We start from the raw sequence: 121,896 nt of genomic DNA, 5'->3' as shown, positions 1-121,896 counted from the left end.
TTTTAAATCATTCGTTCAGATAACTCGGTGTGTGAAATCGTAAACCTGATAAGGCAAGTGGCATTAACAGAGAATTTGTGTGAAACCTTGTGGGATGCGGTGAAAAAGTGCGTATACAATAATCAAATTAATATCTTTATTGTTGATTAAGTCGGTTGTCATACCATGAAATTAATTCATGATTTTTAATGTTTTTTACATAATCTCTAGCCCACCATTCTGTTGCAATAGTTATTTCTTTTTACATGTTTGTGTTAAATTATTGCCACGCCCTGAAATCAATGAAGTCGTTCCTAGTGCAGTTGCACATGCGCCGGTCGACCTTTTAATAAAGATTAAATTTGTTTAAATAACAAAAATATTACAGACTTACAGTTCATTTCATATAAGATTTCAAAACTGAATATGAAATTCTTTATGGGCACGTTATATCCTTTTTTCCTGTTTCCAATGATATTAAATTAGAATCACAAAACGAAAGACGGATAACCAGCATGGCATTTTCTAGAATAAAGGTGGTGTTCTCATTTGCGCAGGCGTGATCATGTCTTTGTTGGCTCCCCGACATCGATTACAGTCCTTTAAAATCATTCGTTCAGATAACACGGTGTGTGCAATAGTAAGCCTGATAAGGCAAGTGGCATTAACAGAGAAGTTGTGTGAAACCTTGTGGGATGCGGTCAAAAAGTGCGTATACAATTATCAAATTAATGTTTTTATTGTTGATTAAGTCGATTGTCGTGCCATGAAATTAATTCAGGATTTTAAATGTTTTTTACAAAATCTCTAGCCCACCATTCTGTTGCAATAGTTATTTCTTATTACATGTTCGTGTTAAATTATTGCCACGCCCTGAAATCAATGGATTCGTTCCTAGTGCAGTTGCACATGCGCCGATAAACCCTTTAATAAAAATCAACACGTTTGAATAAATTCTATATCGACTTACTTAAGGTTCAAATGACTTAAGAGTGAAATTCAAAAAGCAATTCGATATAAGCACTTATTATCCATTTACCGGTTTCCACTGATATAATATGAATCACCAAGAGAAAACAGATAAACAGCGCGGAATGTTCTGAAATAAACGTGGTGTGGGCATGTGAGCATGCGTGATCATGTCGCTGTGGGCTCTACGGAATCGATTGCATTCCAGTCCTTTATAATGATTCGTTCAGACAACACGGTGTTGAATAGTAAGCCTAAATTGGCAAGTTAATTAATGTGTGAATTTGTTTAAGACGTTGTGGGATGCGGCCAAAGAGTATGTATACATATTATACCAAATTTATATTTTACTATTGATCAAGTTTACCCTGAAATTATTTCAGGAAAATTTATTTTCTTGTTTTTGATTAGTCTCTCGTCCGCCCTTTTGAACTTTTAATAAAAACACAAATGTTTTTCTGCAAATCAATACAGTCGTCCAAAAGGTAGTTCCACTTGCGCCGGTTAACCCTTTTGCAACTATGTGTTTGTTTAAAACTAGTAGTAAAATAGTTCAAAGTGTTATGCCCTTAAAACTTCATAAGATTTCTGCCATTTTTGGCTTTATTACGTGTTTTGACATATGTTTCCACTTATATATCATTGGAATCACCAAAAGTAATAAAAGATGAAAGGAATGGTCTAGAATCTAGACGATGTAGTTTGGCGCATGCGCGACTATGCTGGTGTGTGTGTCGGTATCGATTCCAGTCTTTCAAAATTGCTTACAGGGTTTGTCGACATATATTTTAAGGCTGTTTAAGTTGGTAGAAAACCTAGTGGGATACAGGGAAGTAGTGCGTATATAGTATTCAAATTATTGTTTTAACTGTTAGTGTAGTGTCTCGTTATAGCTTGAACTTACTTCAGATTTTTTTTTTATTTATTCTTAGTAAGACTCCAAGCAGGTTACAAAGATTATGTTTAGTGTACAGGTTTTTCTATACATATACACATATACATGCAATAATAGGCCCAATAGACAAATCGAATCGTTACGTTTTAATGAAAATGCACAATATTTAAGCAAATACTTCAAGGTATTTTTTTAAAACTTAATTAAATACTCGTTACATTTATTTCAACTCGTATTACTAATTTTACTTATTCGAGGGTTTTAATCCTATTGAAATGACTAAGAGTGACATAATTTAAGCCGATTGCTCATTTGGATAATTAATACATGATTTGATTATCTTTAAATCGCGTATTTTCAAAACGCCTTTCATGATTTTGAGTGACATAATATGTCTTGTGAATTTAACAACGATCAATGGATTGAAATAATATGAGATATTTTGAAACAAAATCGTTCCGTATGTTTTCATGTATAGCATTAAAAGCAAAACAAAGGATCAATAAGAGGCAATGTATCCTACGTATTAAATATTCTGAGACCACTCAATAAACATTGTTCTGATCTCTTGACAACAACGGATCTTTGCATTTTGAGATGGATTGAATCAGTAATTACGGTTTAGCGTTGCAATGGCATATCACGTCTTGTGCAGCGAAGGTAATCAACAGCCTTTCAACGACAACTGATCAGAATCATGGAGATGTGACAACCTCACGCGAGTTGTCTCTGGTGGATTGCTTGATTGTTCCTGGCGAACCATTATACTACTTTTGAGAACAGCATACGTCAATGTTAAAATAGTAGGTTCAACCTTCTTGGTATTGACAACACAAACAGTGAAGTTTCTTTTTTTATTATTGCGTCTTTTATGTGGTTCCTTAATTTGTATAGAGCTAAGTCCATCGACCTACTGGCATTTGAGTTGGGAGATTAGATTGGTTTTAATTTAAAAAAATAGCAATTATACTTTTGCTCATTGCTAATATGAAATATATTTTTGTAAATTCTACTAGTAAGATACTTCACTTTACATACATATATAATCACAACAACACAATGTTTATTATTATATTTACAATACTTAATGTGATAACATGCGGTTAAAGCTATTTATTTTATATGCACTTTAATTGTTATAGGTCGGGGTGATTTTTCGAGAAGCCGGTAGCACTAAATGGATTACCAGAGATAACGATGACCTTACATCGCGTTGGCTATTCACTTCCACAGTGAGTATTTTTTAATATCAACGTACGAGCGTGGCTAATTTCACACAAAATTATATTCCACATAAAATTTATTAAATTCTAAAGGAGTAATCTCTAAGACACGTTGCGGAATATAAAACTAATATGACTTTTGTGAATACGGACGCTTATATAGAAAACTATTCTAATATGACTGATATTCGATAATGGTGAGTATTCTATTGTTTGAAATGTATTTAATATATTTTATAGCGGCAAATGGACGGACGCTGAGATCGAGATGGCACTTCGGCACAACGTCCATCGTTTTGCCGTTGACCTGAACAAGCCGAGTCAACACATCAAGACCCGCACTCTGTGAGTATTACAATTATGTTCTCACTCTGCTCCTAATAATATCAGATATGAAACTTACAAAAGAGCTGTTAATCATCAGAACATTGGTGATATATGCTATATGCTATATTGGTATCGCTACCTTAAATATTCCCTTTCTATGTTTCTGAGCCCCAATTTCAACAATCACGCTTCAAACTGAGTTTAATGAAACTCAATTTTACGTAAACGAGTTCAAATAACAGTCTTGATCTCGATTAAACACAAAGTGAGTCAAACAATTTTTTTGAGCATGTTGACGAAAACTTGAGTTTATATATCAAAAACAGTAGAATGTATCAAATAACTGAACAAAAATATCAAAATTGTTATAATATGTCAATTTTTCTATTACGATGACGACAGTGACAGCTCTTGAACGCATTCAAATATTATGTTGAACGTCCAAAAATTACCGGTAAGTATTTAAACGCGTTTATTCTATAACTGTGTTAAGTTTGTGTTGGTGAAATCCGACTTGAATCTGTAAACTCGTTTCCAGGCGTAAGCTAAGTTCAAAGTGTTCTAATAGCGTTCTTCTTCAATGTTGAAATCAGGGATTACTTGGCTTACCTTCCTCGACGTTTCCAAATTAATTAATTTATTAAAAATAATTATAAAAATAATTAAAAATAATTAATTTTTAATAAATTAATTAATTAAAAATAAGAACAGTTAAATTCTCGATTTAACGAGAACTTTGATAATTACATTATCAAGCCTATTTGTCATCCTTCATACAAAATCATCTAAATTCTTTAAGACTTAAGGGTTTTCTATGACTTATAATCACTTGTTTAAGCAATATCTGGATGGCTCTACTAACATAAGTCATATATTACCTACCTATACTCTCATATATTAACGATTCCGATATTCTATCTATTACAATAAGCTGTAATCAGTCGTTTACCACACTTTTCATTAAACATTAATATAAAAGAGATAAATAATACTTTAAATCAGTTTTTTTTAATGAAAATACGAGACGAGCAGGACGTTCAGCTGATGGTAATTAATATGACCTACCCATTACAATGCAGTGCTGCTCAGGATTCTTGAAAAACCCAAAAATTCAGGGCGGCACTACAATTGCGCTCGTGACCTTGGACATAAGATGTTAAGTCTCATTTGCCCAGTAATTTCCAAAGCTACAGCGCCCTTCAGCCAAAAAAAGAAAGACACTAATGTTTACATATTACTTCTTCACGGCAGAAATAAGCGCCGTTGTGGTACCCATGATCTAGCCGGCTTCCTGTGCAAAGGAGCCTCGCACTGGTTATAAATTGGATGTAATTGTCTCTAGTGAAGATTTATAAGTAAGAAAATTTTAAGATAAATGTAACTGTGAATCTAACCATAAAATTTGGGTTATTTAAAGTAATTCATATATGTATCAATGAACTAGGAAATATATTTTGTTTCCCTTCAAGTTTTAAAAGAATTGTAGTCTTGAACCAAGCCTGGCTTATTACAGGTCTCAAATTCAAACAACATTGAAATGGAAGATTTCGAGGATGCTGGTTTTCCGGTACGGCAGGTAAAGAACAGCATGAACAGCGCACCACAGCCCATAACTCAGCAGGTAATTAGGAAACTCTGCATCGAACAACCAACATGTCCATAAACATAGATATTAAAATATAGGCCGATATTTTTACTTGCACCATTGTAGGCAATAAAAATAATATTTATGTATCAAAGGGAAATAATGTACAAATTTCTACTAAAAGTACAATCTTATTGTCAATAATGCAATAACTTTAGTCTAAGGTTCAAATAAGATAATGTTAACAACTTATCAGAAGAAAGCTGAATATATTTTCGACCAGCTGACCTGGCAAACGTTGTTTTGCCATATAAATTATTTTAAATATAAACGTAGCCTAAGTTACTCCTTATTACATCTGCTACCTGCCAATAAAATTCATTCTATTCCAGAGATTAGCCGGAACAAACAGACAGACAGACAAAAATTGTAAAAATGTTATTTTCGTGCATATATTATATATATAAACCTACAGTAAAAAAACGTTTTTTTCAATAATACAAACAGTCACCATAATTTTATTTATATGTATAGATATAAAAACGTTATTTTTCAGATTTTAGAAAGAAGAAGAATTTCTCAAAATTCTATTAGTGTAAGAAAAAAAAACATAGTGAAAGAGCTCTCGAGCTATCACGTATAGTATTCAAGGCACGCTTGAATGGAATGTTTAAAGATTTATTTTATTTTCATCAGGTATCGCTGAACAAGCTGAACGCCCCGGAGAATGAAGTCGAAGTCGAAGAGTTGGAGTAACGATGTTAAGTTTGAGTTTGAGACCAACGAGAGTGAGGAAGTGGCCACGTGAGTTACGCCGTGCTTCTCGTAAAATCGCCAAGGTCACTAATCGTGTTAGAAATCGAATGATTTTAGCTTCGTCAAACAGCTCCCCTTTCACCCTTTCATTTATTGGCCTTCTGTTGTTGTTTACTTATAATTTTCATTGATAATAATATTACGTTAATCCGGATACCGACAAGTCCATCTCGGATCCGCCCAGTAGTCGCCAAGTTCATTATTTTGGTCTAATGATTTGCAAATTCGAATCTTTGCGATCCTTTGATTTTATTAAATTTACCATTTTCACTCTAATTATAGTCCTTTTTAAGTTCAGTTTCGTCTAGGTTTTCGCTTATTCTATTAGCACGCTGTTTGACGGTGCTTGGACTTAGTATATAAGTTTTTTCTTAAATTTTAATTTCATTTTATTCAAATTTAATATTTAAAACATTCATAACAGCAATATACATATATGATCTATATTTTGCGGATTTTCGCATGTAGATGTTTACAATAAGTGTTATTATATGATAGTATTTTTGATATACACATCTTTTGTCTAGAGACCGCAACCATATTTTATTGTTTCCTTTGTGTTTTATTAATAAATATTATTTTACTTTATTTATCGTCGTTTAATTTTTTTTATTATTATCCTGTTAATTTTCCAACCCACCTTTAAGTGCATTATGTTATATTTATATATTTTTGTCTTACAAGTTAAAACGATGGCATTATTTACGAAGTAATTTAATTCTAAAATAGGCTAAGTAAATTAAAACATTTTACACTTTCTATTTACAATTATTATAATATTATTTTAAACCTATCGGCGCTTTAAATTATGTAGAAAGATTTTTTCCTTTTTAATTGGTAATAAAAAATTATTATTATTATATATATTTTGTCAAACATATTAGTGTTTCATCATTAGTTATTCAATAATTGTTTTATATTGGGAAGACATATTATTTTATTCGAAAGCAATTAATTTCTTCTTAAGCAATAAAGTAAATTAAAAAAAAATGTAGATTAGTCAAGCCTTTACTGCCTTAAAAGTGTAGGTTAATCTTTTATCTGTAATGTGTATCATTTTGTCTTTTATCTTTGAAAGTCTATCGTTTGTCAGATATTAATGAATCTTAGCTCATAAACATTTGAAAGAGGATCGCCTCATTTGATTGTTTGTGGAATGGACACAGGTTCTTCCAACTCTGGTCACTATGGCATAGTTTACTATCAACCTGTTTAGGATTCCCCTTCTAGTGTGAGTACTGCTTGTTTTCAAGGACAAAATATTTTATTCATCATCTTACTAGTTCTAGCTAGATTATTCTAGTGGACAATGTAAACACTGAAAACATACAAAATTCACATTACAAGATGGTGCTATTATTAGCTGTTTTGATAAGAGTTGTTATTGTTACCTGACAAACGGGACCCTTCGTAGAGTCATCTTTTAAGCAATTATAAGTTTCGTATATATTAGACTAGCGCGTGGTTTCTTCTCTAGTTTTCTGTACCTTTTAATCTAGTTCGAATCCTTTCTAAATTCTTTTCATGGCTACCAACAAATAGTTTTTGGATTGTAAACACGTACCGAAACGATAGTAAGTTGCCCGGTGTTTCGGGTGAGTTTCTGCTCCAATTCTCCATTAAGATCTTATCGTCTCGTGGAACTTATAAATACAAAAACACGGAAGAACTTTGTGTTGAAACAATCCGTAAAATTACTTTTAACGGTAATGCCTCTATTAAAAACGTACGTACCTCATATCTACGAATTTCACCTTCCTTTCGTAGAAATAAAATTACCTCATACATTTGTAAGCGATCTTTGATAACGTCATTATTTGTAAATCTTACTTAAGCCTCAAAAAGAGAGCAATAAAACCACAGCGGCCTCGATATAAGTAATGATTATATGCGGATTCGAACTACCTCAATTATATTATAATCGCAAGAAATTCCGGACATAAAATTTTACCTTCTCTGTTCCATATAATTCTTTCTTCTTCGCCACAATCTATACAAAATTTGTTACTAGGTACTTAACAACGATCACTAGCCATATTTATTAGTATTGATATGTTCTAGTTTTACATCTACAGTTATGGTAATCGTTTTGTGCCCTAACTGTGTAGGAATTTGTTTAATGTGCGATTTTAATGTCGCCGCCTAAACACATATATTTAACTGTCGAAATTTGAATGTGTTCACAAGATGCCTATGAGAGAAACATGAATTACATTAAGAAGAAAATATTTATAAGGATCTATTGAATTTTATATTCGCTAACGAAATTAAGTAGAGGAGTTTTAGAATAATAATAATTTAATTGTTTTTTTTCATGTTTGTTAGTTTTTTATAATTGTTTAATTAAAATTTGTTAAATCATTGAGTTTACTGTTTTAAGTCAAATTATCATTTTAAAACTCCTTGAACAGTTGCACATAAAATAACACCACACTAATTATTAAGTTATAAGCTAGTTGCTAATAGTCTACAAAATTATATTTTTGATAGTTTAGAGAGCAATACAAATTTTTAATAACGCCAGTCTTCCGAAATAATAAATTGTTAGACAACAGAATAATAATTGTTATATTTTATACTATTAAGCTTTATTAAACTGTGTGTTAAAGTTGTTGAAAATAGATCACAATTTTACCGTGCTAGGGATGATAACGGATTTCAAACGTTTTTATTCTTAGGGCAAGGATACTTAAGCATTTTATGAACACCACAGTCTAATAAAGTGTTTGATGATATAACAATGAAGTAATTGAAATTGGATAAATATTTATTTGCAGTTAGTATATTTTATGGCATTGTTTCCTTTGCTATTTTGCTGAACTTAATTTAGCGCATCACTAACACAAAACATTTGTTGCGTAGTAAATGATTTGTACTGTTTTTTTTTTCTATTTGCAGTAACATATTAACATATTACGTTACTTTTCGACATGTAGTTATTAATTAGCATTTTAATATTTGATCTACATATTGCTTATTCACTTTATCCATAAAATTGCGAAAGCCGTGATACAGCTTGTTAAAGTATTGCTAAATTTACATTTTAACTCTACTTATTCTTAATATTAATTCGTAATCATTATTCAGAATTATTATTGAGAATGACGAGGAATATATTAGGATCATATACAGATATCGTTAAATTATATAAGAATCCTATTCAAACGCCGTTAAATATTCTTATGCCGTAAATTATCTCAAATATTTAAGAAAAAGAATATATTTAGCATTAGCTCAAAGATAACACCATAGTTTTAAGGTTTTATGGCGATTAGTAATATCATAAAAATTAGGTTTTCTATAAAATAAAAAAAATAACAAAAAAATAAATAAAAAAAACCAAAAACCAAAAAGAGTTATTTTGAAACTTTACTATGCTTGATTTGAATTAATGAAAAAATATCTTTCAATAGATAATATAAGTGGTACATTTTACTAAATTAATATAAGACCGCAAGAAACCTTAATAAAATAGGAAATCATATATCTGTTTTGTAAAAGACATTTAACTCTTACGTTATGCCTTTCTATATAAATAAAATGCTTCTGATAAGCATTCAAATTTCTGTTCACTCTCTTCCCTTACTTTATTTCATTACCTTTTTTCATTTTACCTTATCCTTACCTCATCATTAAGCTAGTTTACTCTTCATCTCCTCTTGACTACATTTAGAATTATACTTCCTCAGGAAATGGGTATCGTCAAATATATGTTCCAGTTTTTATCTATATTTTTTTAATTTCATCTCAATCTTACAAAATCTCCCTTCATCTATGCATACCCTTCATTAAGAGTTGATATGTATTTTATTAGATCCAGAATATGATATAGTGTAGGTATATTAAATAGTTTATGATATAATAATATAATGGGTAAGTACCATTTGGGTTGGTAACATTGAGTTTCCTTCAAAATTACTTTATGATACTTGAATTTTTATGAAACCTATATTGATCATTGCGGACAGTCTTCAAAAGTTATTTCAAACCGTTCAGTTCAAGGAATCTTAACTGGCGTTGACTTAGACTTCAAATCTAAGATTTATACGCGAATCATAAATGTGTCTTTTGTATTTCTGCTCAAGAATGTTAACGTAAATTCTATTGTTTCGCTTCATCTTCTCATTTTTATTATTAATTAATAATGTATTACCTTGTTTGGCTAGTTTACAGAATTTATTGGTCTTACCCAGTTAGATAACCGTTTAGATTAGAGTTTTAGGCAAGCTACGCGTGAATAATAATATAATAAGATACCTTTAAATCGCAAGATGAGTGAGAAAGAAATGTGATCAATAGTTAGTTTCCTTGGTGGCATGCATTCTGTTGGTGGTGGGATTATCAACTTAGGGTGGTTGGGGTTTAGCTGTATTTGCATAGAAACAAATTGTTATTTGTTTTTGTAGCAGATACATTCATCAACAGAATACATGCATCATTGGATAAATAGCCTAGGTCAAACTGGTTACGTTACAATAAATAAATAGCAGAAAACAATAAAAAAAAAAAATATAAAAAAACACAAAAACATTAGTTATAGTTGGCTTTATACATAAACTTATTTAATTATTTTGTTAACCTTTTATTACAATCATTTTGTTAATGGAGGAGTTTAAATAGTTTATTTTTCCTAACTTTGCTTTTGTGCATTCTGTTGGTGGCAAATATAATATTATTGGGTGGTTTGGAGTTAAATGAATTTGCAACAAAGTCATGTTGAAGGAACGAAATAAATGAATTAATATTTTGGAACAATTACCTTGTAATAAATACATAATATGAAGAAATTTATAAATACACAATAAACGAAAAAAAATGCATTCTGCTTGTGGACGAACGTACATGGGGCAGTTGGGGTTTACTGTATTTGCAAAAAAATATTTGAATTTTCATATTGCTTACAACACATTTAGTGAATATTTAATGCTTTTTAAATTTTGTAATTAATTTATTCATATTTTCAGCATTTATGATTTAAATACGCAGTCCTTCAAAATCCGACAAAAGTTGATTATAAATATTATCCATTCGGAAATTCTACCAATTTTTTTTATTTGGCCAATTGAATAAACATATGAACGACGTCTACAAATTATGTAATTTTTAACTTTCATTCATACCAACTAGGCACAACATGTTGTGCTATTATTATTATTATTTATGTAAGAAAAGCCGAAGTGATAGTATTTCACCTCGACTAAATTATTTATCTTCCCAAACCAACCAAAAAAACCACGTAACCAAATGACGGTTAGGCGTTGGGAGAAGTGATTGGTATGCCCACGCCAATTTATTTATTTATTTTAGTGACTGTTTCTTATTTAAATAAACTTACAAAGAATACTAAGCGATACTCTCCCTTATTTCTTTCTATTACCATAAGTACAACTAAACTCCTCCTTACTTGTATCTCGTTTTCAAATAGATTTACTTTAACTATGATTTAAAATTTCGAACGACTAGAAAATGTACTTTTTAACTTACTCTTAATTTTTATCTTATTTATTTGAAACAGTTTTTTATACTTGTTATTGTATATTTTAATAATGTTTAGAATAACGGTAAATAACGACCTGTTTAATATTCTTATGGAAAAATTTATAATCAAATGAAGCAATATAGGCAGCATATATAATATAAGAAAAACGATACTAGCCATCTAGTTTTTTAAGTTATAAGGTAATTCGTAATATCATTATAGTTAGGTAGGGTTAGTTTAAAAATAAAAAATAAAAGAAAATACAAAAAAAAATATTTTGATCTTAATCTAAGGATAATAAAGCGTACCAGAAAGTGTCTTAAATATCTCTAAATAGGTATTTGCGTAAAAATCTTATAATCAGTCTGTCTCTAATTATTCATTTATCATGTGTTTCTTAATTGAAATAATCTATTGGACTTACCAAATTGCATTACCATTGATAAAATATTTTTTTCTATAAATTATTAATTGTTTTAATAATAATTAGCTATTACAGCATTTGACTTCACGTGATTTAAAATAAGTTATGATAAAAATATTAAAGTAATGTATTCTGTTGGTGTTGAGATTTTGCAGTATTTTTATCAAGACATCTATTTGTTTTTGTTGCAGATAATTTCACCAACAGAGTTGTTACGTCCTTTTAAGTAGCTTAGGTGTTAGTAGTTGCATTATAATAAAAAAATAACCGAAAAAAAATAAAAAAATATGAAAAAAAAAAACACAAAAATATTAGTTGTAGTTACTCTATATAATATATTCCGTAGAATGTAACGTTTATGATAGAATCCATTTAATTCTTTGGGTTTGTTTGGAGGAAATTATATCATATTTCGTTATACTTCCCTTTGCTTGCGTGCCTGCCTTTAGTTGCGGAATTAATAATAAATGGGCGGTTGGTGTAAACGGAATTTGGAGATAACAAAGAATTCTATGAGCCTTTCAGATCATTTTTTTTTTAAGTGTTCCAAATTATTTTTGAGTGCAAACAAGTATACATTTTTTAGGTTAAGTATCCCTCAAAAATTAAAACCTTAAATGTAGTGTAATAAAAAAAAGAAACATCAAAGGGTGGTTGGGGTACACTGTATTTGCAACAAAATATTTGCATATATTTTTGTAGCAGATACATTTGCGGCGGAATGCAGATGTGTCATTAGAATGAATATTTCTGTTTCAAATACATCACAAGGACATTAATATAAAAAAGGAATTTATTTATCGTTATCTTAATTATCTAGAGAATTAGAGTTAATTGATAGAGTATAGTAATTCAATCTTTTTTAATATACATTCCATTGGTAGGGGTATATTGTCATCACAGGGTGGGTGGGACTTACTGTATTTGCAACAAAACATTTTTATGTTCTTGTTGCAGATACAATGCATCAATGGAATGTTTGAAACATTTTGATTACTTAATACTCTAGTTTCAGTAACAATAAAAATTCGAATAATTAGCAGTTTCTAGGTATTTAATTTTTTAAATGGCTTACAACATATTTTAGGTTTAGTAAACCTCAAAAATTAATACCTTAAATGAAGTGAAAAAATAAAATACAAAAAATAAACTCAAGGGTAGTTGGGGTGCAACAAAATATTTGCATTGTTTTTGTTGCAGATACATTTATGGTGAAATGCATAATACCTAAGTATCATTAGAATGAATATTTCTATTTCAAATACATCACAAGGACTTTAACAAAATAAAGATATTTATTTATCGTAATCTTAATTCTCTAGAGAATTAGAGTTTATTAATAGAGTGTAATAATTCAATCCTTATTTTGTTTATATGCATTCCATTCATAGGTATATTATTGCAGATAGTGTGGAGGTACTGTGGTACTGTGTATGCAAGAAAACATTTTTATGTTCTTATTGCAAATACGGTGTTTGAATGGAATGCATGAAACATTCAGAATAATTCTGTTGTTTCAAAAACGATGAAAATAAGAAAACGTAAATTCTGCCCTTAGAGTATTTAATTCAAATAATTTGCAGTTTGAATTTTTTTTAATGTTCCAAAAGATTTTAGAATTCAAGCATGTATAGATTTGTTTAGGTTTGGTAACCCTCAAAACTTAAAACCTTAAATGTAGTGAAAAAAAAAAGGAAAGGGTGGTTCGGGTGCACTGTATTTGCAACAAAATATTTGCATATATTTTTGTAGCAGATACATTTGCGGCGGAATACAGATGTGTCATTAGAATTAATATTTCTGTTTCAAATACATCACAAGGACTTTAACAAAATAAAGATATTTATTTATCATAATCTTAATTCTCTAGAGAATTAGAGTTTATTTATGGAGTATAATAATTAAATCTTTTTTTTTATGCATTCCATTGGTAGGGGTATATTGTCATCACAGGGTGGGTGGGTCTTACTGTATTTGCAACAAAACATTTTTATGTTCTTGTTGCAGATACAATGCATCAATGGAATGTATGAAACATTTTAATTACCTAATACTCTAGTTGCAGTAACAATAAAAATAAGAAAACTTTAATCGTGCCCATATAGTATTAAATTCGAAATAATTAGCAGTTTGTATTTAATTGTTTGAATGGCTTAAAACATATTTTAGGTTTAGTAACCCTTAAAAATTAAAATCTTATAATGTAGTGTTAAAACGTTTGAAAAAAATACTTATAAAAATATAAAAAAAAAATGTTAATTTTAGTACATACCGGCCAGTTGATGGACGATTTGAAATAATATATTAGAATAAACATAAAGGCATCCATGTTGACGAGTTAAGGATAATTTCTGGTAACTGACCAAAAGGGCACTCGAAACGTGTCCTTTTGCGCTGGCCTTATAAATACAGTTTTATTACGATATAAGAGTTTTTATAACGTTCAATATAATATTATATATTCGTACGATTCGGAATAGTCAGCAAGATATATTGTACATTAATAATAAGTATTGAATAGGATAAAAAAAGGAATTGTCTTTACCTATATGCTTTACTTAGCGCGCGGTTACGTATGGTCTGCCTTTTCAATTAATTTAAGTTTTTCTAACGTTATATTTAGATTAATTACTTTGTTACTATCAAAATCTTTCGTCAAACGCGATTTTTATATATTAATATAGTTTCTAAAAGTAAATTGTTTGGTTTCGTTTATGTAGGAATTTATATCATTTGTTATTCTTTCCTTTGCTTCCGTACCTGCCTTAAGTGGCGGAAATAATATCATTGGGCAGTTGTTGTAAACTGAATTTGCAGATAACAACGAAATGTGTGAATCTTTTAGATCAATAATCTTATAGCAAATAAAATATGAAAAAAAATTACCAGCAACTATATGCTGAAGGATGAATAAATATTATAGGGCGGCTAGGGTTCACTGTTTACAACAAAATATTTGTATGTTTTATTATTCCATATATATTTAAGGCGGAATGCATATTATTTATCATTTAAATGAATATACCTGTCTCAAATAAATCTCAAGGACATAAGCAAAATATAGATAGTCATTTAAAGAAATCTTAATTCAATGCAGTGCTTCTTTTGTTTTTATGTATTCCATTGGTAGAGGAAAAGTCATCATAGGGTGGGTGGGGTGTGCTGTGTTTGCAACAAAACATTTTATGATATTGTTGCAGATACAATGCACCAATGGAATGCATGAAACATTAAGATTAATTAAAAATTTAGTTTTTTTTATAAATTATAGAATTTGCTCTTATAGTATTTACTTTAAATAAATTGCAGTTAGAATTAACTTTTTTCGATTGATTTAAAATATTTATGAGAGCAATCATGTATCCATTTTTTAGGTTTACTACCTCTCAAAAATTAAAACAGTAAAGTGTAGCGTAAAAAAATAAAAAAAGTATATAAAAATGAAAAAAATGAAAAAAAAAAATAATAAAAACAAAAAAAATGTTAATTTAAGTATCTATCGACCAGTTGATGGACGATTGCGCTGGATTTACAACAACATCTTAATTACGAAGTGTCAGATGTCATAACGTTCATTAATAATAATATATAAATTAATAATAATTATTATTAAGTATTAGAATAGGGTAAAAAGAGAATCGTTGATACCTTTATGCTTTTCTTAGTGCGTGGTTACGCACCTACCTATTCGAATAAATCGAATTTTTCTGATTTTATATGTAAAATAATCACTTTGTTACTTTTAAAATCTTTCTTCTAACGCACTTAACATTATTGTATAAATTTAATGCTTCTAACGTGACATGTCAACTACAAATATCAAATTTATATCGTTGGATGTCATTGTCATCAGTTGAAGTTCATTGGCAATGCAACAACAATTTTTAATTTACAGTTTGTCTATAAAGTCGTAACAAAAAATAATGGCGCTGCTGACATGCGTTATAGCAACCCTATATAGTGTTACCAAATCGTTTTGATACGAGAAGTTCGTTCAAGTAAATCGAGTAAAGAATAAGACATATTACAGACACATTTTGTTTCTGTTTTATTTACAGTAAGTACAGTAATCATCTATGATGACGTGATAGACTCTAGATATACATCATCAAGAAACGTTTGGTTGCCACTTTCGTTACGAAAAAATAAAAAGTTCACAACAGAAATACACTTAAATCCGTGCAAATAAATCGCTTGCGATTTAAAATTGTATATGCGAAATCTTACATAATATTTTCCTACCCTATGCAGATATTTTCTCCCCCATATTTACGATTTTATATCGCACCTTAAAAATCGCTACGAATAAATTTCGTAGTGCAAGCTTAACCTAGGCGAACAATCACCTCGTCTATATTTCGATTCAAGGTGATGTCCTCGCTCGTAGCACCCTTTTCAAGTGTCTCGACGTGATGGCAACAATTTTTCCAAGGTCTCTTCAATGAGTTGCTTCACATTAGCCATTTAGGCCCGCCTCTTTCCACTTAATCTTCCCAAAAACGAAATATGAAAGAAAAGAAAATAACAATTTTCACAATGATACAGCGAAAACCGTCTTCCATTTCTTTCTTTGGCCGGTCTATCTTGGGTTTCCCAGGATTTTTCAAACTTTCCACCATTTTTACAACCTGCGTTGACTATCTGCCTAAATGTAATCACTGATTATACTGAAAAAAAATTAGAAGAAAATTGTTACAGAATGGAATCAATAAATTATTGACACGAAGCAATAATTCAATATTCAAAATTGGCAGGAAATATTAATAGCTGGAGTTCTACCATCCATAAATGTATCAAATATTATGGTCGTACTTATTTTACTTATGTCTTACTTAAAATGTCAATTTAACCTAAAAATGCTGTTTGCCCATAAACATAATCCAAATCCCAAAAAATTCGTCCAGTTTCGAGTCTGCGATACATCGGAATCCTCAATAATCAGTTTCCGCTTGGAACTCGGATTTACTTTACTCTTTTTGAAACATTTCAAGTTCAACAAAAAGAAACTGTTCCACAATTCAAACTCGATGGCAGCATTAATAGCTGATGTATTGATGTTCGTTATTGCCAGACACATGATTAATGTTAGTTCCTCAAACATTTATATCACGACCTTATAGATAAACTGTATTAATCTAATATTTTTATCACTAAGAATCTGATTGAATAAGAACAGTCGACTTCAATACAGTCTTAACAAGAGTCTCATACATACTATATATTATATATATAAAAATAAAAAACAAGAAAAACGATAGAACGCAAAAAGACAATGTAAGTACTTATATTATATACCTAATTTCTGTTATCAAAAACTGTGTTCTTCTGATGTACTAAGGCATTATCATATCAAAATATATAATTTGCTTTTATTTTACAAAATTTATCTCGATTAAGGTTTGTGAATATAAAATCCTTCCCTACTTAATATAAAAATGTGAATGTGTTGGTTGTTAAGATTTCGTTCCGCGCCTCAATTTTTGTTGCTAGGAGTACAAAATAGAATGTACGTTTAGGGTACGTTTTGTCGCGCTATTTATTACTATTTTAAGGTGGACATTGCCGTGGTCAGTAGCCAGTATTTTGTAAAATGTTGTTGTTTTTCACTCAAAGGTCCGCCTAAAGTGTAGTTTAGTAGGTATAAATAGATAAAGTAGAATTATCTACTTTTTTCTAGGGTGTAACTTGTCGTGTCGTATAGAATGGTTTAGACGAAGACTTTAAAATTTAAGGTTGCATCGATTGTAGTTTAATAAATCTACGCATTACATTTTAGCAAACCGTTACTTATCTCAAATCCAGAAATTGAAAAAGTGTTAAACCTTAAAGGTGTATGAATTGTGGGGGACCCAGTGCTCTGTGAACGGCTGGATAACTTGGCGTTGCGTAGAGAAGTAGCTTCATTGTGTGTCTTCTACCGCATTTATCACGGGGAGTGTTGAAGAGCTATTTAACCTGATTCCTGCCGCCGCATTCCACCTTCGCACGACACGCCACAAGTTAGGATATCATCCTCACCATCTGGATGTGTCCTCCACAGTGCGGTTTTCAAGGAGCTTTCTTCCACGTACTACAAAGCTGTGGAATGAACTTCCTTGTGCGGTGTTTCCGGGACGATACGACATGGGTATCAAAAAAAGCGCGTACACCTTCCTTAAAGGCCGGCAACGCTCCTGTGGTTCCTTTGGTGTTGCAAGAGATTGTGGGCGGCGGTGATCACCTAACAACAGGTGACCCGTACGCTCTTTGTCCTCCTATTCCATAAAAAAAACGGAAATTATATAACATACAACGTTATAATGTGGTTCGAATATATAATTCTTTAACTAAAAAATACATTGGTGGTAAAATATAAAAATAAGTAATTAATTTAGTTAAAACATTGCTTCGCTAATATTTTATTTATTATTACTCGATTATTGTAATTAAAATAGAAAATGAAATACGTGCGTAAAGGAAAATGTAATTTCATGCGATGGAGTTTCCATCAATTTTTTTTTTTTCAAAATTGTTTTGAAACTAACTACTGATATTATATACCTACATGCTATTTTTTTTTAGCAGTGGCGTGTTTTTATTTTGTTTAGCGGAGTGTTTTTCTAATTTGATTAGGACGAGAGTAGAAAAAACAGTACAGTCGAGTACTTTTTATAATCGAGTGTTTATACTAAGTACCTACATAACTTATTTGTCGCATGGTATATACTACAATGGCCCATCAATATTTGTTAGTTACATCGCTAGTTATAGATGCACCATAAGTATTGCGAAAATAAGTTAGTAGGCGAGAGATCATCTGAGTGAATTACGGAGAACAGGACGCGAATGTCCTTTTTTCAATCATCTTATAAAGCAATTGACTCGATTTGCTATTCAATGTTCTATAATGATTCTTTTGTAGAATAATAAGATCGATCATTACTTATTATAAACTACTATTATTGTAAGTACCTACTTAACAACTTATTTGTCGCATCGTATGTACTACAATGGTGCATCAACATTTGTTAGTTAATTCGCTAGTTAGAGATGCACCATAGGTATCGCGAAAATAAGTTAGTAGACGAGAGATCAGCTGAGTGAATTGCGGAGCACAGGACGCGAATGTCCTATCTTCAATCCTCAGTATCTCAATTATGTGCTGTTTTTCTATCGGTATAACCGAATCGTCACTGGCGTAACTTCACTTAAATTACACCAAACTAGCCTGTTAAGTATATCCAAGTCGAAGAAGTACATCGTAAAATCATTTAAATTTTAGGATTTGGTGATAAAGGTTGCCAAAATGTAATGCATTTCTATCTCTTTGTTACGTTTAATATCATCATTGATTTATCAAAAAACTGCCTCTATATAACTTTGCCCGCGTGTTGTCGCATGGCATTCGGGATAGGGTCATGTTATGGTCTTTATTTGTTGGACCAGCGGGTAGGTAGGTGACCGATTTATAGTACTAACCCAAGATCGTTTACTAAAACCACTTTCCCCAGATTAAGTGGTGGTATTCAGGAAATGTAACAAAAATAGCTTAGGTCTCGTTGGTCATAAGATATATGATAGTCTGTTCGTGATCTTGATGGCTGAGAATGTTCTTGTTGGTTCTCTCAAAACTTCTCCAACAACACATTTCAAATGCCTAGATGTTGCTTCGGTTAGTAGCTGCAAAGATTTATCATATTTGGAACTGTTCGAAAATATTTGAAAATACCATATGTTTACATCTCCGAATATCTCTTTTACAGTCTCTCTGACTCTTTATCAGTGAATTTAAGTACAAACGTTAGTGTTTTAAAATGTGTGAGTTGTCTTATTGTAAATGCATTTAAGAAATCTTTTGTAATATTGTACAAGACCGTCACAATCGATGGACCTTCCGAAGTATATTTAGTGTTAACTTCTTAATGTTACTTAAAATCTTTTACAATCCACTCGGTACCTATTATTCGCAACATAATATTTAAATGTTTTAATAAATGTCTCATACATTCAAACATATACTAGAATATGGTAGTATAACGCTTTTAATGTCCTCTTGACTATTGATAAATGCTTAAATATTTAAACTGCGTACCGGTCCACAATTTTATCAAATATCTGTACTTTAGTAGCTTAATATATTGCAGTTGACTTACAAAAGCTTTTTGATTCTCGCATAACACTTTTAAAATTAACTTTAGCTTTCCGATAATTATTGATAATCAGATATTTGTACGTCATTCCTTCTACAATCTATTGTATTGAATGTCCCATATTTTTAACTAAATAATCTATAATGATAATAATAATAGTCCTTCAATTATTCTGTAATAGAATAATAATTATAAGTCTACTATTATACGGTCATGTTAAAAAGTTTATAAGTCGTAGATAAAATTGTGACTTACTTAAATCGTTGCATAGGTATTGTAGAACAATTTAGCAGTTGACTTAGAATCGCTTTCGGTGTTCGTATTAAATTTTTTAAATTAACTTAAGCTTTTCGATACTTGATTTTAAAATGTTTCTACATCATTACTTCTGCGAAATATAATAACCTATGTCTCCACTTAAATTCTGCTTTTTAATGTTACATAATAAAAATCTTTGCTAATCCAATATGACTATTTAGGAGATCATGTAAGAATGTTTATATCTCTTACTTATGCATTACTTGCTTAAATCTTTCCGTATTGCAAAACAGCAGCTAGCTAAGAATTGACTTAAAATCACTTTTCAAATCACACTCACGTATTACACTTTTAAAATTAAATTAAATTTATATTTTATGTTTAGTTTTTATTATATTGTACTTAATTTTCAAGTGTATACACATTATTCCTTCTACAACCTATTATATCGAATTCAAAATCAAGTCAATTCCATATTTCTAGCATAATATAGCAATTGGCTTGAAATTTGTTAGTTGATGTTAGTACATTAGTAAATTAAGATTGGCTATTCAGGAGGACATGTTAAATCGTCTTAGTTTACCTCGATCATATTATCTATCTATCTATCTATATATATAAAGTTTTATAGCTTTGCATATTGTAAACGACTTCTAGCAGTCAACTTTAAATAGCTTTTCGATTTTCAAATTACACTTTCAAAATTTACTTTAGTTTTTCGATTGTTCAATGTTAAACATAATTCCTTTTGATACTTATTCTACCGAATGTATCAACATTACTTACTTAAAATTACTTAAAATAAACTATTTGATGTAATTAAAAAAAAAAAATACAAAATGTCTATGCGGCAGGTCATGTTAAGATGTTTATGTATACTTATTACATACATAAATCATTTAAATATTATAAAATAATTCTAGCGTTTGACTTTAGATAGCTTTTCGGTGATACTAAAACACCTTTAACATATTAGTTATCGTTAAAGGTTGTCTATAAAAACTATGACTACTTGATATTTCATGTTTCCTCCTCCTCCACGCGTCGTTTTCCTCATTGTATTGTTGTTAATCGTATCTTCTACTCTATCAAATATCTATATATTGTATACCCATTGATCAGAATTCGATTATCGATGTAAGCAGAATAAACTTCAGATAAATCTTGGCATATTTTAAGACAGTTGTATCAGTCGACTTAAAACACCTATTACATCTTAGTAGACGTAAAAGGTGGTCTAATAAAACTATGAGTACTCGGTCATTCATATTTAAATGTTAGTATATCGTATCTTGTACTCTATCATGTATATCTATGTTGTAACCTAATCGACCAGAAGTCGATTATCGATATAAGTAGAACTTTAAGAAAGCTTTAGCATCTTAGACGTAGATGGTGGTCTTATTATATAATGACTACTCCGTATTTCATGTTTTAATGTTTGTCTATCGTATCTTATACTCTATCTAATATCTCTATGGTGTAATTCAATTGATCAGCAGTCGATAATCGATGTAAGTAGAACAAAGTTTAAAAAAATCTTTGCATATTATAAAACAGTTCTATAAGTTGACTTAAAATAGCTTTTCGATGTTAGTAAACCACCTTCAACTAATTTGAGTAAACGTAAAAGGTGGTGTAATAAAACTTTGACTACTCGGTCTTTCATATTTAAATGTTAGTATTTCGAATCTTCTACTCTATCAAATATATGTATGTTGTAACCCAATTAATCAGCATTCGATTATCGATGTTGTTAACTTAAAATAGCTTTTCGGTGATAATAAAACATCTGTAACATTTTAGTAGACGTTAAAGATTGTCTAATAAAAACTATGACTACACGGTCTTTCATATTTAAATATAAGTATATCGTATCTTGTACTCTATCAAATGTTTATATGTTGAAACCCAATTGATCAGCATTCGATTATAAATGTAAGTAGAAAAAAATTTAAAAAAACTTTGCATATTGTAAGACACTTCTATAAGTTGACTACAAATAGCTTTTCGATGTTACTTATACACATTTAACACCTTAGTAGACGTAAAAAGTGGTCTAATAAAACTTTAACTACTTGGCCTTTCATATTTAAATGTTAGTGTTTCGTATCTTCTACTCTACCAAATATATCTATGTTGTAACCCAATTGATGGGTTGGCAAATTTTTAGACAGTTCTATCAGTTGACTTAATGTAGTTTTTCGATGTTAGTAAACCACCTTCAACATTTTAGTAGACGTAAAAGGTGGTCTAATAAAACTATGAGTACTCGGTCTTTCATATTTAAATATTAGTATATCGTATCTTCTACTCTATCAAATTTCTCTATGTTTTTACCCAATTGATGAACATTCGATTATCTATGTTAGTAGAACAAAGTATAAAAATACTTTGCATATTGTAAGCCACTTCTATAAGTTGACTTAAAATAGCTTTTCGATGTTACTTAAACACCTTTAACACCTTAGTAGACGTTGAAGGTGGTCTAATAAAACTATGAGTACTCGGTCTTTCATATTTAAATATTTGTATATCGCATCTTCTACTTTATCAAATATCTCTATGTTGTAACGCAATTGATCAGCATTCGATTATCGATGTTAGAAGAAAAAACTTTTAACAAATCTTTGTTTATTTTAAGACAGTTCTATGAGTCACCTTTTAATAGCTTTTCGATGTTAGTAAAATACATTCAACATTTAAGTAGACGTAAAAGGTGGTCTAATAAAACTAAGATTACTTCTTCTTTCATATTTAAATGTTAGCATATCGTATCTTCTATTCTATCAAATATATCTATAATGTAACCAAATTGATCAGCATTCGATTATCGATGCTAGTAGAAAAAACTTTAAATAAATCTTTGAATATTTTAAGACAGTACTATCAGTTACCTTTAAATAGCTTTTCGATGTTAGTAAACTACCTTAACATTTTAGTAGACGTAAATGGTGGTCTAATAAAACTATGAGTACTCGGTCTTTCATATTTAAATATTTGTATATCGCATCTTCTACTTTATCAAATATCTCTATGTTGTAACGCAATTGATCAGCATTCGATTATCGATGTTAGAAGAAAAAACTTTTAACAAATTTTTGTTTATTTTAAGACTGTTCTATCAATTACCTTTAAATAGCTTTTCGATGTTAGTAAACTACCTTCAACATATAAGTAGACGTAAAAGGTGGTCTAATAAATCTAAGATTACTTCGTCTTTCATATTTAAATGTTAGTATATCGTATCTTCTATTCTATCAAATATATCTATAATGTAACCAAATTGATCAGCATTCGATTATCGATTATACTAAATAAACTTTTAATAAATCCTTGAATATTTTAACAGTACTATCAGTTGACTTTAAATAGCTTTTCGATGTTAGTAAACTACCTTCAACATTTTAGTAGACGTAAAAGGTGGTCTAATAAAACTATGAGTACTCGGTCTTTCATGTTTAAATGTTAGTATATCGTTTCTTCTACTCTATCAAATATATTTATGTTGTAACCCAATTGATCAGCATTCGATAATCGATGTTAGTAGAAAAAACTTTGAATAAATCTTTGAATATTTTAAAACAGTACTATCAGTTAGCTTTACATAGCTTTTCGATGTTAGTAAACTACCTTAATATTTTAGTAGACGTAAATGGTGGTCTAATAAAACTATGAGTACTCGGTCTTTCATATTTAAATATTAGTTTATCGCATCTTCTACTTTATCAAATATCTCTATGATGTAACCCAATTGATCAGCATTCGATTATCGATGTTAGTAGAAACAACTACTAACAAATCTTTGAATATTTTAAGACAGTTCTATCAGTTACCTTTAAATAGCTTTTCGATGTTAGTAAACCACCTTCAACATTTTAGTAGACGTAAAAGATGGTCTAATAAAACTGTGAGTACTCGGTCTTTCATATTTAAATGTTAGTATATCGTATCCTCCTCTATCAAATATCTCTATGTTATAACCCAATTGATCAGCATTCGATTATCGATGCTAGTAGAAAAAACTTTAAATAAATCTTTGAATGTTTTAAGTAAGTGCTATCATTTGATTTTAAACTGCTTTTCGGTGTTATTAGAACATTATCGTCTTAGTAGACGTAAAAGATTGTCTAATAAAACTATGACTACTTGGTCTTTCATATTTAAATGTTGGTATATTGTATTTTGTACTCTATCATTTAATATCTCTCTCTCTCTATCTCTATGTTGTAGCAAAATTGATCAGCACTCAATTATCGATGTTAGTAGAACAACCTTTTAATAAATGTTTGCATATTTTAAGACAGTTAAATACTAACTTAAAATAGCTTTTCGGTGTCAGTAAAACATCTTTAACATTTTAATTGACGTAAAAGGTTGTCTAATAAAACTATGACTACTCGGTCTTTCATATTTAAATGTTAGTATATCGTATCCTGTACTCTATCAAATATCTCTATGTTGTAACCCAATTGATCAGCATTCGATTATCGATGTTAGTAGAAAATACTTTGAATAAATCTTTGAATATTTTAAGACAGTACTATCAGTTACCTTTAAATAGCTTTTCGATGTTAGTAAACTACCTTAACATTTAGTAGACGTAAAAGGTGGTCTAATAAAACTATGAGTACTCGGTCTTTCATATTTAAATGTTAGTATATCGTATCTTCTACTCTATCAAATATCTCTATGTTTTTACCCAATTGATGAACATTCGATTATCAATGTTAGTAGAACAAAGTATGAAAATACTTTGCATATTGTAAGACACTTCTATAAGTTGACTTAAAATAGCTTTTCGATGTTACTTAAACACCTTTAACACCTTTGTAAAAGTTGAAGGTGGTCTAATAAAACTATGAGGACTCGTACTTTCATATTTAAATTTTAGTATATCGCATCTTCTACTTTATCAAATATCTCTATATTGTAACGCAATTGATCAGCATTCGATTATCGATGTTAGTAGAAAAAACTTTTATCAAATCTTTGAATATGTTAAGACAGTTCTATCAGTTACCTTTAAATAGACTTTCGATGTTAGTAAACTACCTTCATCATTTTAGTAGACGTAAAAGGTGCTCTAATAAAACTAAGATTACTTCGTCTTTCATATTTAAATGTTAGTATATCGTATCTTCTATTCTATCAAATATATCTATGTTGTAACCAAATTGATCAGCATTCGATTATCGATGTTAGTAGAAAAAACTTTAAATAAATCTTTGAATATTTTAACAGTACTATCAGTTGACTTTAAATAGCTTTTCGATGTTAGTAAACTACCTTCAACATTTTAGTAGACGTAAAAGGTGGTCTAATAAAACTATGAGTACTCGGTCTTTCAAATTTAAATGTTAGTATATCGTATCTTCTACTCTATCAAATATCTCTATGTTATTACCCAATTGACGAACATTCGAGTATCAATGTTAGTAGAAGAAAGTTTGAAAAATACTTTGCATATTGTAAGACACTTCTATAAATTGACTTAAAATAGCTTTTCGATGTTACTTAAACACCTTTTACACCTTAGTAGACGTAGAAGGTGGTCTTATAAAACTATGAGTACTCGGTTATTTCAATATTAGTATATCGCATCTTCTACTTTATCAAATATCTCTATGATGTAACACAATTGATCAGCATTCGATTATCGATGTTAGTAGAAACAACTACTAACAAATCTTTGAATATTTTAAGACAGTTCTATCAGTTACCTTTAAATAGCTTTTCGATGTTAGTAAACTACCTTCAACATTTTAGTAGACGTAAAAGGTGCTCTAATAAAAATAAGATTATTTCGTCTTTCATATTTAAATGTTAGTATATCGTATCTTCTAGTCTTTCAAATATCTCTATGTTGGTACCCAATTGATCAGCATTCAATTATCGATTAAAGTAAATAATCTTTTAATAAATCTTTGAATATTTCAACAGTACCATCAGTTGACTTTAAATAGCTTTTCGATGTTAGTAAACTACTTACAACATTTTAGTAGACGTATAAGGTGGTCTAATGAAACTGTGAGTACTCGGTCTTTCATATATAAATGTTAGTATATCTATCCTCTACTCTATCAAATAACTCTATGTTGTATCCCAATTGATCAGCATTCGATAATCGATGTTAGTAGAAAAAACTTTGAATAATTCTTTGAATATTTTAAGACAGTACTATCAGTTACCTTTAAATAGCTTTTCGATGTTAGTAAACTACCTTAACATTTTAGTAGACGTAAATGGTGGTCTAATAAAACTATGAGTAGTCGGTCTTTCACATTTAAATGTTAGTATATCGTATCTTCTACTCTATCAAATATATCTATGTTGTAATTATATTGATCAGCATTCGATTATCGGTGTTAGTAGAAAAAACTTTTAATAAATCTTTGAATATTTTAACAGTACTATCAGTTGACTTTAAGAAGCTTTTCGATGTTAGTAAACTACCTTCAACATTTTAGTAGACGTAAAAGGTGGTCTAATAAAACTATGAGTACTCGGTCTTTCATATTTAAATGTTAGTATATCGTATCTTCTACTATATCAAATATCTCTATGTTTGGACCCAATTGCCGAACATTCGATTATCAATGTTAGTAGAAGAAAGTTTAATAACTACTTTGCATATTGTAAAACACTTCTATTAATTGAATTAAAATAGCTTTTCGATGTTACTTAAACACCTTTAACACCTTAGTAGACGTAGAAGGTGGTCTAATAAAACTATGAGTACTCGGTTATTTAAATGTTAGTATATCGTATCTTCTACTCTATCAAATATCTCTATGTTGTAACCCAATTGATCAGCATTTGATTATCGATGTTAGTAGAGAAAACTACTTACAAATCTTTGAATTTTTTAAGACAGTTCTATGAGTTACCTTTAAATAGCTTTTCGATGTTAGTAAACTACCTTCAACATTTAAGTAGACGTAAAAGGTGGACTAATAAAAGTAAGATTACTTCGTCTTTCACATTTAAATGTTAGTATGTCGTATCTTCTACTCTTTCAGATATCTCTATGTTGTAACCTAATTGATCAACATTCAATTATCGATGCTAGTAGAAAAAACTTTAAATAAATCTTTGAAGGTTTTAAGTCAGTGCTATCATTTGATTTTAAATTGCTTTTCGGTGTTAGTAGAACGTTATCGTCTTAGTAGACGTAAAAGATGATCTAATAAAACTATGACTACTTTGTCTTTCATATTTAGATGTTGGTATATTGTATTTTGTACTCTATCATTTAATATCTCTCTCTCTTTATCTCTATGTTGTAGCAAAATTGATCAGCACTCAATTAGCGATGTTAGTAGAACAACCTTTTAATAAATGTTTGCATATTTTAAGACAGTTAAATACTAACTGAAAATAGCTTTTCGGTGTCAGTAAAACATCTTTAACATTTTAATTGACGTAAAAGGTTGTCTAATAAAACTATGACTACTCGGTCTTTCATATTTAAATGTTATTGTATCGTATGTTCTACTCTATCAAATTCTCTATGTTGTAACCCAATTGATCAGTATTCCATTATCGATGTTACTAAAAAAAATTTCAATAAATCTTTGAATATTTTAAGACAGTTCTATCAGATGTTTATTAATAGCTTTTCGATGTTAATAAACTACCTTCAACATTTTAGTAGACGTAAAAGATGGTCTAATAAAACTGTGAGTACTCGGTCTTTCATATTTAAATGTTAGTATATCGTATCCTCCTCTATCAAATATCTCTATGTTATAACCCAATTGATCAGCATTCGATTATCGATGCTAGTAGAAAAAACTTTAAATAAATCTTTGAATGTTTTAAGTAAGTGCTATCATTTGATTTTAAACTGCTTTTCGGTGTTATTATAACATTATCGACATAGTAGACATAAAAGATTGTCTTATAAAACTATGACTACTTGGTCTTTCATATTTAAATGTTGGTATATTGTATTTTGTACTCTATCATTTAATATCTCTCTCTCTCTATCTCTATGTTGTAGCAAAATTGATCAGCACTCAATTAGCGATGTTAGTAGAACAACCTTTTAATAAATGTTTGCATATTATAAGACAGTTAAATACTAACTTAAAATAGCTTTTCGGTGTCAGTAAAACATCTTTAACATTTTAATTGACGAAAAAGGTTGTATAATAAAACTATGACTACTCGGTCTTTCATATTTAAATGTTAGTATATCGTATCCTGTACTCTATCAAATATCTCTATGTTGTAACCCAATTGATCAGCATTCGATTATCGATGTTAGTAGAAAATACTTTGAATAAACCTTTGAATATTTTAAGACAGTACTATCAGTTACCTTTAAATAGCTTTTCGATGTTAGTAAACTACCTTAACATTTAGTAGACGTAAATGGTGGTCTAATAAAACTATGAGTACTCGGTCTTTCATATTTAAATGTTAGTATATCGTATCTTCTACTCTATCAAATATCTCTATGTTTTTACCCAATTGATGAACATTCGATTATCAATGTTAGTAGAACAAAGTATGAAAATACTTTGCATATTGTAAGACACTTCTATAAGTTGACTTAAAATAGCTTTTCGATGTTACTTAAACACCTTTAACACCTTAGTAGAAGTTGAAGGTGGTCTAATAAAACTATGAGGACTCGTACTTTCATATTTAAATTTTAGTATATCGCATCTTCTACTTTATCAAATATCTCTATATTGTAACGCAATTGATCAGCATTCGATTATCGATGTTAGTAGAAAAAACTTTTATCAAATCTTTGAATATTTTAAGACAGTTCTATCAGTTACCTTTAAATAGATTTTCGAAGTTAGTAAACTACCTTCATCATTTTAGTAGACGTAAAAGGTGCTCTAATAAAACTAAGATTACTTCGTCTTTCATATTTAAATGTTAGTATATCGTATCTTCTATTCTATCAAATATATCTATGTTGTAACCAAATTGATCAGCATTCGATTATCGATGTTAGTAGAAAAAACTTTAAATAAATCTTTGAATATTTTAACAGTACTATCAGTTGACTTTAAATAGCTTTTCGATGTTAGTAAACTACCTTCAACATTTTAGTAGACGTAAAAGGTGGTCTAATAAAACTATGAGTACTCGGTCTTTCAAATTTAAATGTTAGTATATCGTATCTTCTACTCTATCAAATATCTCTATGTTATTACCCAATTGACGAACATTCGAGTATCAATGTTAGTAGAAGAAAGTTTGAAAAATACTTTGCATATTGTAAGACACTTCTATAAATTGACTTAAAATAGCTTTTCGATGTTACTTAAACACCTTTTACACCTTAGTAGACGTAGAAGGTGGTCTTATAAAACTATGAGTACTCGGTTATTTCAATATTAGTATATCGCATCTTCTACTTTATCAAATATCTCTATGATGTAACACAATTGATCAGCATTCGATTATCGATGTTAGTAGAAACAACTACTAACAAATCTTTGAATATTTTAAGACAGTTCTATCAGTTACCTTTAAATAGCTTTTCGATGTTAGTAAACTACCTTCAACATTTTAGTAGACGTAAAAGGTGCTCTAATAAAACTAAGATTATTTCGTCTTTCATATTTAAATGTTAGTATATCGTATCTTCTAGTCTTTCAAATATCTCTATGCTGGTACCCAATTGATCAGCATTCAATTATCGATTAAAGTAAATAAACTTTTAATAAATCTTTGAATATTTCAACAGTACCATCAGTTGACTTTAAATAGCTTTTCGATGTTAGTAAACTACCTACAACATTTTAGTAGACGTATAAGGTGGTCTAATAAAACTGTGAGTACTCGGTCTTTCATATATAAATGTTAGTATATCTATCCTCTACTCTATCAAATAACTCTATGTTGTATCCCAATTGATCAGCATTCGAAAATCGATGTTAGTAGAAAAAACTTTGAATAATTCTTTGAATATTTTAAGACAGTACTATCAGTTACCTTTAAATAGCTTTTCGATGTTAGTAAACTACCTTAACATTTTAGTAGACGTAAATGGTGGTCTAATAAAACTATGAGTAGTCGGTCTTTCATATTTAAATGTTAGTATATCGTATCTTGTACTCTATCAAGTATATCTATGTTGTAACCTAATCGACCAGAAGTCGATTATCGATATTAGTAGAACTTTAAGAAAGCTTTAGCATCTTAGACGTAGATGGTGGTCTTATTATGTTATGACTACTCCGTATTTCATGTTTTAATGTTTGTCTATCGTATCTTATACTCTATCTAATATCTCTATGGTGTAATTCAATTGATCAGCAGTCGATAATCGATGTTAGTAGAACAAAGTTTAAAAAAATCTTTGCATATTATAAAACAGTTCTATAAGTTGACTTAAAATAGCTTTTCGATGTTAGTAAACCACCTTCACCTAATTTGAGTAAACGTAAAAGGTGGTGTAATAAAACTTTGACTACACGGTCTTTCATATTTAAATGTTAGTATTTCGAATCTTCTACTCTATCAAATATATGTATGTTGTAACCCAATTAATCAGCATTCGATTATCGATGTTGTTAACTTAAAATAGCTTTTCGGTGATAATAAAACATCTGTAACATTTTAGTAGACGTTAAAGATTGTCTAATAAAAACTATGACTACACGGTCTTTCATATTTAAATATAAGTATATCGTATCTTGTACTCTATCAAATGTTTATATGTTGAAACCCAATTGATCAGCATTCGATTATAAATGTTAGTAGAAAAAAATTTAAAAAAACTTTGGATATTGTAAGACACTTCTATAAGTTGACTACAAATAGCTTTTCGATGTTACTTATACACATTTAACACCTTAGTAGACGTAAAAAGTGGTCTAATAAAACTTTAACTACTTGGCCTTTCATATTTAAATGTTAGTGTTTCGTATCTTCTACTCTACCAAATATATCTATGTTGTAACCCAATTGATGGGTTGGCAAATTTTTAGACAGTTCTATCAGTTGACTTAATGTAGTTTTTCGATGTTAGTAAACCACCTTCAACATTTTAGTAGACGTAAAAGGTGGTCTAATAAAACTATGAGTACTCGGTCTTTCATATTTAAATATTAGTATATCGTATCTTCTACTCTATCAAATTTCTCTATGTTTTTACCCAATTGATGAACATTCGATTATCTATGTTAGTAGAACAAAGTATAAAAATACTTTGCATATTGTAAGCCACTTCTATAAGTTGACTTAAAATAGCTTTTCGATGTTACTTAAACACCTTTAACACCTAAGTAGACGTTGAAGGTGGTCTAATAAAACTATGAGTACTCGGTCTTTCATATTTAAATATTTGTATATCGCATCTTCTACTTTATCAAATATCTCTATGTTGTAACGCAATTGATCAGCATTCGATTATCGATGTTAGAAGAAAAAACTTTTAACAAATTTTTGTTTATTTTAAGACAGTTCTATGAGTTACCTTTTAATAGCTTTTCGATGTTAGTAAAATACATTCAACATTTAAGTAGACGTAAAAGGTGGTCTAATAAAACTAAGATTACTTCTTCTTTCATATTTAAATGTTAGCATATCGTATCTTCTATTCTATCAAATATATCTATAATGTAACCAAATTGATCAGCATTCGATTATCGATGCTAGTAGAAAAAACTTTGAATAAATCTTTGAATATTTTAAGACAGTACTATCAGTTACCTTTAAATAGCTTTTCGATGTTAGTTAACTACCTTAACATTTTAGTAGACGTAAATGGTGGTCTAATAAAACTATGAGTACTCGGTCTTTCATATTTAAATATTTGTATATCGCATCTTCTACTTTATCAAATATCTCTATCTTGTAACGCAATTGATCAGCATTCGATTATCGATGTTAGAAGAAAAAACTTTTAACAAATTTTTGTTTATTTTAAGACAGTTCTATCAATTACCTTTAAATAGCTTTTCGATGTTAGTAAACTACCTTCAACATTTAAGTAGACGTAAAAGGTGGTCTAATAAATCTAAGATTACTTCGTCTTTCATATTTAAATGTTAGTATATCGTATCTTCTATTCTATCAAATATATCTATAATGTAACCAAATTGATCAGCATTCGATTATCGATTATACTAAATAAACTTTTAATAAATCCTTGAATATTTTAACAGTACTATCAGTTGACTTTAAATAGCTTTTCGATGTTAGTAAACTACCTTCAACATTTTAGTAGACGTAAAAGGTGGTCTAATAAAACTATGAGTACTCGGTCTTTCATGTTTAAATGTTAGTATATCGTTTCTTCTACTCTATCAAATATATTTATGTTGTAACCCAATTGATCAGCATTCGATAATCGATGTTAGTAGAAAAAACTTTGAATAAATCTTTGAATATTTTAAAACAGTACTATCAGTTAGCTTTACATAGCTTTTCGATGTTAGTAAACTACCTTAACATTTTAGTAGACGTAAATGGTGGTCTAATAAAACTATGAGTACTCGGTCTTTCATATTTAAATATTAGTTTATCGCATCTTCTACTTTATCAAATATCTCTATGATGTAACCCAATTGATCAGCATTCGATTATCGATGTTAGTAGAAACAACTACTACCAAATCTTTGAATATTTTAAGACAGTTCTATCAGTTACCTTTAAATAGCTTTTCGATGTTAGTAAACCACCTTCAACATTTTAGTAGACGTAAAAGATGGTCTAATAAAACTGTGAGTACTCGGTCTTTCATATTTAAATGTTAGTATATCGTATCCTCCTCTATCAAATATCTCTATGTTATAACCCAATTGATCAGCATTCGATTATCGATGCTAGTAGAAAAAACTTTAAATAAATCTTTGAATGTTTTAAGTAAGTGCTATCATTTGATTTTAAACTGCTTTTCGATGTTATTAGAACATTATCGTCTTAGTAGACGTAAAAGATTGTCTAATAAAACTATGACTACTTGGTCTTTCATATTTAAATGTTGGTATATTGTATTTTGTACTCTATCATTTAATATCTCTCTCTCTCTATCTCTATGTTGTAGCAAAATTGATCAGCACTCAATTATCGATGTTAGTAGAACAACCTTTTAATAAATGTTTGCATATTTTAAGACAGTTAAATACTAACTTAAAATAGCTTTTCGGTGTTAGTAAAACATCTTTAACATTTTAACTGACGTAAAAGGTTGTATAATAAAACTATGACTACTCGGTCTTTCATATTTAAATGTTAGTATATCGTATCCTGTACTCTATCAAATATCTCTATGTTGTAACCCAATTGATCAGCATTCGATTATCGATGTTAGTAGAAAATACTTTGAATAAATCTTTGAATATTTTAAGACAGTACTATCAGTTACCTTTAAATAGCTTTTCGATGTTAGTAAACTACCTTAACATTTAGTAGACGTAAATGGTGGTCTAATAAAACTATGAGTACTCGGTCTTTCATATTTAAATGTTAGTATATCGTATCTTCTACTCTATCAAATATCTCTATGTTTTTACCCAATTGATAAACATTCGATTATCAATGTTAGTAGAACAAAGTATGAAAATACTTTGCATATTGTAAGACACTTCTATAAGTTGACTTAAAATAGCTTTTCGATGTTACTTAAACACCTTTAACACCTTTGTAGAAGTTGAAGGTGGTCTAATAAAACTATGAGGACTCGTACTTTCATATTTAAATTTTAGTATATCGCATCTTCTACTTTATCAAATATCTCTATATTGTAACGCAATTGATCAGCATTCGATTATCGATGTTAGTAGAAAAAACTTTTATCAAATCTTTGAATATTTTAAGACAGTTCTATCAGTTACCTTTAAATAGACTTTCGATGTTAGTAAACTACCTTCATCATTTTAGTAGACGTAAAAGGTGCTCTAATAAAACTAAGATTACTTCGTCTTTCATATTTAAATGTTAGTATATCGTATCTTCTATTCTATCAAATATATCTATGTTGTAACCAAATTGATCAGCATTCGATTATCGATGTTAGTAGAAAAAACTTTAAATAAATCTTTGAATATTTTAACAGTACTATCAGTTGACTTTAAATAGCTTTTCGATGTTAGTAAACTACCTTCAACATTTTAGTAGACGTAAAAGGTGGTCTAATAAAACTATGAGTACTCGGTCTTTCAAATTTAAATGTTAGTATATCGTATCTTCTACTCTATCAAATATCTCTATGTTATTACCCAATTGACGAACATTCGAGTATCAATGTTAGTAGAAGAAAGTTTAAAAAATACTTTGCATATTGTAAGACACTTCTATAAATTGACTTAAAATAGCTTTTCGATGTTACTTAAACACCTTTTACACCTTAGTAGACGTAGAAGGTGGTCTTATAAAACTATGAGTACTCGGTTATTTCAATATTAGTATATCGCATCTTCTACTTTATCAAATATCTCTATGATGTAACACAATTGATCAGCATTCGATTATCGATGTTAGTAGAAACAACTACTAACAAATCTTTGAATATTTTAAGACAGTTCTATCAGTTACCTTTAAATAGCTTTTCGATGTTGGTAAACTACCTTCAACATTTTAGTAGACGTAAAAGGTGCTCTAATAAAACTAAGATTATTTCGTCTTTCATATTTAAATGTTAGTATATCGTATCTTCTAGTCTTTCAAATATCTCTATGTTGGTACCCAATTGATCAGCATTCAATTATCGATTAAAGTAAATAAACTTTTAATAAATCTTTGAATATTACAACATTACCATCAGTTGACTTTAAATAGCTTTTCGATGTTAGTAAACTACCTACAACATTTTAGTAGACGTATAAGGTGGTCTAATAAAACTGTGAGTACTCGGTCTTTCATATATAAATGTTAGTATATCTATCCTCTACTCTATCAAATAACTCTATGTTGTATCCCAATTGATCAGCATTCGATAATCGATGTTAGTAGAAAAAACTTTGAATAATTCTTTGAATAATTTAAGACAGTACTATCAGTTACCTTTAAATAGCTTTTCGATGTTAGTAAACTACCTTAACATTTTAGTAGACGTAAATGGTGGTCTAATAAAACTATGAGTAGTCGGTCTTTCATATTTAAATGTTAGTATATCGTATCTTCTACTCTATCAAATATATCTATGTTGTAATTATATTGATCAGCATTCGATTATCGGTGTTAGTAGAAAAAACTTTTAATAAATCTTTGAATATTTTAACAGTACTATCAGTTGACTTTAAGTAGCTTTTCGATGTTAGTAAACTTCCTTCAACATTTTAGTAGACGTAAAAGGTGGTCTTATAAAACTATGAGTACTCGGTCTTTCATATTTAAATGTTAGTATATCGTATCTTCTACTATATCAAATATCTCTATGTTTGGACCCAATTGCCGAACATTCGATTATCAATGTTGTAAGAAAGTTTAATAACTACTTTGCATATTGTAAAACACTTCTATTAATTGAATTAAAATAGCTTTTTGATGTTACTTAAACACCTTTAACACCTTAGTAGACGTAGAAGGTGGTCTAATAAAACTATGAGTACTCGGTTATTTAAATGTTAGTATATCGTATCTTCTACTCTATCAAATATCTCTATGTTGTAACCCAATTGATCAGCATTTGATTATCGATGTTAGTAGAGAAAACTACTTACAAATCTTTGAATTTTTTAAGACAGTTCTATGAGTTACCTTTAAATAGCTTTTCGATGTTAGTAAACTACCTTCAACATTTAAGTAGACGTAAAAGGTGGACTAATAAAAGTAAGATTACTTCGTCTTTCACATTTAAATGTTAGTATGTCGTATCTTCTACTCTTTCAGATATCTCTATGTTGTAACCTAATTGATCAACATTCAATTATCGATGCTAGTAGAAAAAACTTTAAATAAATCTTTGAAGGTTTTAAGTCAGTGCTATCATTTGATTTTAAATTGCTTTTCGGTGTTAGTAGAACGTTATCGTCTTAGTAGACGTAAAAGATGATCTAATAAAACTATGACTACTTTGTCTTTCATATTTAGATGTTGGTATATTGTATTTTGTACTCTATCATTTATCTCTCTCTCTTTATATCTATGTTGTAGCAAAATTGATCAGCACTCAATTAGCGATGTTAGTAGAACAACCTTTTAATAAATGTTTGCATATTTAAAGACAGTTAAATACTAACTTAAAATAGCTTTTCGGTGTCAGTAATACATCTTTAACATTTTAATTGACGTAAAAGGTTGTCTAATAAAACTATGACTACTCGGTCTTTCATATTTAAATGTTATTGTATCGTATGTTCTACTCTATCAAATTCTCTATGTTGTAACCAAATTGATCAGTATTCCATTATCGATGTTACTAAAAAAAATTTCAATAAATCTTTGAATATTTTAAGACAGTTCTATCAGATGTTTATTAATAGCTTTTCGATGTTAATAAACTACCTTCAACATTTTAGTAGACGTAAAAGATGGTCTAATAAAACTGTGAGTACTCGGTCTTTCATATTTAAATGTTAGTATATCGTATCCTCCTCTATCAAATATCTCTATGTTATAACCCAATTGATCAGCATTCGATTATCGATGCTAGTAGAAAAAACTTTAAATAAATCTTTGAATGTGTTAAGTAAGTGCTATCATTTGATTTTAAACTGCTTTTCGGTGTTATTATAACATTATCGACATAGTAGACATAAAAGATTGTCTTATAAAACTATGACTACTTGGTCTTTCATATTTAAATGTTGGTATATTGTATTTTGTACTCTATCATTTAATATCTCTCACTCTCTCTATCTCTATGTTGTAGCAAAATTGATCAGCACTCAATTAGCGATGTTAGTAGAACAACCTTTTAATAAATGTTTGCATATTATAAGACAGTTAAATACTAACTTAAAATAGCTTTTCGGTGTCAGTAAAACATCTTTAACATTTTAATTGACGTAAAAGGTTGTATAATAAAACTATGACTACTCGGTCTTTCATATTTAAATGTTAGTATATCGTATCCTGTACTCTATCAAATATCTCTATGTTGTAACCCAATTGATCAGCATTCGATTATCGATGTTAGTAGAAAATACTTTGAATAAACCTTTGAATATTTTAAGACAGTACTATCAGTTACCTTTAAATAGCTTTTCGATGTTAGTAAACTACCTTAACATTTAGTAGACGTAAATGGTGGTCTAATAAAACTATGAGAACTCGGTCTTTCATATTTAAATGTTAGTATATCGTATCTTCTACTCTATCAAATATCTCTATGTTTTTACCCAATTGATGAACATTCGATTATCAATGTTAGTAGAACAAAGTATGAAAATACTTTGCATATTGTAAGACACTTCTATAAGTTGACTTAAAATAGCTTTTCGATGTTACTTAAACACCTTTAACACCTTAGTAGAAGTTGAAGGTGGTCTAATAAAACTATGAGGACTCGTACTTTCATATTTAAATTTTAGTATATCGCATCTTCTACTTTATCAAATATCTCTATATTGTAACGCAATTGATCAGCATTCGATTATCGATGTTAGTAGAAAAAACTTTTATCAAATCTTTGAATATTTTAAGACAGTTCTATCAGTTACCTTTAAATAGACTTTCGATGTTAGTAAACTACCTTCATCATTTTAGTAGACGTAAAAGGTGCTCTAATAAAACTAAGATTACTTCGTCTTTCATATTTAAATGTTAGTATATCGTATCTTCTATTCTATCAAATATATCTATGTTGTAACCAAATTGATCAGCATTCGATTATCGATGTTAGTAGAAAAAACTTTTAATAAATCTTTGAATATTTTAACAGTACTATCAGTTGACTTTAAATAGCTTTTCGATGTTAGTAAACTACCTTCAACATTTTAGTAGACGTAAAAGGTGGTCTAATAAAACTATGAGTACTCGGTCTTTCATATTTAAATGTTAGTATATCGTATCTTCTACTCTATCAAATATCTCTATGTTATTACCCAATTGACGAACATTCGAGTATCAATGTTAGTAGAAGAAAGTTTAAAAAATACTTTGCATATTGTAAGACACTTCTATTAATTGACTTTAAATAGCTTTTCGATGTTACTTAAACACCTTTTACACCTTAGTAGACGTAGAAGGTGGTCTAATAAAATTATGAGTACTCGGTTATTTCAATATTAGTATATCGCATCTTCTACTTTATCAAATATCTCTATGATGTAACCCAATTGATCAGCATTCGATTATCGATGTTAGTAGAAACAAGTACTAACAAATCTTTGAATATTTTAAGACAGTTCTATCAGTTACCTTTAAATAGCTTTTCGATGTTAGTAAACTACCTTCAACATTTTAGTAGACGTAAAAGGTGCTCTAATAAAACTAAGATTATTTCGTCTTTCATATTTAAATGTTAGTATATCGTATCTTCTACTCTTTCAAATATTTCTATGTTGGTACCCAATTGATCAGCATTCAATTATCGATTAAAGTAAATAAAATTTAATAAATCTTTGAATATTTCAACAGTACCATCAGTTGACTTTAAATAGCTTTTCGATGTTAGTAAACTACCTACAACATTTTAGTAGACGTATAAGGTGGTCTAATAAAACTGTGAGTACTCGGTCTTTCATATATAAATGTTAGTATATCTATCCTCTACTCTATCAAATAACTCTATGTTGTAACCCAATTGATCAGCATTCGATAATCGATGTTAGTAGAAAAAACTTTGAATAATTCTTTGAATATTTTAAGACAGTACTATCAGTTACCTTTAAATAGCTTTTCGATGTTAGTAAACTACCTTAACATTTTAGTAGACGTAAATGGTGGTCTAATAAAACTATGAGTACTCGGTCTTTCATATTTAAATGTTAGTATATCGTATCTTCTACTATATCAAATATCTCTATGTTTGGCCCCAATTGCCGAACATTCGATTATCAATGTTAGTAGAAGAAATTTAATAACTACTTTGCATATTGTAAAACACTTCTATTAATTGACTTAAAATAGCTTTTCGATGTTACTTAAACACCTTTAACACCTTAGTAGACGTAGAAGGTGGTCTAATAAAACTATGAGTACTCGGTCTTTCATATTTAAATGTTAGTATATCGTATCTTCTACTCTATCAAATATCTCTATGTTTTTACCCAATTGATGAACATTTGATTATCGATGTTAGTAGAAAAAACTTTTAATAATTCTTTGAATATTTTTAGACAGTACTATCAGTTACCTTTAAATAGCTTTTCGATGTTAGTAAACCACCTTAACATTTTAGTAGACGTAAATCATGGTGGTCTAATTAAACTATGAGTAGTCGGTCTTTCATATTTAAATGTTAGTATATCGTATCTTCTACTCTATCAAATATCTCTATGTTTTTACTCAATTGACAAACATTCGATTATCAATGTTAGTAGAAGAAAGTTTAAAAACTACTTTGCATATTGTAAGACACTTCTATTAATTTACTTAAAATAGCTTTTCGATGTTACTTAAACACCATTAACACCTTAGTAGACGTAGAAGGTGGTCTTATAAAATTATGAGTACTCGGTTATTAAGATATTAGTATATAGCATCTTCTACTTTATCAAATATCTCTATGTTGTAACCCAATTGATCAGCATTCGATTATTGATGTTAGTAGAGAAAACTACTAACAAATCTTTGAATATTTTAAGACAGTTCTATCAGTTACCTTTAAATAGCTTATCGATGTTAGTTAACTACCTTCAACATTTTAGTAGACCTAAAAGGTGGTCTAATAAAACTATGACTAATTTGTCTTTCATATTTAAATGTTGGTATATTGTATTTTGTACTCTATCAAATATCTCTATGTTGTTACCCAATTGATTAGCATTCAATTATCGATGTTAGTAACTAAACTTTAAATAAATCTTCGAATATTTTAACAATACTATCAGTTGACTTCAAATAGCTTTTCAATGTAAGAAAACTACCTTCAACATTTTAGAAGACGTAAAAGGTAGTTTCATAAATCTATGAGTACTCGGTCTTTCATATTTAAATCTTAGTATATCGTATCTTCTACTCGATCAAATATCTCTATAATGTAACCAAATTGATCAGCATTCGATTATCGATGTTAGTAGAAAAAACTTTGAATAAATCTTTGAATATTTTAAGACAGTACTATCAGTAACCTTTAAATAGCTTATCGATGTTAGTTAACTACCTTCAACATTTTAGTAGACGTAAAAGGTGGTCTAATAAAACTATGACTACTCGGTGTTTCATATTTAAATGTTGGTATATCGTATCTTGTACTCTATCAGATATCTCTATGTTGTAACCCAATTGATCAGCATTCGATTATCGATGCTAGTAGAAAAAACTTTAAATAAATCTTTGAATGGTTTAAGTCAGTGCTATCATTTGATTTTAAATTGCTTTTCGGTGTTATTAGAACGTTATCGTCTTAGTAGACGTAAAAGGTTGTCTAATAAAACTATGACTACTCGGTCTTTCATATTTAAATGTTATTGTATCGTATCTACTACTCCATCAAATATCTCTATGTTGTTACCCAATTGATCAGCATTCAATAATCGATGTAAGTAAATAAACTTTAAAAAAATCTTTGAATATTTTAACAATACTATCAGTTGACTTAAAAGAGCTTTTCGATGTTAGTAAACTACCTTTAACATTTTAGTAGACTTAAAAATTGGTCTAATAAAACTATGAGTAGTCGGTCTTTCATATTTAAATGTTGGTATATCGTATCTTCTACTCCAACAAATATCTCTATTTTGTAACCAAATTGATCAGCATTCGATTATCGATGTTAGTAGAAAAAGCTTTGAATAAATCTTTGAATATTTTAAGACAGTTCTATCAGTTACCTTTAAATAGCTTTTCGAAGTTAGTAAACTACCTTCAACATTTAAGTAGACGTAAATGATGGTCTAATAAAAGTAAGATTACTTCGTCTTTCATATTTAAATGTTAGTATATCGTATCTTCTATTCTATCAAATATCTCTATGTTGTTACCAAATTGATCAGCATTCAATTATCGATTATAGTAAATAAACTTTAAAAATATCTTTGAATATTTTAACAGTACTATCAGTTGACTTTAAATAGCTTTTCGATGTCAGTAAAAAACCTTCAACTTAATAGTAGACGTAAAAGGTGGTCTAATAAAACAGTGAGTACTCGGTCTTTCATATTTAAATGTTACTATATCGTATCTTCTACTCTATCAAATATCTCTATGGTTTAACTCAATTGACGAACATTCGATTATCAATGTTGGTAGATGAAAGTTGAAAAAATACTTTGCATATTGTAAGTCACTTCTATTAGTTGACTTGAAATGGATTTTCGATGTTACTTAAACACCTTTAACACCTTAGTAGACGTAGAAGGTGGTCTTATAAAACTATGAGTACTCGATTATTTAAATAATTGTATATCGCATCTTCTACTTTATCAAATATCTCTATGTTGTAACCCAATTGATCAGCATTCCATTATTGATGTTAGTAAAGAAAACTACTAACAAATCTTTCAATATTTTAAGACAGTTCCATGAGTTACCTTTAAATAGCTTTTCGATGTTAGTAAACTACCTTCAACATTTAAGTAGACGTAAAAGATGGTCAAATAAAAGTAAGATTACTTCGTCTTTCGTATTTAAATGTTAGTATATCGTATCTTCTACTCTATCAGATATCTCTATAATGTAACCCAATTGATCAGCATTCAATTATCGATGCTAGTAGAAAACATTTTAAATAAATCTTTGAATGTTTTAAGTCAGTGCTATCATTTGATTTTAAATTGCTTTTCGGTGTTAGTAAAACGTTATCGTCTTAGTAGACGTAAAATATGGTCTAATAAAACTATGACTACTTGGTCTTTCATATTGAAATGTTGGTATATTGTATTTCGTACTCTATCATTTAATATCTCTCTCTCTATCTCTATGTTGTAGCAAAATTGATCAGCACTCAATTATCGATGTTAGTAGAACAACCTTTTAATAAATGTTTGCATATTTTAAGACGGTTAAATACTAACTTAAAATAGCTTTTCGGTGTCAGTAAAACATCTTTAACATTTTAGTTGACGTAAAATGTTGTCTTATAAAACTATGACTACTCGGTCTTTCATATTTAAATGTTATTGTATCGTATCCTCTACTCTATCAAATATCTCTTTGTTGTAACCCAATTGATCAGCATTCAATTATCGATGTAAGTAGAAAAAACTTTGAATAAATCTTTGAATATTTTAAGACAGTACTATCAGTTACATTTAAATAGCTTTACGATGTTAGTAAACCACCTTAACATTTTAGTAGACGTAAAAGGTGGTCTAATAAAATTATGAGTAGTCGGTCTTTCATATTTAAATGTTAGTATATCGTATCTTCTACTCTATCAAATATCTCTATGTTGCTACCCAATTGACGAATATTCGATTATCGATAATAGTAGAAAAAACTTTAATTAAATCTTTGAATATTTTAACAATACTATCAGTTGACTTTAAATAGCTTTTCGATTTAAGAAAACTACCTTCAACATTTTAGTAGACATAAAAGGAGGTCTCATAAAACTATGAGTACTCGGTCTTTAATATTAAAATGTTAGTATATCGTATCTTCTACTCGATCAAATATCTCTATGTTGTAACCAAATTGATGATGTTAGTAGAAAAAACTTTGAATATTTTAAGACTGTTCTATCAGTTACTTTTAAATAGCTTTTCGATGTTAGTAAACTACGTTAAACATTTTAGTAGACGTAAAAGGTGGTCTAATTAAACTATGAGTAGTCGGTCTTTCATATTTAAATGTTAGTATATCGTATCTTCTACTCTATCAAATATCTCTATGTTTTTACTCAATTGACGAAGATTCGATTATCAATGTTAGTAGAATCAAAGTTGAAAAAATACTTTGCATATTGTAAGTCACTTCTATTAATTGACCTAAAATGGATTTTCGATGTTAGTTAAACACCTTAGTAGACGTAGAAGGTGGTCTTATAAAACTATGAGTACTCGGTTATTTAAATAATTGTATATCGCATATTCTACTTTATCAAATATCTCTATGTTGTAACCCAATTGATCAGCATTCCATTATTGATTTTAGTAAAGAAAACTACTTACAAATCTTTGAATATTTTAAGACAGTTCTATGAGTTACTTTTAAATAGCTTTTCGATGTTAGTAAACTACCTTAAACATTATAGTAGACTTAAAAGGTGGTTTAATATAACTATGAGTTGTCGGTCTTTCATATTTAAATGTTAGTATATCGTATCTTCTACTCTTGTTGTTACCCAATTGAACAGCATTCTATTATCGATGTTAGTAAAAAAGCTTTAAATAAGTCTTTGATTATTTTAAGACAGTACTATCAGATGTTTTTAAATAGCTTTTCGATGTTAGTAACCTACCTTCAACATTTTAGTAGACGTAAAAGGTGGTCTAATAAAACTGTGAGTACTACTCGGTCTTTCATATTTAAATGTTAGTATATCGTATCTTCTACTCTATCAAATATCTCTTAGTTGTAACCCAATTGATCAGCATTCGATTATCGATGCTAGTAGATAAAAGTTTAAATAAATCTTTGAATGTTTTAAGTCAGTGCTATCACTTGATTTTAAATTGCTTTTCGGTGTAAGTAGAACGTTATCGTCTTAGTAGACCGAAAAGTTGGTCTAATAAAACTATGACTACTTGGTCTTTCATATTTAAATGTTGGTATATTGTATTTCGTACTCTTATCATTTAATATCTCTCTCTCTATCTCTATGTTGTAGCAAAATTGATCAGCACTCAATTAGCGATGTTAGTAGAACAACCTTTTAATAAATGTTTGCATATTTTAAGACGGTTAAATACTAACTTAAAATAGCTTTTCGGTGTCAGTAAACCATGTTAAACATTTTAGTTGACGTAAAAGGTTGTCTTATAAAACTATGACTACTCGGTCTTTCATATTTAAATGTTAGTATATCGTATCTTCTACTCTATGTTGTTACGCAATTGATCAGCAATCGATTATCGATGCTAGTAGAAAAAACTTTAAATAAATATTTGAATGTTTCAAGTCACTGCTAACATTTGATATTAAATTGCTTTTCGGTCTTAGTAGAACGTTATCGTCTTAGTAGACGTAAAATATGGTCTTATAAAACTATGACTACTTGGTCTTTCATATTTAAATGTTGGTATATTGTGTCTCTCTCTCTCTATCTTTATGTTGTATCAAAATTGATCAGCACCCAATTATCGATGTTAGTAGAACAACCTTTTAATAAATGTTTGCATATTTTAAGACAGTTAAATGCTAACTTAAAATAGCTTTTCGGTTTCAGTAAAACATCTTTAACATTTTAGTTGACGTAAAAGGTTGTCTTATAAAACTATGACTACTCGGTCTTTCATATTTAAATGTTACTGTATCGTATCTTCTTCTACATCAAATATCTCTATGTTGTAACCCAATTGATCATCATTCGATTATAGATGTTGTTGACTTAAAATAGCTTTTCGATGTTAGTAAAACTCCTTTAACACCTTAGTAGACGTATATGGTGGTCTCTTAAAACTATAACAATTTGGCCTTTTATGTTTAATATTAGTATATTGTATCTTGTACTCTATCAAATATCTATATGTTGTAACACAATTGTAAGTTATAGTAGAATAAACTTCAAATAAATGTTGGCATATTTGTCTAGACAGTTGTATCAGTTGACATAAAATAGCTTTTCGGTGTTAGTAAACCACCTTCAACATTTTAGTAGACGTAAAACAGGGTCTAATAAAACTATGACTACTCGGTCTTTCATATTTAAATGTAAGTATATCGTATGTTGTACTCTATCAAATATTTCTATGGTGTGACCCAATTGATCAGCATTCGATTATCGATGCTAGTAGAAAAAACTTTTAATAAATCTTTAATATTTTAGACAGTGCTATCAGTTAACTGTAAATTGCTTTTTGGTGTTAGTAGAACGTTTTCATCTTAGTAGACGTAAAAGGTCATCTAATAAAACTATGACTTGTCTTTCATACTTAAATGTTGGTATATTGTTTCTTGTATTCTATCAATTAATATCTCTCACTCTATGTTATATCAAAATTGATCAGCAGTCGATTATCGATGTAAGTAGAACAAACTTTAAATATATGATTGCATATTTTATAAAAGTGCTATAAGTTTGCTTATAGTAGTTTTTAGATGTTGATAAATCACCTTGTACGTCTTAGAAGACGTAAAAGGTGGTGTAATAAAATTATGACTACTTGGTCTTTCATTTTTAAATGTTAGTATATCGTATCTTCTACTCTATAAAATATCTTTATGTTGTAACCCAATTGCGCAGCATTCGATTATTGATGTAAGTTATAGTAGAATAAACTTTTAATAAATCTTGGCATATCTTTCTAGACAGTTCTATCAATTGACTTAAAATAGCTATTCGATGTCAGTAAACCTCCTTCAACATTTTAGTAGACATAAAAGTGGTCTCATAAAACTATGACTACTCGGTCTTTCATATTTAAATGTTGGTATATCGTATCTTGTACTCTATCATATATCTTTATGTTGTAATCCAATTGATCAGCAATCGATTATCGATGCTAGTAGAAAAAACTTTAAATAAATATTTGAATGATTTAAGTCAGTGCTATCATTTGTTTTTTAATTGCTTTTCGGTGTTAGTAGAACGTTATCGTCTTAGTAGACGTAAAATATGGTCTTATAAAACTATGACTACTTGTTCTTTCATATTTAAATGTTGGTATATTGTATTTTGTACTCTATCATTTAATATCTCTCTCTCTCTATCTCTATGTTGTAGCAAAATTTATCAGCACTCAATTATCGATGTTAGTAGAACAACCTTTTAATAAATGTTTGCATATTTTAAGACAGTTAAATACTAACTTAAAATAGCTTTTCGGTTTCAGTAAAACTCCTTCAACATTTTAGTAGACGTAAAAGGTGGTCTAATAAAACTATGACTACTCGGTCTTTCATATTTAAATGTTGGTATATCGTATCTTGTACTCTATCAGATATCTCTATGTTGTAATCCAATTGATCAGCAATCGATTATCGATGCTAGTAGAAATAACTTTAAATAAATATTTGAATGTTTTAAGTCAGTGCTATCATTTGATTTTAAATTGCTTTACGGTGTTAGTAGAACGTTATCGTCTTAGTAGACGTAATATATGGCCTTATAAAACTATGACTACTTGTTCTTTCATATTTAAATGTTGGTAAATCGTATTTTGTACTCTATCATTTAATATCTCTCTCTCTCTATCTCTATGTTGTAGCAAAATGGATCAGCACTCAATTATCGATGTTAGTAGAACAACCTTTTAAAAAATGTTTGCATATTTTAAGACAGTTAAATACTAACTTAAAATAGGTTTTCGATTTCAGTAAAACTCCTTCAACATTTAAGTAGACGTATAAGGTGGTCTAATAAAACTATGACTACTCGGTCTTTCATATTTAAATGTTGGTATATCGTATCTTGTACTCTATCAGATATCTTTATGTTGTAATCCAATTGATCAGCAATCGATTATCGATGCTAGTAGAAAAAACTTTAAATAAATATTTGAATGATTTAAGTCAGTGCTATCATTTGTTTTTTAATTGCTTTTCGGTGTTAGTAGAACGTTATCATCTTAGTAGACGTAAAATATGGTCTTATAAAACTATGACTACTTGTTCTTTCATATTTAAATGTTGGTATATTGTATTTTGTACTCTATCATTTAATATCTCTCTCTCTCTATCTCTATGTTGTAGCAAAATTGATCAGCACTCAATTATCGATGTTAGTAGAACAACCTTTTAATAAATGTTTGCATATTTTAAGACAGTTAAATACTAACTTAAAATAGGTTTTCGATTTCAGTAAAACTCCTTCAACATTTTAGTAGACGTAAAAGGTGGTCTAATAAAACTATGACTACTCGGTCTTTCATATTTAAATATTGGTATATCGTATCTTGTACTCTATCAGATATCTCTATGTTGTAATCCAATTGATCAGCAATCGATTATCGATGCTAGTAGAAAAAACTTTAAATAAATATTTGAATGATTTAAGTCAGTGCTATCATTTGTTTTTTAATTGCTTTTCGGTGTTAGTAGAACGTTATCGTCTTAGTAGACGTAAAATATGGTCTTATAAAACTATGACTACTTGTTCTTTCATATTTAAATGTTGGTATATTGTATTTTGTACTCTATCATTTAATATCTCTCTCTCTCTATCTCTATGTTGTAGCAAAATTTATCAGCACTCAATTATCGATGTTAGTAGAACAACCTTTTAATAAATGTTTGCATATTTTAAGACAGTTAAATACTAAATTAAAATAGCTTTTCGGTTTCAGTAAAACTCCTTCAACATTTTAGTAGACGTAAAAGGTGGTCTAATAAAACTATGACTACTCGGTCTTTCATATTTAAATGTTGGTATATCGTATCTTGTACTCTATCAGATATCTCTATGTTGTAATCCAATTGATCAGCAATCGATTATCGATGCTAGTAGAAATAACTTTAAATAAATATTTGAATGTTTAAAGTCAGTGCTATCATTTGATTTTAAATTGCTTTTCGGTGTTAGTAGAACGTTATCATTTAAGTGGACGTAAAAGATAGTCTAATTAAACTATGACTACTTGGTCTTTCATATTTAAATGTTGGTAAATTGTATTTTGTACTCTATCAATTAATATCTCTCTCTCTCTATCTCTATGTTGTAGCAAAATTGATCAGCACTCGATTATCGACGTTAGTAGAACAACCTTTTAATAAATGTTTGCATATTTTAAGACAGTTGGCTTAAAATATGTTTCGATATTAATAAATCACCTTTAACGTCTTAGTAGACGTAAAACGTGGTCTTATACAACTATGACTGCTCCGTAGTTCTTGTTTAAATGTTTGTCTATCGTATCTGATACTATATCACATATCTCTATGTTGTAATCCAATTGATCAGCAGTCGATTATGCTAGTAGAACAAAGTTAAAAAAAACTTTTTCATATTGTTAGACAGTTCTATCAGTAGAACTGTGACTACTTGGATATTCATATTTAAATGTTAGTATATCGTATTTCCTACTCTATCAAATATCTCTGTGTTGTAACCCAATTGATCAGCATTCGGTTATGGATGTATGTTATAGTAGAATAAAGTTCAAATAAATCTAGGCATATTTTTAGGCAGTTCTATCAGTTGACTTAATATAGTTTTTCGATGTTAGTAAAACACCTTCAACGTTTTAGTAGACATAAAAGGTGGTCTAATAAAACTATGACTTCTAGGTCTTTCATATTTAAATGTTAGATAACGCATCTTCTACTCTATCAAATATCTCTATGTTGTAACCCAATCGATCAGCATTCGATTATCGATGTTAGTAGAAAAAACTTTAAATAAGTCTTTGAATATTTTAAGACAGTGCTATCAGTTGACTTAAAATTACTTTTCGGTGTTAGTAGAACGTTAACATCTTAGTAGACGTAAAATATGATCAAATAAAACTATGACTACTGGTCTTTCATATTTAAATATTGGTATATTATATTGTTCTCTATCAATTAATATCTCTCTCTATGTTATAGCAAAATTGATCAGCACTCGATTATCGATGTTAGTTGAACAAACTTTAAATATGTTTTCATATTTTAAGACTGTGCTATCAAATATCTCTATAGTGTATCAAAATTGATCAGCAGTCTTTTATCGATTTTAGTAGAACAATCTTTAAATAAATCATTGCATATTTTAAGACAGTTCTATTAGTTGATTTAAAATAGCTTTTCAATGTTAGTAAACCATCTTTAGCATCTTAGTAGACTTAAAAGGTCTTCTAATAAAACTATGGGTAAAAATCACTTATCTTATAATATATTAAATGACTAAAAATCATTTATCGATGCTAATAGAACACTTTTTACTTCAACATTAACAATACAATAGATTATTTCTAAATATTAATACCTTTATCTTTATCTCCATATTGTTTACCAATAATAATAAAAGCAAATGTTAAATGGCATTAATAAGTGCCACCGCTAATGCGGAATTGAATAACCATTATCCTATGTATGAAAGCTTATCCTTGTACCTCGTAACTAGTGACTTAACAAATAACAATATTACTTTGATTTTACTCGTCTATTCTGTAATTCACGTTGAAGTGCTTCAAATGTTTAGATATTATTAAGTTCGTATGTTGGTAACTTTTTTCCCATAACCGGTTTGTAAATATATGTTTACATCCACACTGTATATTATTCATAAGTTTATTTTAAGTATTTTTGCTTAATATCAATTTGTTTATCTAATGTTAATGAATTGTTACGATACGATAAACATCTGTTTTGCTTAAGTCTTAACTTTTTGTCGTGATCGACGACAGTGAATCGTGGTCATTCTGTGAGACTAACGATAGGTATTATCTTCTCTTTGTCATTGATTTTTGATAAACATTTTTGTGACGAGTTTTAATTTTTGGTATTCCTTTAGATTGTAAGATTGTGAATTTTTAATTTATTGCCATTTGTATTGTATCTGACGATTATTTGTCTTCTAACGAAGCGGTTTGCAGAATACGTTGAGAATTTAAAGTTTCAAATTATTTGCGAATATTTGCTTTACATTAGACAAATAAAGTTAAATTGAAAATGGCCTTGTCGTGTGAGCTAGCATCACTTAGAAATCAGTTTGTAAAATTCAAGCGATTGAAATTGATTTTTAATTCCATTTTCATAATACGTTAGATTATTTCTAAATGTTTATATCTTGTACCTTTATCTTTGATTATATTTAATTGTTTATATCTCCATATTGTTAACCAATAATAAAAAGAAATGTTAAATGACTTTAATAAGTTGCAGCTAATGCGGAATTGCGGAATAACCACTATCCTATACACGAAAGCTAATTGCTTGTGCCTTGTGACCAGTGACTTAACAAATATATTACTTTGAGTTTACTCTTCTAATCTGTAGCTCATGTTCAAGTACTTCAAATGTCTAAATAATATTAACTTGATATGTTGGTAATTTTTTTTTCTCATGTTTACCGGTTTGTAAATTTATTGTTACATCCACACTGTAAATTATTCATATGTTTATGTTTAGTAATCTTAAATAAAACCTTTTACTTGCCTTAGTCTTAACTTTTTGTCGTGATCGACGACAGTGAATCGTGGTTATTCTGTGAGATTAACAATAAGTATCTTCTCTCTGTCATTGATTTTTGATAAACATTTGTGAAGTATTTTAAGTTTCGGTATACCTGTAGATTGTAAGACTGTGAATTTTTAAAGTATTGCCATTTGTATTGTATGTGGCGATTAGTTGTCATCTATCCAACCGTTTTGCAGATTACGTTGAGAATGTAAAGTTTCAAATTATTTGCAAATAATTGCTTTACGTTAGACAAATATGTATGTAAAATTAAAGCGCTTGTAACTTTCGTTTCTCAACTTTTTTGTGTTTATTAAAATTTCAGCAAAAAATGTACCTCGTTTTAATTACATGACCAATATCCCTTAAATAGTTCCTGTTCCTTTCTGTTCCGTTCTTATCTTTCCTTTCCGTTCCGTTCTGTTCCATTCCGTTCCGTTCCGTTCATATAATTATTGTGAAATTACTTTTTGCAAGGTGTTATGACGGGGCGGCTCAGAATTATGATTTTCAGGAATCCGGAGTGGCAATACAATTAGTAGGTATAGTTATGTTAGTAGGTAGGGCGTGTTAGTTGTATCACTTGTCACGACACTTTATATAAAAGAATATCTTGGTTCTTACTCTCAATAATACCCAGTGGTTGGTCTATCACAATGTCTACCGAAATTTTGAAGAGCAACCTTCGTAGCTTCAGTATTCACCTAGGCCGGCAACACTCTTGTGATTCCTCTGGTGTTGCAAGAGAATGTGGGCGGTGGTGATCACTTAACACCAGGTGACCCGTACGCTCGTTTGTCCTCCTATTCCATAAAAAAAAATAGTAAAATCTTGGTTTTCCTGTCTGATTCTATGTCTAATATCTTCACATAAATGATCTTTAAAATTATCCCATAACTTCAATCGTTTCGACAAAATAAAAGAATAATTACTCTTAGATTTTTTGGACACTCTGAAAGGGAAGCTTCACTTAGGGCATAGTCGCAAAGGTCATCATTTTCAAGTAAACCTAAATCACGTCAAGCTGCCTGAAACATCTCCTATCCAGGAGATGTTTACCATTTACAGTCTTTAGATATTCGAAGGAGGTTGGATCGCGTACTCGATGTAGCAGAATTCATAGATAAAAAACACTCCCATTGGATGTACCCCGTAAACAAAACCTAATGCGGTATTGTGTATTTATTTTTAGCCCAAGTAGAGTATTGCGGGATTTTTTGGTAAAGCAGGGTTTTGGTGAATTCATATTCAATATTCAGATCAAAAAACGCCAGCAAAGTCATTTTACTTGGGGTTTGAGCTACTTGTTGAGCTGTTCTTGATGTAAAATAGACCCTCTGACCATTTTCTAGATGGACGAATAAATACACTACAGTAGGATATCGATAATTTTCATTAAATTTACATTTTTTAAATTCGTTGTATCTTTTAAATGGACTTTCCGATGTTAATATTTTAAAAAGTAATTTACAGGTATTGCAACGATCTTTAATAAAATAATTATTTAATGGGATAAACATTTGTACAAAGCTCTGAATAATATTGTTTAATTAGTGTCGGTACTTTGATCAACACTTTAAATGTAAAAAAGTAGTCATAGTGGTATAACTACAGTAGTTGGACATATGGTATTGCGGTTATTTTTTTGTAGATATTGATACGTTGTTTAATACTGTGAAACAGTTTTTTTGTTTAATATTATTAGTTTAGATGTAAAATTCTGAAACTGTAAATATAGTTTAAAAGAGTGGCAATGAGTTTCTTAGCACTTCTCATTAAAGCTAAACATTCCCGAACTGGTAAACTTCTTTGAAATTCTTATGTGTCATTTTGCCCTAAGTGAATAATATATTTTTCTTTTTCTCTATTATTGGCTCCAACAGAGTCAGAGAATCACTCCCCGAGCGTTCTCGCTCGGGCTGCCCGTCGCATTCTGGGGAGGGCACAGAACCGCGCATGTCAAAGGTCAAACAGGGCAGTAACACCACGGCACCCCGCTTCACGCTTAATGTGAACTTTTGTAACATCACAAGAATTCACTCCAATTTAAACGCCGTCCACCACCAGCTTGAGACGGCGCAGCCAGCCTTGTATTTCCTTACGGAGACGCAGATATCGCGACCTAGCGATACGTCATATATAGCGTACCCCAGTTACAAAATTGAGCATAATGTTTTGCCTCATGCCGGGGTATGTGTGTACGTTAGGGAGGATATCTGCTGTCGCCGTCTCGGCAATTTTGAGGGTAGCACCTGTCTACTCGCTGGCTCCGCGTAGATTTAGAAGACCGCGTCCGCATCTATGCGTGTGTCTACAGGTCCCAAAGTGGTAACGTAGAAACGGTACAACTCATGGGCTGCATTCAAGCCGCAATTGACGACGTGCTTGCACACATCCCCTCCGCTGAAATCGTAGTCTTGGGTGATTTCCAACAGACACAATGCCGAATGGCTTGGGACACGTACCATAGACTACGCAGGGCGATGTGTGCATAATTTTGCATTGGCGTATGGTCTTTCCCAATTGGTTGAGTCGCCAACGCGGCTCCCGGATGTGGACAGCCATACGCCGCTTATTGGATCTTCTGCTGACTACACACCCTGATAGTTACCAAGTCTTTGTCGACGTCCCGCTCGGAACGTCCAACTATTGACTGGTCAGGAGTGTAGTGCCTATCCAACGCCTACGTCGTAGACCACCAACACTAGTTCAGTGGAAAAATATTATATACGCGCTTTATTGAAATACCCCGCTAAGCCTGTTACAAATTCACATTAAAAATATATTACTTTTTCAGAGTTATAATCAATATTGACAAAGCGTGTTGCGCGAAAGATTTGAAAGAATTGGGATCGATACCGCCAATCAAATATATCGCGCATGCGCCAAGGCCCTTATCGACTAACAACTCATACCTGGTTTCTCTTACAATTCGTGATTCTAATCGGATAAAATACCCAGAGTAGGAAAACAATTTATATGGTCAAAAATATTAATATTCATTTGTTTTAACTAATATACGTTGTAATGGTTTGCTCGTATTTTAATCATTTTTAATCAACCGCGTTCGTCTATAAGGTCAGCTGGCGCATATGTTACTGCATATTGAACGACTGTATTGATTTTAGGGTGTGGCAAAGAAAACAGATACAATAATATTATATCTGAAATTATCAAAATAATAAATTTTATATAAGCACTTTTTGATGTATCTCGCCAAGCCTGTTGTAACTTCACATTAAAAATACATTACCGTTTCCGAGTTATAATAAATTTTGACAAAACGTGTTCTATTCTATTCTATTCTTCCTACTGTGGCTTCTGTGGAAGATATACCACAGATTTGCCAGAATCATGTTAGATTAGACTACCAAGCTTTGAGTATGTGTCTTCTAAGTTTAACGGTAATAATCGGTGTTCAGATTCAGGGTCGATCCGTCTACGTGATACTAAAACATAGACTATTGCTTGATTTCAGGATGCTAGAGGTGATTTTTTTTCAATTATGAGGAATGCATAACATTGCCACGGCCTCTTTGTGAAAAGCTGTGCCCAATATGTATTTTAAATTTATGTTTCTTAAAAAAGATGACGAAATAACTCTTGAGGGGAGCAATGGTCATACTCCTTTGAATATAATATTTTTTAAGATTTATGATTAACTCGATATCTTAAATCTGATTCTCTATCTTCTATCTTCTATCTTCTATCTTCTATCTTCTATCTTCTATCTTCTATCTTCTATCTTCTATCTTCTATCTTCTATCTTCTATCTTCTATCTTCTATCTTCTATCTTCTATCTTCTATCTTCTATCTTCTATCTTCTATCTTCTATCTTCTATCTTCTATCTTCTATCTTCTCTATATATCTATCTATCTATCTGATTCTCGGTAAACTAGAGGAGATGAAATGAAAACTGCACCGACACCAGCCCCGCACTGCACTCGTATTCGCGTATAGCTCGGATTCCTTAGAAACAATTCTTAAGTAGGCAAGCTTACTTGAATTAGATATTTTCATTTTTAAGGGAACAAGGCCATATTTTATATTACGCTAAAAATGAACTTAACCATACTGCTTAATCACTCAAACAGGTTTTATTAGAATGTAAGTTTATAAATTTATAACACATTTAGTGGTAGTCACGATAATTTGTGTGGAACAATAATTTCGAACACATTAAATTTTCTTATAATGTTTATTTAAACTACAACTTTTAAAATTTTGCGATAGAAAAAGCTTTTTCAAAGTTCAAACTAGTCGATATATTTTTGTCAAACGTAAAAATATACAAATAACAAATTTTAACACTACTCCTATTTTACAGTTCCGACCGATATTTTTAAAATGAAGAAACATTAATAAAGCAATGCATATCAAGGGTCATTGCGATCTCAATTTAATTTTATTATGCTTCCTAAAGACGCTGAAACAATCTTATTTAAAGTGATTATTATTATAATGAAATTACCATTCATGATAGCTATACGTTGTAATGGTTATGGACAATATGTTATGTTTTTAAAGTGATAATCCTCACTTCTAGGATTACTATACAAATAAAATTTGAAAAACAAAATTTTATGAACGATGCGGGACTCAAACCCACGACCTCCGGCGTTCCGTGCCGGTGCTCTAACCAACTGCGCTAACCGTTCGAGTAACGCCGAGTACTTTACAGTAGATCATGTAGATGAAGCCACAACCTGAGAGTTGAACAAAGCAAACAAGATTTTATAGCGAGGCGTTACTCGAACGGTTAACTCAGTTGGTTAGAGCACCGGCACGGAACGCCGGAGGTCGTGGGTTCGAGTACCGCATCGTTCAAAAAATTTTGTTTTTCAAATTTTATTTGTGTATCTATATGCATAGTGTGATATTGCCTTTAAACTAAGTAGGTTTGACTATGCCGTGGTCTTCCAACGCATACATTTCTATCTTCAGCTAATGTAGGTTTGACAATGAAATAACACTGATTTTAAATTACGATTACATACCTAGTTACATTATAGAAAAAATTTTGCTATTTTATAAGATGATCTTATAGTAGGTAGGTACATTTTTAAATAAAGAAGTCAACCCTATTGTCGTCAGAAGTGTAAGGATCACGCCTGGGTGGAGGGTGCAGGGGGTGCACCATAATATATAGTTCAGACTTCAGAACACTAATAATACTAATGTGTATTGCTTTTTATCCGGCCAGAAAATCATTATTTCACTCTTTTTCGCGTTGTATTTGAGCCCGTGTGCCACCGCATAGCACCCACAAATTCTCAGAAGCCTTCGTAAAGCACCAATCGATGGGCTCAGCAGCACCATATCGTCTGCGTAGCTGATATTGTTCACGCACACTCCATCAATATGACGCCCGACGCTGGAGCTGCTGAGCTCATCGATCAGTCGGTTGACATACAGGCTGAAGAGCTTGGGAGAGGTCAGCCCCCCCTGCCTCACCCCGCATTCCAGTCCGTACTCCTCCGAGGCAGAGCCTGCCCATCTTACATAGTTCTTTTGCATATTATACCAATGCATAAATAATAGCACGATTTCCCTAGGTATAGACGTTTCATCCCTTAATTTATCCCACAGAATGTCGTACAATACAAGATCGAAAGCTTTCGATAAATCAAGGTAGCATGCGTATACTGGGGTCTTTCTACTAGTGTAATACCATACAGTCTGCTTGAGGGCCAGGATAGCACTCTCGGTGGAAAGCCCGGGCCTGAAACCGAACTGCGCGTCGTTTAGCGAGACGTATTTATCCAGATGTTTACCGAGCAGACTATCCAGCACTTTAGCGACCACTGTGGTCAGAGAGATCGGTCTATAGTTGTTCACATCTGATGCATCACCAGTTTTATTTTTGATTATTGGTACAACTATAGTGCGCATCAGATTATCAGGCAGATGCGAGTGACCTAAACACAGGGTAAACAACATAGAAAGCACTCTGGGTAAGTGTACACCCGCGTGCTGCAGGTGCTCGATGCTAAGGCTGTCGTGACCCGGGAATTTACCTCTCACCATGCCTCTGATCACCGCACACACTTCCTCTGCCGTAAAATTAACACTACGCTCACTACCATCCTCTGCATCAGGATCCTGCCGCGCTGGTTCCAGAGGAGAGTGCACCCTGAACTAGTGGGAGAACATAGTGGCAATGTCCCTAGGCTCGTGTACTCCCGCCACGCTAATGGGGAGGCCCGGCTTATAATTCATTTTATTTGTGTTTTTCCAGAACTGACCGAACTTCTTGTGTGAGTGTAAGTCGGCTATAATATCCATTTTTATTTGTTGCTGATTATTCTGACACCACTTTAATTTTGACTTAAAAGCGCGCCTTGTTTCACACATATCATTATAAAGACGGCCGGCCCCAGGCCTACCCCCATACAACCAGGCTTGAAAACAAAGCCGAGCCCTCCCATGAGCGCCGCGGACATGTCTATTCCACCCGGTAATGTATCTACCTCTACGCTTTTGGGTTCATTATAACTACATATAGCGGCCTCCGACAGTGTACAAATAATATCGTCATACATGCTATCTAATAGGATTTTATGATTTTTGTTACAACACGTATAATCTGAACAGTTTCTTAATTCTGAAGGAAAATGCCAATACGAGATGAGCAGGACGTTCAACTGATTTTAATTGATACACCCTGCCCATTATAATGCTTGAAAAAGGCAGAAACTCTGAGGAGTTGAATTGCGCTCGTCACCCTGAGACATAAGATGTTAAGTCTCATTTGTCCAGTAATTTCACTAGCTACGGCGCCCTTCAGACAGAAACACAGTATTGCTTACACATTATTGCTTTTTAGCAGAATTAGGCGTCCTAGTGGTACCCATAATCTAGCCGACATCCTGTGCAAAGGAGCCTCCACTGGTAATAAAAAATACGTTAATTAGAAACGCTGACTTTATTATTATTAATATTCCTACAAATTTATATTAATTATGCTTAATGTTAACAAATTTTACAGTATACAAAAAAATTACGTTTACCCCTTAAAATACATTTGCGTCAGTGTAAGTCTCACTAAAATTGACGATTTCAATACCAATTATTAAATCGTTTATACAGCGTTCTAAACGCTTTGTCCTTAATTGGATGTATTTCCTGAAAAACGGTCGAAACCACAATCATTTCGAAATTGAGCTAAGAACACAATAACTGGTAAAATGATAATTTGTTAACAACATTAAACAGTTACTCTTTAAATGATTGTCGTCATTTACATCCACCACCCGAGTACAAAAAGGACGAAAATGTTTCCAACGCAGATTCATATTTTAATGAGAGACGAAAATTCATTCTAATTTATTTTAAATAATCGGCAAGGGAGAGCACCTAACTTTTTTTATCGTAGCTTATACACCTAGGTCTTAACTCAGTACCGAATATATTGTGTTAGATTCTTCATGGTCTCCTGTTCATCTCCTATCATTGCAATTATGAATTTTAAGTGCACCTCTAGGATCCTGAAATCAAGCAGTAGTCTATGTTTTAGTATCACGTAGACGGATCGACCCTACAGACACAATTTTTTGATAAAAATGATAAATATACTAGTAAATTAGTATAACGTTTATTAAAAATTGATAAATAAAAATTTTGCACATTATATTATTAATAATTTTCCTATTTCAAGTGTTTTATTCGATTAGAATCACAAAAAGTAACGTAAAAGGAACCGGGTATGAGTTTCTAGTCTATGGTCTTGACGCATGCGCGATATATTTCAGCGTGGGATGTGCGGTGTCGCTTCCAGTCCTTTCAAATCCTTCGCTGTGATAACACGTTTTGTCAAAATTTATTATAACTCTGAAAATGTAATGTGTTTTTAATGTGAATTTACAACAGGCTTGGCGAGATACACCAAAAAGTGCGTATATTTAATTAAATTATATTTTTTCAGCCCGAAAACTGTTTTGCCATATTATAGTCAGTAATATTATTGTATCTGTTTTCTTTGCCACACCCTAAAATCAATACAGTCGTTCAAAATGCAGTAACATATGCGCCGGTTGACCTTATAGAAGCGCGGTTGATTAAGAATGAATAAAATACTAACAAAACAAGAATTAGTTAAAACAAATGGATATTAATATTTTTGACCATATAAATTATTTTCCTATTCTGGGCATTTTATCCAATTAGAACACGAATTGTGACGTAAGAGAAAGCAGGTATGCGTTGTTAGTCGATAAGGGCCTTGGCGCATGCGCGAAATATTTCAGGGTGGGCTGTGCGGTATCGGTCCCAGTCCTTTCAACTCTTTCGCTGTGATAACACGCTTTGTCAATAGTAATTTATTATAACTCTAAAAATGTAATGTGTTTGAAATGTGAAGTTAAGCTTGGCGAGATACACCAAAAAGTACGTATACAATTTTTTCACAATGTAACAAGTGCTGGGTTAGATTTAAAATGTACTTCAGCAATAATATTATGTCTATTATCTATGCCACACCCTAAAATCAATACAGTGACATATGCGCCGGTTGACCCTATAGACAAACATGTTTAAATAATTAATATTCTAGCAGATTAAAGATATTAACATCGAAATAGATTTGAAGATTTATGTACTTATAATCCATTTTTTCCTTTTTTTTTGTTGGGGTTAGGTATCGAATAGTGACGAAGATATTTAAATGTCGGGGGTTGCTAATCGATAGTATTGGCGCATGCGCGATAGTCTTGGCGCATGCGAGATAGTCTTGGCGCATGCGAGAAATTTTTCAGTGTGGGAAGCTCAATGTCACATCGTCCATTAAAATCTTGCATTTTGATACGTAGATAAAACGTTTTGTTAAAATTTATTTGAGAGACAGAAAAGGTTATAATATGTTTTTAATGTGAAGTTATAACAGGTTTGGCGGGATACGTCAATAAAGTGTTATATATATATAAAAAAAAAATGTTGGGTGACATCTTAAATGTAGTTCTGCAATAATATTGTATCTGTTTTCTTTGCCACGCCCTGAAATCAATACAGTCGTTCAAGTTGCAATAACATATGCACCGGTTTACCTTATGCTATTAAGCTAAATATTACGCTAAAGTATAATTAACGTTTAAATAAATTTGAAGACTTATATTTATACACTTACAGTACATTTTTCCTTTTTTATTTGTTATGTTATATTAAATGTTGGGGGGTTTCTAGACGATAGTCTAGGCGCATGCGCGATAGTCTTTGCGCATGCGAGAATAATTTCAGTGTGGGAAGTACAATGTCACATCGTCCTTCAAAGTGATTCCCTTTGATGACACGTTTTGTGTCATGTTATTACGTACTTCAAACGGCAATGTGCTTTTAATATGGATGAATTACATACTTTGCAGGGTACACCAACAGTGCCTATAAAAATTTAACTCATATCAATTGAACAAGTATAATGTAATTACATCTTGAACCTACTTCAGCAAATAATATAGTTTACTTGGTTTCTTATAATCGTATTATATCTTGAAAGTAGTTCTGCAATAATGTTGTATCTTTTTTTCTCATAGTCTCAAGGCCGCCTTATAATTGCTAAGATATAATTACAGTGCAAGTAATTTGATCCTAAAACTCCTATATATCTCAAGGAAAAATTTTCAGCATTAAGTTCTCACCAACTATATCTTCGGTCTGTCCATAATCTCTTGCTTTGTACACGTGTTCATAAAACTTCCTTTTTCAATAATTCATTTGCTGTGCAAGCTATGTTAAGTTAACCTATGAAATTCTCTTCCCTCTGAAATCAGAAAGGCTCAAACTCTCCAATCATTCAAAACAATGCTCCATAATTATTATTTATTACTGTGACAAATTCATTACTCTCAACACCACCTTCTGTTATCTTTTTAACTATAACTAATTCATTACAGGTTGCCTGGTAGAAATCGCTCTTAGCGATAAGGCCGCCTATTGCTTTTTGTAGTCTCGATTTTTGTTATGCTTATTTTGTGGTGTGCAATAAAGATATATTTCATTTCATTTCATTTCAAGTACCTATCTTGAAATCAATACAGACTCTAGGGCTGCAGTTGCACATGCGTCGTTGGGTTCGTTGTTACAGCATCAATACTTGACTGGAAATGTCTCTCTAAGCTTTAAATATTGTAAAGCTGTGGCGAAAATCTAAAGTAGTGCCGCTCTACATGCCGTTTCGTACTAAATTTACACTTTTTATAATTGAGATTTTATTAAAATATCATGTCGACAATGATTTAGATATCGACTTGGATCAATCATAGTTCATTTATAGTTATTATGTTTAATATTATAATGCTGGTTGTTCTAGGTTGGGGAGATTTTCTGAGAAGTCGGTAGTGCCTTCAATAAATAGTCGAAATGGCAATAACCTTACAGCTGGTTGCCGATTTACTTCCACAGTAAGTATTTTTTTAGGACAATAGACGATCATGTGACTATATAATATATTTATTATTTTTCTTTTTCGCTATTTCAAGCAATATATATCATATTATGTCAATTATACATTATATTAATTAATATACATTCTGGTGAAAAAACTTATTCCATGTAATATTTGTAGTGAAATAACTTTCTGGTTCTTTGAAGAAGCATAACAGAAAAGATACCGGTGAAGAACCTTATTCATTGAATGTTTGTGGTAGGAGTTTTAGCCAATCTGGTTCTTAGAAAGAACATAATAGAATACATATGGATGAAAAATCATATTCATGCAATGTAAGTGGTAGGAGTTTCTACATGTCTTGCCATTTAAAGACCCATTAAATGATGCATTCAATGGAAAAATAAATGCTTATATACCTTATTCATGCAATAAGTGTGGTAAGATCTTTAATTAATCTGGACATTGTTCAAGCCATGAATAATACATTCTGGTTAGAACCTAATTCACCTTATTCATGTAATAATATACAGCCGACTGACTTTTACATTTATCAGCTAAAGGAAATGAAATAGGCTTTTTGAAGTAAAACTTGTTACGACAGCGTTACGAACGAACGTTAGCGTTACGCGAACGGTGATATCTTGCTACGAACGTAAACTAGCTTTAAACAAACGGTGATCTTGATTTTCCCGAAATATCATTTCGTTCTTTAACAATTTCATAAATTTTGTTTATCTTTATTCGTGCGGTCTAAAGGACAATTTTTTTTCTAGGATTTTAATAATAAATAATATGTAAGTAAAAGTATTTTAATATTTGTGTTATAGCGACAAATGGATGGACGTGGAAAACGAGATGCATTGTTCCAGCGTCCATCGTTTTGCCGTTGACTGGAACAAGCTGAGTCAACACATCAAGAACTGCTCTCACAGGCACTTCTACGAATGCAAAACATCTCCATTATTCAGGTGCTGTGTGGATCTACTATTAATCAATATATAAGACTCTCTACCAAATTAACGATCAGTCTAATTTGTGATTCTATAGCCGGTCGTTTAATACGTGCTTGGAATATATTGGATTTATATTATAAATTAATCGTATCTTTCTATAATAAAGATCTGTGATTTAAGATTTAAAGTTTATTAGATGAAACCATGAGTACAGATGCAGTAATGAAATTCTTAAAAGAAATGAAATGGAGAAATAAAGTGACTCCTAACTCGGTATTTTCTTAAAAAAAAATATTTTGTTTTCGATGTTAATTCACATTTTTTTTCTGTCTCATACAGGTCTCCAATTCAAACGGCATTGAAATAGAAAGCTTTCGAGTTCGTCGGTCTTCCGAAATGGCAGGTAAACAGCAGCTGCAATGTTTATTTATTTATTACAAATCATGAATGTTTTTTTAATGAAAATAAGAGACAAGACGAGCAGGAGGTTCATCTGATGGTAATTAATACGCCCTGACTATTACAATGAAGTGCCGCTAAGGATTCTTGCAAAACCCCAATTATTCTAAATGGCACTATAACTGTGCTCGTCTCACTGAGTCATAAGATGTTAAGTCTCATTTGCCGAGTAATTTGACTAGCTACGGCGCCCTTCAGACTGACACACAGTAATGCTTACACATTACTGCTTCACGGCAGAAATAGGCGCCGTTGTGGTACCCATAATCTAGCCTCTCACTGGTAACATGTACTAAACTAAAGACATAAAACAGCAGAGGGAAAATTTTTTACTTTCTTTTTAATATTTATTAGAACAGTATATTTTTATGAATATGTTAATAATATTTGTTTGAGCCTATAAGAATTTTTGTAACTTATTTTAAATTTTAATTGGCATTGGGTATGTACCTGAACTGTGCTAAGTCAAATTTAGTTTGTATATTATATTTATGCTCACATTTTTGTTAAAGATCCTTCAATGGTACACAAATGTAAAATTTTGTAAAGTTTGTAAAATCGTCAAATAATTTTTATACAGTGTCTTTCGGAAAATATTATTCTTTTGCCCTTTATGTCATATTTATGTAATATAACTATTCAATCAGATAAAAAGGCAATATAACTTCAGTATAATTAAAAAATCTTCACGTCTATGTTATGAACAAATACAAAAAATTACTTACCAAAAATTAATATTTATTCAAATTTTGAACAGGTACCGCTGATCAAGCTGAACGCCCCAAAGATCGCAATAAATTTCGAAAGCTTTAATATCAATGTTAAGTTGGAGTTTGCTACCAACAGTGAAGAACTAACCACAGGAGTTACGACTGGCTTCTCATAAAATCGCCGAGGAATAGTCAAGACAGCGTGTTATGACGCGGATGATTTGAGGATCGTCAAATAGTCCCCCATTCGCCCTTTCATATATAATACTTTCTATACTTGATTACCAATAATTTTCATTAATAATATTATTAATTAAAATTAAATCCATCGCAGCTTGTACTTCATTCACAGGGACATCACGAGCAACATGTTTGATTTTATTGGTCCGTGTCTTTATTATTAGCATTGCAATCTTGGTTCTTCCCAATCCCATGTTTTTTTTTAAATTTATCTATTTAATTGACGGCTATCTTATTTATACTATTAAGTCATTAAATTTTGTTTATTCAGATAGGTTTCCAGTTTTTGTATCAGCATGCTATTTGACGAGGCTAGGACTTAGTATGTAAGTTTTATCAATAATTTAATTTATTTAATAACCTGAATATACAAATCATGTTGTCGCGATTTTTCGCATTTACCTGTTAAATAAAGTGTTATTTAGATGATAGTATTTTTGATATATATATCTTTTAAATTTGTTGAGAGGCCGAATCCACGTATATCTTTAATTTGTGTAAATATATATTATAAAGCATTATTTTACTTTATTTATCATATTTTTAGGTTTAATTTTTTACAATAATACTCTAAGTTTCTCATTTCGAATTTTTCATTTCTTTTAATAATTGGTTACAAAGTGTCTTAAAACACAGATAGTTAAAATGATGTTTATTTTTAGGGACTTTTATATGAAGAATAAATTGTAAGCATATCTAAATACTTTACACTATTTATGTACTATATTTTTTATTATTTTTAAACCAATTGGCGCCTTAAATTATCTTAAAATATCATTGGAATTTACGTTGTTTTAGTAATTTTAAATTTAAATTCAATAGTTGTTAAATATTTAGTAATTATATTAAGTATTCCATATTTGTAGTAATCAATAAAGCAATTATAAAATATTGGAAAATAGAATTGAATTATTTTATTCTAAAGCAAATAGTATATAGGCGAGAAATTAGTTAATATTGAATACTGCCTTAAGATTAGTATAACATAAGCTCTATTCGACACGTAATTTGTGCTAATTGTGTTCCGTTTGTCAGATTATTGAAAAAAGAATCTTCCTAAATAAGAATCCCTAAACATTTGAATGAGCTTGCCTCATTTAATTGTTTGAGATTAATACAGGTTAATTGAAACAGCTTACTATCAACCTGTTTAGGATTCCCATTCTAGTGTGAGTACTGCTTGATTTCAAGGACAAAATATTTATTCATCATCTTACTAGTTCTAACTGGATTTTTCTAGTGACTATCATTATAACTGAAATCAAATAAAACTCACATTAGAAGTTGGTGTTATAAGCTGTTTTGATAAGAGCTGCTGGTATATCCTGGCAAACGGAGTACCAAACGCATCGGAGGAAGTGAAACCTTTGAAGGAAGTTTTCATATCACGACCTATAATCAGTTTTATCTATTTGATTTTTTTTAATGGCTACTTACAAATGGTTTTTTGGATTGGAAAAATGAACCGAAACGATAGCTAGACGCCTTTGTCCATTTCGCGATGGAGTGCGCATGGAGTGAGATTCTATTCCAGTAAGATCTTATCGTTCCGTCGAACTTACTAATCGGAGACATTTAAGACGTTATGTCAATACAATCCATTAAGTTATTTGTAATAGTTATGTATGCAACTGTTGTGTAATAAGGAGTATTAAAACACGAATGTGGGGTGATAATAGTATCACATGAGTGTTTTGATACCTAATTATCAATAGTTGCATACAAGACTTTATCTACACCCATAATATGAATCCTCTATAAAAGATTCCGAAACAGTTAGCTTACTGCTAACATTAAAAAAGCCAGTCTTAGTAACCATTACATCATTCAAACGAGTGTTGTAATTTTGTACTGTATTTCATTACATCACTCGTTTGGATGATGTAATGATTATTAGGACATTGGGTGTTTTAATGTTGGCAATAAGCTAACTGTTTTAGAATCTTTAATAGAGGGTTTAAAGCATGGGTGTAAATAAAGGTAATTAACATATATCAAATATATACCTCAAACATTTTAATTGTAAGCAATCTTTGACAAGTTCATAATTTGTATACCTCAGTAAAGCTTATGTAAAAAGAGCAATAAAACCACAGCGGCCTCGATATAAGTAATGTTTACATGTGGATTCGGACTACCTCAATATTATGATTCTAATTATATTATCACTAGAAAAGATGTTTAAGTTGCGATTTAATAGCAACTCTTGAAATCCTATAAATTCATTGTCGAAATAAAAATGTGTTCACATGATGCCTATAAAAGAAATATATAATACATTTAAAATTGAATATTTATATAGAACTGTTCAATTTATTATCTCCTTGCGAAATGCGTTGTTAGTTGAGACTTTTAAGGATGATAGTGTTGCATTTTCTTTAACTTAATAATAATTTGAACTCATTGAAATACATATATTTATGTTTATTCTTTCAAAATTCTTATTATTAGTAAATATGAAATTTTCAGACAATTCGTTATTTTTAGACTTTGATAACTCTGATTATGTGATGCATATCAGTAGAATTCTTGTTCATATGTAATAACTATATTCGTTCCCATTAGTGGTGTCTGGTCGATAATATATGTATAATTCTACTGATACGCTTCAAAAAAAAAATTATTATAATTAGTTTAGAAAGCAACATAAAATTTTAATAACATCAGTCTTTTAAAATATAAATTCGTTAAAACACAAAGAAGTATTGTTAAATAATTTTTGATATGCAATGGGTTTCTTTTTTATTCTATTTCATTTATTTTTTTATGCAGATCATATTTTACGATAACGGATATCTAGCAAAGATACTCTAGGATTTTATGAACAGCATAAATTCTAGTTGATTTAAGCGATCGCTGTAATAATTAGGAGTAATTGAATTTGATTTCATATCTTTTTAGTATTAGTATTTATTTAAATATTATTAAGCGTATTCAATATTAATAACATGCTTTTTTTGCTATTTAAGGATATTAATTTGGAAGTTACCACCACTAAGTTAATCACTATAACACAAATACAACTTTGTATTTGAATTTGAATTATTTAAAAGGCTCTTTAAGAATATTTTCTACTTCTAGCTAATATTTATTTTATTTTTTGACACAATATCATTTATTGGCACTACTGCATATTATTTTCATGATTCAATTATTACTTATTAATCAAAAATTAATATGACATTATCGAACAAACACCTTATAACTTTTCGAATCAGCATACATCTAGAGTATAGAATACAGCTAATTTTCCTTACGAAATTTTGCAAAATTGTACTGAACTGTTTGGTTAAAAAAACACATAAATAAACTAAGTGGAATAACGGATTTGTTTCAGCAGTTTAGCATTACTTTTTTGATGATCGTTGCAAAATAAAATTGACGGTATATTGTTACATATTGTGGTTTTTAAAACTTTTTGTCATTATTTGATAGTTGTCTTGTAATTAATTTTAGTTATTATTAGATTTATTTAAACGATGAAAATCTAGATTTCTTTATATTTAAATTTGCTTTTTCAATGCATATATATTATTATACGATAATAAATATTATATAGCCTCGTTATAATCAAGGTTGTTGAATAATTGAAATAATTAAAAAATAAATAAAAATATACAAAAAAAAATAAAAAATTATAAAAGTAAACAAAAAAATATATATTTATATTTGCTAAACTCTGTTCAAGTACAAATATTATTATAATATTAGTCAAATGGTACATTTACAACTACACTACCTACATTTGAAATAGTAAATGTAGCGTTTCATATAAAGCTTGATTAATACCTTCGTATAAGTATATTTTGATATTTCTTATACTTTATCCTAATTATAAGTCTTATTCTTTTATTCTTTCCTCGATTTTAACAGCTGTATCAAATTATATCTTTCATTATCAACCGCAAGACGTCCACTGCTGGATAAACGCCTCTCCCAAAGATTTCCACGACGATCGGTCCTACGCTGCCCTCATCAAACGTATTCCGGCAATCTTGACCAGATCGTCGGTTCATGTTGTGGAGGGCCTACCAACACTGCATCTTCTGGTACGTGGTCGCCATTCGAGGAATTTACTGCCACTACGGACATCTGTCCTTCTATGTGCCCTGCTTACTGCCACTTCAGCTTCGCAATCATTTGGGCTATGTCAGTGACTTTGGTTCTCCTACGGATCTCCTCATTTCTGATTCGATCTCGCCCTCTAAGCGACCATGAGCTTTTTTATCCCATAGTGAGCAACCACGTCATCACTGGCAACACACTGGTTGAAAACCAAAAAGAAATGATATATTTATAAGCGTTTTTTGCTATAACCATTCTAAATCTATCTCAATCTCTCTTATCTCGTATCCCTCAATAACTTTTTTCTTCTCTTTGGTCAAAAAAACCTATAAGTTATTTTATAATTTATGATTGATTTATTTTATAATTATACCTTTATTTTTCAACCCCGAGAAAATGTAATTTTTAATGTAAATATTATTTATATATCCAACGATTATTGTAATTTATTATGTAATGTATTAAATTTAGGTAGTGTGGTTTGTTCAATATGCCAAAAATGATATTATTATCTCAATAAAGGGTCGTTAAAGGGCACCCCTAAAATTAATATTCTTATGCATTTATTATATCAAGTACTTAAGAGATTTTTTATATAATATTTGCACGATCCTAGCCTTTTAGTATTCAACGTTTTAAGGTTATAAAATAAGGTTTTATAGTAAAATAATTAGTACAATTGTAAAATAAGGTTTTCTAAGATAATAAAAAAAATAAAAAAAAAATAAAAAAAGGAAAAGCAAATAAAATAGTTACTTTTATATTAGAGGAGAAGTATCTTTCAATATATTATTTCTAGTATGATATTTTTTATGAATTAATTGAATTTAACCAAAATAAGCACTTAACTGATTCAGATGTTTTGTAAACCTTGATATGTTTAGTTCTTAAATTGTGCCTTTCTTTGAAAAAAAAATAATTAATTTTTTTCAGATTAGTTCTAAATAGTATCGTAATAATAAATAAACTGCGGAAAACCTTTCGTTGCAAAAATTTTGGGGTTTACTGTATCTGCAATAAAACATTTCAATGTTTTTGTTGCAATGCAGTAATGGATTGCATGAAGCATTCGTATTGATTAAATATAAACATTAATTGCACGTATACTTTTTATGAAATACTTTGCCAGAATCAAAAGTTCTTTTAATGAGTATGAGCTGTATATATTTATTCTGCAAAGGCTCTGGAGTCATCTGTGTATTTTAAAATGAGTTTTATTATCTCTACTTATATAAAGTTTATTCAATAATCATCTATGATTCAAATTATACATTATTGACAATTTGACGTTTATTAATACAGCTCATATGATCTATAATCTAGATTTGAAAATATTCAAATTATACATCGAAACGCACAATTTAATCGACATTTTCATCATTTTATATTTCATAAACATTTTATACACGCTGTAGTTAGTTCAAAATTTCTAGTTAATAGTACAATATGTATAAGTACCTAGCTCTAGAACAGATATTATAAGGTAATAATAATCGGCATTCATCGCGGCTAATCTTTAATAGTTTAATTATCTCTGGTTAGGCTTAGGTATGAAGCTAATGATTGGTCATCGTCGCGGTTTCTTTTTGAAGTAAAAACTTATTTAGCATCGTTGCGATTTGAAAGTCGATGAAACGAAAAAGCAACAGTAAATAGACACAGACACATAAATTCATAAGATTTCACGTGGGATAGGAATAATTTTACAGTGTTTTGGTACCAGGCGATCATAGTCGAAGAAGAGATTGTCTTATGTATGACGCGAGTATACCTTAATATATTCTGACGTTATGCGCACGACGTATTACTACATAACTACATACTAGGAGAACATAAATATGCTAACAGTGATAGTAATGTCTTTCATAGCGGTTGAAATCATGTGTCATTCCAGCAATATGTACCAGCACTTCATATGCAGTTCATGCACAATGCAGGTTTCACTTCTGACATGTGCACTTTGTACGCACGCAATTTTTTTTTATCTTATTAGTTTCGTTTATCAGATATACATGTGAGGCGAGGTAATCTAGATGCACTGTTGCCAATATTAATTAATCGTATTAGCTTAAGTTAGGTTTAGGTGTTTGACTAGACACATGGGATTCACCGCGGCTTGATTTATATCTTACCAGTTTAGATAATTAGGTGTAAATGCTAGGCGCGGTGATCTAGATACACTTCAGCTTATTATCTCATTAGATTAAGTAAGGTTTAAGTGTTAAGTGAGGTTATCTAGATGCACTGCGACTAAAGTTCATATAACTTATTAGCTAAGCTAGTTTTAATTTTGTGTAAATATTAGGTGACAGGATCTAGATGTATCGCCGCTAATGTTTATCTTTTTTATGGTATAGGAGGATAAACGATTATATTTCCATATAAGACACCTAGTTCTCTGGGAAACTAATTTGTTAAAATTTAAACTTAGACCATTCCATTAGACTTTTTTAATTTTACATTTTATGTAAGTAGTAATTTTCTTTCCCTACTGATGACATTTATTGATTCAATTTGTCTGACTTTTTCACATTTAAAATAATTTTCCTTTTGTGAGTTGTATAATCATCAAACGAAAGACGTACACTGCTAGAGAAAGGCCACCCCAAAAGATCTCCACGAGGATTGCCCTGCGCTGCCAAAATCCAACCTATTCCGGCGATCTTGACCAGATCGTCGGTCCATCTTGTTTGAGGGCTACCAACACTGCCTCTTCCAGTATGTGGTCGCCATTCGATGACATTACTATCCCACCTGCCATCTGTTCTTCGAACTATGTTTCGTGTCCACTACTTTTTCAACATGTGAGCTTGTAATTTATTACTATGTCTTGTCATTGTAAGGGTAGTCATCGGACCCTTACTACTACAGTAGTATACTAGTCAAACTACTGTCATAGTAACAGACCAATAACTACCTGTCTTAGTACTTGATTGAGTACAATAATTTTTATCATCCTATACCATAATTTTTATTAATATGTAGAAAAAAGGTGCCCCAGTTTTTTTAAAGGTAACATCGACAGTTAAACTTTATGAGATTTGTTGACTAAATCACCTCTCTGTCCTTTTACAACCATACCGATGAAGACCACATTAGCAAATTATGCGTTATTTTTGTAGATAAAATGATCCATTTTTGGAGCAATAAATAAAACATAAAAAAACTAAAAAAATACTTTAAAAATTAAAAAAAAGTTAGTTTTAATTTATGTAGCTAGCGGCCAGTCAATGGTCCGTATTTTTCCATTGGCTAAGTTAGACTTAAGTCAGTTGTAGGAAATACAAAAAAAGAGAAAAAATATGCGAAAATCTCCAAAAAAAAATTATTAGTTAAGGGTTATGTAGCTCTCAGCCAAACCACAGTCCATATTTTTTCGTTGGCAAAGTATATGAATTTGATGAAATATAATAAAATTAAATAATTGCGCCGTAGCTAGTGCAATTACTGGGCAAATGAGACTTAAAACCTTATGTCTCATGGTGAAGAGCACAATAATTATTGTAGTGCCACTCAGAATTTTTGGTTTTTCAAGAATCCTAAGCGGCCCTGCATTGTAATGGACAGGGCGTTTCAATTACCATCAGCTCAGCTTCCTGCTCGTCTCGTCCCTTATTGTCATAAAAAAATGTAAAACGATACAATTGTCAAGTCAAAAATATATTATGTAGTTCACTGCTTAAATCTCATGAAAAAAATTTTTACTTTTTAGTTACGTACTCATAAATTTAAAATCTGATTTAGATGTTAGTGGAACAACTTTAATTTAAAATCAAATAAATTAATTCATTTTTACTATGCATTCACTGATATGTTTAATCAAATCAAATGAGTTCACTTATCTAACTTAGGTCAAAAAATGACACTTCTCAATGTGAATAGTATATTACGCACCTAGGAAAAAGAGTAGGTCATTCTTACCCGCGGAATGTTGACAATCGCTGGTGGCAATGTCCTACTTATCTCACGTTGTGCGTATACTTTTTCCCACTTGGATGAAAAGCTCGGTCTCTGGTACCCGGGACAAAAGCCGACTTGCCGGGAGAATCGGCCACTTTTGTCCGTCGTACCAGGGACTAAAGACAGCTTTTACTCAAGGTCGGAATTTTTTTTACTATGTAATACCACTTCGGAAAAGGTCTTTGTGAAGAGACGCAATAAAATACTAAAACATATTAATATATTTTAAAGTTCATTAAATTGATGTTTGTGCCCATCCATACGAACTTGTTAATCAAAAGAATATGGCTATATAAGCTAACAGCTTCATATTAATAGTAGTACTTATATTATTATGAATTTTACTAATAGCTAGTTTATATCATTTTTAAAACTCTCGACAATATCTAAAGGTAAACTAATGATTACCATATTGTGAATATATAAATTATTTTTACATCCACAATTTATTTCCGTCAGTTATGTGTAGTCCTCTTTACTTCATATTTATTTGTTTACTAGCTGACCCGACAGACGTTGTTTTGTATATAATAAATAAAATAATGTTTTTATATGAATTTGTCAATAATATATCATAACATCAAAAATTACTCGTCAAACGGTGCAGCAATAAATTCTCTCATAGAAATTATGTATGGACACATCAAAGGAAAAACAAATTCGTTGTTTTTATTTAATTTAGCAGCATTTTCCTATTTAATCACCTTTTAAACCTTCTGTGGACTTCCACAAATAATTCAAGACCAAAATTAGCCAAATCGGTCCAGCCGTTCTCGAGTTTTAGCGAGACTAACGAACAGCAATTCATTTTTATATATATATAGAAATTAAGTCGCCTAATTCTTAAATGCAATAAACAGTTTTGTGTCATCATAACGGCGGTGGTAAGTTGCGAATGTGTAAATTTAATTGTCGTTTCAATTACGGTACTAAAATACTAAGTTTCAACTAAAAAAGGAATAAACAATGTTCTGAAATACTCTGCAATTGTTGCTTGACAAACACAATCCTATACTACATTATTTATAAATAATATTTACTGTAAATTAAAATGCAGAATTCCTTTAAAAAAAAAAACATGCTTATTTCAATATAACTTTTGTCACGAACAGGCCTCTCATATGATCAGTGACTGGAATATTATGCGATTGAATTTCTGTTTCTTATATTTTCTTACATGGCCTTTCTTAATTATAACGATATCAAATTCCACCTATTAAAATATAAAGTATTACCACCACCGTCATAAATAAAAAAAAATGTTTTTGTTAATCAACTGCAAATGTTTAAAGTTGTCAGCGAGCAACTATGAAGTCTTTCATAGACTAAAATTAAATTATGTCTTTTTTGTTATTTGTAACTTTTGAAGTGAAAACTACTGCATTTGGACCATTTTTGGGGTGAGAAAAATTTGTTATAAAACCACACATGAAACATTTTATAGAAGATATACGAGATATTCAAAATTCTTCTGTTGTTTTTATTTGTTAGTTATAATAAAGTATTATTTCTGAATATTATATTGACTATAACAGAATTGAGGAACATTGTTGAAAGCAATTTAATTTCTTAAAATTAAAAAAGTAATAATATTCATCTATGTAAATCAGTGCAATAAATGAAAATTTAATTACTATATCAACAATACGTACATAAATAAAATTTCACAGAAGAAATAATTCTTAAAGTATGTCTTTCCTACGTAAAAGTAATGTGTTTATTTGTGTATCTAAGTAGTTTTCACTTCTAACGAGCAGTCGACGACTATTATTAAATGAAATTAAGTATTTACTAAAAACTTTAGATCTTTTTCAATGTATAATTTTCTTTGCATGTATCATAAAATATCTCGTAAAAATACTATTATTAAATTACCGGCTCTGAATAATCATGTTATTTTATCTCAATTATAATTTCAACACCCTGTATGTGATCTTTTAATTATTTAGCCCCCACCCCTTAAAAGTAGTGTCTTAAAACGATGTGCTGTGTTCGCCTGGCAGAGTTTTATTTTGAGCTGTTTAAGTATCGAGTGAAAATCTGGTGAGAGGAATTCTGTTACTATTGTGAAAAAGTATTGTCTTGGAATGTTTAAAGAAGGTGCATTGTCGGATGGCTATGTGAACAACATCTACTTCTGATCTGCGTAACATATTGTAAATGTACACACCTCATTGCTCGAGGAATATATACTCTGCGCAAAAAAAAAAACTTTTGCACTTCCAATTTGAATGCGATGATTTTTTTATGAAAATAAGGGACGAGACGAGCAGGACGTTGAGCTGATGGGTAATTGATACGTCGTGCCCATTAAAATGCAGTGCCGCTCGAAAGACCCAACAATTCTGAGCGGCTCTACAATAGCGCTTGTCACCTTGAGACATAAGATGTTAAGTTTCATTTTCCCAGTAATTTCACTAGCTACGGTGCCCTTCAGACCGAAACACATTAATGTTTACACATTACTGCTTCACGGCAGAAATAGGCGCCTTTGTGGTACCCATAAGGGTAAATGTATACACTTCTATAATAAAGTCCCAGCCACTGTTCAGGCATTATCTATAAATAAATTTAAATGTTTTATAAAAAAATGGCTCTGTCGTAAATCCTATTACTCCACTGCTGAATATCTAAATGATCGGACAGCCTGGGACTAGATTATGATTATTTTATAGCGATAGAAATGACTGTACAATATTGTATATTGTTATTGAAAAGAGCGCAAAAAAAAGAATGGTGGGAGATTTTCTTGCGCCGCTTTTTCTCTCTCAGAGTGTCATTTGTTTCCGAAGCGGTAGTAGTATCTAGTAGTTATTAGAAAGTACATCCAAAAGAATTCTAAAGGAATCAATTTTGAGAAAATTAATGCCTTTTATGCCTTTTCATAATCTAGCCGGCATCCTGTGCAAAGGAGCCTCCCATTGGATTGTTTTAAAGTTTACTTTCCACTGTGATTTTTTTTACAATTCTCCTGGCTTGCTTTACTGTGTCACTTATATTCCATTCTTTTAACGACTTTACACGGCTGTCTCACTTTGGTTTAAATATTTTCTAAAATGCAATTAACAAGATACGTGCAATCGTGTGGTACGAGCACTGCTAGCACTTGCAGTTATGTACCCCTAGTGTCATATCGATAACATAATGTAAAATAACAATTAAGTTTTGACTGTACGGATACAAAAACATAATAAATATTATGTGTATTTCTAATTTAACAAATGTAATTTCAAGAATCAGATTTCCAAGTTTGAGTAAAATCGACTAAAGAAGAAGGTATTTGTATTTGTTGACGGTGTTTCAAAATCGACATGAGAATCAGTGCAAAAAAGATGTATGCTAACAATAATACTTCATGTGATTCAGTATCGGAGTATTTAAATTCAATCGGTGAATAGTTTATAAGTGCCTGGTATAAAGAGAGAGAGGTAACCAACCTACTTATATTTCACGTAGCATAATTGTAGCATGTGTAGACAATAGTCGTAGTAGATGTAGTAGCAAAAGTACTAGGATCGCATAAGGTGTCAAGAGTTATCATGTAATCATAATTTGTATTGTATTTCTAGTTAGAAGCGTTGTTTTGTTTTGATTACATAGAGTTATGACTGCGATAATGTGGGATGAAGGGGGCGTGGATCTCACAGACGACGTAACATCTGAATATGGTAATATATAACATATTGACCGACAAAGATAAGGATGATTTATAGAGTTTTGTTCAATAACTTGCCACACATTAAGTTATTAATATATTTATTGAAATTGGCTCACTGTCAGTGTAAGTGTAGATTAAAATATAGACTTAAAATATTACACTAAGGATTGGTCTTCGCTGCGCTCCAACTAGATACTTCTTCGTCCATTATTAGGACAGGCGAAGGGTTCAAGTCCATACAGCCGTAATTATTACTTAATAATAAAATGTCAAAGGCATCTTCGCAAGATTTTTACAAAATTGTTCTTTCTAAAAACGTAAAATAGCACGAGGAATAAATCATTTTAATGATTTCTACTTCGTTAGGCCAAAGAAGTATAACTTCTTACGTGCATACATAAGTACACACACATACACTTTTTTTCTATATAAAGATGCTAACATAATTGACATCTTCGGCAACTTTAAGCTAAATAAAGTTTACGTTGTTCACCGGAATCGTCACAAATAAAAAAAAACGTACGCGTGTAAGACTTAGTCTTAGATTTATAGAGCGTACTTAGACTTTGCTTAGTCTTTCCTCACGTAAAACTTAGCTGAGTGTAAGTTTAGCATAATCTTTAATTTCGTTTTTATAATCGTTTAACAGCTGAAATTATGCTGCGCTTAAGCTAAGACAGCCCAATGCAAAAGTCAAGTTCGCGGTTTATCATTTATCACACACAGCAAAATTTTACTTAAGTAAAGTCTGAGCAAAGTCTTAGTACGTTCTATAGATCTTGGTTAGTATGTTGGGCTGAGATAACTATACGTGTGGGAGGCTCCATTGCACAGGATGCCGGCTAGATTATGGGTATCACAACTGCGCCTATTTCCGCCGTGAAGCAGTAATGTGTAAGCATTACTGTGTTTCGGTCTGAAGGGCGCCGTAGCTAGTGAAATTACTGGGCAAATGAGACTTAACATCTCATGTCTCAAGGTGACGAGCGCAGTTGTAGTGCCATTCAGAATTACTGAGGTTTTTCAAGAATCCGGAGCGGCACTGCATTGTAATGGGCAGGGCGTATCAATTACCATCAGCTGAACGTCCTGCTCGTATTGTCCCTTATTTTCTATTTTCATAAAAGAAAAACTATCCGTCAGATCATCGCTCTTCGTCAGCACCGATAATATCGCCAAGTATTGAAATCTAGTTTCTTGGAAAGTAGGAAAAAATATTTGTTTAAATAATTTTATTTACAAGATCATATTTTAATATTAGTGGGGCAATTGGGTGAGACATACCCGATGTAAATGAAAACCAGCCTCTAGACATCTGCAATACCAGAGGAGATACGTTGAAGGGCATGTGGGATTATATTCATAACATTTACGCGATATGACCGGTATGAAGGCCAATAATATAAATATCTATTTATATAGGTGTTTTTATATCGCGCAGTATATAAATTCAGCTAATGCATGCTGTTCTAATGAATTATGTGGTGAAGACCGAAAAAACAATAATTAATTTAACCACCCACGTTGAGAATGTAAATTCCCTTAAATTATATTTATTCACTTAAGCCACTTAGCTATTATATATTCCAAGTAACTATCAATAACTACTAAGGTGATAGAACTTTGAAAAAACGCCTACCGTATTAATTATTAAACATGAGGACATCCGACTAGAAACCAGTAAAAGAGAATTTAAAACTAAACTTAAGAAATATTTATTGTCAACACTGCCCTAAAATTAGATTTTTTATTATATTTTTATCAATATTTGTTAATTACACTTGTATAAAATCAATGTTCTTATAAGATATATATTTATGACAAGAGACTTGATCCTGCAGACAAACTGTCCAAACAGTTTGGGGGACTATGTTAACTTAAGATTCATTCTGAAAATGATTAATAGTATAAATAATTATATCTAATATAATATGATACGCGGCGGTCCTACCACGTCTCAATCACAACAACATATTTTAACCATATTGTGTTCTTAGGCTGATGTCATTGTTCATTAACGGCCTTACAAATAAAATTGGCATAAAATTATACCTTAGCATAAACCAAGAATATGTAAAATGTTTTCAAATAGACATTTTGTCTATGGTTGACTTATTTTGACGTATCACGTTTCCCGCGTTTATTTACATGGCTGATTGACATTTGGAAAACTTTAGAACAAATAACAGAACTTAAAACAAATAACTATTCAATTCAATCCCATCCTCGTCGCCCATTGTTATATCTTGAAATAATACCACATAATTTCGTAGATATTATTTATTTATTGCACAACACACGCTTTACTTGCTAGAGACGGCTAGTCTCTGGCCAAGGGAGCACAGACTATACATAACATAAATCATAGACATGACAGTTTTGACAAGAATTCTACAAGTTTTGTATCAAACAAGTTTTTGACATGTTTCTTGGTGTAAACGAGGGGTTATGATGACAGTGTTGTCAGCGATATAGTCAAAAATTTGCATATTCTTGGTTTGTTCTCAGATATACCTTTATATCAAGCTTATTTTTAAGGCCTTAAATGTTTTATTTTGCTTGCCCTGTTTGTTTTTGGAACAAATTTCAGAAATTGAAGTTTTGCTCTTTTCCTATTGTCAGGCTGATATTTGATGCCTTTCGTTTTGTATTCGTAGTATTATTTCAAGTCTCATATATCAGTTGTTATTTTATCATTGTGGGACGTTGAATCCAAATTAGTCATTTCCAAAAACAAATACTTATCACGTAAAAGCGTATCATTGAAAAAGAAAACATTTGTCTCTCATATCATTCAAACTATTTTAATTTTTTATTTGTAATCAGATTAAACGTGTCGAGTATTTTACTTCATTGTAATCACGAATGGTAACGTAATATAAACCAGATGTACATTACTGGTTAGTACTGGTATTGGCACATGCGCGAAATGTTTCAGCGTGAGATAGCCCCACCTTTCAGTCCTTCAAAATCTTTCGCTTTGATAACACGTTTTGTCAAAAGTGGTTACCAGCCTGAGAAAGCAATTTGCGGATGTAGAAAGAGTGCGTATAAAAAATTCATTAATTGTTTTAATATTGTTTCTATTTTGTCATAATGTGTCCGGTTTATCATTATTTTGCAATTATGATTGAGTTTTAAGTGTTTTTGTACAATATCATTGTTACACCTTGAAATCAATACAGTCATTCGAGGCGCATTTGCACATGCGCCGGTGGGTTCCAAGAATAATACGTTAGATTAAAATATAGCATATTTGTAGCATACAATACTAATCCAATTATTTTAGTTTTAAATTTCTTTTGCATGTTTGTATTCTTGCTATTATAATCCTATTTGATGTGGCGAGTGATTTCATTGTGGGTGGACGTTGGTAGTCGGTACGTGCTTTAGCGCATGCGCGAAATATTTCAGTGTAAGATGGCCGCCTTTTAGACTTTCAAAATCTTTCGGTTAAGCCTGTACAGGCAGTGTTTTTTTTATATGGAGTATAAATATGATTTTATTAGTTTTATTAAATTTATCAAGTGTTTTGACCTTCGTTAATTTATACATATAGATGGAGCCGCTTGCTGCTAGACAACTGATGAAAACAGGGTAGGTTTATTACTTTAGTGTGCGTTACAAGCTACGTCTTACACTCGCGATTTGTATGTCACGTTGTGTTAGTGTGCGTGCATTGCTCAAAATAGAAGTTAACTGTCAACGTAAACTTTTTTCGACGTTTTGTCACACACACACACACACACACACACACACACACACACACACACTGACCTGTATAAATACCACTGGACAGGCTGTTCCATATGTTTGACAACAATTTTGTGCCTATTTGAAGCGCCACACGCGAGCGTCCAGAGAACTAATCTTGACGTAGAATACAAATGGCTGCAAGAGAAGCGTATAGTACTCTGAAATATAACTGCATTTTGAATCAATTTCGTTCGTTTTCCATGTTATTTATACTTCAGGTATCAACGTAATGAAATAAACAATTTCATATCGATGTTTGTTTGGTTTAGGTTGTCATCACTAGTTTTAGTACCGCAGACTCGCTACATGACCAGCAGCGCCAAAATGGCAAATATCAAACAAGCAAAAAAGCACTTTGACATCCGCCATTCCAGTGTTTTAAAGTAGAGGTCTGAGGGTCTACCATCAACTTTTAATAAGCGATGCGATTCCGATGCTGTTCAGTTTAGGTAGGTACCTACTGCATCACTATAGGTACAACTGAATCACTAAAATTCGTACCGTGAAGTGCCTTTTACTGAATGGCGTTTGGATCGCTTATGAAGAATGAACAAAATAAAATTGTCTGAGGTTTGCGGTGTGAGAATGAGATGACGCTCTACAGTCGTTGCATAAGTTTATCTCTCTTATTCGAACCATATGCGTTGCGTTTCGAAACCTAAAATGATATGATTTTAGCGGTTTTTTTGGGTAGAAAATACTAAAATAACAATTTAAAATTGCGCTTATTAACGTTAAATTTAGCCATTAAGCCCTGTTTTGTACTTACTCAATAATAGTAACAAAAATATAAATAGTTCTTTAAATTACAAATTAAATGATTGCTTAGGTGTTTTCGTAAAAATAACGAGTTATGAACTTATGAACGAACCTCCATTGATGTTTGATTTGAAAGGACCACAGAGTACATTTTTCTTAATTCGTTCTCGCGTACAGGCTACAGCCCAGGCCCTTACTGCCTCGTCTTTGGTATTTTAATTTTTTGTATTTATTTTCAGTATTTTATTTTACAAAAAAGTCTAATAAAGTATTGTCATCTCATCGTTCATCAATCAAATTTTCCTTTTCTGTAAATTTTTATATATTTTTTAAAAGTTATTAACAATACGATTCACTTTCCCCTAAGGAAGTAGCAACTTTTTTCGAATTGCTCACTTTGACAGATAAGCTATCCAGTTTAGGTTGAAATATTACCTTATGGTACGAATGAATGAACGAACTTAATCAGTTTGCGATTCAATTGATATCATTTTTGACATTCAATGGACATCATTGCGATTTAATCAGTTGATTTGACGTCAAATTAAATAGCTCTAATCACGTTGTGGTACGAAATAGCAAAGCAGTTCATTTTAGGTTCTCAATTGAATCGCAATAAGAGTTCATGGTAGGCCCCCAGTGCACACAATGCTGTCACGTTCTATCTTGACGAGAAAAATGATCTAAGATTTTGAAATATATTGTATTTTTTTTGTCAAAGTGTATTCAGTTGATTATTAAATATGACTGAGCTGTAAGTGTACTTGATCAGTATCATTCCTACATCCTGAAATACAAATTAATTCAGCCGCTCAAGTTTTTGCACATGAACGGTTGGGCTCTATAAATACATAACAATACGTTTTAATTATTATTGCATATACATTGTAGCATATCGTTCAAGCTATTTTCGGTTAAAAAAACTGAAAATAGTCTTTTCATCGCGTGCGCTAAGAAACGTATGGATTACTAGCTGACCCGGTAAACGTCGTTTTGCCATTTAAATTATTTTAGAGCAATATGTTTATAAATTATAGACTATATGTTATTCTGGTGTGTAAGCTTATATTATTGCAATATTATTGCACAGTTTCATCAAAATCCATTCAGTAGTGTTTGCGTTAAAGAAGTCAAACATACATCCAGACATACAAACTTTCACATTTATCATATTAATAGGATATAATAAAATAATTAACTAGAACATGTAATACGTTTAATAAGTGTTCTTTTATTTTAAAAATTATATTGAAATGTCGCTACTGCGAGTCAGTCCTGTGTGTAACGCGGGCGAAGTCGCGGGGTCTCAGCTAGTATTATATAAATTTAATTTAATTTTCTAACAGTCTAACAAGTATTTCGACACATATGGAAGTTCAGCAATAATCCAAAGTGGTAAAATGTCCCCCCCCCCCCCAGTTACTTCTAAAATAAGAGAATGATAATACAAAATAAGGATATAATATACATTACTATATATATCCACCAAAAATTGGTCTGAAAGAGATACAGTAAGTTCTTATTAGTAATTATAAATGATGAGGGCTCATTTGCACTGTCTGATTTTGAACAAAGATGTTTTGCCTTTTCCATTGAAATAATTTAATATAATTTTCCTTTCTATATATAAGTTAATACATTGCTGTTCAACTAATTTTAATCATAGATACTTAATGTACTAGATGGATACCTACGTATTTATAGTAAAACTAGCTGACCCAGCAAACGTAGTTTTGCTATTTAAAGTTAAAAAAACATTGTTGAGGACCGATTCTCAGACTTACCAAATATATAGTACACAAAATTTATCGTACTACAATAATTGTTATATTCAATTGCCATCTTGCAACCCTATTGCGGATCTGTGGATGGATGTACGTAAAATTAAGTTTAATTTATAACTCAGTTACCCTTGAGCATTCATATTAAATTTGGGTCCCTTATAATCTCCACCCTATTATTGGAATTGTGATTTGTTAAGAAGTTTGCATAAAAATAAACAACAATATATATACACAAAGATCGTTCAAAATATTTTAGATTAGAAATAAATAATCTTGTACTTAAAGTTTATTTTCTTATAATAGTGATTAACCGAAATGAATGCCGTGAAATAGAACAGGTAGGAGTTGCCAATTGGCACGGGTTTTCGCGCTTGCGCGAACTATTTCAGTGCGGGATGTATGGTATCCCTTCCAGTCCTTCCAAATCTTCCGCTGTGATAACACGTTTTGTAAAGGGTAGAAGTCTGGTAAGTACTTTTTAATGTGGAGTTATTACAGTTTTTCGGGAATCCAAAATATTAATGTTTAATTTTTTAACAGTCGTGTGTGGTCGTATCTTTAAATTCCTTAGAAACAATCTTGTGCTTTCACAGTCTCTTTTTTAACAGTCCACCCAATAATTGAAAATGTGAATTAACCTTAAGCATACCCACCTGTTCCACATTGCCACATCCTGAAATCAATACAGTTGCTCAAGTTGCACTTGCACATGCGCCGGACGGCCATATATACGTAAAGGTTTGAATAAATAATTTAACTATTCAATAATCATAATTTGTATCTATTTTAAAAGCGATATTGTATGAATTATTAATTTTATCTAGTCCAATCTAATATTTATACAATCTAGTTTTTGTGGATCCGTTTAAAATCATTGCCACACCCTGAAATCAATGCAGTTGCTCAAGTTGCAGTTGCACATGCGCCGTAAGGTCATATAGGAGTAAAGGTTTGAATAAAAAATATAACTATTCAATCATAATTTGTATCTATTTAAGAAGCGATATTGTATTAATTACATCATTTTCTCTCGTCCAATCTAATATTTATACAATCTAGTTTTTGTGGATCCGTTTAAAATCATTGCCACACCCTGAAATGAATGCAGTACCTCAAGTTGCACTTGCACATGCGCCGGACGGTCATATATACGTAAAGGTTTGAATAAAAAATTTAACTATTCAATCATAATTTGTATCTATTTTAAAAGCGATTTTGTATTAATTATTAATTTTCTATAGTCCAATCTAATATTTCAACAATCAAATTTTTGTGGATCATTTTAAAATCATTGCCACGCCCTGAAATCAATGCAGTTGCTCAAGTTGCACAAGCACATGCGCCGTGAGGCTTATAGACGTAAAGGTTTGAATAAAAAATATAACTATTCAATCATAATTTGTATCTATTTTAAAAGCGATATTGTATTAATTACATCATTTTCTCTTGTCCAATCTAATATCTAAAAAAATCTAGCTTTTGTGGATCCGTTTAATATCATAGCTACAGCCTGAAATCAATACAGCTGTTAAAGTTGCACTTGCACATGCGCTGGTCGGCCATATAAAAGAAAATCTTTGACTAAAGTATATAAATATTCTAGCATATCGTTCAAAATAAATGAATTTTGAAATTTATATATTTGCACTAAATAACATTTTTCCTGTTTAGAGTATTTTATACAGGATATAATAAGGAATGAATTAAAATCAGGTGGGTGTCGCTAGTTGGTACGGGTCTTGATGCATGCACGAACTATTTCAGTATGGGAAGTTTGGTGTCCCTTCTAGTCAAAATCAAAATCTTTCAATAAATAACACAACCAGTAACACTATTTTTTGAAATGACTTTATTAAGCCGTGTCATTACGAATTTTCAGGATTTCCCAAAATATACACAAAATTTTATTTGATTTTTCAACAATATGAGTATAGTATTGTCTTATTTTATATTATTGTCTTATTTAGAAGTGATTTTCTATTAATTTCCATGTAGTCTCCAGTACACCCTAAACATGCAATTTGGGATGCAGTTTTAGTGTACCTGTTCGATAACATTGCCACACCCTGAAATCAATGGAGTTGCTAATGTTACACATGCACCTAAAATTTAACCATTCAAACAGACAGATGAAAATAATATAACATTTTTGAAATTAATATGTTGGAACTTACTATGCGTATTTATAAATAGGGTGTTTTAACCGAAAGTAATAACGAATAATGCCGTGAAATAAATCAAGTGGAAGTATCTATTTTAGAAGCGATATTGTATTAATTACCTCATTTTCTCTAGTCCAATCTCATATCTAAAAAATATAGCTTTTGTGGATCTGTTTAAAATCATAGCCACGCCCTGAAATCAATGCAGTTGTTCGAGTTGCACTTGCACATGCGCGGTACGGCCATATAAACGTAAAGGTTTGAATAAAAAATGTAACTATTCAATCATAATTCGTATCTATTTTAAAAGCGATATTGTATTCATTACATCATTTTCTCTGGTCCAATCTAATATTTCAACATTCTAGTTTTTGTGGATCTGTTTAAAATCATAGCCACGCCCTGAAATCAATGCAGTTGTTCGAGTTGCACTTGCACATGCGCGGTACGGCCATATAAACGTAAAGGTTTGAATAAAAAATATAACTATTCAATCATAATTTGTATCTATTTTAAAAGCGATATTGTATTAATTACATCATTTTCTCTGGTCCAATCTAATATTTCAACATTTTAGTTTTTGTGGATCTTTTTAAAATCATTGCCACACCCTGAAATCAATGCAGTTGTTCGAGTTGCACTTGCACATGCGCCGTACGGCCATATAGACATAAAGGCTTGAATAAAAAATATAACAATTCAATCATAATTTATATCTATTTTAAAAGCGATATTGTATTTATTAGCTCATTTTCTCTAGTCCAATCTAATATTTAAACAATCTAGTTTTTGTGGATCGGTTTGATATCATCGCCACACCCTAAAATCAATACAGCTATTAAAGTTGCACTTGCACATGCGCTGGTCGGCCATATAAACGAGAAGCTTTGACTAAAATATATAAATATTCTAGCATATTTTACAAAGTAAATGAATTTTGAAATTTATTTATTTGCACTTAGTAAATTTTTTCCTGTCCAGAGTAATTTATACGATAAGAATAAGGAATGATATAAAATCAGGTGGGTGTCGCTAGTTAGTACAGGGCTTGATGCATTTATGAATAATACAACAAGTAACACATTTTTTTTTAAAAGCCTTTATTAAGCCATGTCATTACGAATTTTTGGGATATCCTAAGATATACACAAAATTTTATTTGATTTTACAACAATATGACTATAGTTTTGTCTTATTTTATATTTTTGTCTCATTTAGAAGTGATATTGTATTAATTTCCTTATAGTCTACCTAATCGTGCAATTTGGGATGCAGTTTTAGCGTACCTGTTCGATAATATTGCAACAACCTGAAATCAATGGAGTTGCTGAAAGTTTGCACTGAAATTAATATGTTGGCACTTATATGCATTTTTATAGTTAGAGTGTTTTAACCGAAAGTAATAACGAATAATGGCGTGAAATAAATCAAGTGGGAGTTGCAAATTAGTTCGGATTTATGCGCGGGATGTATGTTTTCCTTCCAGTCCCTTAAAAAATATTGCTTTGATAACTCGTTTTGTTCAAAAAGATTACAAGCCTGACGATGTCAATTTTTAATGTGGAGTTAAACTTAAATTTTTCGGTACATACTAAAAAAGTGAGTATTAAAAATTTTTTTTATTAAAAATAAATTTAAAAGTCGGTGTTGCTGGTTGGTACTGGGCTTCGCACTTGCGCATACTGCTTCAGTGTGAGTACTAAAGTGAGTTTTTAAAAACACTGGCAGGTATTGTTAAGTGTACAAGCCTGGTTAGAACTTTTTAGTGTGGAGTCATTACAAGTTTTCGGGTGTTCCGGTTTCAAAATGAGTGCGTATATAATATTAATGTTTATTTTTTAATAGTCGAGTGTGTAGTCGCAACTTTAGTTAAACTTCTGTTGTGTTTAGTTAAATGTGCTGGCCAGTCATATAAACGAGAATCTTTGACTAAAATATTATACAAATATTCTAGCATATTTTTCAAAATAAATTAATTTTGAAAGTTACATACTTGCATTTAATAGCCATTTCAGAATATTTTATATTTATATACTTATTCGTATAATAAGGAACATTGGTGTGATATAAAATTAGGTGGCTGTTATTTTCGGCCAAATAGACGAAAACGTTTGAATATAAAATATCACTGTTAAAACAGACCGTTTAAAATTATATTTGAAGTTTTTGAAGTCTTAATAATATTGCACTTACTATCTATTTTTCTATGAAGGGTATGCATGTAAATGGCCGTAATTCTAACTTTGGAAAGATATTGGGGTATTACAGTAAACATCTACTAAAACAACGACAAAATTGCACATCACTTACCAAGCTGCGTCGGATTGCATATGGGGCCGAAGTTCCCGGTGTTCATCTTCTTGGTGGCCACCAGTGTTCCGAATATCCAGTCAAATGCTATACAATATCTGGTCTGTTGCGAAAGTAGGATGAGTTCCGGAACGGAGACGTTTTTCAATATAGGTAGAAAATCTTCATCGACATTCAAATTGAGACTGCGCGGCGCGTGGTGCTTCATGTGGAGATGATGTCGCAAGCACATATTTACATAAAATCACTCGCGAACTAGAAATTGAATGGCATCCATAAACTAACACATCGAGTATTACTGATATTATTATTAAAGTCTATTAGGAGCTTATATCTGCCACACTATACTCCTCGCCTTGAAAGCTTCAGAATTATCAAAGAATATATACCCAATCAGTATCCAAAAGGGTTTAAGATGTGCTAAGCGCTAAAAATTTTAATATAATGGACTGAAAACATTACAGAAACAATCAGCAGTAGTCCGAAATGATTTTTCGACGAATAAAATAGCATTCAAAGTAAAATAAATAAAGCGGTTTAATTTTGATGACAATGTTATGCAACGATAATATAATACACCTTATTTAGGTAACGGACCAGGATTTAGATTTATTGTTAATTAACTAGTTAATTCAATTTCGGTGATAAAAACATCTGCTTAATATCGACATAATAGCAACATCAAACGTAGGGAAATCAAGCAATAACAAAAACAAGGAGCCTGCAATTTAGGTGCGACTTGCAAAATGTCGTTCAGTGTTTTTCACGGCCGTTTTCAATAACCTAGTAGACAAATCTATCCCTTTACGCCTAATTACATTTTAATAACCAATCAACAGATAACATTAGACTGTAACTAATAATATAACTATATTAGATGCAACTATGGAAGATCTTGTCATTAAACGGTGATAGCAATATATACGTAACTGGAGATACGTTAAGAAAACGGCCGTATAACAATTCGAATGCTATAGGCAATGCCCGGTCTGATAACGGCGTGATATGAATAACTTAAATATTTAAGACTTATAGTTCAGTTTTAAAAATTGAATAAGATATTCTTCATTAGCACTTTATATCCTTTTTTCCTGTTTCCACTTATATTTTAGTATTAGAATCACAAAAAGACAGACGGACATACAGGTGTATAATAAAGGTGGTGTGGGCATTTGCGCATGCGTGATCATGTCTTTGTGGGCTCTCCGACATCGATTCCAGTCCATTAAAATCATTCGTTCAGATAACACGGTGTGTGCAATAGTAAGCCTGATAAGGCAAGTGGCATTAACAGGGAAGTTGTGTGAAACCTTGTGGGATGCGGTGAAAGAGTGCGTATACATAAATACGTATATATAAAGTGCGTATATATAATACCTTCTTCTATCAAGTCAGAGTCCAGTTCTTCTGATAAAAAGCTTACAGTTATATTATCAGCGATGGTTTTTTTAGCTCTCACGTAGTGTTGGTCAGTGCTTGATCTTACGTTCAAATGAAAGCAATATATTTATAGTGAGCCTCTTCACGAGAATTGTCTAACCTAGCGGGGATACGCGAACAGACAAATTGACAAAATATCTACCATCTTTAAATAAAACTGATAAAACTAATAATACTTTGAGATGGAATTTCCTCTACTTCAGAAAACTTTTGTAAGCTTGACATAAAGTCAACTTTGGTAAGAATGTGTGAATGAAGACTTAGCAGGCATTATGTCGCCATGACAATCAATGTCCCCTGTAAGTACGTATGTAGCCAAAGCTGATCAACGGTGCACGTGATCCGTCGATCCTATTTCCCCAATATACAATGTACGGATATCGTTGTAGGCACACAAAGGACAACGTCTATTTCTCACGGTATATTCAAGGTTTAATCGGCAAGCGGTAGATTATTTAGGTATGATGTATCGCCATTTAATTAAATAAGTTAGGGGGGAAAGTCGATCCTAATGGAATCGGCCACTAATGCGTGAATTAAGTACTTGTAATTATGATTCATTCGTGATTGTATCGTAAAATAAATAAAACCTTGTAGGTACGGGACGCAAGGTCATACCACCTTGTAAACACGAATTACTTTGACACAATCTTGAATAAAGATATAAATTCCTTTTAAGAAGGTTATTCTTTCCCACTATCGCCATTCTCAAAGTATCTGAGAATCAAGTTTCCTCAAGCCACAAATATATTTAAACTAACATTTTAATATTTAAAACTAATAGCAGTACCATTATAACTTTTAATGTCTAGAATGTTATTCAGAAAATGAACACCAAAACTGCATTTGTCTTTGTAATTTTTCACAAGACTGTTCCAATTACCTACTATAATAAAATTATAATTGTGAATGTAAGTTTGTTTGTTACGCTTTCACGCCTTAACCACTCAACCGATTATATGAAATTTAACAGAGTTAGAATAGAGCTCTGAAAAGGACATAAGCTACCTTTTGTTGCGAAAAAATAAATGGAGGGGTTTAAATAAGGGATGAAAATTCGTTTGTATGATGTCCAAACAACGTCACGCGTTATCGCTAACAGGTGAACGAACAGGTTGAAATAAGGGATGTGAATTCGTAGTTTTCGTATTTAGACATTTGATAAGAGGTAATTTATAAACATATGTTCGTGCATTTTTTGGAACTTATACCTACTTGTGTACATTGTGTGTGTATTATTTGCATAGTATCCTAACAAATAAAAAATGCTGTCCATAGTAATTATCCCACGCGCACGAAGTCGCGGGTAAAATCTTTGCCTCAATAAAATTAAAGGACAAGTAGTCTCGCTGAGTAAATCAATAATAACCGTAAAAACAATTCAGTATTGATTCAGACTGTGCTAAGAATAACTCGTTCGAGCGTGAATCATAATTATTTATAATATTTTTAGATTATTTAAGCCATAAGCTGTTTGATTTCAAACTTATTAGCAGCCATTATATCAGTTTGAAGAATACGATGATAAAATATATATGAAATGGCGGTTACCTTATGCCTACGTAAATATTTTAAAACACCTGAGTATTTCTTTAAAATTACTACCAAAATTTGTGAATAGCCAGGCGTGGATATAGCCGGACTCCACTGGGGGTGTGAGAACCTTTTTTACGGCTTAAAACGTGGATACGTGTAAGTCGAACTTTGTCTATTGATAGCGTACGGGAGAGATACGGATGCCATTCAAATATCTAAGCCAACGTGAATTGCAAATCGCTTACCAAGCTGTATCGAGTCGCTTATGCGGCAAAAGCTCTCGTTCCCCTTATCTTATTGGTGACAACCAGTATAATCCAAAAAAACTGTACACTGCTGATATCTAACTGTTGCGAAAGGATGAGCTCCGGAATGGAGATGATTTTCAAAAGAGGTAGAAAATCTAAATCGGCACTCAAAATGAGCGTGCGCGGCGCGTGCATAAAGCTTCTAGAGGAGAGACGGCGTCGCAAGCACACTTTCGACCCGCTGCGAGTGTCGCGCCCAACTGAATGTTTGATTTACGATGGCAAAATTATTATAATATGCTATTACGGGCGAATATCCGCCACACAATCCTATTTTTGTAGTGTCACAACTGAAAAGAATACTGAATAATGGTATGAAATAAATCAAGTGGATGTTGCTAGTTGTTTCGAATCTTGTGTGATCACGATGTATGTTGTCCTTTCCGCAGTTCAGTTTGCTTTGTTAACATGTTTTATTTAAAAATATTACAAGCCTGATAAGTTTTTTTCTTAAGGGTACGCTTAAAATTTTCGATACCAAAAAAGTGAGTACTAACATAAAATTTAATTTGTTATTTTAACCTTCATTTATTATACACATATTTATTTTGTGTTATTTTATTGAATTTATTACCTCATTTTCGCTAGTCCAACCTTATATTACAAATCTGAATGCAGATTTCGTAGATCTGTTCGATATCATCGCCACACCCTGAAATCAATGGAGCTGTACAAATTGCACATGCGCTGCTCGGTCACATAGACGAAAAACGTTTACTAAAATAAATAAATATTCTAGTAGATTGTTAAAATAATGTAATGATTTTGTATTTGATAGTTATCCACTTAATTACCTTTTTATACGGTTATAATAAGGAATTATGGCGTGAAATTAACAAGATGGGAGTTGCTTATTGGTACGAGTTTTCGCGCTTGCGCAAACTATTTCCTTCCTTAGAAATCTTCCGCTGTGATAACACGTTTTGTTAAGTGTACAATCCTGGTTAGTACTTTTTAATGTGGAGTCATTGCAAGTATTTGGAATATCTCAAAAGTGTGCGTATTTAATATAAATGTTTAATTTTTTAACAATCGAACATTAATTGTTTGGACGCATCTTTAAACTTCTTTGGAAATAATCTCGTATTTGTCACTTCGTGGTCTCTAGTCCACCCAATAATTGCAAATGTGAATTGTGTTAAAGTGTACCTGTTTGATATCATCGCCACACCCTGAAATCAATGCAGTTGTTCAACTTGCAATTGCACATGCGCAGGCTAGCCACAAACACGTAAAGGTTTGAATGTAAAATACAACTATTCAAGCACACCTTTCAAAATTAGTGTTTTGAAATCAAGTTTCTCAATCTTTCCAAATCTTTTACTTTCATAACAAGTTTTGTTCGAATTTATTACATAATTCATGTCTTTTTTACACGCTTTTTATTAGCTTCACCTGTTTATGTGTTTGTTTGTAACCGACTAATTTCGGCGCGATTTTGACCCACTTTGCAGATTTTGTTCAAACTTCGTAGATTTATCGAGGAATCATGACAATACATTAATTTGATAAAATTTATATAATTTTCATATATAAGGCAAGAATTGATTTTAATTTTAATAATTTTTTTTGTTCGGTTTTCTATAAAAATCGTGTATTTTAGTTTTTTTTAACTACTATTTGTTTGATGTGAACTCATTACAAATTTTCGGGATATACCTAAAGAGTTCATAAAATTTTATTTGATTTTTTAAACAGTCATACAGGAATATTTTTTACACCTTGTACCTACTTAAGAAATAATATTGTATTAATTTCCTCATAGTCTCTAGTCCACACTAATATTGTGAATTTGAATTCAGTTGCTATGTTTCGATTCGATATCATCGCCACACCCTGAAATCAGTACAGCTGTTCAAGTTGCAATGTACATGCGCTGATTAGCACAGTTTTAGAGGAGCAGGGTGTTATGCTGATGGTAATTGATACGCCCTGCCCATTACAATGCAGTGTCGCTCAGGATTCTTGAAAAACCCAAACATTCATAGCGGCACTACAACTGCACTCATCACCTTGTGCCCAGTAATTTCACTAACTACGGCGCCCTTCAGACCGTAACACAGTAATGCTTACACATTACTGCTTCACGGCAGAAATAGGCGGCGTAGGGTTACCCATTATCTAACTGGCATCCGGTGCAAAGGCCTGCCACTGGTAAAAATATCTTCTATTCATTTCCTCATAGACTCAAGTCCACTCTTATATTGCGAATTTGAGTTCAGTCGTTATGTACCGATTCGATATCATCGCCACACCCTGAAATCAATACAGCTATTAGCCGAAAGTGCAACTCACTTGCACATGCGCTGGTTAGCCACATAGACGTAAACGTTTGGATATAAAATATAACTATCAAAGCAGACCGTTAAAATTAATATAGGAGATTTATAAATACTATTTTTGCACCTATTATCCATTTTACTATTATGAGTGATTTATATACTAGTATAAACGATCGATCATGTGAAACAGGTAGGAATTACTAGTTGGTACCGATGTTGGCGCATGCGCGAAGTAGTGTTACTACGGGATGTATGGTATCAATTCCGTTCCATCCAGTCTTCTTTTGTTTTGATTTGATAATACGTTGTGTTATAGTATCACATTTGTGTTTTAATACCTAATTATCAAAGGTTGCATACAATACTTTATCTACACCCATAATATGAATCCTCTATAAAATATTCTAAAACAGCATACTACGAACATTAAAAAAGCCAGCCCTAGTAATCAAACATTATCCAAAGGAGTATTATTATAAAAACGGATGATATAATGTTGTACTGAATTTCATTACAAAACTCGTTTGGATGATGTAATGGTTATAAGGACATTAGGTGTTTTAATGTTGGTTTAATAAGCTAACTGTTTTAGAATCTTTGATAGAGGATTTAAAGCATGGGTGTAGATAAAGATTAGTTACAAGCCCGATAAGTTTTTTTTTTGTGGATTCATTCCTTGTCATTGTTAGAGATATAACAAAAGAGTGAGTTTATAAAATTTAATTGGATGTTGTAACAATGGAACGAGTTTATTGCCGCATCTTGAATCTAAGTTAGAAACAATACTGTATTTGTTTCCTCACAGTCTTGGATTGAATTTAAAATTTCCCTGTTGGAAATGTTGCCACACCCTGAAATCAATGCAGTTGTTTGAGTTTCTTATGCACATGCGCCAGACGGCGATATAGATAAACATTAGAATTAAAATTGCAGATCGTTGTAAATAAATAATTTTTATACGCTTTTTAATAGCTTCACCTGTATATAATATATATGTTTAATATGTTTGTTTGTAACCGACTCATTTAGGCGCGATTGATCCACTTTAAACGGCCAAATTTCTTTATCGAGGACCGATGACAATGCATTAATTTTATAAAATCATTTTATTTCTCAATTAGCGTAATTATATTTTTTATAATTTATGTAATTATACATCGGCAGGAGTTGATGTTAATTTTAAATTTCAACTATTTCTTTAACCGATTGATTTAATTTGTAGAATTTTTAATTCAACAATGCAAATTAAGTGTAAGTTTAAAAAACACGCTTTTATAAATAATTCAAACTTTAAATTCTATAAAAAGCGTGTTTTTTAGTTTTTTTAACTACTATTAATTGAAATTTATGTTTATGCGCTTAGTCTTCTTTTCCTTATTTGAGTGTTTTGTCCAAATTTAATGACTTTGGCCACTTTCATTAAACATATCTATCCTTAGTTTAACTTACTAGAGGTAAGACAAATCTATCCTTTAACCATACTGTACATAACTATGGATAGATAAGATCTTGTCATTAAACGGTGACAGCAATCTATCCGTAACTATAGATACGTTATTGAAAACGGCCGCTGGAGGTGTTGTAGGCTTGCTTGTGCGAGGACGTTCCTGTATCTCACATATTTTTTTTATATTTATATGTACATTATTTGTTCTAGGTTGGGGAGGTTATCCGAGAAGCCGGAAGTAACTTCAATGTATAGACATAAATGAAAATGACTTTACATCCAGATGGCGATTCATTTTTACAGTAAGATTTTTATTTTTTATTCAAAACAGCCATTGTTAGTATTATCTAGTTAACAAACCTCATTTTCGTCGTAATTTTATGGGATATGATTGAGACTGCTATACTTTTAATCTCTATCACCTGGACACCCAAAATCAAGGTTTTCTCATCAAGACATTACCAACGATATATTATGGGGGTCTGTACTTATTGTGGTTGCTGACGAATAAAATTTCAAACTCCATCTTATATCTTTAAACGAGCAATTCTTCAAATATATATTATACTAGTGGACCCGACAGACGTTGTTCTGTACACACGTCTAAAATTTGAAAAATCGGTCCAGCCGTTTAGATGAGTTCACAAACATACACATGAGCAGGAGAATTATATTATATGGACGGAATTGAGAATCTGAACCAATCTCAAATTCACTGCAACACACAAAAAAAATCATCAAAATCGGTCCAGCCGTTTAAGAGATAGTTCAATTGTGAATGTAAACCATTCTCGAATCCACCCGAAGACACACACCAATCTCAAATTCACTGGAACACACAAAAAAATCATCATAATCGGTCCAGCCGTCTAGGAGGACTTCAGTGACATACACACGCACTCAAGAAATCTTTATATTTATATAAAGATATGTAAAATCTGAATCTCGAAAACGGCTCTAATGATTTTCATAAAATTTAGTATACAGGTAGTTTTGGGGGCGAGAAATCGATTTAGCTAGGGTTCAATTAAAAAAAAATGTAGTTGTATCCGTGTTTTAATGAGAAACAGTCACAATAATATTAGAATCCAAAGGTATCTTTCCCCACTATATACAAGACTATAATAGCTCATTGGGTGTTCCGGAAAGCAGAAGACCCCGATTCGAATCCAAATGAGAGAATTGGAAATAAACAGAATCTGTGACTGGCGTGATTTGTCTTTAATGTATTTTCTTTTTATAGCGGCAAATGGGCGGACGAGGCAATCGAGGCGCTGGTTTTCAGTGTCCATCGTTTTGCCGTTCATGTGAACAAGCTGAGTGGACATATTAAGAACTACACTGTAAGTATTATGATATACTCTGCACACTATAAAATATCCCAAATAGCTGACCTGTCTCCGAATTTCATCATTGCATAATATTGCACAAATAGTAACACCATTCGCAATATTTGAAAGCATCGCATCTTGATCAACCTTTTAATATAGTTACATGAAATTTACAGAAACATCATTTTTTTCACAAAATTTTTGGTGATAAGTTACCTTTTTATGTCCCAAACACTACAGTGTGGTTGTTTGTTGTTTTGGATTTATTTTATTATTTATTATCACATTTATAGGATACGTCGTGTGTCTGACTGTCTGTCCGTCTGTAAATTACATCGAATTCGAAGAAAATTATTCTAGTTTGGTATTGACAATCTTTTTAAATTATTTATTCCAAAACTAATACTGCTGTTTTTGTTTTTTTTTTTTTTATAAATAAGACAAGAGCTGTTAGAAATTACCCATGGCCAGTTCTTCCAAAAAAAACAATGTGTGAAAATGATATACGGCCAAAAGATAGTTTGTACACCTTTTACGAAATATGTTTATGAACATTTTTTGTGATATATTAACTGACGATTCAGTTTGCTGCAAAAGGCAAAACATCTACCATATAATAGAAAAACTTCGCGTGCTAGTGTTCTTTACGTTTATTTTATGAAAATAAGGGACGAGACGAGCAGGATGTTCAGTTGATGGTAATTGATACGCCCCACCTAGGACAATGCAGTGCCGCTTAGGATTCTTGAAAAACCCAAAAATTCTGTGCGGCACTACAATTGCGCTCGTCACCTTGAGACATAAGATGTTAAGTCTCATTTGCCCAGTAATTTCACTAGCTACGGCGCCCTTCAGACCCAACACAGAAATGCTTACACATAACTGCTTCACGGCAGAAGTAGGCGCCGTTGTGGTACCCATAATCTAGCCGGCATCCGCTGCAATGGAGCCTCCCACTGGTAGAACTTCGACATCGTACGACATGTATTTAAGGTGAAATAAACGCTTAAAAATACTTTTAAACAGGTCACGCCGAAAACGCTGAACGCCTCGGAAGTCAATACAAATGTCAAGAGTTTGAAAATCTATCAGCAAGATGGAGTTTGAGACCAACAGGGAGGAAGTAGCCACGTGAGTTACGCCGTGCTTCTCGTAAAATCTCCAAGGAATAGTGAAGACATATCGTGTTATTACGCGGAGGATTTAAGCTTCATCAAACAATTCCCCCTTCTCCCTTTCATTTGATCTATGCTTTCTTTCATTAATAGGCAATTATTTCACTAATATTAATAATTGGATTATTGTACTTCTTTGTAAATTATTTTCATCCGACACTTCTCAAGCTCAAATCTTCGAAATCCTTGATGTTCTATTTCAATTTGCTTGTTTTAATGACAGTTTTGCTATTTATAAAAATGTATTCTTCTGTTTTAGTAAAATTTCAAGTAGGTTTTCGTTTATTTTATCACATCCTGTTTGGCGAAGCTTGGACTTAGTATGTAAGATTTTTCTATTATTTACATTCATTATTAAATTATAAAACATCATTGAAACAATACGACAGCAATATACATATTGTTATTTGTTTATATTTCGTGTTGTTGCGGATTTTCGCATATTAAAAATATTTACTGTAAATGTTACTAAATGACAATATTTTTGATATAATCTTATACATCTTTTAAAGTTGCCTAGAGATCAGATTCATGCTTTCGTTTCCTTTGTGTTTTCTCAATAAACATCATTTTGTTGTTTATTATCTTTCTAGTATTGCTGTAGCCTTTTAATTTTCCATCTCTACTTTTCATGTATTAAGTTATATTTCAGTATTCATTTATCAAAAGTATCTAGAGGTTTCAGTCGTTTAGGAATATTTTCATTAGATTCCAAATTTGTATGATTCTGTATTATTTTATTAATTAGTAATTGTTTCCTTATATTACATAAATACATTGAATTAGTTTATTCTAAATATAGCCTATACACACTAAAGTTGAATAGGAATGCCTTTACTGCCTTAAAGTGTAGGTTGACCTTATATCGCCATTAGTGCTTTTATTTTGTGTAGTTCATGTAGTACATCAATAAGTTATTATACTCTTAGCTTCCTCTTCAGTCTTCTAAGCCTTATTCGCTAGTTCTAATTATTTCATGACTTTTCAGACAAATAGTTTTTGGATGGTAAAAATTCACCGAAACGATAACTAGACATCCATTGTCAACTTTGCGTTGGATTATGATTTGGGTGAGTTTCCGCTCGATTGCTCCATTAAGATCTTACTGTCTCGTAGAACTTATAAATCGAAGACATCCAAAAACTCATGATAATACAATCCTTTCAATTAAATTATCTTTTCTTCCTATACCTCAGTAAAATGTATTTCATCATCTTTTGTCTCTTTTTTATGCAATACATCCACTTAGTGTAGTGATCAGCTATTGTATTTATCGTTATTGCTATTCTCTAGCTCCACAATTATGGTAATCGCATTGTGCCCTATCTGTGTTAGCAGTAGATTGATTGATGATAATTGTAGTGCAATATTATAATGTCGATTCCTAAAGTATGATATATCCATTAACGACATTTGAATGTATTCACAAGATGCCTATTAGAAAGTAAAGTACATATTTATCAAAGATTTGTATACATCTGTTAAATTTTACGGTTCATAAAACGCCTTAATCGTTGGGGTTTGTTTTATGAAATATTGCTTTTCTTTTTATATTGACTTATAATTTAATATTGATTATTTATGTTGTATACAATAGTGTGATCTCTCTTCTTTGTTTTATAATATAATGTAATCTGTTCAAATTTTTTTCAAAATAAAATTCCTTCGTTATTATTTAATTTTATAATGATGAGCTTTTTTACACATTGCTAGATGACACGGCTGGTAACAGATTTTTAACGTCTTTTATCACCAAGAGAATGGGCGAGATTTTTACGAAAACCACGAAGTCTAGTATAGGGTAAGAGCTCTTCTCCTTTTTACTTTTGGGCATTACAGTTTTATATGACACTTATATTATGGGAAATTATTGTTGACTTATAGAAAAGTTAATTTGGATGGTTAGTTGTAGTCAATTACCATAATATGTTTTGATATAATAATAATTATTACATATTTACATTCGATATTAATTTTACTTAGTTATTAACTTTATTGACAAAAATTTGTGTACACACGGTCAACATCTTGTATCGTTGCTAAAGTCGGAATAAAGCTATATTTTTTATTTTTTTATGACCACTGATGCTAGTCCTTCAATCAGAGGATAAAGCTATTATTAATAAGTATTGCTTGATTTGACTTATTCTTTAACCTTAAAAAAAAGATACATAAAAACAGAATAACGGATATTGCAGATTTCTTTAAGTATTTTAGCCATCCTAAATTTATGAACATTGCAAAATTAACTTATCTTATCATTGATTGATTATGAATTATACTTTTATATTAAAATACTTAAATGGTAGGTTTCTTTAAGTTTATATTCGAAAAGGGGTATGTGGATAGTTCAATAGCAAATACAGATCATTAAGCGACGATAAAAATGATCTAGCCTTACTAATATTAAGGTTGTTGTTAATAAATAAAAATGACAAAAAAAATACAAAATGATACAAAATAAAAATAAAAACATTTTTTACACAAAATAAGCTCAGCCAAAGTACAAAAAAGAAGATGCAAATCAAACTTTTTACTTAGTATGTTGGGGTTGGAATTATCTGATCCATTTATTTCGTGATCTTAAGCGGGCTATTAAGATTAACATCCATTATATCTAAGGTCTCATTGGGAGGTGGTTGAAGACCCGCTTAATGGCCATATATTATGTCTAATATTTAAGAAAACTAATTAAAGATTAACCATTTAGCATTAAGATTAATTAGCAATATCATTAAAGTTAGCTTTTATAAATAAAATAAAAATAAAAAAAAAAACTAAAAAAAAAACAAATCCAAAAAATAATTACTTTTAAATTTTATTATTATTTTTCATTAAACAAATATATGTTTCAATACATATATAAGTGGTACATATTACTAAATTAATCTAGGACATGATTTAATGTTACTAAAATAAGAAATTAACTATTTAAGCTATGCTGTAAGCCTTATACTTTTATATCTTACATTATGTCTTTCTGTGAAACTAAAAGATCTTTCTGATTAGCCATCTTCTAAGTACCAACAATCTTTATGCATTTAAATAACACTTTCTAAGGATTAAAACGCGTGTAATTGTAACGGTTTTACATTAAATGTTTGCGAAAAATTACATTTTTATTTTAGTTATCCCCCTGAAAACGAGATCTGGATAGGTCTTGAAACTTCGGGTTAACCAAAATAAAAATGTAACTTTTACGCAAACATCTAATGTGAAACCGTTACACGCGTTTTAATCCTTTAAAAGTGTTTTATTTAAATGTGTAACACTCGCGTTAATAAAAGAAAATACTAACCTTTATGCATTTTTTCTACAATTCTAATTTTGTTATTCCATAATGGATAACTTAATTATGAAGCTATTTCAGTTACTCATCCTCAATGTTTGCATACATTGTTATCTTACGTCACATTTTTATTTCTTACCTTCCATATTAACTTCCCGGTTTAAAAATTTCAAAAACTTCTTTTCGCTTCATTGCGTGTCTTCTACCGCATTTATCACGGGAAGTGTTCCGAGGGGTGAGCGGTTTAACCTGATTTCTGCTGCCGAATTCCACCTTCGCACGACACGCCACAAGTTAGGTTATCATCCCCACCTCTGGATGTGTGGTTTTCAAGGAGCTTTCTTCTTCGTACTACAAAGCTGTGGAATGAGCTTCCTTGTGCGGTGTTTCCGGGACGATACGACATGGGTACCTTAAAAAAAAAGCGCGTACACCTTCCTTAAAGGCCGGCAATGCTCTTGTGTTTCCGTTGGTGTTGCAAGAGAATGTGGGCGGCGGTGATCACTTAACACCAGGTGACCCGTACGCTCGTTTTTCCTCCTATTAAAATAACATAAAAACAAAACCGGGGTTATTTCTATCCCATTTTTCGAAAATCGAGTTTTCGTCAGATCTCGACGTTTTGAGATGCTAGGAACCTTCCCTAACTATTCCCGCGATGGTGTAAACATAGAACGGCTTAACTATTTCATTATATACTCTCAATCTTTATATCCAATATTAGTGTATAAAAACGTAAAATAGTAAGTAAATTTTATTTACTATATATAACGGATCAATACTGTTCAGTTATCTATTTCATAAAACTGTTAGTTAATATCAAAATAAATTTATATTTAGTGTTAATTGTTGACATTATATAAAAACAACATTGATCATTGCGGACAGTCTTCCAGACAATCTATTTTAAAACTTTAATTTCAAGGGATCCTGAGTGGCGCAAAAGAAACTTAAATAATTTAAGGCTTAATGTAATAAGTTAATAATAAAGTAAGGTTTTAATAGAATAATTAATAATGGTTGATTTTCATTCAATGTAATGCTGTATTCTCATCAAAACATCTATATGTTTTGATGCTACTTTACTTTAGATACTTTCGTCAACAGAACGCATACCAGTAGTAGGCATCCTTTGCACAGGTTGCCAGCTAGATTATGGGTACCACAACGGCGCCTATGTCTGACAAGAAGCAGTAGTGTGTACGCATTACTGTGTTTCGGTCTGAAGGGCACCATAGCTAGTGAAATTACTGGGAAAATGAGACTTAACATCCTATGTCTTAAGGTGACGAGCACAATTGTAGTTCCGCTCAGAATTATAGAAGAATCCCGAGCCGCACTGCATTGTTATGGGCAGGGCGTATCAATTACCATCAGCTGAATGTCCTGCTCGTCTCGTCCCTTGCTGTCATAAAAAAGCCATTATTCTCTGGAATTTAAATTATAGATTTAGTGCGGTTATTCCTTTTTTCGCTCACAATAATTTATTGCAATCATTTCGATTATGGCGGTACTTACATAGTTTGCTTCTTAACTTTGCTTGCGTGCATTCCGTTGGTGGTGGGATTAACATCTTTGGGCGGTTGGGGTTTATGTATCTGCAACAAAACATTTATATGTTTTGTTGCATATACAATGCATCAATGAATTGCATGAATTATTCGGATTATTTATCTTGTTAAGTCTGGGTCATCCAATTACCATAAGTACCGCCCTTCAAGAGCATGACGGCAACACCTTTACTTAAATTGATTGAAAATCTTCTGTATTTTATTGTTGCTGTACTGACATCGAGTATGACAGTGTGTTTTATTATTAGCCTTGGGTTTGGTTAGGTATTAGGCGATGCCTACAGGATTCACTGCAGATAATGTTGATTTATCTTATTAGCTTGGGTTAAGATTAGATGTTAGGCTAGATGATCGGGATTCACCGCGGCTTGAATTTAACATAACACAATCTAGGTTATTAGGTACAAAATATGTTAGGTGAAGTGATATAGATGCACTGCCACTAATGTCTTACTTATCTTATTAGCTTAGTTTAGGTTAAGTTGTTAGTCGAGGTGTCGAGATTTACCGAGCCTAATGATTGTTTACCATATTAGTTTAGGATATATTTAGGTGGTAGGTGAGGTGATAGAGATTGAACGCATCCTGAGATTATATATAGATTTAGTTGAATAATAATTTAATTCCCTACAAGGAATGAAAATCTGATGATTTTCTTAGCATTTAAACTGACGCATCACATCTTATGAAATTAAATTATAACCATAGATATGATAAGAAATACATTTTAAGAATATAGGATTTTGAATACCTAAGTGGCATAACATGTTGACTAATAATAATAATATATACGGTTATTTATGTTACTGTAATCTTATCATATGTTCGCAATTATTACATCTTTCATAATTTCAAACACTAAGACTTTATGTAAAGTCTACTCGTGGTCGTGACTTGTCTTAATACGTCCGCCGTTTCAAGAGCTTTGCGCGTCGTGGACTTGAAGATTGTCTTTCTTCTACTAACTTATTTTCTTTTGAGTATTTAAATTATTATCATGTTTATAATAATTGTAGTAACATTAGAGTTTTCTTAATTTTATATAATATGTTAAGAAGTATTATTAGTTCTGCTTCTGACCACACTTTTTTTCAATCTGTCTAACGTTTAAATATTCAACATAGTCCTTTACATTGATTTTTGGCCGATTGCGAGATTGCTTGTCTGTGTTAAAGCCGACCAAGCTGAGACTAACCGAGAAAGTGACAATTTTTTTTTAATATAGCAGCATGAATCAACCAACTGTTAAATACTCCGGCATAACAAGTTGTCCATAGAACCTCATTCGTCTCAACCATTGCAAATACGGTAATGTGAAAATAAACAAAAAGTGAAGGATTTAATCCGGGAATCATGAAGTCCAATCGTTGTTAGATCAAACTTATTTTTGTTGTCGTTTATACTTTAATGGTGTATCGATAGTTGTTAGATATGGCTAGGTTAGTAAAATTGCACCATGAGTATAGCGGAAATAAGTTTGTTGACACGATTTTATCTGAGTGAAATACAGAGTGCGGGATGCGAATGTCCTTCTTTGAGCACTATTTTCCTCATGGACTGTATTGACTTGCGACAACACCGACGGCCTGAAGCTTGTATCTAACAAAGTCTCATAGTTGACTCGCAGCAGTCGAAGCAATGTCCATAGACTCTGGCGGCAGATTTATGTTTTAAAAATGAAATAATAATTAAACTATTTGACATTTTGTTTTAATTAAAAAATTTATATTAATGTGGATTTAACTTTTGGAAGATTATGTCATCCAAATATCTTCCTTCGAGTTGCAAACGTTGTTCAAAATGGAGTGTTTCGCACCACACGATGCAGTTAACTTGCAGGTGATGATTTTACTTTTTGAAATAATCGTTTTTAAAATGATATATCTGCCGCCAGAAACCCTTTATTTTAATACGATTTCGATAGCAAATTATCAAAAAAATTGTTAAGTATTGTGTTGTTCCGCAGCAGTTTAAGAGCAAGTATCTTCGATTTGCTCTCGTATATACATATATAATAATTAGGTTTAGCATATATTATGCAATTTATATAAAATACAGAAAATATGAGTGAATTATACAGAAAAAAAAATATAAAACATTTTAAAATTTAAAAAAAATAATAAAAATTAAAAAAATATCGAAATAAAAATAAGTTAGGTAGGTATTCTTGGGCCAGTCGATGGACCGTAAGAAGTTGTATATTTGAAATTAAATATAGGTAATTGTGTATTATATTAGAACACAGTTTTTCTCGGGCATTCGTGTTGACGTCATTATTAATAATAATTTACTGTAGCTTACCAATATGGCAGTTAAGTTTAGGTACTTTGTTATAACAATAGATAATATAAGTTGTACATTTGCCAAAAAAATAACAAAACACTCAAATGTAGTTTAGATTTTAGTCGACGTGATTGAAGTTCAACACTGTAGTAGTTAGGTATAAATGTAATATGGCTTTTTATTTTTTATACTCACCGTATATCTCATTCGCTCATAAAGATCTTGTCAGTATGACAACATAAAAAACATCTCAAATGTAAGATATATACGTTCAAGATTAGTAATATTAGTAGTAAATATAGAATTTAAAAATATATAAAATGTAGAAATAATATTATGTTTATGCAAAAAATTTGTTAATTGGTTTCACCTAGCTTGTTACGGATTATAGGGAGATGTTTTCCATTCCAGCTTATAAAGCCCCGTACGGGTCTTTGTTAGGATGCGTAAGTTCTCCCTAGTTAGTCGTATCATCTGGTGGGAAGTCGTATCAGGGCTTGGAGTAGGGATTGTTGTTGGTTAACCCACAGTGCTGATCCAGGCTTTAATGATTTATTACAATTATGGGATTTTGGTGGTCAAATTTACAAGATTCTTTGACACCACTGAATTTCTGATGGGTTTGCGAAGTTATATCTTTGAAGAGACTTCCTTAGAACATACGGTCTTTAGTGCTTACACTTCTATATTGGCCAATTCGGCGTTCAGGATTTGGTTTCATAAATTCGTGCACAAGGCGATAGGTTCATTAGCTCTCACACCCACAATCAGCCACTTGCACATTATCCATTGATGGAACGCACTGGAAGAACTGAAGAACGAAGGGTTAAATACTACTCTTAATAACCCCGGATTCGGAGAGACACCGTTTGAGATTAAGCATCGCTTCAGCCACGCATCCATCTGCACGGTACAAAATTGTGAAATCTTGGTTTTAAGAGATTTTTAGCCATTGGCTATCAATAGTCCATGTATCCATAGAAAGTTACTAGCAGATGCTCAGTTTGCACCAGCTAATACACTCGCATTTTAGCACAAGAGTATTATTATTTCTCACTTTCAAGTGAAACACATTGTTGATTTTTGTAACTCTCGTAATTTTTTACCTTTGATTTCGATATCACTGATATTTCTTTCTTTCTATGCTAATAATACTGCTAAATTTTAAAATATCTTACATGTTACAATAATGATTCCTGACCTAAATAATATTGAGCATGATGTTTGTAATACCCTAGAGAAGGGACAGATACTTACGTATAAAGTAATACTAACATACGTACATACTCCAATGATAAACAAAGTTCAAAATTAACACTGTTGATACCACTGCAGCATTATGAATTTGGTTGTATATGGTTGTAAATTCCCAGAAAAAACTATTTGTCTCAATCACAAAATAGAGTGAAATAATAATAAAGTGGAAAATGTATTCCGAGCACCGTAAAGTCCAATCATTGTTAGATGAAACTTATTTGTCGTTTTGTATATACTAGTGGTGTCGATAGTTGTTAGATATGGCTAGGTTAGTAAAATGGCACCATGAGTATCGCGGAAATAAGTTTGTTGACACGATTATTATCTTAATGTCCTTTGTTGAGTGCAATTTTCCTCATCATACATGTTGCCAAATACGAAGGCAATCAGTCCTTTCGTATTTGGCAACATGGATGATCTTAGATAAATGCGATCAATATGGTATTCGACGTCAAGCAAATGACTTAAATATTCTCTTTCAAACCGCACTCAATGCGTTTAAATTGCAAACCGAAATAATAAATAAGAAGTAATAATAAACTTATCGAATAGAAGTTCCACTTAACGAAAGGTGTACCACAAGGAAGTACCTGGGGTCCACTTCTATTCATAGTCTACATAAACGACTGTACACTATTTGTTGATGACATTTCTATTGTAATTAAATGACACAATGAATTGACATAATTATATATAAATTAATAAAACAATAAAGGATATAATTGAATGGCTTACTGAAAACAACCTGTACAATGTTTCTTGCAAATAAAATAATTTGATTTCAATTTCATTTCATTTAACTAATATTGTAAAGTAAGCGTGTATTAGATGAGGATTCTTCAATATATAGTGAGAATGAGGTACAAACTAGTATGTCGAGACATGTTGTCGAAATTGGAAAATCTATACTTGTATTCGGTAATTAATTAAAGATTTCAGTACGGAACAAGTTAAATAAGATTTACAGAGTATTTAAAGTGCAAATGCTTCGCTGTATTCTAATAATTTATACGTGGAAATATGTCCAACAAATATGACCCCCGCTAACCCAAAAATTGCGCTGACCGAACAAAATATGGTTTACAATATTGCAAAATTATATTAATCATCTTGTAACTGTACGTTTTACAGCGAAAGAAACAAAGATTTGTACTAGAAGTGTGCATAGCGTTTTATACGTTAATCCCCAGAATTAATGAATTCCCAGAATACTAAATGATACATAAAAACTAATGGAACTCTACGTTTGTAAAAAAAAACAAAATTCTTGAAAAAATATAATGTATATCAAGCAAAACTTGTATTTTTCTATTAAGATAATGCCCCGGATCACAAGTGAGCATTGCAGCGGCGGTTGTTATGTTTGCAAATTAATATGCTGCCTTTTAAATATTTGAGCATCCACTGTACACCTAGCCCTCAGCGATTTCTATCTCCTTCCATGGGTGAATGATTAATGGAAAGGACAGAGATTCGAAAATGACGAAGAAGTCGTCGTAGTCGCTTGAATACAGGATTTTTATGTGTTTCGGATGAAGTTTTAGTTAAGAGAAGAGATATTCCAAGTGTAGTAAGATAAAAGACAAGATTATCTAAAAATAAAATTATATTTTATAAAAGCATAATATCATACTCATTCCTACTTTTATTGAACGCCCTATGCATTTGATAGTTTTTTCTCAATGGGCATATGTGTTGATCTAAATAGAATATTGTACTGTAGCTTATCAAAGTGACACCCGAAACGTTACCGTTTCTAGGACACTTTAGGTATGTTTTTATGAGAATAGATAATCTTACCATAAGTAGTAGTACATTTAAAGAAAAGAATATATACTCAAATGTAGTTTAGATGTAATTTGCCGAGATTAATGATAAAACTAAATAGCATAGGTTAGGTATTGGTGTAAGCGAGATGTAGTAGTCACAGCAGTAGAGTAGCTAGCTGTTAATGTTATACTCCTTTTTTATCAATGATAATGTATATCTGCTTTTCTTATTACCCTGTTGGTTATGTGAATTGATGCTTTTTCTAATGTTAGAACATAAATTTTTTGCCCATAAACTATTAAAGTAGGCGTATCACATCTTTTAAAAATATAGCATCGCCATAAAATATAAGCTAAGTAGTAAATATAGAGTTGTGAGTCAACCTTGAGAGTTGTCTGTCAGATGGACTGACTATCTTTTGGAAATAGTTCCTCAGACCAGGCGACGTTTACCTTTCGGTTCTCAAGTAGTGGGCCCACTTCTACTTCTACTACTACCTTCTGGGTGGAGAACGCTTCATAAGCTCTTACACATGGAATCAACTACAGAAAATTCTTCCTAGCAGCACCCCCTAATAGGAGCCTCTTTTGACTGAGATGTTACGTTTGCTCATTCAAATTCCACTATCACATTATACGTGTAACGGGGTGACAATACAAAATCTTCTAACACTAGGCTCACTGCGGTCTTAAGAAGTATTTTACAATTATTTGTGTTCCGAAAAGGTCCTGATTAGGGTTCCTAAGTTTTCCCAATTGCCTCACAATAAGTCATTTTGTTACAGGCTGTTAGAAGGCTTTTATAGTCGATTAATCACATAGTGCTGATCCAAGCTTTGCGTGCAATCAGTTATTTGAACCTCTTGCTAGCAGCACTCACTTCCAAAAATACTTCAAGCACTTAGCACCACTCTTGGATTAACAATTTTGTACTAAAGCGCTAATCACTTAGCACACGAGGTTTTATGTATGTTTGTGCCTATTCATTACTATTATTTTTTAGTTTCAAGCACTTCTGTAATTCATCTGGTGTTACTAAAAGGTGCATATCACTATCAAGTGAATCGCACTGTTCTCTTAATTTCATTATTCATGTCACTGAGATTTATTTCCTTATTTTGTAATAATGTTCAGTTTTCAAGTGCCTTTCACTTAGCATGCTTCCAGACCTTAATAATATTAAGCATGTTGTTTATAATAATAACGTGTAAATAAGCCAATGATAAAAGTTCAAAATCGTAGTAGAATAATATTTTATATTGTTAATTCCACTGCAGCGGCGCCATGGAAGTAAGTTCCCATAGCACCACATTCCTCTCAACCAATGCAAATACAGAATCGTGAAAATAGCCAAAAATTTGTCCGAGAAGTCGAATCTTTGTTATATCAAACTTATTTGTCGTTTCGTATAATACTTTAATGGTGTATCAATAGTTGTTAGATATGGCTAGGTTAGTATAATTGCACCATGAGTATTGCGGAAATAAGTTTGTTGACACGATATTATCTGAGTGAAATACAAAGTGCGGGACATGAATATTCTTCGTTGAGCGATATTTTCCTCATGAACTGTATTGCCTTCGCATTTGGTAACACCAAAGGTCTGAAGATGGTAGCTTAATTAGCTAGACTCATAGTTGAAGAAACACTTGCTGCTATCCGAAAAAAATGTTAAAAATATAAAAACATTTGAAAAACGAATACTTACATCAATAAAACATTTTAAATCTTTCGAAACAAAAATAATATACATAAATCCTTTGGCTTGTCGAACAACCGTTTTCTCTTTGGGCATTCGTGTTAAAGGGATTAAGGATTTTTTACTGTAACTTACGAAAGGGACTCGAAAGGTGCCCTGTAAGTTACTAGTACTCGTACATTTACGTGTAGGTAGGTTGTTATAAGTATAGATAATAGAATCTGTAGATTTGAAAAAAAAAAAAAAATCTAATCAATTCTATTTTAGATGTTAGTCGACGTGATTGTAATTCACCGCGGCTAATGATTATTTCTCTTATTAGAAAGGGTTAGGCTTAGATGTGACGGGAGAATGTTCGAGATTTACTGCGCTAGAGTAGTAGTTAGCTGTTTTTAAGCTCTATCAGAGTATGATGAATAAAAAAGGGTATATTTTTTTTTAACGTCAAACTCAGCAGTCATCATTTCAGCCCGAAGACGTCTACTGCTGGACAAAGGTCGGTTCTGCGTTGCCTTTTTTCCACCTCTTCCAGTGATCTTGAACAGATCGTCGGAATAGGTTGGATGAGCGGAGAGAAGAAATGCCTAAGAGCCATAAAACATGTCTAACAATCCATCGCGGTTGTTATCACGCACAGATGTACTCTGACTCAGAGAAAAAAGGTCGCGCCAAGTAAGAACTTCCTTCCATGCGCAGCCCTCACTCACAGGGAGGCCAGCTGCGTCTTTCGTTGTTAGCGCATCAGGTTTCAAGACTAGTAGGTTTTCGAAATCCGGGACAATAAGGTCTAATTACTGGATACGGGACAAGACGCAAAATTCCGGGTAAACGGATTTCCCGGGAGCCTAACTCTGACTAGTCAAATGGAAAATGATTTTTGCTTAAATTATGTAAAAATATTAAAACTATGCCTCCTAAAAGCTATCACTCTTATCCACATTACTGCTGCCAGTTGTATCAATTTCCTTCCCTGGGGAACTATGTTGTCATTATTTTACTCTATTTGTCTATGCCCTGCCCATCACAAGTTTTCTTATTTTAGATGTTTTGTCTAGAACTTTAGTTCTTGCCTTCTGGTGACACAATTCAATTCAGATAAACAAAGGAAGCTAATTCCACTGGGGCATTATGAGTTTACATGGAAATAAGTTCTTAAAGAAACAAATTCATCTCAACTGCTGTAAACACAAAATAGTAAAAATAGAAAAAATATGGAAGATTTAATCTTAGAACAGTGAAGTTTTCGTTTTGTCGATAATGTAATGGTGGGGTAGTTGTTCGATATTGCTAGCTTATTGGAATTACACCATCATCACATAAATATGTTTGTAGAAACAGATAAGTAGAAATGGATGTAGATGTAATGGAGTGAAATATAAAATGAAGGAAGGACGCAAATGTCCTAAGCGCTAATTTGCCGATTCCAAGGTTCAGATTAGATATATTTGTATATATATTGCTCGTTTAAAGGTATAAAATTAACATCCACTTTGCTCCTTGACAATTAAATGTTACTTACTGCATAGAACCTACCTGTAACTTCACTACTGCAATTATTATCTTTCTTATTCTTTTCAATATTCAAACATCCGTTATTACTATACAGATGTTTTAATAATAATTATACTTCGTGCAACTCCTTTATAAAATGTTAATAGCTAAATATAGCAATATTATTAAAGTCACTTATCGATGTATATATGTTTATCTTCAGTATTGCTATTCAGTACTTCATGTCAAAATGTTAACTTGACTAACTTAACCCGCCCACTATTTTGCATTTGTCTTTTGATATAGCAATTAACTTTGATATTAATAACCTTCCAATATCCTTTAGAACTTTCTGGTATTTCATAATTGTATGTTTCTACATTTAACCTTCCTCTTTTTAAATGTCCTCACCATTTTAGCCAAATATAGCAATAGACTTGAAATTGTTTCTCAATATTTGTAAGCCACTAATTCTAAGACCTACTTTTTGACGTTAATTATAGTTTAGGTGTAAATTAATACAACACTAAATACTAAAACAATTATTTCAACACCTACTATTCATTAGTCGTCACCATATTTATTAATTCTTTTATAAATTTTGATGTTAATTAGACACTGTTACGGTGTATTACATAGAAGATATTATCAAACGGTATCAAATTTTGTTAGTTCGTGTACTTTTGTTAGGTACTCGTAGTTTTAATTCTTCTCCGCTAGATATATTATTTAAGCCATGTTTTAAATCCTCTATTTAAGATTTTAAAACAGTTAGCTTATTGCCAACATTAAAACACCTAATGTCCTAATAATCATTACATCGTCCAAACGAGTGTTGTAATGAAATTCAGTTCAAGAATATAATGGATAATCCTTTGGATGATATTATGGTTACCAGGGCTGGCTTTTTTAATGTTAGCAGTAAGCCAACTGTTTCAGAATATTTTAAAGAGGATTCATATTATGGTTGTACGCAACTGTTGATAATTAGTTATTAAAACACTCATGTGATACTATTATCACCCACATTCGTGTTTTGATACCCCTTAATACACAACAGTTGCATAAATAACTATTATTAAAGTGAGTATATTTTGTTGTTAAAATTATATTTAGACGATATTTAATAATTGTAACCATGCAAAAACGATCGTTTTTAATATTTGTATCTTGAAACTAAAAAAAGCAATTGTGTGGGATTTGTGGCACGATGCAAGTGAATTTTTTTTTTCACAAAATAACATAGGTATTAATATCAGCATTGAAAAAAAAAAAACAATTTATATATTATGCTTTACATTTTCATAAAATAAAAAAAACTTTATCAAGTGTGTGGGGTTAGAACTTACTCTTCCACCCGAACGCAATTGCATCCAATATGCGAACTATAGGCGCCGCACGACCGTCACGCGACATGCACAAACACAGACGAAAAAGTTTGAGACGATGTTATAAAAGTTTCACTTTAAAAACAACTGTCTTTCGCCTACTATTCTTCAACTCTTAATTCAATATTTGTACCTTTTTCCTTTCTTTTTAATAATGATAAATCTAATCTAATCTTTAAAAAGGTAATAATAAATCTCTTTACGATGTTAGTATAACGCTTTTAACTTTATATGCTATAGTTTATTTAATTAATTGCTTGTAACCCTGTATACACTTACGGCCTTAAAAATGTCTATTTGTAAACATTTAACATATTCTTGGTTTATGCTTAGTTATAACTTTATGCCAATTTTATTTGTAAGGCCGTAATTGTTTATTATAAGAGTAGATTAACAGTTTAATTACTACTTATTTTGTACCTGTTTTATCTAAAGATTATATTACTGTGATGTTTGTAGATGAATTCTTATCCTGATTTCAATTGTTTATTTTGTAAAATATAGCCATAATATTTGAAGATTTAACAATAATCACGCGTGTGTGTGTTAATAATTTTTTACATCCATTAAGTCTGTATATTCATTTATTTATGTTCCAATGATTTTTTTCTGTATCTATTTGTTTATCAAATTTTCCTTACTAGGAAATTACATTTAACAGTAGGTACTTACACATTTTTTGCCTTACCACAACGTCTGGATAATAGTAATGACTGTGTGAAATCAGAAATGCTCCTTTTGACTTCGATTAGCATTTAAGTTATATCCGATATACAAAGAAGATTAAAGATATTAATATACCATTCATTCGGACTGCAAAGTCATTGCTATTAGCATTTGTGTTGAGAAGTTATGTTTCATTATTTATATAGATTATTTTTTGTCATCTTCAATTGAAAAGTATTTACTCCTAATATTTCTATTTTTCTAATATCGGCTTATAAAATGAAAGCATGTATAGTAATTTGCAATTTGAAACTTAATATTGTTTAATCGAGGGCTTTTCATTCTCTTTACAAGAAAACAACTTCTTTTTAAACAGCTGTTGTTCAGTTAAATAAAATTAATTGATCGGTGTTTTGTTGTTTAAAATAGTTTTCCATTCATAATTAATCTGTTTTAGCACATTTATTAGCAAAATAGAAATAACGCAACAAATCTTTGTTAAATTTCCACCTACTTGTTATATGTATTAATTAGTTTTGTATAGTTTATGATTTTGTGTGTCAAATATAATTTCTAAAAGATATATGATCTTTCAATTATCTTGCCACCGTACCTGAATAGTTACCCTAATAACAGTACCACTAATTGTAAATGCTGTTTTTACTTCTGATCGGGGACTCCTGAATACCAACTTCTTTCATTTGATTACGTTAAACGGCCAGCACATCTAAGCAGCTCGAATTTTCCCTGATCAGTAACGTCATCACCTGTCAGGCCTTGCATTGATGACGTATAATATTGACAGTAAATGACTTTCCCTTTGAGAAAGTGCGTGTTTTTATTGATAACAGCTCCCAACGATTAAAGGATTCACCGGCAGTAACCTATTACTACTTCGGCGTTCACCAACATTGAGGCCTCCGCCATCCAAGTCAGTATGGCCAATCACCAGCCGATCACTGTTATTCCCACCACCACCTAATAAATTAATTTAAGAAATTGATATTAATGCTCGGAAAAGTAGATTCACTGATAGACACAATATTCTTCTCGGCGACACCACCACTATCTACAGCGTGTGGTAAGGGAACAAATAGCGGAACTCAGCGACGAATATTGGGACCGCTTGCTCAGCAATCTCACGCCCTCGCATGTGGCGGTCTGGAGCTGCCTTCAAACAGGAATCGCCTACAGTAATGCCTCCCTCGTACAAGTCTCCACCTTGCCAACAGTTGCGAGAATCAGTGCCCTCCAAATGTAGTTATTGACCCAGCCCACGTTGACGAAGTGAATTCTGATATTGAACCTCTAGCACAGACGTAAAAGCAATCATTAAGGAGCTTTACCTTAAAAAGGCCCCTTAGATCCAACACTATAAATAACAGAGTTCTTAAAATCCCACCTCCCGCTCTAAGCAATTTACTAATAATCGTTTTCAACATACTTAACTTTCAAATAGCATATTTCCCGAATATTGGAAGCAACCCATTGTTATCGGTATTTCTAAAATCGTTTATCAAGCCATCTAGCCTCAGTAGCTACAGACTAATAAGCTGAATTAACACATTAGCTTAACTTGTAAAATAGTTGTTTACTGAACAATGGAAGAAATCTATTTTTATCAGTATATTATATCACGGAGCAGAACATGAAACCCGAAAATTACCCTATAATTTCAGGACTGCTAGCTCATGTCTCCAACAAGCTCACCCACTCTATGATATTCTTAATCAATCAGTAAATCAAGCAATTCCATTACAGTACTCTCATGGCGACCTTGTTACTCGATGTCGCGAAAGCTTTTGACGAGGTAAAACATATGTTTTGAGGAGTGCCTCAGGGCTCAGTCCTCTTCAGGAGAGACCTGCCGAACTCCCAGAAACCAACTTTCACAGTACGCCGACGAAACGGTCTTGTACTACGTAATAAATTAGAACAATTAATTAGTAAGAATTTAATATATATATATTTATACTAGCTGTCCCGACAGACGTGTTCTGTTCATAATAAAAAAAATCTTGCGGGTGGAATTTCGTAAAATCCGTTCTTAGCTGAACTCTCCTTAGCAAAAGGAATATTTCTACCAAATTTCAATTCTATGCCTATGGTTCCAGAGATATCACACAAATTTTAATATGGAGAAGATACTTTAAGATAAGTCAATAATTCATCATGGTTAAATTTAAGAGGAGTACCAAAAATTAATTTCTTTTAATTAAGCCTATTGTTTACTTTGCAAGACCTGTGGCGACGAATTGCATCAAATGAAATCCGCGGAATGAATAAATGTTACCGAAAATTTTTTTTTTAAATAAGTGTGTATGGGTTGAATATATGTACAGGATATGCACTTTTGGAGAAGGTGTTAGTGGTATGAGTGAATGTATTCTGATTGGCAGTAATGCAGACGGAAGTATTGATTTTTCTACCATGGCTGCCTACGTTACACTGTCCTAAAGCTCGATTGTCACTGTCCCATCGTTTTAGTGGGGCGTAGTTGAGTTTAAAGCTTATGTGATCGGTTTAGTTTTTAGTTCTACTACAACATCACATTGGAGACTCTCCTAAGTAATGGTAAGAATTCTATAATTATTTTCAACATCTTTCTAAGTTATTTGCTCAGCGAGTTGTTGAACATAGCGATTATACTCAGCTTCCGACAGCAATTGCGCTTCTGCCATTTTTTTGTAACTTGTTATTTATCTATTTTTGTTTAGTTATCTTCTAAATGATTTTTGGGCGCATAATGCTAATGATATTTATGCAATTTATGTTTTTTGTTATACATAGGAATATTTCATTATAACTAAGGAATTTACTTTGTTTCGTCAGTTAATTGATACTCAAAATACATACCTTCTAAATACTGTGTTTCGAGTTTGATACCCACAAGTATATCTTATATTTTGATTATCTCTTGGGTTGGTCTTATTGTTTATATAATATTAATGTTTAGTTTATACTATAAGATTTTTAATACTAAGGCTATTATCATACGGGTAGTAGATGGCGGGCGTCATCAATCTGCTCAGTTTTAATTAGAATGAGAGACGTGTAATGGTGGGGGGAAACGGCGTCAGTAGCATAAGCGAACCTTCTGATTGGCGGTATAGCAGACTAAAATATTGATTTTATACCAAAGCTACCTACGCCAGGACGTCCGACATCTCTGGGCTCGATCTCAATTGTTCTATCGTTATCGAGTAGAGTGGTTGTGTTTAAACTTTGTGTCAATATTCAATACTTTATTACATTTAATTTATTTAAGTAACATATTCGTGACCATATTAGTGCCTGACTATCACCATAGAACATATTGGTAAGAATTTTCATTAATGTCTTTGTGCTCAGCAAATAGTTGTACATTGCGATTAGATGATGTTCGCTCTTATAGTCATGCTTGACGAATGTCTTTTATAGTCTTCTAGTTCTGATCATCTATCTTCTGCTATTTTGTTTTTTATTGTAAAGAAATAATTTGGTGCGCCATTTTAATTTGATACAATGGGTACGTAAGTACCATGAATGGCGCTTGCGCGAAATTATTGATTTTTTGTTGGTTCAACTCTCTGTTACTGGAATATTCTCGAAGCTATTTTATGTAGTTTGAAATTGATCAATTTATAGTCTCTATTTAGTCTTCTGCTTCTTACATTTCAGCTTATGCCATGCTTACTTGTTCTTATTATACAATAAATGTTTCTTGAGTGCATTATTTTATTAATAGCTACATAATTATTTTCAATGATTTTCGGAAACTTTAAAATCATCATATTTCTCCTGCAAATTTGATTTTATTTCGTATACAAGTCTGGTTTTATTGAGCCAAATGCGTATTGATTAATGACTGACATAAATTTATTACGATCAGCATACAAAAAGAGGATGTTTGTTCTTTTACATCCTTTGAAGCTTTTTGCACACTATTATTATGGCAATTTTAAATAAGTAGAAGCCAAAACAAACGACACCTTTTACCAATATACCACAGTGTGCTCACTAGTAAATGTTTAGTTCACATTTACTAAGCCATTACACTTTACACAATAAAAGGAGTTTAGTTCGCCATTTTGTTTGGATACAGTGAATACCTATATAGCAATTATGGCGCATGCGCTAAAATTATTGATCAACTCTACTCGTGAAATATTCTCGAAGCCCTATAGATAGATAAAGTTATATATACCGATTTGATACAGACTGAGGAGATTTTTGTAAAATATTAACAAATATTACTGCTGTGTGCTCACTAGTATTTACTAGGCTTAGCTTAGTTCACATTTACTAAGCCTTTTCATTTTACACAATTAAACAAAATTAGTTCGCCATTTTGTTTGGATACAGTGGATACTTACATAGCATGAATGGCGCATGCGCTAAAATTATTGATCACCTCTCTGCTCGTGGAATATTCTGTAATCCCTTTAGATAGCTAATGTTTAAGATACCGATATGATAGAGACACACGAGATTTTTGAAAAAATACAATTTCACAATTTATCGCTATGTATTCACTAGTAAATGCTTAGTTCACATTTACTAAGCCATTTCACTTTACAAAATTGAACGAGTTTAGTTCGCCATTTTGTTTGGATACAGTGGATACCTATATAGCATGAATGGCGCATGCGCTAAAATTATTGATCAACTCTTTGCTCGTGGAATATTCACGAAACCCTATAGATAGATAAAGTTACAGGTACCGATTTGATAAGGACTGAAGAGATTTTTGTAAATTAATTTCACAGTTTACCGCTGTGTGCTCACTAGAAATGCTTAATTCACATTCACTAAGCCATTACACTTTACACAATAAAAGGAGTTAAGTTCGCCATTTTGTTTGGATACAGTGAATACCTATATAGCCATTATGGTGCATGCGCTAAAATAATTGGTCAACTCTCTGCTCGTGAAATATAGATAGATAAAGTTATAGATACAGATTTTTTACTACAGACTGAAGAGATTTTTGTAAAATAATTACACAATTTACTGCTGTGTGCTCTCTAGTAAATGCTTAGTTCACATTTACTAAGCCGTTTCACTTTACACAATTAAACGAGTTAAGTTCGCCATTTTGTTTGGATACAGTAGATACCTATATAACATGAATGGCGCATGCGCTAAATTATTGATCAAATCTCTGCTCGTGGAATATTCTCGACGTCTTATAGATAGATAACGTTATAGATATCGATTTGATACAGACTCAGGAGATTTTTGCAAAATAATTTGACAATTTACCGCGATGTGCTCACTAGTAAATGCTTAGTTCACATTTACTAAGCCATTTCACTTTACACAATTAAACGAGTTTAGTCCGCCATTTTGTTTGGATACAGTGGATACCTATATAGCATGAATGGCGCATGCGCTAAGATTATTGATCACCTCTCTGCTCGTGGAATATTCTCTAATCCCTATAGATAGCTAACGTTTTAGATATCGATCTGAAAGAGACACATGAGATTTTTGTAAAAATTCAATTTCACAATTTATCGCTATGTATTCACTAGTAAATGATTAGTTCACAATTACGAAGCCATTACACTTTACACAATAAAAGGAGTTTAGTTCGCCATTTTGTTTGGATACAGTGAATACCTATATAGCATGAATGGCGCATGCGCTAAATTTATCGATCAACTCTCTGCTGAATATTCTCGACCCTCTATATATGAATAAAGTTATAGATACCGATTTGATACAGACACAGTAGATTTTTGTAAAATAATTTCACAATTTTCTACAAAATATGCTGTGAAGTTAATTTTGTTGAAAACTTACGCGGACGAAGTTGGGCAGAATGCAATGAATGTATGAAAAGACGGCAGAATACAATATAATTGTTGTAGATAGAGTCATGCTATTTTTTTGCCGTTATTTTAAATTAATTAAAGTTTAACTTTAAACATTGTATTGTTAAAACAGATGATTGAAGATCTTGACTCAGACGAGATGAAGTTACTGCATTGCAGAGGCCAAGCTCTTTACCAAGAGCCTGTTGGTTAGATGAACTCTTTGTTATCCTCTCTCCTCAGCTAATTAGGTACGTATTTATATTATTTTAATTTTTATTTCTATTTTTTATCACTCGATTTAATAAACTTGCCTAAAATTGCCGATTTAATAAATTATACGGTTTCTTGGTTTGTATTTTAGTATCTTGCAAATGAATTTTGAATGTGTTAACCTCGACCAATCAAACTGAAATCTTAGATACTGATTAATTGCAGTGCATTTTGCTGAAAAATTTACCTTAGAATCAGCTCTACATTAAGTAACTTTTCATTGGTTAAAAGTTTAGAGAACGCTCTCTTAATCTTATTTCAGCTTTAGTGTAGGTATTCCAGTAATAGCTTTTTTTATGGAAAAGGAGGACAAACGAGCGCACGGGTTATCTGGTGTTAAATGGTCACCGCCGCCCACAATCTCTTGCAACACCAGAGGAATCACAGGAGCGTTGCCGGCCTTTAAGGAAGCTGTACGTGCGTTCTTTGAAGGTACCAATGTCGTATCGTCCCGGAAACACCGCACAAGGAAGTTCATTCCACAGCTTTGTAGAACGTGGAAGAAAGCTCCTTGAAAACCGCACTGTGGAGGACCGCCACACATCCAGATGGTCGGGATGATATCCAATGATAGCTTGAAACATTTTTTCAAATAAAATTCAGATCTGATCGAGCATTTTTAGCACTGGTAGTGGGTGGCCATCCAACCAAGTGACCAACACACTACAGGATACGCACCTACCTAATATTTGCCTGTGATTCCTGGTGTTGTAATAAAGTTTAATCAGCGGTCATCACTCATCATCTGCATGTGACCAGTGCCTTCGTTTGACCTTCTATAGATTATTATAAATTAAAACCCATTTTTCACGCATTTCATGTGAGTCAAGTTTATTTTTTAATTTAAAAGCATACATTAACAGTGGACAATTCACGATCAATTATGAAGATATAGAAGCGACATTCACGCATCGGTCAGCGACGTGCAATACCAACAGCTTTTATCTGGTAAGTTTCTAGTAAATTTAAATATATAGTTCAGTCGAAGAAATGACACAGGAGGACGAAATAAATTACGCTTTAATGTTTTGCTTTATGACAGTAAGGATGAGACGTGAAGGTAAAAAAAACATTTGCCCAGTAATTTCACTAGCTACGACGCCCTTCAGACCGAAACACAATAATCTTTGCTAAGGGCGCCGTTACCCATAATCTAGCCGGCATCCTGTGCAAAGAAGCATCCCGCTGATAAATGCCCTTAATCGCCTCTTACGACACCTTGCATTCTTTTTATGCACCGAGGAAGCACAGAACAGATGATTTCATAATTTTAGACTTTGCGTATAAATATTCTGAATTCAGACAAATTAAGTACCAAAGTGAAATTTCTGTCGTAATACCCATTGGTTTTATTACTGCCCTTTGGTCAAATATATCGTAACTAATATAATAAATAAGAAAACGGATTTGCAATTTTTTGTCTGTTACTCGTTTCTTCCTTAACTACTCAACTGATTGGCTTGCAATGTTAAACACATATTTTGTCTGTGGTATATAAATGGATACAAGTTACATATACTGCCAAAGCGTAACTGAAAGACCGTGATTGTTGAGACGCTGACAACATAGCAAAATCTGATATATTGTCATACTAGCTAGCTGATCGTATAGTTGTTCTGTTTAAAATAAAAAAACTTTCGCGGTGGAATTTTGTAATGTCCATTCATAGCTGACCTCTACTCGGCGTAAGAAATATTCCAACCAAATTTGAATTCACTACGTCTTATGGTTCCAGATTTATCGTGATGAGTCATTACATAATAATAATTATAATACTGACACACTCTCACATAAATTATCTTGCCACAAAAATTTATTTATAAATATTTTTTCCAAATATTTAAGGTGCTATTAAGCTGTCAAGTTTGTTTTTTAATTTAAAAACATACATTCACAGTGGACAATTCACGATCAATTATGAAGATATACGAGGGATATTGTTCAGTCAAAGGAATGACACAGGAGGACGAAATAAATTACGCTTTAATGTTTTGCTTTACGACAGTAAGGACGAGACGTGCATATACAAGATATTTTTGTAAAATAATTTCACAATATACCGCTGTGTGCTCACTGGTAAATGCTTACTTCACATTTACTAATCCATTACACTGTACACAATAAAAGGAGTTTAGTTCGCCATTTTGTTTGGATACAGTGGATACCTATATAGCATGAATGGCGCATGCGCTAAATTATTGATGAAATCTCTGCTCGCGGAATATTCTCGACGTCCTATTGATGGATAACGTTAAAGATACCGATTTGATTGAGACACAAGAGATTTTTGTAAAATAATTTCACAATTTACCGCTGTGTGCTCACTAGTAAATGCTTAGTTCACATTTACTAAGCCATTTCACTTTACACAATAAAACGAGTTTAGTCCGCCATTTTGTTTGGATACAGTGGACACCTATAAAGCATGAATGGCGCATGCGCTAAAATTATTGATCACCTCTCTGCCCGTGGAATATTCTCTAATCCCTAGGGATAGATAAAGTTATACTCGTAGATACCGATTTGATACAGACACAAGAGATTTTTGCAAAATAATTTGACAATTAACCGCTGTGTGCTCACTGGTAAATGCTTAATTCACATTTACTAAGCCATTACTCTCTACATCATAAAAGATGTTTAGTTCGCCATTTTATTTGGATACAGTGAATACTTATATAGCAATTTAGGCGCATGCGCTAAAATTATTGATCAACTCTCTGCTCGTGGAACATTCTCGAAGCCCTAAAGGTAGATTAAGTTATAGATACTGATTTGATAGACACACAAGAGATTTTTGTAAAATGATTTTACAAATTTCTACACAATTTGCTATTTAGGTAATTTTGTTGAAAACTCAAAAGGACATGATAATTACGCGGACGAAGTTGGACAGAATACAATGATATTATAGTATTAAAAGAGGGCAGAATACAATATAATTTTTATAGATAGAGCCATGCCATTATTTTGGCCATTATTTTAAATTTATTAAAGTTTAACTTTAAACATTGTATTGTTAAAACAGATGATTGTAGATCAAGAGTCAGACGAGATGAAGTTATTAAATTGCAGAGGCCAAGCTCTTTACCAAGAGCCTGTTGGTTAGATGTACTCTTTGTAATCCTCTCTCCTCAGTTAATTAGGTACGTATCTTTTTTATTTAAACTCCTACTTCTATTTTTATATCACTTAATTTATTAAACTTTCGGTATCATACGGTTTCTTGGTATGTATTCTATTATCTTGCAAGAGAATTTTGAATGGGTTAACCTCGACCAATCGAACTGAAATCTTAGAAACTGATTAATTGCAGTGCATTTTGCTGAAAATTTACCTTAGAATCACCTCTACATTGAGTAACTTTTCATTGGTTAACAGTATAGAGTACGCTCTCTTAATCTTATTTCAGCTTTAGTGTAGGTATTCCAGTATTAGCTTTTTTTATGGAAAAGGAGGACATACGAGAGCACGGGTTATCTGGTGTTAAGTGGTCGCAGCCGCCCACATTCCCTTGCAACACCAGAGGTATCACAGGAGCATTGCCGGCCTTTAAGGAAGGTGTACGCGCATTGTTTGAAGGAACCCATGTCGTATCGTCCCGGAAACACCGCACAAGGAAGTTCATTCCACAGCTTTGTAGAACGTGGAAGAAAGCTCCTTGAAAACCGTACTGTGGAGGAGCTTGAAACATTTTCTCCCGTAAATTTCAGATTTGATCGAGCATTTTTAGCACTGGTAGTTGGTGGCCATCCAACCAAGTGACCAACTGAACAATGAAAACTGTAATTATATATTAATAGTAAATATTAACAATTAAATAATATCGTTATGAGTTCTTTAAAAAAAATGGACGCACCTACCTACCATGTTTCCTGTGATTCCTGGTGTTATGATAAAGTTTAATCAGCGGTCATCATCTGCATGTGACCAGTGCATTCGTTTGACCTTCTATATATTATTATAAATTAAAACCAATTTTTCGCTCACTTCATGTGAGTCAAGTTTATTTTTTAATTTAAAAACATACATTCACAGTGGACAATTCACGATCAATTATGAAGATATACAAGGGAAAGGCACGAGTCGATCGGCGGCGTGCAATACAAACAGCTTTTATCTGGTAAGTTTTTAGTAAATTTAAAGATATTGTTCAGTCGAATAAATGACACAGGAGGACGAAAGAAATTACGCTTTTATGTTTTGCTTTATGACAATAAGAACAAGATGTGCAGGACATTCAGCTGATGCTAATTGATATGCCCTGCACATTACAATGCAGTGGCGCTCAGAATTCTTGAAAAACTGAAAAATTCTGAGCGGTACTGCAATGGTGCTCCTCACATTGAGACATAAGATGTTAAGTCTCATTTGACCAGTAATTTTACTAGCTACGGCGCCCTTCAGACCGAAATACAATAATCCTTATCCTTTCGGCATCCTGTGCAAAGAAGCATCCCGCTGATAAATGCCCTTAATCGCCTCTTACGACACCCTGCATTCTTTTTATGCACCGAGGAAGCACAGAACAGATGATTTCATAATTTTAGACTTTGCGTATAAATATTCTGAATTCAGACAAATTAAGTACCAAAGTGAAATTTCTGTCGTAATACCCATTGGTTTTATTACTGCCCTTTGGTCAAATATATCGTAACTAATATAATAAATAAGAAAACGGATTTGTTATTTTTTTGTTTGTAACTCGTTTATTCCTTAACTACTCAACTGATTGGCTTGCAATGTTAAACACATATTTTGTCTGTGGTATATAAATGGATACAAGTTACATATACTGCCAAAGCGTAACTGAAAGACCGTGATTGTTGAGATGCTGACAACTTTCGACAAAATTTCGTAATGTCCATTCATAGCTGACCACTACTCGGTGTTAGAAATATTCCAACCAAATTTGAATTCCCTACGCCTTATGGTTCCAGATTTATCGTGATGAGTCATTACATTATAATAATTACAATACTGACACACTCTTACATAAATTATCTTGCCCCAAAAATGAATTCATTAATATTTTTTCCAAATATTTAAGGTGCTGACTTCAATTGAAGATTTGCCCGCATCAAGATACTGCAATGTAAGGAACCCTGCACTGCACCGTGTCATATTAACTACCTGTATTATTGATGAGGGACATAAATATATATTGATAATGACTCAAGATCTCCTCGCGATTGTCTTCGGAATGAGTTTTAGAATACTTCGGTCACATCGCAAGGAAGGACGATGGAAGACTTGAGAGACTGATTGTGGTCGGCAAAATAGATGAGAAGAGGCCCCGTGGACGCAGTCCAACACGATGGTCCAAACAGATCCGCTCCGCCCTCGACTCTACGGTTCACAATGCCTTTCACACCGCCAGAGACAGGAATA

The 121,896-nt window shown here is 31.5% G+C and overlaps 6 long non-coding RNA genes and 1 pseudogene across 10 annotated transcripts in view; all 7 read left to right on the top strand.

The window, feature by feature from the left end:
• The first annotated feature begins 1,108 nt into the window (after positions 1-1,108).
• On the top strand, positions 1,109-12,847 carry LOC126978915 (uncharacterized; annotated as a pseudogene).
• Positions 12,848-32,012: 19,165 nt separating this feature from the next.
• Positions 32,013-35,648, top strand: LOC126978321 (uncharacterized). Its single transcript, XR_007732605.1, has 3 exons — positions 32,013-32,062; positions 33,954-34,423; positions 35,588-35,648. It is a non-coding gene; the product is annotated as an uncharacterized LOC126978321 (long non-coding RNA).
• Positions 35,649-35,767: 119 nt separating this feature from the next.
• On the top strand, positions 35,768-39,149 carry LOC126978322 (uncharacterized). The gene is made up of 3 exons (XR_007732606.1): positions 35,768-35,817; positions 37,722-38,191; positions 39,123-39,149. It is a non-coding gene; the product is annotated as an uncharacterized LOC126978322 (long non-coding RNA).
• A 1,120-nt stretch (positions 39,150-40,269) lies between these two features.
• On the top strand, positions 40,270-48,172 carry LOC126978313 (uncharacterized). 2 transcript variants are annotated; one of them, XR_007732595.1, is made up of 3 exons: positions 40,270-40,295; positions 46,561-47,044; positions 47,529-48,172. It is a non-coding gene; the product is annotated as an uncharacterized LOC126978313 (long non-coding RNA). The 2 variants fall into 2 exon arrangements; XR_007732594.1 differs by lacking the exon at positions 40,270-40,295 and adding an exon at positions 43,590-46,076.
• Positions 48,173-58,092: 9,920 nt separating this feature from the next.
• LOC126978312 (uncharacterized) lies at positions 58,093-63,433 on the top strand. Of its 2 annotated transcripts, none has more exons than XR_007732593.1 (5): positions 58,093-58,199; positions 60,609-60,699; positions 61,514-61,654; positions 61,979-62,042; positions 62,856-63,433. It is a non-coding gene; the product is annotated as an uncharacterized LOC126978312 (long non-coding RNA). The 2 variants fall into 2 exon arrangements; XR_007732592.1 differs by lacking the exon at positions 58,093-58,199 and adding an exon at positions 58,584-58,693.
• Positions 63,434-77,698: 14,265 nt separating this feature from the next.
• On the top strand, positions 77,699-106,964 carry LOC126978314 (uncharacterized). 2 transcript variants are annotated; one of them, XR_007732597.1, is made up of 5 exons: positions 77,699-77,775; positions 92,726-92,817; positions 93,759-93,858; positions 94,873-101,320; positions 106,642-106,964. It is a non-coding gene; the product is annotated as an uncharacterized LOC126978314 (long non-coding RNA). The 2 variants fall into 2 exon arrangements; XR_007732596.1 differs by lacking the exon at positions 106,642-106,964 and having other exon boundaries at positions 94,873-104,180.
• A 6,743-nt stretch (positions 106,965-113,707) lies between these two features.
• LOC126978310 (uncharacterized) overlaps positions 113,708-121,896 on the top strand; it is a 25,185-nt gene continuing 16,996 nt past the window's right edge. The window contains exons 1-6 of one of the 2 annotated variants that reach the window (XR_007732589.1): positions 113,708-113,753; positions 116,366-116,483; positions 117,369-117,453; positions 119,534-119,651; positions 120,544-120,628; positions 121,556-121,896. The exon at positions 121,556-121,896 is cut by the window's right edge and continues 2,726 nt beyond it. This is a non-coding gene — a long non-coding RNA (uncharacterized LOC126978310). The remainder of the gene's footprint in view (positions 113,754-116,365; positions 116,484-117,368; positions 117,454-119,533; positions 119,652-120,543; positions 120,629-121,555) is intronic. The other variant, XR_007732590.1, reaches the window with a different exon arrangement.

Source organism: Leptidea sinapis, chromosome Z, assembly GCF_905404315.1.
Source record: "Leptidea sinapis chromosome Z, ilLepSina1.1, whole genome shotgun sequence".
In the NCBI taxonomy this organism is placed as follows: domain Eukaryota; kingdom Metazoa; phylum Arthropoda; class Insecta; order Lepidoptera; family Pieridae; genus Leptidea; species Leptidea sinapis.
The sequence above is the reverse complement of the archived record's forward strand: the minus strand, read 5'-3'. Positions and strand labels throughout refer to the sequence as shown.